The sequence below is a fragment of the Gorilla gorilla genome, chromosome X (assembly GCF_029281585.2).
Source record: "Gorilla gorilla gorilla isolate KB3781 chromosome X, NHGRI_mGorGor1-v2.1_pri, whole genome shotgun sequence".
Classification (NCBI taxonomy): Eukaryota; Metazoa; Chordata; class Mammalia; order Primates; family Hominidae; genus Gorilla; species Gorilla gorilla.
The window spans coordinates 58,522,360-58,666,538 of record NC_073247.2 but is presented as its reverse complement, the minus strand read 5'-3'; the positions used below and the strand labels follow the sequence as shown (position 1 = coordinate 58,666,538).

Genomic DNA, 144,179 nt, shown 5'->3' with positions numbered 1-144,179 from the left:
TTATGGAGATGGCTTCTTTCCTTAAACCTCATGAACCAACCTCTGCTAGCTTCACACGTTTCTCCTGCAGCTTCTTCACCTCTCTCAGCTTTCATGGACTGGAAGAGAGTTCGGGTCTCACTCTGAATTAGACTTTGGCTTAAGGGAATGTTGTGGCTGGTTTCGTCAAATATCCTGACCACTCAAACTTTCTCTATTTGAGCAGTAAGGCAGTTTTGCTTTCTTATTCATGTGTTCACTGGAGTATTAGTATTATTATTTCCTTCAAGAACTTTTCCTTTGCATTCACAGCTTGGCTGTTTGGTGAAAGAGGCCTAGCTTTCAGCCTGTCTTGGCTTTCAGCATGCTTCCTCACTAATCTTAGCCATTTCTAGCTTGTGATTTAGAGTGAGAGGCATGCGACTCTTCCTTTCATTTGAACACTTAACGGCCATTGTAAGGTTGTTAATAATCCTCATTTCAGTATTGCTGTGTCTCAGGAAATAGGGAGGCTCAAGAAAAGGAAGAGAGATGCGGAACAGCTCATTGGTGGAGCAGTCAGAAGACACAAAACATTAATCGATTAAGTTTGTCATATTCTATGGGTGCAGTTCCTGGTACCCACCCCCCAAACAATTACACAGAACAGGGTGGTTATAGTCAATAATAACTTAATTGTACATTTTAAAAAAACTAGAAGAGTGTAATTGGATTGTTTGTAACACAAGGATAAATGGTTGAGCGGATGGACACCCTATTTTCCATGACGTGATTATTATGCATTGCATGCGTGTGTCAAAACATCTCACGTACCCCATAAGCATATACACCTACTGTGTACGCACAAAAATAAAAGAACACGGACGGGCACTGTGGCTCATGCCTGTAATCCCAGCACTTTGGGAGGCTGAGGCAGGCCGATCGTGAAGTTGGGAGATCGAGACCATCCTGGCTAATACAGTGAAACCCTGTCTCTACTAAAAATAGAAAATATTAGCCAGGCGTGGTGACATGCTCCTGTAGTCCCAGCTACTTGGGAGGCTGAGGCAGGAGAATTGCTTGAACCGGAGAGGCAGAGGTTGCAGTGAGCTGAGATTGCTCCACTGCACTCCAGTCTGGGTGACAGAGCGAGACTTCATCTCAGATAAAATAAAATAAAATAAAAATAAAAAATTAAAATTATTTTAAAAGCCTGAAAAACAACAAAAACAATTGCAGTAATAATATCAAAGCTCACTGATCACAGATCACCATAACAGATATAATAATAATGGAAAAGTGTAAAATTGATGAGAGTTTTCAAAAAAAAAATTGCAGCATCTGTGAAGCACTATGAAAATGTTGTGCGATAAAAGAAAGTATGCCTCTGTGCCCTCAATAAAAACACGTGCTGAATGAAAGGAGATATGCGTGAATGTTCCCATAAGTGAAGAGGTTGGGAATCTAAACCCCACAACAGAAGGAGCCAGAAGCTAAAACTTTAATCGGCATTTGGCCTGTGTTGGTGTGGGCCTAAGGTCTCAGCCTCTCTAAGCCAGAGAATGTGAAAAACTGGATAAAGAAGGCCCATGGGCACTTGGGAGGGGGGAGGCATCTCCTTTTTTTGAGAAAACAGAGCCTAACACTCTCCACCCTCATTTTCCAACTCTTCCCCATCACAGGACCCAAAAGGGGGAAACATGCCTGGACCCACAGACTGCGTGAGAGAAAGCAGCCGGTGATTTATGAAGAGATCAGCGACCCTGAAGAAGACGACGAGTAACTTCGTAAGTGAACCTTCGGCTCACCCCCCACATCCCTGCAGATGTGCTATTCTGTTATGGTACTGGTATCCCATCTGTCACTTGCTCCCCAAATCATTCCCTTCTCATAATTTTCTAGTGTACAGCATTGAGGCTGAATGATGAGATTTCCCATGTTGTTTTTTGTTGTTGTTGTTGTTGACAGATTCTCCCTTTGTGGCCCAGGCTGCAGTGCAGCAGCATGATCTCCGCGTACTGCAAGCTCCGCCTCACGGGTTCACGCCATTCTCCTGCCTCAGCCTCTCCAGTAGCTGGGACTACAAGCGCCCGCCACCACTCCCGGGTAACTTTTTTTGTATTTTTGGTAGAGACGGGGTTTCACCGTGTTAGCCAGGATGGTCTCGGTCTCCTGACCTCGTGATCCGCCCGCCTCGGCCTCCCAAAGTGCTGGGATTACAGACGTGAGCCACCGTGCCTGGCCTTCGCAAGCTCTTTTTACTTCCTGCCCTGTATATCCAGGGATCCTCCCTACTCAGGATGCTGTGGGTTCCCGAACCCCAGGTCAGCCCTGTATGTGGGCCACACCTTCCTCTAGCCTAGGAATGGATAACCCAGGCGAAGAAGTCACTGTGGCATGAGCGGATGGTTCACTTCAAGGAACCATGGAAGGCTTGTGCAGGTCCTGGGGTAAGGCAGAATCAGAGTGTGCAGGGTCTGCAGGTCTGGAGGAGTTGAGATTGAGTTATCAGGCAGTGGGAACTCACTGCCACTTACTTTCCTTCTCTCTTCTTGCCTCAGCCTCAGGGAATAGGACACATGCCCATGATGAGAAGCAGAACGTGGTGACCTTTCACGAACATGGGCATGGCTGCGGACCCTCGTCATCAGGTGCATAGCAAGTGAAAGCAAGTGTTCACAACAGTGAAAAGTTGAGCGTCATTTTTCTTAGTGTGCCAAGAGTTCGATGTTAGAGTTTACGTTGTATTTTCTTGCAGTGTGCCATTCTGTTAGACATTAGCGTTTTCGTTGATGAGCAAGACATGCTTAATGCGTATTTCGGTTTGTGTATCCATGCACCTACCTCAGAAAACAAGTATTGTCAGGTATTCTCTCCATAGAACAGCACTACCCTCCTCTCTCCCCAGATGTGACTACTGAGGGGAGGTCTGAGTGTTTAATTTCCGATTTTCTCCTCTGCATTTACACACACACACACACACACACACACACACACACACACACACACACACACACCAAGTACCAGTATAAGCATCTCCCATCTGCTTTTCCCCATTGCCATGCGTCCTGGTCAAGCCCCCCTCACTCTGTTTCCTGTTCAGCATGTACTCCCCTCCTCTGATTCCCCGTATCAGTCACTGACAGTTAATACACCTTTGCAAACGTTCCCCAGTTGTTTGCTCCTCTCATTAATGTGCGCACAGATCTCTGCACGTGTGTGAATATTTCTTTAGGAAAGAATCTTAGAAGTGGAATTGCTGTGTCAAAGAAGTCATTTATTCAACAAAACACTAATGAGTGTGTTCTCGTGCTGGACGTTGTTCTAGGTGCTGGAGAGACATCAAGGAACAAGGCAGACAGATGTTCCTGACCCCCACTCCAGAGGAGGATGTTTCCAGTTGTTGGGTTTCTTCGTTTGTTTATTTTTTCTAGAGAAGCGATCTTGCGCTTCCCAGGCTAGAGTGCAGTGGCATGATCATAGCTCAATGCAGCCTTGAACTCGTGGGCTCAAGTGATCCTCCCACCTCAGCCTCCAGAGAAGCTGTGACTACAGGAATGCACCATCATGACCTAGTAATTTTTTTAAGGTTTTGTCAAGAAAATCTCTCTATGTTACCCAGGCTGGTCTTAACCTCCTGTGCCAAAGCGATCCTCCCACCTTGGTCTCCTAAAGTGTTGGGATTACAGGCGTGAGCCGCAGCACCTGGCCTCCAGTTTTTATTTTGATACAGACTATACACTTCAGTCCTGGAGCAGGATTCTGCAGCAGGTGGTTGGGCATCTTGGCCTTTGCTCTCTGAATAATTTTCGGTTTCAAGGTCTGGAAGGGTCCATTTGGGTGGATGTGGGAGGAGACACAGATGAAATTGTCATCTGAGGAACGTGGAGGAATCAGGCAGATGCGTGCACTGTAGACCCTGTGATGGACAGGGAATAGAGGAGTCCACTTAGTCTCCATGCAGGGGAGCAACTGGTGGGAAAGTCTCCTGGACAGAAGCGTGAGAGCGCCCATCAAGGGTCTCACCACCCAAGGCCCTGGGGGCTGGGGTGGGGACGATGATTTGGGAATGGGACAGTTCTTTCTCACATGTACCATTGCACGGTGCAGAGGTGAAACAGTTGTGGGGAAGGGAAGGGCAGAGGGGAGTCTATTTTAGAACAAAGCATTGTGTGTGAATGGAGACATCAAAGCTCCATTCACACACCATGGACTTGAAACACCAGCCCCAGGTGGAGGCAGGGTTGGAGCTGTTTTGCCGGTTGGTGGCCCATCACCTTGGCCTCCTGGTTCTCCCCAGCCTTAGAAGGAGGACACTATGATCATTATGCCTATATGACAGATGAGAGACGGAGTCCCAGAGAGATGGTAGGTGTCTTATCACAGGTCCTACAGCTGGCAGGTGCAGGAGGGGCTGAGTTTGGAGCTCACTGACTTCAGAAACATTAAGGAGGAAAGGTGTGTGTGGTGGAGGGAGGGAGAATTGAACAAGCCCCGGCTTCTGTCCCCAGTCACAGGGTAGAGGTTGTGGGTTCATTTTCCCAAGACAAGGAGCCCTAGGAGAGAGAGAGTGCAGGGAGGGAGAGGCAGTCGTGGTCACAGCAGGGACAGTGGGAGACAGAGATATGCAGGGTGGGCAGAAGAGGGGCAGGCAAAGAAGCAGGGGAGACCCAAGGCCAAGTGTGGGCTGTCACAGCCACCAGAGGGAGAGGGTGCCAGGAAGGAGGTTGTGGGGCTCCAGGAGCAAGAGGTTCCCCAGATCTGTGAGCATGCCCTGCCTGGCACTTCAGGAAGAGGTGGCTGCCACCCACGTCAGTGTGGACCTGCCTCTACCTGTGTCTCAGAGGAAACAAATTCTGTTTTATCCCAATATAGTTCTGTATTACACAAATGTAACATTTGGCTATTAGATATTGAGTGCCTTAAACTCCATGCAACTAGAGGAGCACGTACCCCAAAAGAGATAATGAAGGATTTGATTTTTCTTTCTCCCTGGGATGATGGGATCCATAAGGTGGTTCCCGGAGCCCACAAGACAGATACAAGGAAGGGTGGCTGGAAGATTGTGAGTCATGAAAGGGAACATTTTTCCTTAGGTTCCATGGGTATATAAAGCTCCGGACTATCCGTCTATCATGGATAAAGAGTGAACATGGTCCCCTCTCCACAAATGTGTTTCCCTCCTTGTTTATTACTGTAAAGGGCTGAAGTTACACTAAGTCCTGATACATGACTTTTTTTTTTTTTGAGACAGAATCGCAGTCTGTTGCTGAGGCTGGAACGCAGTGATGCAAGCACAGCTCACTGCAGCCTCGATCTCCCAGGCTCAAGGGATTCTCCCACTTCAGCTTCCGATCTAGCTGGGACTACAGGCACACGCCACCACACCCAGCTAGTTTTTGTATTTTTTTATAGAGGCGGCATCCACTATGTTGCCCAGGGTGGTCTGGATACCTTGGCCTCAGGCAGTCCTCCTGCCTCAGCCTCCCAAAGTGCTGGGATGACAAGTGTGAGCCACCTCGCCAGGCCTTCACTTTCTTTAATGAACAATTATCAGAGTTTCATCTTAGAGACAAAAGTGGCTACTGCCAGCCAATCTGAGTGTGGTGTTGGAGGGGAATCTGGCTGATTCAGACGTTTCAGATGAACTTTTAAATTAACCTACATGATGATTATCCTAAGGCCCTTTCCAGCTCCGTGTTTTTTTGATTCAGGGTTTGGAGATTTTCAGAGGCTTTGTTACAAAGATCATCTCCTGGGCGGGCGCGGTGTCCCACGCTGTAATGTCAGCCCTTTGGGAGGCCGAGGCAGGCAGATCACTTGAGGTCAGGAGTTGGAGACCAGCCTGGACAACAGGGTGAAACCCCCGTCTCTACTAAAAATACAAAAATCAGCTGGCGGTGGTGGCTGGCCTGTGAATTCCAGTTACAGTGGGGAGTGAAGCAGGAGAATCCCTTGAACCTGGGAGATAGAGTGTGCAGTGAGCCGAGATCACGCCACTGCACTCCAGCCTGGGCAACAGAGTAAGTCTCTGTCTCAAACAGCATCTGTCGCCTACAGTGATTTGAGCTGTGGTCTTGTCTCCTTGGGTTTCTCTATCAGTCTGATCCCATCTACTCTATCTCCCAGGAATGCCTCAATATTTCTGGTGGACCGCTGACACGCTTTCCTATTTTCCTCTACTGTTAAGAATTGACCCTTGAAAACATTTTCTTCCCAGTTCAATGGAATGTTGAGTGGGGCACGGGATCTATCTGCCATCTTGCTCCAATCATCTGGTTTTAGATATTTTATGTATATTTGTCACTATATAAGTGTATTTTTTCTCAATTTGGTTTTCTAAATGGTTAATATTGGTATGTAGAAAACTTATCTATATATAGATAATGTTTTGTTACCTGTCTGATTGCGGCTTCCTCTGCATTTTGGCACAAGACTCAATCTGTTTTATTCTCCACAAGAAAAGTGACAGGCTGGTTGTGGTGGCTCACGCCTGTAATCCCAGCACTTTGGGAGACTGTGGCGGGTGGATCAACTGAGTTCAAGATCAGCCTGGGCAAGATGGTGAACCCACTTGTGTACTAAAAATACAATAAAATTAAAAAATTAGCTGGGCATTGGTGGTGCACGCCTGTAGTCCCAGCTACTAGGGCAGCTGAGGCGGGAGGATCATTTGAACTCGGGAGGCGGAGATTGCAGTGAGTCGAGATCGCACCACTGCACTCCAGCCCGGGCGACAGAGACTCTATCTCTAAATAAAAAAGATAAAGAAAAAAAGAAAATTCACTTCACAGGCAACAGACAGTTATAAAAGGATACTTTATGGATGATTTCATAGGGGAGAATGATGGGAAGAAAATTTATATATATATATATATATATATATATATATATAAAACAGAGCTGAGCAATTCACTGGAACAATCACCAGAACTGCCTTTTTCTCCAAAAATAGTACCCCTAAGCTATACTACTACTGGTTCTTCTAGTTCTTCCCTCTATTCCACATCCTCAAATTGTCAATTTTCTTGTTGGGATAATTTTCCTCTGCCCAGACCTGGGTCCTCCACAACACTTAACACTGTCTTCGAGTGTTTGAATGCCCATTGTTTTAGCTCAGGTTCCCAAGGAAACAGGCTTTGGGCCATACAGGACACCTTTAGACAGACTATACTGAGAAACAATGCCTCCTGGAATGGTGCATGGGGAGAGGAGAGGAGAGGAGAGGAGAGGGAATTACGTTCCTGACTCTCACTCCTGGTTCCTTTTCTTATTGGTCAAAATTTACCCCACAGGTGCGAACTCCCCTACACTTCTAGATTGCATCAACTGCCCCTTTGACAGCTGTCTAGGAAGCTAGATCCCACACTTTGAAGTGTAGTGTTTCATACAATCCAAAAGTGTTAGCAGAGGCCAGGCGTGGTGGCTCACGCCTGTAATCCCAGCACTGTGGGAGGCCAAGACAGGTGGATCATGAGGTCAGGAGTTCGAGACCATCCTGGCCAGCATGGTGAAACCCCGTCTCTGCTAAAAATACAGAAATTAGTTGGGCATGATGGTACACACATGTAATCCCAGCTACTCGGGAGGCTGAGGAAGGAGAATCGCTGGACCCTGGGCGGCAGAGGTTGCAATGAGCTGGGATTGCACCATTGCACTCCAGCCTGGGCAACAGAGGGAGACTCCCTCTCAAAAACAAACAAACAAGAAAAAGCCAAACAAACAATAAAAAGTCGTAGCAGAAACCAGAAATTTCAGGTGTGTGGCTAACTGGCCTGGTTGTACAGCAACAGCCAGGGATGAAAACTAAATATTCCCAGGCAAGTCCTAAGTTCACCAAGTATTTGGAGTACCCATCTGTGCTAGTTAACTGCCCTTATCTGAAGGAAAAATAAAACTCATATCTCTATGACAAGCAGGTGCTTACAGTTTGGAGCAAGTCACCTAGGCTAAACTCCCCTGGTGACAGGGAAACAAGGAAATCATCTTCCTCGATGTTCACATTTCAAAGAGATGGCTCCAAGGCCTTGAAGAAAGACATTTCTAGGGACTGGGCGTGGTGGCTCATGCCTGTAATCCCAACACTTTGGGAGGCTGAGGCTGGAGGATCACTTGAGGCCTGGAGTTCAAGTTCAAGACATTCCTGGGTTATAGGGTGGACAGAGGCTTACAGATCAAAGGAAGAATTTACAAATACAAATTTTCTCAAGGAAATGCTCTAAGGAAGGTGAAATGGAGAAAGGTTTCTTCTTCCCTTTGGGCAACAGGAAAAATTCAATTTTATGTTTCGTTACCCTTACAATTTCCCCCTTTTCTTATTCTTTTATAGTAACACTACAATTTTCTAATTATCTCCACTGCTGTTTCTAACTTTCTCTGCATAGTTTACAGTCACCTAAATATCCAACAAGTCCATAGTAAAATGCAAAGCAAAGCAATTGTCAAGATTATAATAGAATGCTTTTTTTTTTTCGGGACAGAGTTTCTCTCTTGTTGCCCAGGCTGGAGTGCAACGGTGCGATGTCGGCTCACTGCAACCTCTGTCTCCTGAGTTCAAGCGGTTCTCCTGCCTCAGCCTCCCAAGTAGCTGGGATTACAGGCATGCGCCACCACGCCCAGCTAATTTTGTATTTTTTGTAAAGATGTGGTTTCACCATGTTAGCCAGGCTGGTCTTGAACTCCTCACCCCAGGTGATCCACCCACCTCAGCCTCCCAAAGTGTGAGGATTACATACATGAGCCACCATGCCCGGTCTAGAATGAATTTTTAAATTCAGTATAATACTCACCTTGTCGGGGGGTGGGGCGACCTTTAAACACATCATACTGGTTAATTGTGTCAAAGACAAAATAAATTATAGAGATAAATCCCTAAATCAAATGCTGTATTTGGGAACCACAAAATTGCAATTCAGGGCATACACACGGACTAGGGTGGTCTTCAGTATGTCCAACGAACAAACAGAAGTTGGAAGTTTTATTAGAAAGAAAAATGTTGCATATTGTTTTGAAATGAAGCTCATTGACACTGGAGAAGCTGGTTCATTCCCACAATCAGCTTTCACAGTCCCTCTTTTGATCAACATCTTTCTTTGAAAACCTCACTGATCAGCCATCTTAAAGTGAGGCTTCATTGTCACTCCATGCCAGGATGGACCTGTGCCAGTTGTCTTTGTCCCATGTCAAGGGAAAGGTAAGGGAGTCTATATCTGGGACACGAGCCACATTTGAGCCATAAAGAGGCCAGAAGGAAAAAAAAAAAATTCAGGCAGGTTTGTCTGGAGTTCAGCATCAAGTTTCATCTTGTTTGTCCCATCTGTATTAGGAATCATCCTGACCCAATGGGCTAACGTTATCCTGTTGGGAGAACTGGCTGAACAAATATTAGACAGGCAACAAGAATGGAGCTCAGAGATCATAATACAAAAATAATGAGCAATTGTTTTATTTTATTTTATTTTATTTTATTTTATTTATTTTATTTTATTTTATTGCAAAGGATTCTTTCTCTGTTGCCCAGGATGAAGTACAGTGGCATGATCCTGGCTCACTGCAACCTACAATGATTCTTCTGCCTCAGCCTGTTGAGTACCTGGGATTACAGGTGCTCACCACCGCGCCTGGCTAATTTTTGTATTTTCAGTAGAGACGGGGTTTCACCATTTTGACCAGGCTGGTCTAGAACTCAGGACCTCAAGTGATCCGCCACCTTGGCATTCCAAAGTGCTGGGATTACAGGCGCGAGCCACCACACCCAGCTATAATTAGCAATAGTATAATAAATTTAGTTTGTACAATGGTTTTGAACCAAGATCCCAAGCCTGAGGACCACCAGCTAAACAAATAAAAAATCTACGGGAGAATTGAATGAGACCTCTTATAGTCTTTGAGTAGCATTTTAGGACTGGGCTGAATTAAAGCAGAGTGCCAACTCTATAAAAGGGACCACTAAGTGAAGGAAAGAAGTTGGGGTCAGGTTCTGTCAAGTGAAAAATGTAGACATTAAGGGGGTAAGACTCTCATTATGATATGAAGACTTATTCTGACGTCTTGAGAAAAACTGTCTACAGTGTGGAAACATCAACTTCTCATCCTGATTTCTTTCAAAAATCTCTGGTTATGGCATTGGACAGTTTGGAGAACTCTTTGTGTGGTCCATACGTCAGGCACGAGACTTTGTTCCTTAAAATTTATGCACTTTTATAGGACTTGTAAATCAAAAATAAAATCCTAACCCCCGCCACCCTACAACCATCTGAATGGACTTCTTCCTCAGCCAGGGCTCTTTTAAAATTTAACCTGAGAGACGGTTTCAGGCCATGACAGGAAGTGGGGGTCAGGCATGCCTCATTATACCTCTCTGGCATCAACATCAACACAGACTTGGTCTGACAAGAAACATGTTACAACCTATTCTCTCTGAAACCTAGTACCAGAAGGCTTCCTCTGCAAATATGAACTTGGGTCTCCACAATCCTTTATCTTAACCCAGGCATTCCTTTCTGTTGATCCTAGGGTTTTGTTTTGTTTTGTTTTTGTTTTGAGACGGAGTCTCTCTCTGTCGCCCAGGCTGGAGTGCAATAGGGGGGATCTCGACTCACTGCAACCACCATCTCCTGGGTTCAAGCAATTCTTGTGCCTCCAGTAGCTGGGACCACAGGCGCCAGCCACCATGCCCAGCTAATTTTTTGTCCTTTTAGTAGAGAAGGGGTTTTGCCATGTTGCTCAGCTTGGTCTTGAACTTCTGGACTGGTGATCCATCCGCCTCAGCCTCCCAAAGTGCTGGTATTCCAGGCATGAGCCAACACGCCCAGCCTACTAATTAGGTTTCTTCTTGCTTAGGAAAACTGAGCTTTGAAAGGGTTAAGTTTTTAAGTCTGTGTAACTTTCTGTATTGCTTTTGAAGTCTGTTGACTATAACTCTGGTTAAATGAGTGACTATTATTTCACAGCGACCTGTGATCCTGTTTTGAACAAGTGTTTTGAGCCTTTTAACATCTTTGACAAACTTCCCCAAAATCCAATTCTTTTTTATTTATCTATTGCTGTCGAACAAACTAATCAAATTCTAATTTAAGTCTTTTTAACCTAAAATTGAGTGAGATTTACCAGTGAGGCCCCCGGAGAGCCTCAAAGAATGTGTCTCTCATTAGGCTTATTTGATATGTTGGATGATATGAAAAGCAATTTCAAATAATAAAATACACTAATTGCTGTTTACATTTATATAAATATGTTATTGATGTTAATGTTCTGAAGATCATATAAATTTTACAGAGCTCTGATGGTCCTGGTATGATGCTATCAGTCATGATTCTGGTTCTTATCTTAAAATGTTCTACATAATAGAAATAATTGAATTTTTTCTCAATTATGGACCTTTGATCAGATCTTAATCATTGCTATTCTAAGCTGTATCATCTACAGTGTTGATTCTTCTCTAAATGTATCCAGAATCAGATTCATAAAAAAGATTTTAACAAGTACTATTGAATATAGATTTGTAATAACTTTCAGATCAATGAACTAAATAATTTTTGAAAACTCTAATGAAAACTGATGGGTTCATGCACCTGATCATCAAGATCAAGCAGAACAAAATTACATGAGGCTAAATAACTGATGTTTTTATGACCTTTATTTAAAACTTTATTTATTCTTCAGCTGGGCACAGTGGCTCACACCTGTAATCCTAGCATTCTCAGAGGCCAAGACAGAAGGATCCCTTGAGTGCAGGATTTCAAGACAAACCTGGGCAACATAGGAGACCTGGTTTCTAAAAGAAATTAAGAAAAAAAGCTTTGTTTTTTACTTAAATGTTTGGTTTTGCACATTTAACAAAATTTTCTGGTGGGGTGTGGTGGCTCACTTTGGAAGCCAAGGCAGGAGGATTTCTTGAGCCCAGGAGTTCAAGACAAGTCTGGGCAACATGGCAAAACCCTGTCTCAAAAAAAAAAATTAGCTGGGCATGGTGGCATGTGCCTGTGGTCCCAGCTACTTGGGAGGCCGAGGTGGGAGGATCACTTGAGTCAGGATGCAGAGGTTGCAGGGAGCCATGTTTGCACCACTGCACTCCAGCCTGTGCAACAGGGCACAAACCTTTCTCAAAAAATGAAAAAAAAAAAGAGAAAATTTCCTCTGTTAAACTGTCTATAGTTTATAACAATTTGGTAAAGCATACTTTTGTAAACTAAGATGGAAAGATTTGCTTTTTCTTTCTGCTCGATTCATCCAGAATTCGAAACTATTTGGAAATATTCTTAAGGCAGTATGGTTATTTACACAGGTCCAGTAAAATCCTGCTCTTGGTGCCTCATTCAACTCCAACATGGCAAAAATCTCCAGCCCTACAGAGAGTCCCTGATCGCTGTTTTCCAGAAATAGGCTGGAAAGGATGGTTACAATAGCATTCACTCCAAGACAGAGTTCCCAAGCTTCATGAATACGGAACTAGATGCCTTCACGAAGAACCAGAAGGCCCCAGTGTCCTTGACCACATGATGAAGAAACTGGACCTCACTAGTGATGGGCAGTTAGATTTCCAAGAATTTCTGCATCTGATGGATGGCATGACTGTGGCTTACCATGACTCTTTTCTCAAGGCTGCCCATTCCAAGAAGCAGATCTGAGGATCCCCTGGGCCTGGTTTCCAAGCCACCCCCTTTCCTTCCAGCCTCACTATCACCATCTGCTCACAGCCCACACATACCCTGGGCCCAGCACACCTACCACCTCATGCAGGCCCTGCCTGCAGGTAGTAATAAAACCATTCCTTCCTGCCTGCAGCTTCCCACTCAGTAATAAAACCATTCCTTCCTGCCTGCAGCTTCCCACTCCCTCTCCCCCCTTCTCCTCCTCCCCCTCCCCTCCTCTGCCCTGTCTTCTCCTCCCCTCCTTTCCTCTCTTCTCTTCTCTCAAGCACACCTACCACCTCATGCAGGTAGTAATAAAACCATACTTTACTTTTCTTTTCTCTTTCTTTTCTTTTTCTTTTTTTTTTTCAGAGATGGGGGTCTAGTTATGTTTCCCAGGCTGATCTTGAACTCCTGGGCTCAAGTACTCTCCCAAAGCTCTGGGATTTTAGGTGTGAGCCATTGCACCGGGCCCACTTTTTTTTTTAACACACACAAAAAAATCTGCTCTCTCTTTATAGATGGATACAATTAAAAACATTGGTTATAGGGCCAGGCACGGTGGCTCACACCTGTAATCCCAGCACTTTGGGAGGCTGAGGTGGGCAGATCACTTGAGATCAGGAGTTTGAGACCAGCCTGGCCAACACGGTGAAACCACATCTCTACTAAAAATATAAAAATATGTAGCAGGGCTTCGTGGCACACATCTTTAATCCTGGCTACTCAGGAGGCTGACACAGGAGAATTGCTTGAACCCAGGAGGTGGAGGTTGTGGTGAGCCGGGATCACGCCACTGCACTTCATCCTGGGCGACAGAGCAAGACTCCATTGCAATAAAATAAAACAAACAAAAAAAAGATTGCTAATTATTTTTGTATTATGATCTTTGAGCTCTGTTCTTGTTGCCTGTCTAATATTTGTTCAGCCAGTTCTCTCAACAGGATAATGTTGGCCTAGTGCTTCAAGATGAATGCTAATATAGATGGAACTAATAAGATGCTGAACTCTAAACAAACATGCCTGATTTTTTTTTCCTTCTGGCCTCTTTGTGGCTCAAATGTGGCCCATGTTCCTGATCTAGACTCCCTTACCTTTCCCTTGACATGGGACAAAGACAACCGGCACAGGTCCATCCTGGCATGGAGTGACAATGAAGCCTCACTTTAAGATGGCTGATCAGTGAGGTTTTCAAAGAAAGATCTTCATCAAAAGAGGGAATGTGAAAGCTGATTGTGCAAATGAACCAGCTTCTGCAGTGCCAGTGAGCCTCATTTCAAAACAATATGTAACATTTTTCTTTCTGATAAAACTTCCAACTTCTGTTTGTTCGTTGGACATACTGAAGACCACCCCAGTCCGTGCATATGCCCTGAATTGCAATTTTGTGATTCCCAAATACAGCATTTGATTTAGGGATTTGTCTCTATAATTTATTTTGTCTTTGACACAATTAACCACTATGATGTGTTGAATGGTCGCCCCGCCCCCTGACGAGGTGAGTATTATACTGAATTTAAAAATTCATTCTAGACCGGGCATGGTGGCTCACGTCTGTAATCCTCACACTTTGGGAGGCCGAGGTGGGCGGATCACCTGGGGTGAGGAGTTCATGTCCATCCTGGCTAACATGGTGAAACCCCATCTCTACAAAAAATACAAAGTTAGCTGGGCTTCATGGTGCATGCCTGTAATCCCAGCTACTTGGGAGGCTGAGGAAGGAAAATCGCTTGAACTCAGGAGACAGAGGTTGCAGCAAGCTGAGATCGCGCCATTGCATTCCAGCCTGGGCAATGAGAGTGAAACTCTGTCCCGGAAAAAAAAAGTCATTCTATTATAATCCTGATAATTGCTTTGCTTTGCATCTTATTATGGACTAGTTGGATATCTATGTGGCTGTACACTACCCAGAGAAAGATAGAAACAGCAGTGGAGATAATTAGAAAATTGTAATGTTACTATAAAAGAATAACAAAAGGGGGAAATTGTAAGGTTAACTACACATAAAATTGAGATTTTCCTGTTGCCAAAAGGGAAGAACAGACCTTTTCCCATTTCCCTTTCCCTAGAGCATTTCCTTCAGAAAATTTGTATTGGTAAATTCTTCCTTTGATATGTAAGCCTCTGGCCCCGTATATCCCAGGAATGTCTTGGACTTGAACTCCAGACTTCAAGTGGTCCTCCAGCCTCAGCCTCCCAAAGTGTTGGAATTACAGGTGTGAGCCACCATGACCAGTCCCTAGAAAGGTCTTTCTTCAGGGCCTTGAGCCATCTCTTTGAAACGTGAACATTGAGGAAGATGACGTCCCAGTCTCCCTGTCACCAGGGGAGTTTGCCTAGGTGCCTTTCTCCAAGCTCTAAGCACCTGCTTGTCATAGAGATACGAGTTTTATTTTTCCTTCAGATAAAGGCAATTAACTAGCACAGATGGGTACTCCAATTCCTTGGTGAACTTAGAACTTGTCTGGGAGTATTTAGTTTTCACCCTTGGCTGCTGCTATACAACCAGGCCAATTAGCTACAAACATGGACTTTCTGGTTTCTGCTACCACTTTTTTGATTGTTTGTTGGTTTGTTTTGTTTTGTTTTGTTTTTCAGATGGAGTCTTGCTCTGTCGCCCAGGCTGAAGTGCCGTGGTGCGATCTCAGCTCACTGCAACCTCTGCTTCCCAGGGTCAAGTGATTCTCCTGCCTCAGCCTCCCGAGTAGCTGAGATAATAGGTGTGTGCCACCATGCTGGGCTAATTTTTGTATTTTTAGTAGAGACTGGGTTTCACCATGCTCGCCAGGCTAGACTTGAACTCCTGACCGCATGATCTGCCTGCCTTGGCGTCCCAAAGTGATGGGATTACAGGCGTGAGCCACCACACCTGGCCTCTAGGACCACTTTTGGATTCTATGAAACACTACACTTCAAAGTGTGGGATCTGGCTTCCAAGACAGCTGTGAAAGGGGCAGATGATGCAATCTAGAAGTGTGGGGGAGTTCATGCCTATGGGGTAGATTTTGACCAATTAAAAAAAAAAACAAACCATGATTGAGAACCAGGTACGTAAATTCCCTCTCCTCTCCTCTCCCCATGCACCGTTCCAAGCATGGCTTCTCAGTATAGTCTGTCTAGAGGTGTCCTGTATGGCCCAAAGCCTGTTTCCTTGGGAACCTGAGCTAAAATAATGGGAATTCACACACTCACAGACAGTGTTAAGTGTGGTGGGGGACCCAGATCTGGGCAGAGGAAAATTACCCCAATAAGGAAATGGACAATTTGAGGATTTGGAATAGGGAAAAGGACTAGAAGAACCAGTAGTAGAATAGCTTATGGGTAGCACTTTTGGAGAAAAAGGCAGTTCTGGTGATTTTTGCAGTGAACTGCTCAGCTCTGTAAAATGTATACTTCCTTTCTTTCCATCAGTCTCCCCTATGAAATCTTCCATAAATTATCCTTTTATAACTATCTATTGCCGGTGAAGTGAATTTTCTTTTATTCTTTTTCTTTTTATTTAGAGATAGAGTTTCTTTCCACGAGGCTGGAGTGCAGTGGTGCCACCTTGGCTCACTGCAATCTCTGCCTCCCGAGTTCAAATGATCCTCCTGCCTCAGCTGCCCTAGTAGCTGGGACTACAGGCGTGCACCACCAATGCCCGGCTAATTTTTTTTTTTTTTTTGTATTTTTAGTAGAGATGGGGTTTTACCATCTTGGCCAGGCTGGTCTCGAAATCCTGACCTCAGTTGATCCACACACCTCGGCCTCCCTAAGTGCTGGGATTACAGGTGTGAGCCACCACACCCAGCCTGTCAGTTTTGTTTTGAAGAATAAAATAGATTGAGTCTTGTGCCAAAATACAGGGGAAGCCGCACCCAGACAGGTAACAAAATATTATTAACAATAATAGATAGGGTTTCTACATGCTAATAATAGCCATTTAGAAAACCAAATTGAGAAAAATTACACTTATATTGTGACAAAAATACATGAAATATCTAATAACAGGTGATTGGAACAAGATGGCAGCTAGATCCCGTGCCCCACTCAACATTCCATCAAACTAGGAAGAAAACGTTTTCAAGAGTCAATCCTTGACAGTAGAGGAAAATAGGAAGACGTGTCAGTGGTCCACCAGAAATATTGAGGCATTCCTGGGAGATAGAGTAGATGGGATCAGACTGACAGAGAAACCTGAGGAGACAAGACCACAGCTCAAATGAGTGTAGGCGAGAGATGCTGTTTGTTTTTTGAGACAGAGACTTACTCTGTCGCCCAGGCTGGAGTACAGTGGCGTGATCTCGGCTCACTGCACGGTGTGTCTCCCGGGTTCAAGTGATTCTCATGCCTCAGCCCCTGCAGTAACTGGAATTCACCGGTGCCCACCACCATGGCCGGCTAATTTTTGTATTTGTGGTAGAGGCAGGGTTTTTGCAATGTAGGCCAGGTTGGTCTCGAACTCCTGACCTCAAGTGATCTGCCTGCCTCGGCCTCCCAAAGTGCTGGGAATACAGCGTGAGTCACTGCGCCCAGTCAGGAGATGTTCTTTGCAGGAAAGCTTCTGAAAAACTCCAAACCCAGAATCAAAAAAACATGGAGCGAGAAAGGGCCTTAACCACACTCAGACTGGCTGGCAGTAGCCACTTTTGCCTCTAAGATGAAACTCTGATAATTGTTCTTTAAAGAAAGCGAAGGCCTTGTGAGGTGGCTCACACTTGTCATCTTAACACTTTGGGAGGCTGAGGCAGGAGGATTGCCTGAAGCCAGTAGATAGAGACCAGCCTGGGCAATATAGTGGGATCCTGACTCTACAGAAAATACAAAAATTAGCTGGGTGTGGTGGCAAGCGCCTGTAGTCCCAGGTTGTTCGTAAGCTATAGGAGAATCCCTTGAGCCTGGGAGATCGAAGCTGCAGTGAGCTGAAATTGCAGAACTGCACTCCAACCTGGGAGACAGAGTGCGATCCTGTCTCAAAAAATAAATAAATAAATAAATAAAATATATAAAAAAACACAAACACAAAAAAGTAATGCATCACTGGGCGCACTAGCTCACGCATGTAATCCCAGCACTTTGGGATGCTGAGGCCATCAGATCACGAGGTCAGAAGATCAACCTGGCTGACACAGTGAAACCCCGTTCCTACTAAAAATACAAAAAATTAGTTGAGAATGGTGGCACGCGCCTGTGTTCCCAGCGATTCTGGAGATTGAGGCAGGAGAATCGCTTGAACATGGTAGGCAGAGGTTGCAGTGAGCCGACATCTCACCACTGCATTCCAGCCTGGACAACAGAGCGAGACTCTGTCTCAAAAAAAAAAAAAAAAAACTAATGTATCAGGACTTGGTGTATCTTCGGCACTTCACAGTAATAATGAAGGAAAGAAACACATTTGTGGAGAGGGGACCATGTTCACTCTTTATCTATCCATGATAGACAGTTGGGAGCTTTATATACCCAAGGAACCTAAGGAAAAATGTTCCCTGTCATGACTCACACTCTTTCAGTCACCCTTCCTGGCACCTGTCTTGTGGGCTGGGGGACCCAACTTATGGATCCCATCTTCCCAGGGAGAAAGAAAAATCAAATCCTTCGGTATCTCCTTTAGGGTATCCTCTCCTCTATTTGCATGGAGGATAAGGCACTCAATATCTAGTATCGGAATGTTACATTTGTGTAATACAGAACTATATTGGGATAAAATAGAATTTGTTTCCTCTGAGACACAGGTAGAGGTACGTCCACACTGACCTGGGTGGCAGCCACCTCTTCCTGCAGTGCCAGGCAGGGCATGCTCACAGATCTGGGGAACCTCTTGCTCCTGGAGCCCCACAACCTCCTTCCTGGCACCCTCTCCCTCTGGTGGCTGTGACAGCCCACACTTGGTCTTGGGTATCCCCTGCTTCTTTGCCTGCCTCTCTTCTGCCCAGGCTGCACATCTCTGTCTCCCACTGTCCCCACTATGTCCACGATTGCCTCTTCCTCCCTGCACTCTCCATCTCTAAGGGCTCCCTGTCTTGGAAAATGAACCCACAACCTCTACCTTGCAACTGGGGACAGAACTCGGGACTTGTTCAATTCTCCCTCCCTCCACCACACACACCTTTCCTCCTTAATGTTTCTGAAGTCAGTGAGCTCCAAACTCAGCTCCTCCTGGACCTGCCAGCTGTAGGACCTGTGACAAGACGCCTACCATCTCTCTGGGACCCCGTCTCTCATCTATCATATAGGCATAATGATGATAGTGTCCTCCTTCTAAGGCTGGGGAGAACCAGGAGGCCAAGGTGATGGGCTATGGACGGTCAAAACAGCTCCAACCCTGCCTCCACCGGGGGCTGCTGTTTCAAGTCCATGGTGTGTGAATGGAGCTTTGATGTCTCCATTCACACACAATGCTTTGTTCTAAAATAGACTCCCCTCTGCCCTTCCCTTCCCCACAACTCTTTCCCCTCTGCACCGTGCAGTGGTACCTGTGAGAAAGAACTGTCCCATTCCCAAATCATCGTCCCCACCCCAGCCCCCAGGCCCTTGGTTGGTGAGACCCTTGATGGGCAGTCTCATGCTTCTGTCCAGGGGACTTTCCCACCGTTGCTCCCCTGCATGGAGACTAAGTGGACTCTTCTATTCCCTGGCCATCACAGGGTCTACAGTGCAAGCATCTTCCTCATTCCTCCATGTTCCCCAGATGACGATTTCATCTGTGTCTCTTCCCACATACTCCCAAATGGACCATCCCAGCCCTAGAACCCGAAAATTGTTCAGAGAGCGAAGGCCAAATTGCCCAACCACCTGCTGCAGAATCCTGCTCCAGGACTGAAGTGTATAGTCCCTATCAAAATTAAAACTGGAGGCCAGGCACGGTGGCTCATGCCTGTAATCCTAGTACTTTAGGAGGCCAAGGTGGGAGGATCGCTTGAGCCCAGGAGTTCAAGGCTGCATTGAGCTATGATCATGCCACTGCACTCCAGCCTGGACAGAGCAAGACCCCATCTCTAGAAGAAACAAACAAACAAACAAACAAAGAAAGCCAACAACTGAAAACATCCTCCTCTAGAATGGTGGTCAGGAACATCTGTCTGCCCTGTTCCCTGATGTCTCTCCAGCACCTAGAACAGCGCTCAGCACGAGGACGCACTCATTAGGGTTTTGTTGAATAAATGACTCCTTTGACACAGCAATTCCACTTCTAAGAATCTTTCTAAAGAAATATTCACACACGTGCACACAGCTGTGTGCACAATAATGAGAGGAACAAACAACTGGGGAACGTTTGCAAAGGTTTATTAACTGTCAGTGACTGATAGAGGGGAATCGGATGAGGGGAGTACATGCTGAACAGGAAACAGAGTGAGGGGGGCTTGACCAGGACGCATGGCAATGGGAAAAGCAGACGGGAGATGCTTGTACTGGTACTTGGTGTGTGTGTGTGTGTGTGTGTGTGTGTGTGTGTGTGGGGTGTAGTGTGTAAATGCAGAGGAAAAAGTCTGAAATTAAACACTCAGACCTCCCCTCAGTAGTCACATCTGGGGTGAGAGGAGGGTAGTGCTGTTCTATGGAGAGAATACCTGACAATACTTGTTTTCTGAGGTAGGTGCATGGATACACAAGCCGAAATATGCATTAAGCATGTCTTGCTCATCAACGAAAACGCTAATGTCTAACAGAATGGCACACTGCAAGAAAATACAACAGAAACGCCAACATCGAACTCTTGGCACACTAAGAAAAATGACGCTCAACTTTTCACTGTTGTGAACACTTGCTTTCACTTGCTATGCACCTGATGACGAGGGGTCCGCAGCCATGCCCATGTTCGTGAAAGGTCACCACGTTCTGCTTCTCATCAAGGGCATGTGTCGTATCCTCTAGGCTGAGGTGAGAAGAGAGAAGGAAAGTAAGTGACAGCGAGTTCCCACTGCCCAATAACTCAACCTCAACTCCTCCTGACCTGCAGACCCTGCACACTCTGATTCTGCCCTACCTCAGGACCTGGACACACCTTCCATGGTTCCTCAAAGTGAACCATCTGCTCATGCCACAGTGACTTCCTCGCCTGGTTTATGCATTCCTAGGCTAGAGGAAGGTGTGGCCCACATATCAGGGCTGACCTGGGGTTTGGGAACCCACAGCATCCTGGGTGGGGAGGATCCCTGGGTATACAGGGTAAGGAGTAGAAAGAGCATGGGAAATCTCATCATTCAGCCTCAATGCTGTACACTAGAAAATTATGAGAAAGGAATGATTTGGGAAACAAATGACAAGATGGGATACCAGTACCATAACAGAATAGCACATCTGCAGGGATGTGGAGGGTGAGCCGAAGGTTCACTTACGGAGTTACTCATCATCTTCCTCAGGGTCGCTGATCTCTTCATAAATCACCGGCTGCTTTCTCTCACGCAGTCTGTGGGTCCAGGCATGTTTCCGCCTTTTGGGTCCTATGATGGAGAATAGTTGGAAGATGAGGGTTGGGTAGGTTGGAGAGTGTTAGGCTCTGTTTTCTCAAAAAAAGGAGATGCCTCCTCCCTCCCAAGTGTCCATGGGCCTTCTTTATCCAGTTTTTCACATTCTCTGGCTTAGAGAGGCTGAGGCCTTAGATCCACACCAACATAGGCCAAATGCCAATTAAAGTTTTAGCTTCTGGCTCCTTCCGTTGTCAGGTTTAGATTCCCAACCTCTTCACTTATGGGAACATTCACCCATACCTCCTTTCATCCAGCACGTATTTGTTAAGGGCACACAGGCATACCTTGTTTTATGGCACCTCATTTTTATAGTGCTTTGCAGATACTGTAATTTTTGGGGGGGAATTCTCACCAATTTTACACTTTTCCATTATTATTATATCTGTTATGGTGATCTGTGATCAGTGAGCTTTGATGTTATTATTGCAATTGTTTTTGTTGTTTTTTAGTCTTTTAAAATAATTTATTTTTGTGGATACACAGTAGGTGTATATACTTATGGGGTACGTGAGATATTTTGATACACGTATGCAATGCATAATAATCACATCATGGAAAATAGGGTATCCATCCCATCAAGCATTTATCCTTGTGTTACAAACAATCCAATTACACTCTTTTAGTTATTTTTAAATGTACGATTAAGTTATTATTGACTATAGTCACCCTGTTGTGTGTCAATGTTTTGGGGGTAACAGGAACTCCACCTAGAGAAGATAACGAACGTAATTAATCAATGTTGTGTGTATTCTGACTGCTCCACCAATGAGCTCTTCCCCATCTCTTTTCCTTTTCTTGGGCCTACCTATTCCCTGAGACACAGCGATACTGAAATTAGGACAATTAACAATCCTAAAATGGCCACTAACTGTTCAAATGAAAGGAAGAGTCGCATTCTCTCACATTAAATCAGAATCTAGAAATGGCTAAGCTTAGTGAGGAAGGCATGCTGAAAGCCGAGACAGGATGAAAGCTAGGCCTCTTGCACCAAATAGCCAAGCTGTGCATGCAAAGGAGAAGTTCTTGAAAGAAAGAATAGTATATAATGCAAAGGAAAAGTTCTTGAAGGAAACAATAATACTAATACCCAGTGAACACAAGAATAAGAAAGCAAAACAGCCTTACTGCTGCAATAGAGAAAGTTTGAGTGATCAGGATAGAACATGAAACCAGCCACAACATTCCCTTAAGCCAAAGTCTAATTCAGAGCAAGACCTGAACTCTCTTCAAGCCCATGAAAGCTGAGAGAGGTGAAGAAACGTGTGAAACTAGCAGAGGTTGGTTTGTGAGGTTTAAGGAAAGAAGCTGTCCCCATAACATAAAAGTGCAAGGTGTAGCAGCAAACACTGATGGAGAAGCTGCAGCAAGTTATCCAGAAGATCTAGCTAAGATCACTGATGAACGTGGCTACACTAAACAACAGATTTTCAATATAGATTAAATAGCCTTTTATTGGAAGTAGATGCCATCTAAAACTTTCACAGCTAGAGAGGATTCACTCCAACTTTGAAAGAAGTTCTAAAGTGGCTAAATGCTATCGAATAGCATCACATACTACAGAGAAATCTTTCATGAAAGGGAGAGCTAATCGATGTGGCAAATTTCATTGTTGTGTTCTTTTAAGAAACTGCCACAGCCACTCCACCCTTCAGCAACCACCACCTTGATCAGCCAGCAGCCATCAACACCGAGGCAAGACCCTCCACCAACCAGAAGAGTGTAACTCACTGAAGGCTCAGAAGATTGTTAGCATTTTTTAACAATGAATTATTTTAAAATTAAGGTATGTACATTTTTAGACATAATGCTATTGCACACTTAGTAGAGTACACTATAGTGTAAACATAATGTTTTTATGCACTGCAAAACAAGTGAAAAACAATGTGTGTGACTCACTTTATTGCAGTGGTCTGGAACCCAACCTGCAATATCTCTGAAGTACACCTGTATTGGGTATCAGGCATTGAGCTGAGTAAGATATGATCCCAGGTTATCACAGATAGAATTGCTTGAGCACCTTTCATGTCATCAGGCCTTCAGGATTTAATTTAATGCCTCCAAACAATTTATGAACTATGATTCTTTATTTCCATCTTATGGACTAGGAATCTGGAGCTGAGAAAATTTGGAAGACTTGCCCCAAGTCGCGTGGTTTTTTATATGGATGACAACTCCGGTCTGCATCTCTGGAAGTCATGTCTAACATCTCATCTGGAGCTGGGCGAGCTCTTCAGCCCAGCCTGGACCCAGGCTTGTCTGGGATCCATGCCACACACCCAGTCCACACACCTGAACATAGCCAGAAAAGCCAGAGGAGTTGTTCCCAAATTGTTTCCTCTTACCAGATCTCTTATTAATCTTCTCAGAAATATTTGCTTTTCCTGGGGGGTGCAGTTGTTTCCCATCGTTTTGTGGGCCAGATGCTTCTGACACTCCCTTCGAATCATTTTCGTCCTCTGCTGGCTTCTTGGGCATGATATTTATAATGTGAAGGTTACAGATAAACAGTATCAGTGACATTTCTATAGTGCTTTAGAGCTTGCAAAGCGTCTTCACATGCATTACCTTAATGAATGTTCTCAACAACGCGGGGAGAGTTACACTTGCCTAAATGAGAGAAACCTGGGAGATTAGAAGCAAAAGGAATGGCCTAAATGAATGCAGTTTCCAGGGCTAGAATGCTTATCTTCACACTCTTTTAAGACTGACATTCGTGAAAACAGCAGAAATCTCCATGTAGTTGAGAGTGTAGTACACAGAAGATTTGGAGAAAAATAGCATTCTAAGAATTCACAGGTCTACAAAAGGAAGAGCTTCTATAAAATACAAGGGATCCCATATAAGCTCGTAGACAGCTGCTGGGAGAGTAAATGTAAAAACATAGGGAGGGGACAAAACACTGCTGGGAAAGATGGTGTGGGGAGATGAATACAGGGAAGGGAGAGGGAAAGAAATGGTTTGCTGAAATTAATCCAGGCAGCAAAGAAAGCAGTACCAGATCTGGCATACCACCCTACTGAGGCACCAACATTGAATGTGGAATTCAGTGAGGTGGTACCCATATCAATTCTAGTTACACTGGGATGTGTCACTGATGAACAATATTAAGCTACTCTTTTTTTTTTTTTGACAAAGTCTCGCTCTGTCACCAGGCTAGAGTGCAGTGGCGCGATCTTGGCTCACTGCAATCTCCTCCTCCCCGGTTCAAGCGATTCCCCTGTCTCAGCCTCCCGAGTAGCTAGGATTACAGGCAGGCGCTACCACGCCCTGCTAAGTTTTGTATTTTTAGTAGAGATGAGGTTTCACCATGTTGGCCAGGACGGTCTCGATCTCTTGACCTCGTAATCTGCCCTCCTCGACCTCCTAAATTGCTGGGATTACAGTCGTGAGCCCCCGCGCCCGGCCCTTAAGCTACTTTTTACTCAGCTTCCTCACTTACGAAATAGTGAATAATACATGTAAAATAGGCTAAGGGAAAATCCTCTCTGAGCTTGTAAACATTGTTCAAATGTAATAATAATAACATTGAATACCCTTCTGGATCCTTCTTTGAATTCGTTCTCCATACTGGCAACCCAACTCCCAGATCCCTTTACCTTCTAAACCAGAGCTGAATCTGCACTTCCAGAATCACTCATTCAGGGGCCTCTGAGGGATCCCCTGGGCTGGGACTGGGGCTTCTCGGATGCCCCAGGTGCAGACAAAGCCCTCAAGGAGCTCAAGGAGGGGCCAACAGTCAAAGCGATTCCTAAGTCATGGGAGTGGCCCCGGTAACAGGAGAGGCCAGCTGGTCCTTCCTGTTGCAAGAGTGGGTGTCTCAATGGAAGCACCAGTAGGCCCTATGGGGTAAAGCCCTAGTGAGCAACATCTGAACTTCATAAACAAATGCAAACGTGAATGAGCTTTAAATGGCTTGGAGCTCTGGATTAGACTACCACTGCCACTGCGCCTCAGGAAAATTCTTTAACATCTCTGTACAATGATAGCCTCATTTTATTATTATTTTGCTGATAATTATGGTCTATAACATAAACTATTATTCTTTACTTCCATTTCATGGACTAGGAATCTGGAGCTCCGATAACTTAGAAGATTTGTGCCAAGTCACATGGCTTTTATATGGATGACAACCAAAGTGTGTGACTCATTACTATTTGCAGATAATAAAAGAAACAATGTCATAGAGGTCTTCTTATGGATTAAATTAATTAATCCATGTGAACTGCTTAAAATAGTATCTGGCATCACTGTGAAAACAAAAGAAATATTAAGGATCACAACAGTTAGTATTATCAAGCTGTCGGTGCTACATAAGTTGTTGTGATAGACATGGGGAGAAAGAGGCAATGAGGGCGTTTTTGATATTCTCCCTGTCTTATCAGTGTTCACATCCATGAAGGGAAAAAGGTCCTCTGGTCCTTTAGATTTGAGAGATACTCACCTTCGGGAAGATTCCCTGGAGCCTGCCGAAAGTCATCTGAGGACGTTCAACTGAAAGAGAATACATCAGAATTTTTCTTTGTTGGTAAAGATTTCCAAACTCTGGAGAGACTTCCGTTGCATGAGGGTATTCTGCAGCAGAGGTTATGAGTCCACTCATTGTTGAGGAGTTATTTGAGATTTGCTTCTGAATTATGTTTAGTCATGGTTGGTTCATTTATCTGTGGCATCAGTTCAGAATTTCACATCTCATGGTTTCTCAAATGGGGGTTAAATCCCATCACAGTCTCATCTTATTCTATTACGTATCTTTTACTTTTTCCCAAATAATTAAATTGATTGGTTGGGAATGTAAACTGTAATCACTCAAGATGTGCAACAACTAAAAATCACTGTACACTTCAAATGGGTGAATCTTATGGTATGTCAATTAAGCTGTTAAATGTGTGATGAACCATGGATGACTTAGTCCGGTGGCTCTGAAACATTTTCAGTATAAAGACACTCCTTTAACGTCAAAACTTGGCAGATACTCAAGCACTGGCTTTTCAGATCTCTTGTAGTGATTGCGGGAGATTGTAGAATCTGGCCTGTTTAGCTGGGGAGTAATAGAGATATTGAAGACAGTTTAGACACTCTGACCTTGTCTTATGATTGTATTGTCAGAGCAGAAGAGCAAGTAAACAAATATGTTCCCTTTCTATTCCTGAAATGCACAAAGATCTCTACCCAAGAACCTGTCTTTTTTTCATCCTATGTTATCTCCGCTCACTGACAATTGGGAAAGCTCTCTGTGTGTTAGATGAGGGAGCACTCTTTCAAACTCACTTCCAAGCTCATCATGGAGAATTGGGGTTGTTTGGGAATGAGAAGACTATTTGGTTTTAATAAAGTATGGAGAAACGGCAATCTTTATTACATGTGTTCATCACCCTCTCTCTTAAAATATTTATCCAATATCTACATGCTGTAAATGAAACAATCTCTAGAAGTTTTTGGCGGACCTACACTTTTAATAGTTTCTTTTTTTCCACTTTTAAAATTGTCTTAACTGTCCTTTGATTCATTAACAGTGTTTAGCTCTCTGTTTGTCTGTTGTTGGTGTATAAGAATGCTTGTGATTTTTGTACATTGATTTTGTATCCTGAGACTGCTGAAGTTGCTTATCAGCTTAAGGAGATTTTGGGCTGAGACAATGGGGTTTTCTAGGTATACGATCATGTCGTCTGCAAACAGGGACAATTTGACTTCCTCTTTTCCTAATTGAATACCCTTTATTTCCTTCTCCTGCCTGACTTCATATCTAAAACACCAAAAGCAATGGCAACAAAAGCCAAAATTGACAAATGGGATCTAATTAAACTAAAGAGCTTCTGCACAGCAAAACAAACTACCATCAGAGTGAACAGGCAACCTACAGAATGGGAGGAAATTTTCGCAACCTACTCATCTGACAAAGGGCTAATATCCAGAATCTACAATGAACTCAAACAAATTTACAAGAAAAAAACAAACAACCCCATCAAAAAGTGGGCAAAGGACATGAACAGACACTTCTCAAAAGAAGACATTTATGCAGCCAAAAAACACATGAAAAAATGCTCACCATCACTGACCATCAGAGAAATGCAAATCAAAACCACAATGAGATACCATCTCACACCAGTTAGAATGGCAATCATTAAAAAGTCAGGAAACAACAGGTGCTGGAGAGGATGTGGAGAAATAGGAACACTTTTACACTGTTGGTGGGACTGGAAACTAGTTCAACCATTGTGGAAGTCAGTGTGGCGATTCCTCAGGGATCTAGAACTAGAAATACCATTTGACCCAGCCATCCCATTACTGGGTATATACCCAAAGGACTATAAATCATGCTGCTATAAAGACACATGCACACGTATGTTTATTGTGGCACTATTCACAATAGCAAAGACTTGGAACCAACCCAAATGTCCAACAATGATAGACTGGATTAAGAAAATGTGGCACATATATACCATGGAATACTATGCAGCCATAAAAAATGATGAGTTCACGTCCTTTGTAGGGACATGGATGAAATTGGAAATCATCATTCTCAGTAAACTATTGCAAGAACAAAAAAACCAAACACCGCATATTCTCACTCATAGGTGGGAATTGAACAATGAGAACACAAGGACACGGGAAGGGGAACATCACACTCTGGGGACTGTTGTGGGGTGGGGGGAGGGGGAAGGGATGGCGTTGGGAGATATACCTAATGCTAGATGACGAGTTAATGGGTGCAGCGCACCAGCATGGCACATGTATACACATGTAACTAACCTGCACATTGTGCACATGTGCCCTAAAACTTAAAGTATAATAAAAAAAACAGTGTTTAGCAAGAACAACATGTCTTTTAAAAAAGAAATGTTTCAAACACACAGAAAAGTATGGGGAATAATATTGAGTTCAGTCGCATCTCAACATTACCCCATGACTATGTTAGATCTGATTTATTTATTTAGAATGTTAGAAACACTAGAAACCGCCTGGGTGCAGTAGCTCACACCTGTAATCCCAGCACTTTGGAGGCTGAGGAGGGTGGATCACCTGAGGTCAGGAGTTTGAGACCAGCCTGGTCAACATGGTGAAACCCCATCTCTACTAAAAATACAAAAATTAGGTGGGCATGGTGGCGGGTGCCTGTAATCCCAGCTAGTCAGGAGGCTGAGGCAGGAGAATCGCTTGAACTCGGGAGGCAGAGGTTGTAGTGGGCTGAGACTGTGCCATTGTACTCCAGCCTGGGCGACAAGAGCAAATCTCCAGTTCAAAACAAAAACAGAAACAAAAACAAAACAAAACAAAACAAAACAAAACACGCTATCAACAAGTCATGACTGAAGCTGCCTGTGCAGCACTCACCAATCCCTGCTCTCGCTCCTTCTCCATTTACAGCCAGTCTCCTCAATTTGATGCCTTTTTATTCGCATTTATGTTTTTATGCATTTACCATTTACTTATTATCCATGAAAATACATATTACTGTTTTGCATGTTTTAGAATTTTATGAATGGCCTCTGTAGTTAACTTTCTGTATGCAATTTTTTTTTCACTCAACCCTGATGTGTATGAGGGAACAAATGCCAGAGGATCTTTCCCAGGTAGCTGAGCTGAAAAGCAACTGGGCTTCAGGAGACCTTTCCAGCCACTTCCCATCTACTCACCCTGAATCCTACGGTTATGGTCATTATCAAAATCATTCCCCTGGAAGTCTGTGGCCTGTTTATTACACATGAAAGGTGGGAGGGTGACGTTGAAACCTAGAAAGAAGCAAAATGTTTATTCCTTAAGGGACAAACTTAGGCCTGGCATGGTGGCTCATGTCTGTAGTACCGGCACTTTGGGAGGCTGAGGCAGGAGGATTGTTTGAGGCCAGGATTTCAAGATGAGCCTGTGTAACATAGAGAGACCCCCATATCTACAAATTATAAAATAAAATTAGTTGGGCATGGTGGCATGTGCTCATAGCCTCAGCTACTCCATCGGCTGGGCGGAAGGATTGCTTGAGCCCAGGAGTTCGAGGCTGCATTGAGCTATGATTGCACTACTACACTCTAGCCTAGGTGACAGAGTGAGACTCTGACTCAAAAAAAAAAAAAAAAAAAAGGGGAGAGAGAGAGAAAGAGACAAGCCGAGAGGAGGAAGGTAGGGTGGGAGGTGTGCTGCAATGCCACAGAGACAGCTGGGCTGATCAGAACAGACGCCTAAGGGAGAGAAAAGTGCAGGGTCCAGGTACAAGCTCCACTATGGCCAGTCCCTGCCCTCAGCTCTGACAGGATACAGAAGAGCAGAACCCCCAGAAGCTGCCTTGCGATTTTTCCCTGCACAAAAGGAAAATGTGGGGTACTTTCTGCAGCCTAAGAAGTAGCCAAAGCAGGAAAAGGGATGCTCATGTATCCCCAGACTTGTCTGTTCCTAGAACTTTCTGTTACCTAGTTTAGTCATGGCCTTATAGTTTCTCTTCATATACACATAGCTGATTTTCTCCGAGTATTTCATCTCTTCCCACTCTTTCTTAGAGAAGTATGTGGCAATATCATCGAGGGCCTAAAAAAAATAAAATAAAATTGTCAGTGACTCAGCTAGGTATGTCTGCCATTCAGCTGGAGCCGCTTCCTGTGTGCTGGATCTGGGAAGTGAGGATGATAATCTGTCCTGGTTGATGCCATGGCTAACTGAGAGACCATGGGGAACCTACCCTAGCTTCTCCCGTGGCACACATTAGGGCTTTAATGCTGCTGTCTGGCTCTCTTCCCACCTTCCAGAATGCACTGAGAGTTACCAAATATAGTGCAAGGTCACAGACTTGTCTCCAGGGATGGTAGGTGATGACAGAACACAGGTGGGAGGCTCCCAAGGGTCCAGATCTCCCCTGAGACCCTGCTCCTTGTCCCCAGTACCTCTGTCCTCCCTTCCTCAGAAACCTGGTCACCCTACTCTGTCCCCTGGACCACTGCTATGCCCCCTCTAGGTCACCTTACCTTGCTTCTCTTCTCTGATGTTTTAGCATCATCCCTGGGTCTCTTTGCAAAGGTGTGGTCTCTGTTCATGGCACCAGGAGCAGTCTGACCTGCAAGAGAAACAGCCTGAGACTTTCTAGCTACAGGACCCTTGGTCCTATGGAGGGAGAAATCAGTGAAGCCCGGCCACACTCAGTCACCTGGAATTAGGTGTTGCATTTCTCCATTCGGGGCTTATCTGTCCGTGGGTAAGGACATGGAGAGAAGTCAGATGAAAACAGGGAGCCTGGAGTCTCTGGGAGAAGTATTGCTTGGGGATGACAGGTTTCCTAGCAGCCTTGAGTCTTTGGGAGGGGGTTGGCTAGTGTTGTTAGTAGTTTTCCTGGGGCTAGGCTTACCCTGAAAGATGTACAGACCCTTGCTGGGGAGGCAGGGACGTGAGTGTGTAATTTTATTGAGTGGGGGCGTTCTGACACCCCCACTCAATAAATAAAGGGAGGGAAGTGAGTCCCAGACATAACGTGGTCTTTCTGGTGATGCATCTGATCAGGCAGAGGGATGGGGGGTTCTGTTCTGTTGAAGAGAAATGACCTTCACTAATATGAACAGATTTAGAAGCTATTACTGGGTTATTTGTAAATTATTAGAAGGAAGACAGCTAGAATCTCTGAGACTACAAGAGCCCGCCATCACTTAGAGAAAATGTGGGGTGTTTCAATTTGCAGCAATCGGCCAGGCGCAGTGGCTCATGCCTGTAATCCCAGCATTTTGGGAGGCCGAGGCCTGCAGATCTCTTGAGCCCAGGAGGTTGAGACCAGCCTGGGAAACATAGCAAACCCCTCATCTCTACAAAAAAAAAAAAAAAAAAAAAAAAAAAAAAACCCACACACACACAAAATTAGCTGGGGGCGGTGGCACAGGCCTGTAACATCTCAGCTCTTTGGCCAAGGCGGGCGGATCGCTTGAGCCCACGAGGTCGATACCAGCCTAGCCAACCTAGAAAAACCCTCTACTAAAAAAAATAAAATAAAATAAAAAGTATTAGTGGGGGCGGGGTGGTGCTCGCCTGTAGTTCCGAGGCCGAGGCAAGAGGATCTCTTGAGCCCAGGAGGTTGAGGCCAGCCTGGCCAACATAGCAAAACCCCATTTCTACTACTAATAATAACAACAAAAATAATAACATCAGCGAGGTGGTTCTTGCCTGTAGTTCCGAGGCCGAGGTGGGAGGATCACTTGAGCCGAGGAGGTCAAGCCCAGTTCGGCCAACATAAGGAAACCCTGTCTCTACTAAAAAGAACAACAACAACAACAAAACTAGCAGGGGCGGAATGGCACACATCTGTAGTCCTGAGGCCAAGGTGTGAGGATCGCTTGAGCCCAGGAGGTTGAGGCCAGCCTGGCCAACATAGTGAAACCTGGTTTCTACTAAAAAAAAAAAAAAAAAAAAAAAGCGTGGGCAGGATGGTGCACTTCTGTAGTCCCGGGGCCGAGGCGGAAGGATTGCTTAAGCCCAGGCGGTCGAGGTCAGCCTGCCCAACATAGCAAAACCGTCTGTACTAAAAAAATAAAAAATAAAAAAATTTAGTGAGGGTGGGGTGGTTCGTGCCTGTAGCCCCGAGGCCAAGGCGGGAGGATTGCTTGAGCCCAGGCGGTTGAGGCCAGCCTGGTCAACATAAAAAATCCCCGTCTCTACTAAAAAAAAAAAAAAACCAGGGGTGGGATAATACAGGCCTGTAGACCCAAGGCCGAGGCGGGAGGATCCTCCATGATGATTGTCCTGAAAGGCATTAGTTGTCTTTCAGTCCTCAAGATTTTCGGAACCCCAAGCACTTGACGGCCCTACAGAGGCTTCCTCCTTTTCTATCTGCCCTGATTAGCCCATCTAGGGTGTCCCTTAAAGAGAACCTACTTCAGAGACAAAGCAGTGGTGGCGAGGTCGGCAGCAGTGGTGGCGAGTTGGCAGCAGTTGGTGGTGGCTGGAGGAGGAGAAAATATTCTGCAATGTCACTGCTCCAGGATGATGGACCAATCAGGGCAGTTAGTGAACTCCATCTGGCCAATCAGAAGTCAGAACAGTAGGCGGGACAAGCCAAGCTGATGTGGGGTCTATCAGTCTAGGCTCCAGGTACAGAACCTTCTCAAAATGGAGGCAGAAACTCTGACTTTCCCGCCTAAAGCATCCCCTGGGATTGGCTACTCCAAGTTCAGAGTACACATGCTCTGATTTTCTCTTTGGAGTCTTCCCAAATCAGAGTACGCATGCGCTGATTTTCTCTTTTCATTTTTCCTATCCCTCCCCACCTCCTCGGTGGTGCATTGTTATCCAGTTTTAATAAGGAGTGTATATGAAGCAGGTCGTCATCTCAAATCCTTCCTGTCAGTTTCTATCTTTTTCAGGCATGGGATTTTTTCCTAGGAACTCTGTAGTGACGTAAGAAATTTGGGCCGGCGCGGTGGCTCACGGTTGTAATCCCAGCACTTAGGGAGGCCACAGCTGGAGGATCACTTGAACCTGGGAGGCAGAGGTTGCAGTGAGCCATGGTCATGCCACTGCACCCCACCCTGGGCAACAGAGCAATACCCTGTCTCTTTTCTCTACAAAAAAAATAAATAAAATTAGCGAGGTGGGGTGGTGTGCCTGTAGTCTGTTACTCAGGAGGCTGAGGTAGGAGGATCGCTTGAGCCCGGGAGTACGAGGTTGCAGTGAGCCACGATCCGGCTACTCCTGCTTACCTGGGCCACAGAGCGAGATCTTGTCTTTAAAAAGAGAGAGAGAGAGAAAGAGAAAGAAAGAAAAATTTAAATGAGCCAGTCCCAGTGGCTCATGCCTGTAATCCCAACACTTTGAGAGGCTGAGGTAGGAGGTGGAAGGATCACTTGAGGCCAGGAGTTCCAGAACAATCTGGGATACATAGTGAGACCCCCATCTCTATAAAAAATTTTTAAAAAAGAAATTTAAACAAAAAAAACACTTCTACACTTCCATATATTTTTTTCTAAAAGACCAAAGAAGCAGAAATATATTTTACCCATTGATATTAATAATATTTATAACAATAGTATTAAAAAGAGTATGTAATTAGGGCCCACTGTGTTCATCAGGGAGCTCATAAGTCAATTTGTCTAAGAAATTTCCCCTACCCCCATCCCTAGTACCTCCAACAAGTCCCCATTTCTCTCTGGGCTTTCCATCTACAGCCCTGATCTCTCTAAGATCCTCCCAGGATGACAGCAAGCTCTCTTAGGGCAGGAACAGGGCAATGGCCCTTGAGCCCAGCACAAAGCCTTTTATGTGCATCTTCCCATTAATTTTCACAACCTTCTCTGGAGTTAAATACTATTATCATCCCCAGTATGCAGATGTTGAGACTGAGGCTCAAGAGAATTAAGCAGTCTGCTCAAAGTCACATAGTCAGTGGGTGACAGAGCTGGGATTCACCCCCAAGATAGAATTGAGTCCAAAGTATGTGCTTTTATTTATGTATTTATTTATTTTTAATTAAAATAATTTTTTTTAGAGATGGAGTCTTGCTATGTTGTCCCCACTGATCTGGAAGGAACTGCTGGCCTCAAGCAATCCTCCTGCCTTGGCTTCCCAAAGCACTGGGATTACAGGAGTGAACCATCCCACACCCGGCCTCAAAGTCGGTGCTTTTAATTACTCTTCTATATTGCCTCGACTATTTGTTGAATGAATGAATGCATCTTACAACTGCAAAGGTTCTTTAACATAATTTACATAACTCCTTACAATCACCCCAAATTCCCTCTGCTGCTGTAACAAATTACCACAAACTTTGTGGCATAAACAACATCAATTTATTCTCTCACAATTCTGGAGCCCAGAAATCTGAAATCAGTTTCACTGAGTTGAAATCAAGTTGTCAGCAGGGCTGTAGTCCTCCAGAGGCTCTAGGGGAGAACCTGTTCCTTGCCTCTTCCAGCTTCCTGTGATTGCCAGCATTTCTTGGCTTGTGGCTTGATATGGGTTGGCTCTGTGTCCCCACCCAAATCTCATCTCGAATTGTAATCCCCACAGATTACAAATCCCCACGGGGGTGGTTTTTCCCATGCTGTTTTTGTGACAGTGAGTTCTCATGAGGTCTGATGGTTTTACAAGCGTCTGGCATTTCCCCTGCTTGCACTTCTGTCTCCTGCTACCATGCGAAGAAAGTCTTTGCTTCCTGTTCACCTTTGGCCATGATTGTTTCCTGAGGCCTCCCCAGCCATGCGGAACTGTGAGTCAGTTAAATCTCTTTCCTTTATAAATTACCCAGTCTCGGGCAGTTCTTTATAGCAGTGTGAGAACGGACTAATACATGGCTGCATCACTGTAATCTCTACCTCCATGTTGATTGCCTTTGTTTGTTTTCTGTTACTATAATGGAATACCACAAACTGGGTAATTTATAAAGGATAGAAGTTCATTTGGTATACAGTTCTAGAGGCTAGGAGTCCAAGAACATGGCGCTGGCATCTGGTGAGGGTTGTGTCATGATGGAAGGATGAAAGGCAAAAGCAAGTGCAGGAGACAGACAGAGAAAATGTGGCTAAGCTCCCTTTTATAACAAACCCAATCTCGTGATAACTAATCCACTCTTATGATAATGGCATTAATCACTTCCTAACAGCCCCACCTCTTAATATTGTTAACAATGGCAATTAAATTTCAACACAAGTTTTGGTGGGGACGTTCAAACCATGGCAGGCTTACTGCCTTCTTCTCTTCTGTCTGTGTCAGATCTCCCCGCCTTAATCTGATAAGGACACTCATTATTACATTTAGGGCCCACCCAGATAATCCAGACAATCCAGGAGAATCTCCCCATCTCAAGAGTTTTAACATAATTACTTTTTTTTTTTTTCGAGACGGAGTCTCACTGTGTTGCCCAGGCGAGAGTACAGTGGCGTGATCTTGGCTCACTGCAACTTCTGCCTCCCGGGTTCAAGCAATTCTTTGCCTCAGGCTCCTGCATAGCTGGGATTACAGGTGCCCGCCACCATACCCAGCTAATTTTTATATTTTTTTTAGCAGAGACGGGGTTTCACCATCTTGGCCAGGCTGGTCTTGAACTCCTGACCTAGTGACCCACCCGCCTCGGCCTCCCAAAGTGCTGGGATTATAGGCGTGAGCCACCATACCTGGCCAACATAATCACTTTTTTTGTTGTAAGTTAACACTCACAGGTTCCAGGGGTTACTATGTTGCTATCTTTTGGAGGGGCGTTGTTCAGTCTACCACAGCCTGCCCTCTGGCCCCCAAGTATTCACATCTCTCCCACATGCAAAATACATGCGCCCCATCCCCAAATCCTCAAATGTCTCAAACCGTGCAACATTAGCTGAAGTCCAACATCTTATCCATATAAGATAGCTCAAAAGTACCAACTCTCATCTAAAACAGATAAGGGTGAGACTCTGGTTATGAAACATCCTGGGGCAAAATTCTCCTGCTGTGAATTTGTGACACTAGAAAACAAGTTATCTGTTCCAAAAATAAAGTGGCGAGACAGGTGTAGGATAATAGTTACAGATGCTTCCATTTCAAATGGGAGAAACTGGAAGAAAGGAGTCACCGCTTCCAACCATTTTGAAATCTAGCAGGACAAATTCCATTTGGTTTCAAGGATTCAGAATAATCCTCTGTAGCTTGAAGCTCTCCCCTCTGGTCCCATAGCCCTCCTCTCAGAATGTATGTCATAGTGATTCACACCCTTAGATCAGCAGGTCCTTTTTTATCTTTCCCATTTAATATCATCATAGTGGAAGAGCTCCTTGAGTCACGTGCCTAATCTCCTCAGTACTGGCAAACATAGCCACATTCTTGACTTTCTCTCTAGAGCATACCTTCCTGACAGTGCCTCTCCTAATTTTAGTGTCTTTTGCAATCTTGATAGGCTGAGAATTTCCCTGGATCCTTTTTGTTTAACAGTCCTTTCCTCAGTTTATCCTTTTCCTCTAACATTTTACTAGAACTTGAATTGGAGTCCAATATAAAAATGAAAAATTATGGGACTAACACTGGGGATAAAAAATGATGGAATCTCTAGGCAAGTTGCTGAGGGTTTATGAAGGATGAGCCTTGGGAAGGGAGTCTTATATATGATCTGATTGGTTGTGATTGAAAAGAAATTGTTTATCCGTTTATCTAAAAATCGACCATTAGTGTCAAGGGTGTGCTGAAGCAGGGCGAGTCTACTCCTCTCGTTTTGAAATAGGTTTTCTTAACATGTTGATCTGTTTTTCTTTATCTTTTAAACAATCAGTCTAAAAAATGGGGATTTTGTGTTTTAAGATAGTTTCCTAACTGCATTTATTAGGTTTTTGTTTTTGTTTTCTGAGATGGAGTCTTCCTCTGTCGCCCAGGCTGGAGTGCAGTGGTGCGATCCAGCCACCGTAGTAAGCAAGGTTGCTCACTGCAACCTCTACCTCGCAGGTTCAAGTGATTCTTGTGCTTCAGCCTCCTGAGTAGCTGGGATTACAGGTGCCCACCACCACGCCTGGCTAATTTTTATCTTTTTAGTAGAGACGGGGCTTCACCATGTTGGCCAAGCTGGTCTCGAACTCCTGACCTCAGGTGAGCCGCCTGCCTCAGCCTCCCAAGGTGCTGGAATTACAGGTGTGAGCCACCATGCCCGGCCTTTTGTTGTTGTTGTTGTTAAGACAGTTTCACTATTGTTGCCCAGGCTGAAGTGCAATGGTGTGGTCTCACCTCACTGCAACCTCTGCCTCCCAGGTTCAAGTGATTCTCCTGCCCCAACCTCCTGAGTAGCTGGGCTTACAGGCATGCACCACCACACGCAGCTAATTTTGTATTTTTAGTAGAGACAGGGTTTCGCCATGTTGGCCAGGCTGGTCTCAAACTCCCGACCTCAGGTGATCGTCCCACCTCGGCCTTCCAAAGTACTGGGATTACAGGCGTGAGCCACCGCACCAGGCCCATCTGATAGTTTTTCTATATAACTCTTTGTTCCTGGGAAGATGTGCCAGCCCAGACACTCCATATGAGTTTCAGGGTTTCTGGATTGATAGGTCATAGGATACAGAGCCTCTGGAGCTGAGCTGAGCCAATTCTTTCCAGTTCCTAGCCTATTAGCCCCCAGAGACGCTTACAGGATTTCTGCCTTACAGAGTGGAGGGAGTCTATGGGTGGGTGACATTGGTTGTAATTGCCTAGCTCAGAGGGCAGAGGAAGAGGTAGGAAAGAAATGCTCAGTTACTGGCCAGCTTTGATGAGTCTGCACTTCTTCTAGGAGATTTCCAAGCCCCCTATTCCTTAATGTTATCACGCCACTTTTGGCTGCCACTGGGCCAGCCCTGCCAAGTGTCTGCTCTATATGTTTACAGAACAGGTAATAAGCCATCCAGAAAACAAGCAGAAAAAAAGAATGCAACTTAGAAAGCTCCACCTGGGCTGATGCTCCATCTGTGGCCTCTGACCTTTTCCCATTCGAAGACATCTCATTCCCCAGTGGGGCCAAACCATCAAGGGTTTTGTTACTGGGAACTGTTCTGAACTCCCAAATAGCTGGGATTTCAGGCACCCACCACCAAACCCTAGTAGAGACGGGGTTTCACCCTGTTAATCAGGCTGGTCTCAAACTCCTGAGCTCGGGTGATTTGCCTGCCTCGGCCTCCCAAAATGCTGGGATTACAGGCATGAGCCATGGCGCCTGGCCCAGTCTTTCTATTCTCTACCTCTGGAACTTTTTTGTTTGTTTATTTGTTTTTTTAGACTGAGTCTTGCTCTGTTGCCCAGGTTGGAGTGCAGTGGCACGATCTCAGCTCACTGCAACCTCTGCCTCCCAGGTCCAAGTGATCCTCCTGCCTCATCACTGCTAGCAGCTAGGATTACAGGCATGTGCCACCATGCCCGGCTAATTTTTGTATTTTTGGTAGAGATGGAGTTTCTCCATGTTGGCCAGGCTGGTCTCAAACTTGTGACCTCAGGTGATCCGCCCACCTCGGCCTCCCAAACTGCTGGGATTACAGGCGTGAGCCACTACACCTGGCCTATCTTTGGAACTTCTATTGGATGAATGTTGAAACTTCTGGGATCTATTCTCCATTTTCTTTATTATTTTTCTTCCATACTTTCTATTTCATAATCCTTTTCTGCTATACGGTGAAGTAGTGCCATGCCTGAACACATTTTTTCATTGAGTTGTTCCAGTTTCTCTTACTGATATGCAAAAACTTTGTTGTATATTAGAGATAGTTACTGTTAGTTTATTGGGGATGCTTCACCAATTTCCCCAACATTTGCCTTTTTAGACAGTCGTTTATGGTGTCTTTTGAATTAGATGATACTTTAATTTTTACATCTTTATGTCAGATTCATTGTGTATAGCCTTGGAGTAATGTCAGGAAGTGCCTATGCCAACTCAAGATGTCTTACACTGTAATATTTTCCTAAATTGTCATCTAGTTCTTTATGATTTCAGGTTTTCACATTTAAGTCACTGAATTTTTAGAATTTATTATTTTATGTGCTTCAAAGTAAGGATTTAATCTTTAGTTTTTGAAATGGATAGACACTTATCAAGCAATCATTTATTATACAACCCATCATCTGTTGCCCACTGTTTGGAAATGCATGCTGAAGTTTGCATATAGATCAGTCTGTTTCTTGACTTTCTATTTTGCTTCACTAATAAATGTTTCCATGTGTTTTCATTCTTGACTGCTGCTGTAACAAATTTTCAATAGCTTAGACAACACTGGGCGCAGTGGCTCAGGCCTGTAATCACAGCACTTTGGGAGGCTGAGACAGGCAGATCACTTGAGGTCAGGAGTTCAAGACCAGCCTGGTCAACATGGCGAAACCTCCTATCTACTAAAAAATTAGCTGTGTGTGGTGGCGCATGCCTGTAATCCCAGCTACTCGGGAAGGTGAGACAGGAGAATCACTTGAACCCGGGAGAAGGAGGTTGCAGTGAGCCGAGATCACCCCACTGCACTCCAGCTTGGGCAACACAAGTCAGACTGCATCTCAAAATATATATATGTAGCTGAGACAATTTTTGGAAAAGAAGAATAAGGTGGGAGGAATGGCTCTACCATATTTCAATACTTCTTATGTAGCTACAGGAATCAAGACTGTGTAGTATTGGGAGAAGGATAGACACATAGATCACGGGAACAAAATAGAGAACCTAGAAATAGCCCCACACTGATTTTTTACCAAGAGACAAAAAGAAGGAAGGATCGTCTGCTTAACAAATGGTGCTGGAGCAGTTGCAGAGCCATAGGCTAAAAAAAAAAAAAAAGACCTAATTTTCATATTTTTATACAAAAAATAACTCAAGAGGATCATATATTTAAATCTAAAATATAAAACTAAAAAAGTCTTTTAGAAGAAAGCATAGGACAAACGTCTGAGATCTAGGGCATAGTGAAGGGTTCAAAAAGCATAATCCATAGGGAAAACAAATAAATCAGATTTCACCCAATTTAAAACTTGTGCTCTGCAAGAGACCCTATTAAAAGGATGAAAAAACAGGATCTTGACTAGGAGAAAATATTTGCAAACCACATATCCAAGAAAGGACTCACATCCAGAATATATAATGGATATGTATAGTACTCTCAAAACTCAATGGTATGCTGAGTGTGGTGGCTCGCGCTTGTAATCCCAGCACTTTGAAAGGTCGAGGTGGATGGAGGGCAAATCCCTTGAGGCCTGGAGTTTGAGACCAGTCTGGGCAACTGGCAAAAACCCACCTCTACTAAAAATACAAAAATTAGACAGGCATGATGATGCGTGCCCGTAATCCCAGCTACTCAGGAGGCTGAGACATGAGAATTGCTAGAACCTGGGAGGCGGAAATTGGAGTGAGCCAAGATCGTGCCACTGCACTCCAGCCTGGGTAACAGAGAGAGACTCTGTCTCAAGAATGATAATAATAATAATAATAATAATAATAAACCTCAATGGTAAAAAATACAAATAAATAATCCAATTAGAAAATCATGAAAAGATGTGAATATATATGTCACTGAAGAGGAAATAAGCAAATAAGCACATGAAAAGATGTTCAGCCCTCATTTCCTTCACTAGATGCAAGTTAAGGCCATGATGAGGTATCACTACACACTTATTACAATAGCTAAAATAAAAGACATAGTGACAACACCAAATGGTGACAAGGATGCAGAGAAACTGGACATCTTATTAAGTGCTGCTGGGAAGGTAAAATATTACAGCCACTCTGGAAAGCAGTTTGGTAGTTTCTTATAAAACTAAACATGCAATTGCCATACATTTCAACAATTACACTTCAGAGAAGTTAAAATGTATGCCCATCCAGAAACTTGTACATAATTGTTCATAGCAGCTTTACTTGTAATAGCCAAAAGCTGGAAATAATCAATATGTTCTACAATAAGCGAATGGTTGAACTGAGGTATATCCATACCATGGAATACTACTCAGTAATAAAAATGAACTATTGGCTAGGCACAGTGGCTTACCTTGTTATCCCAGCACTTTGGGAGGTTGCGGCGGGCACATCATGACGTCAAGAGTTCAAGACCAGCCTTGCCAATATGTTGAAACCCCGTCTCCATGACTAATACAAAAATTACCAGGGTGTGGTGGCACACACCTGTAGTCACAGCTACTCAGGAGGTTGAGGTAGGAAAATCACTTGAACCAGGGAGGCGGAGGTTGCAGTGAGCCGAGATCATGCCACTGCACTCCAGCCTGAGTGACAGAGTGAGACTCTGTCTCAACAACAACAGCAACAATGAACTATTGATACACAGATATTACTATCTTGGATGAATCTCCAGGGAATTACGCTGAGTGGAATAAGCCCTTAAAACGTGATATACTATAAGATTTCATTTGTACAGCATTCTAGAAAAGACAAAATTGTAGAAGTGGAAAACAGATTAGTGGTTGCCAGGGGTTAGGAATGGTGGATGGGAGGAGAGTGAGTATTACTAAAAATGAGTAGCACAAGGAATAGCATTGTGGTGATGGAAATGTTCTGTACCTTTTTTTTGTTTGTTTTCCAAAGGGATTCTCACTCTGTGACCTAGGCTTGAGTGCAGTGGCACGATCTCGGCTCACTGCAACATCTGCCTCTCGGGTTCGAGGGATTCTCCTGTCTCAGCCTCCCATGTAGCTAGGACTACAGGCACCCACCACCTCACCTAGCTAATTTTTGTATTTTTAGTAGAGGCGGGGTTTCTCTGTGTTGGCCAAGCTGGTCTCAAACTCCTGACCTCAAGTGATCTGCCCACCTCGCCCTCCCAAAATGCTGGGATTACACACGTGAACCACTGCACCTGGCCATGTTCTGCACATCAAAACACTTTCACTGAATATAGATGCCATTACATTCTCTTATTTATGTTACAAAGCAAAAGCCAGCTTCATAAACACTATTCTATTATGTATCAACTGAAAAAAAACATATTTCTGGTTTTCTTCAAAACCAGAAAAATGTTTTGAAGACACATGGGAGTGGAATGTGCCCGCATTAAGAGCAGAGCTTTTACAGGACCACCTGTCTCTAGTCGGCTCCCAGGGACCACTGAAAATGGCTGCTACCCTCAGAACAACAAGATGGTCTTGTTATTGATTTCACTGGGCTCTCTAATCTCATCCTCCTTGACCATCAGCAGAGGCAAAAACTGATGATGTCACCATGGATTGGCTTGGCCAGAAATCCATAATCTCAAAGTCGCAGACACACCTTCCAAGCATCACAATCTTTGTTGTCTTGAATAACAATAGCATTTAATAATTCTTTTCCTCCTGGGCAGAGTGGCTCACGCCTGTAACCCGAATATTTTGGGAGGCCGAGGCAGGTGCATCACCTGAGGTCAGGAGATCAATACCAGCTTGGCCAACATGGCAAACCCCATCTCTACTAAAAATACATAAATTAGCTGGGCATAGGGGCACATGCCTGTAATCCCAGCTACTCAGGAGGCTGAGGCAGGAGAATCCTTTTAACCCAGGAGGCAGAGGTTGCAGTGAGCCAAGATCGTGGCATTGCACTCCAGCCTGGGCAACCAGAGTGAACCTCTGACTCAAAAAAATAACTAAATGAATAAATAAAACAATCATTTTCCTCTTACGGCAGTTACAACATCAGAAGGTAGCTTCATGGGTTCATTTCTCAAAAGAATACCCATTTTTTTTCTGCATTTTCAGCAAGGTTTTCTTCTTCTAAAACCTCAAGGGCTGCAATGGCCACTCGGCACCCTAGTGGATTGCCACCATGTGTGGACCCATGTTTCCCTGGCTTAATGGTCAGCATTATGTCATTGTCCCACAGCACTGCAGACACAGAGTATCAGCCCCTAGAAAGGGCCTTTCCAAGGAGGACTATATCAGGTCTGACATTTTCATGATCAACAGCCAGCCATCTACCAGTTCTGGCCAATCCTATCCGGATTTCATCAGCAATGAACAGAACCAAGCTGGGAGCATGAGATGGGATGAGGATAAGTTAAAATACCAAAAAGCTTACTGTTCTTATGGAGAGTCAGCTGGTCTTTCTCTCTCTTTCTTCCTTCCTTTCTCTTTCTTTCTTTCTTTCTTTCTTTCTTTCTTTCTTTCTTTCTTTCTTTCTTTCTCTCTCTCTCTCTTTCTTTCTCTTTCTTTCTTTCTTTCTTTCTTTCTTTCTTTCTTTCTTTCTTTCTTTTTCTTTCTTTCTTTCTGTCTTTCTTACTTACTTTCTTTCTTTCTTTTTATTTGTCTATTTATTTGACAATCTTGCTCTGTCTCCCAAGCTGGAGTGCAGTGGTGTGATGTCAGCTCAATGCAACCTCTGCTTCCCGGGTTCAAATCATTGAGTGAGCCCAGGAGGTCAAGACCAGCCTGGGAAAAATAGCAAAAGGCAGGGTGATGCATGCCTGTAGTCCCGAAGCTGAGGCGGGAGTATCGCTTGAGCCCAAGAGGTCAAGACCAACTTGGTCAACATAGCAAAACCGTCTCTACTAAAAAAACAAAAATAAAAATATTAGTGGGGGCTGGGTGGTGCACGCCTGTACTGTAGTCCCAAGATTGAGGCAGGAGGATTGGCCAATGTGATGGGATTACAGGCGTGAACCACCGCTCCTGGCTGATTGCTGCATCTTGAAACGCCCCATATTCTCTCTAAGTGTTGATGGGCTCTTGTAGTCTCAGAAATTCTAGCTCACTTCCTTCTAATGATTTACAAATCACCCAGTAATAGCCTCTAAATCCGTTCACAGTAGCCATGCTCATTTCTCTTCAACAGAACAGAACCCCCCAACCCTCTGCCTGATCAGATCCATCACCGGAGAGACCATGTTATCTCTGGGACTCATTTCCCTTCCTTTATTTATTGAGTGAGGGTGTCAGAATGCCCTCACTCAATACAATTACATAGTCATGTCCCTGCCTCCCCAACAAGGGTCTGTACATCTTTCAGGGTAAGCCTAGCTCCAGGGAAACTACTAACAAGAGTAGCCAACCCCCTCCCAAAGACTCAAGGCTGCTTTGCCCATAGGAAACCTGTTATCCCCTATCAATACTTCTCCCAGAGATCCCTGGTTCCCTGTTTTCATCTGATTTCTCCCCATATCCTTACTCAGGGACGGATAAGCCCCGGATGGAGAAATGCAGCACCTGATTCCAGGTGACTGAGTGTGGCCGGACTTCACTGATTTCTCCCTCCACAAGACCAAAGGTCCTGCGGCTGGAAAGTCTCAATCTGTTTCTCTTGCAGGTCAGACTACTCCCGGTGCCATGAACGGAGACAACGACTGTGCAAAGAGAGCTAGGGATGATGCTCAAATACCAGAGAAGATACAAAAGCTGAGGTGAGGAGAAACTCCGTCTCTACTAAAATACAAAAATTAGCTAGGTGGGGTGGTGGGTGCCTGTAGTCCTAGCTACATGGGAGGCTGAGACAGGAGAATCACTTGAACCTGGGAGGCAGCGGTTCCAGTGAGCCGAGATCGTGCCACTTCACTCCACCCTAGATGACAGACTGAGAATTCCTCTTGGGAAAAAAAAAAGGTACAGAACCTTTCCATCACCACAATACTATCCCTCGTGCTACTCATTTTTAGTAATACTCACTCTCCTCCCATCCACCATCCCTAACCCCTGGCAACCACTAATCTGTTTTTCATTTCCACAATTTTGTCTTTTCTACAATGCTGTACAAATGAAATCTTATAGTATATAACATTTTAAGGGCTTATTTCACTCAGCATAATTCCCTGGAGATTTACCCAAGATATTAATATTTGTGGATCAATAGTTCATTGTTGCTGTTGTTGTTGTTGTGACAGCGTCTCACTCTGTCACCCAGGCTGGAGTGCGGTGGCAGATCTCGGCTCACTGCAACTTCTGCCTCCCGGGTTCAAGTGATTTTCCTACCTCAGCCTCCCGAGTAGCTGTGACTACAGGCACGCATCGCCACTCCCAGGTAATTTTTGTATTAGTCATAGAGACGGGGTTTCAACATATTGGCAAGGCTGGTCTCGAACTCCTGACGTTGTGATCCGCCCTCCTTGACCTCCCAAAGTGGTGGGATTACATGCATGAGCCACTGGGCCCAGTCAATAGTTCATTTTTATTACTGAGTAGTATTCCATGGTATGGATGTACCTCAGTTTGACCATTCACTTATTGTAGGACATATTGATTATTTCCAGCTTTTGGCTATTACAAGTAAAGCTGCTATGAACAATTATGTACAAGTTTCTGGATGGGCATACATTTTGATTCCTCTGAAGTGTAATTGTTGAATTGTATGGTAATTGCATGTTTAGCTTTATAAGAAACTACCAAACTGCTTTCCAGAGTGGCTGTAAGATTTTACCTTCCCAGCAGCACTTAATAAGGTGTCCAGTTTCTCTGCATCCTTGTCACCATTTGGTGTTGTCACTATGTCTTTTATTTTAGCTATTGTAATAAGTGTATAGTGATACCTCATCGTGGTCTTAATTTGCATCTAGTGAAGCAAATTAGTGTCGAACATCTTTTCATGTGCTTATTTGCTCTTCAGTGAAATGTATGTTCATATCTTTTCATGATTTTCTAATTGGATTATTTGTTTGTATTTTTTACCATTGAGGTTTTTTAAATTTTTTTTTTGAGACAGAGTCTTGCTCTGTTACCCAGGCTGGAGTGCAGTGGCACGATCTTGGCTCACTCCAACATCTGCCTCCCAGGTTCAAGCAATTCTCATGCCTCAGCCTCCTGAGTAGCCGGGATTACGGGCACGCATCATCATGCCTGTCTAATTTTTGTATTTTTAGTAGAGATGGGTTTTTGCCACATTTCCCAGGCTGTTCTTGAACTCCTGGCCTCAAGGGATCTGCCCTCCGTCCACCTCGACCTTTCAAAGTGCTGCGGTTACAAGCATGAGCCACCACGCTCAGCCTACCATTGAGTTTTGAGAGTACTATACATATCCATCATATATACTGGATGTGAGTCCTTTCTTGGATATGTGGTTTGCAAATATTTTCTCCTAGTCAAGATCCTGTTTTTTCATCCTTTTACAGGGTTTCTTGCAGAGCACAAGTTTTAAATTGGGTGAAATCTAATTTATTTGTTTTCCTTATTGATTATGCTTTTTGAACCGTTCACTATGCCCTAGATCCCAGATGTTTCTCCTATGCTTTCTTGTAAAAGCTTTTTCTTAGTTTTATATTTTAGATTTAAATCTATTATCCACTTGAGTTGTTTTTTTGTATAAAGGTATGAAGATTAGGTCATGTTTTTATTGGCCTATGGCTCTGCAACTGCTCCAGCACCATTTGTTAAACAGACGATCCTTCCTTCTTTTTGTCTCTTGGTAAAAAATCAGTGTGGGGCTATTTCTAGGTTCTCTATTTTGTTCCAGTGATCTGTGTGTTTATTCTTCTCCCAGTACTACACAGTCTTGATTCCTGTAGCTATATAAGAAGTATTGAAATATGGTAGAGCCATTCCTCCCACCTTATTCTTCTATTCCAAAAATTGTCTTAGCTACATATGTATATTTTGAGATGCAGTCTGACTTGTGTTGCCCAGGCTGGAGTGCAGTGGGGTGATCTCGGCTCACTGCAACCTCCTTCTCCCGGGTTCAAGTGATTCTCCTGTCTCAGCCTCCTGAATAGCTGGGATTTCAGCTGTGTGCCACCACACCTGGCTAATTTTTGTATTTTAAGTAGAGATGGGGTTTCGTCATGTTGGCCAGGCTGGTCTCAACTCCTGTCCTCAAGTGATCTGCCTGTCTCAGCCTCTGAAAGTGCTGGGATTACAGGAGTGAGCAACCACACCCAGTGTTGTCTAAGCTATTGAAAATTTGTTACAGCAGCAATCAAAAATGAATAGACACAGAAACATTTATTAGTGAAACAAAATAGAAAGTCAAGAAACAGACTAATCTATATGTAAACTTCAGCATGCATTTCCAAACAGTGGGCAACAGATGAGTTGTATAATAAATGATTGCTTGATAAGTGTGTATCCATTTCAAAAAATAAAGATTAAATCCTTACTTTAAACCACTTAAAATAATAAATTCTAAAAATTCAGTGACTTAAATGTGAAAATGTGAAGTCATAAAGAACTAGATGACAATTTAGGAAAATATTACAGTGTAAGACATCTTGAGTTGGCATAGGCACTTCCTGACTTTACACCAAGGCTATGAACAATGAATCTGACACAGTTAAAGATGTAGAAATTAAAGTATCATCTAAGTCAAAAGACACCATAAACAGCTGTTTAAAAAGGCAAATGTTGGGGAAAATGGTGAAGCATCCGCAATAAGTTAACAGTAACCATCTCTAATATACAACAAAGCTTTTGCATATCAGTAAAAGAAACTGGAACAACCCATTGAAAAAATGTATTCAGGCATGGCACTACTTCACCATATAGCAGAAAAGGATTACAAAATAGAAAGTATGAAATGAAAATAATAAAGGAAATGGAGAATAGATCCCAGAAGTTTCAACATTCATCCAATAGAAGTTCCAAAGATAGGCCAGGCGCAGTGGCTCACGCCTGTAATCCCAGCACTTTGGGAGGCCGAGGTGGGCAGATCACCTGAGGTCACGAGTCTGAGACCAGCCAGGCCAATGTGGTGAAACCCCGTCTCTACTAAAAATACAAAAATTAGCCGGGCAGGATTGTGCATGTCTGTAATCCTAGCTACTAGTGGTGCTGAGGCAGGAGGATCACTAGGACCTGGGAGGCGGAGGTTGCAGTGAGCCGAGATCGTACCACTGCACTCCAACCTGGGCAACAGAGCGAGACTCCATCTCAAAAAAAAAAAATAAATAAATTAATTAATTAAAAAAGGAAGTTCCAGAGGTAGAGAATAGAAAGAATGGGCCTGGTGCCATGGCTCATGCCTTTAATCCCAGCACTTTGGGAGGCCAAGGCAGGCAGATCACCTGAGGTGAGGAGTTTGAGACCAGCCTGGCCAACATGGTGAAACCCCATCTCTACTAAAAATACAAAAATTAGCCCAGTGTGGTGGTGCACGCCTGTAACCCCAGCTACTCAGGAGGCTGGGGCAGGAGAATCACTTGAACCTGGGAGGCAGAGGTTGCAGTGAGGTGAGATCACACTATTCTACTTCACCCTGGGCAACAATAGTGAAACTGGCTTTAAAAAAATGGCTGGGCACTGTGGCTCACACCTGTAATCCCAGCAGTTTGAGAGGCTGAGGCGGGCAGCTCACATGAGGTCAGGAGTTCAAGACCAGCCTGGCCAACATGGTAAAACCCCGTCTCTACTAAAAATACAAAAATTGGCCTGGCAAAGTGTCACATGCCTGTGGTCCCAGCTACTCAAGGGGCTGAGACAGTAGAATTGATTGGACTTAGGAGGCAGAGCTGCAGTGAGCCAAGATCGAGTCACTGCACGCCAGCCTGGGCGAAAGAGCAGGACTCTGTCTCAAATAAATAAATAAAAAGAAAACCTATTGGATAGATTGGATATGAAGACATTAACTGCTCAAATAAATAATTCAGTGGAATAGGTTGGGTATTAAAACTGATATAGTTGAAAAAGCAATTACTGAGCTGAGGAAATGAGCGTATAGAATTCATAAAAGTAATTGGTAATGGATAGAGATAAAGTAAATGAAAAAAAGTTAATTAATAGGGAGGATAGAAGAATAAAAGTCAAAACACATCTAATAGTAGCCTTATAAGAAGAGAATATAGTCATTAAAAAGGAGAGTGTACTTAAAAAAGTAATGAGTGAGAATTTCTCAGATTAAGATGAATGTCTTAAGATTTAAAGGGATCATCATACACACACACATACACACAAACGGGAACAGTGAAATGAAAAATTGTGAAAGACAAAGAAAAAACATTTTTAAAATGATCAGAGAGAAATAGCGGGTTACATGAAAAGGAAAAATATTTAAACCTTCATTGGATCTCTCAAACACCACACTGGAGGCAAGGATACAATGGTGTAATAACTCCAAAGTGTTGAACGAAAGGAATTTTTTTTCTTTTTTTTTGAGACACAGTCTCGCTTTGTTACTCAGGCTGGAGTGCAGTGGCATGATCTCAGCTCACTGCAACTTCTGCCACCCAGTTTCAAGCGATTCTCCTCCTCAGCCACCTGAGTAGCTGGGGCTTCAGGCACACAGTACCACACCCGGCTAATTTTTGTACTTCTAGTAGAGATGGGGTTTTGCCATGTTTGCCAGGCAGATCTGGAACTCCTGACCTGAAGTGATCTGCCTGCTTTGGCCTCCCAATGTGCTAGGATTGTAAGGGTAAGCCACTGCGCCCAGCAAAAGAAAGGATTTTTTTATATCAGGTGGAGTAAGGAAATGTCAGGCATATAACACTTCAGGAGACTGAAGACACAGGGAAATGTTAAAGCAAACAAGTATTTATTGCACTTATTAGAGACTGTAAGGAAGGGCCAGCTGCAGTGGCTCATGCCTGTAATCCCAGGACTTTGGGAGCCAGAGGCAAGAGGATTGGTTGAGCCCAGGAGTTCAAGACCAGCCTGGGCAACATGGCGAAACCCCGTCTCTACAAAAAATACAAAAATTTAGACGGGCATATCAAGTTCCTGGGTCTGCAGAAAATGAAAAAAAAGATAGCTGGATTTGGTGGTGCGCATCTGTAGTTCCAGCTACTCGGGAGGCTGGGGCAGGAAGATTACTTGGGCCCTGGAGTTTGAGGCTGCAGTGAGCTAGGATTGGGTCACTGCACTCCAGCCTGAGTTACAGAGTGAGACTTTGTCTCTGAAAAAAAAAAAAAAAGATCGTAAGGACGATTTTACTCAGAGCGGGGACTTCTGTGATAGATATAGGGACCACTGCAATGGGGTCTTGCAGTGGGAGAGTGATATTGGGATCGACTTCAACTCCACCAAGGACAAGTGGGGATTTGTAGTCAGGGAGTAGGAGCCGGGGGTCAGAAGATGGGAAATTACTTAGAGGAAAACTCAGGTGCAGGGGGATTCTGGATAAACTGACTTGACAGGATTTTTGCTGAAACAGGCTAAATGGGCAGAGTTCCTGGATGAAAGACAGAGCCCGAGGTTGGGACCTAGTCAGAAACAGGACTCAGAGGAGCCCGACTCAAGTTTGGTCAAAGGAGAGTGACTCTGTCTGAAAGCATAAGCAAGAAAGTCAACAGCAGTAAAATGAATGGATCACAAAGGAGAATTTTTGTGCATTGCTAAGCAGGACTCTGCTTTAACCATTGTGAAAGCTGATTATGTGACTTGAGTCATTCTTTTTTTCTTTTTTTTTTTTTCCCTGTGTCACCTAGGCTGGAGTGCAGTGCATGATCTCAGCTCACTGAAACCTCAGCTTCCTGGGTTGAAACTATTCTCCTGCCTCAGCCTCCCGAGTAGGTGGGACTACAGCCATGTGCCACCACACCCGACTAATTTTGTATTTTTACTAGAGTAAGGGTTTTGCTATGTTGACCAGGCTGGTCTCGAACTCCTGACCTCAAGCCAACTGTCCGCTTTGGCCTCCCAAAGTGCTGGGATTACAGGTGTGCTCCACCACAACCCACCCAAATTGAGTCATTTTCGACATCCACAACTATGTCAGAGTTGAGTGGCCAGGAGAAAAAGCACTCAGGGCACATTGCACCTGCCCCAATAATTGAATTTTCCACAAGGCTGGTGGCTGAAATGGCCTGCTGCCACCCTAAGACCACTTTTACCTAGTAACTGCTGAAACAACCTGCAATGACTCTAAGGCTTATTTTACCTATTGTCTGCACTCACCAGTCAGAGCTTCCAGCTCCTGAAAGCTTCTCTGGTGCCAATGGACTTGCTTTGAAAAATATAGGTAACATTTCTGTTTCTAATAAAACTCTCAACTTTCTCCTTGTTCTTTGGACAAATCAAAGACCAGCCAGTTTGGGTGTATGCCTCAGATTACAATTCTATGATTCTCAAATAAAATGTTTAGAGATTCGTGGCCAGGCGTGGTGGCTCGCACCTGTAATCCCAGCCGTTTGGGAGGCTAAGGCCGGCGGATCGCTTCAGCCCAGGGGTTCGTGACCAGCCTGGAAAATGTGGTGAAACCCTGTCTCTACAAAAAATACAAAAAGTTAGCTGGATGTGGTGGTGCATGCCTGTAATCCCAGCTATTCCAGAGGCTGAGTCGGGGAGGTAGAGGTTGCAGTGAGGTGAGATTGTGCCACTGCACTCCGGGGTAGGTGACAGAGCAATACCCTGTCTTAAAACAAAAACAAACATAATATAACATCCTTAATATTGTAGTTAAAAAAGCGACTCGTCTCCATAGTCTTTGACTTTGATATTTGTGGTGTCAGAAATGGGGTCTGAAGCTGACTCACCTTGGAGACATCAATGACCTCTGGAACTATGGTGTGAGGTCTGCACACTTGGCCCCCTTGAGCCTTTTGTTTTTCTGGTTGCCAGTTTTCCCCCTGGTGAGTCTGTCTTGGATCAAACTGCCATTTGCTGGGGAGTTGAGTTCAGTTTTATTTGGGAATTTGTTAGGAAGGGTCTTTCTCTGTCTCCTGGTTATGAAACCTCCTCTTTTCTTTTCTTTTCCTTTCTTTTCTTGTCTTGTCTTTTTTCTCTTGTCTTTTTTCTTCTTTTTTTTGAGACAGTGTTTCGCTCTGTCACCCAGGCTGCAGTGCAGTGGTGTGACCTGGGCTCACTGCAACCTTCACCTCCCAGGCTCAACTGATTCTCATGCATCGTCCTCCCAAGTAACTGGGATTACAGGTGTGCGCCACTACGCCTGGATAATTTTTGTAGTTTTTAGTAGACATGGGGTTTCATCCTGTTAGCCAGGCTGGTCTTGAAGTCCTGAGCTCAAGTGATCTGCCCACCTCGGCCTCCCAAAGTGCTGGGATTACAGGTGTGAGCCACTGCGCCCGGCCAACTGGCTTTGTTTAATATGTCAGTTTTCATATGTAATCTAGGTATAATTGTTAAAATGAATAAATGAGGTAAATGTGAGATACATGTTTATAAGTGAACTTTTCATGTAATTTGAAATATTTTTTTCTCTTGCTCTTACCATATGAAGATGAAATATTAAAGTTATGTTATGTTAGATTACGTAATAGGTACTCACTAAATGCTGGGATCATTTCCAACTAAGAAAACACAGGATACAAATCGCTGAACATAAATACAAGTTTGTTCTTGACCCTTACATTTTATAAAAGACAAAAAGTATTCGAATCTGTTAATAAAATGCCCTGTTCCACACTGAGAATTGTTCTATAAAAATATTTTTAAAGATTATAAAATATATATTCATGAGATGTTAATATATAACAATTCCAAACTTCTTCCTAGGTTTTTACCAAAAATTAAGGTTACTAAAAATTAAAAGTTCTTAGTATATGTAATTCTATATACAAAATGTACAAAAAATAATTTTTATATGACAAAATTTTGTGTGGTCTGAGTGACAATACATTTTTATCCTAAAATAAAATGATTGGTTGTTTTAATATAAAAAATAGTCTATGGCCATACCACCCAGAATGTGCCAAATCTTGTCTAATCTCAGAAGTTAAACAGGAGTTAAACAGGGTTGGGCTTGGTTAGTACTTGGAATGGAATCCAATATAAAAATAAAAATTTATACAGCTAAGACTAGGAGTAAAAAAATGATGGAGTGTCTAGGCAAGCTGCTGAGGGTTTATGAAGGATGAACCTTGGGGAGGGAGTCTTATATATCATCAGATAGGTTGGGATTGAAAAGAAATTGTTTATCAGTTTTTCTAAAAATTGAACATTAGTGTCAAGGGTGCACTGAAGCAGAGCGAGTCTGCTTCTCTAAGTGTGAAATAGGTTTTCTTAATATGTTGATCTGTTTTTCTTTACCTTTTAAATAATCAGTCTATAAAAATGGAGATTTTGCATTTTAAGAAAGTTTCTTAACTGTATTTATTAAGTTTTTGTTTTTGTTTTTGTTTTCTGAGATGGAGTCTCGCTCTGTCGCCCAGGCTGGAGTGCAGTGGTGCGATCCAGCCAGTGCAGTGAGCAAGGTTGCTCGATGCAACCTCCACCTCCCGGGTTCAAGTGATTCTCCTGTCTCAGCCTCCCCAGTAGCTGGGATTACAGGGACCCACCACCACGCCCTGCTAATTTTTGTCTTTTTAGTAGAGACAGGGTTTCACCATGTTGGTCAGGCTGGTCTTGAACTCCTGACCTCAAGTGATCTGCCGTCCTTGGCATCCCAAAGTGCTGGGATTACAGGCATGAGCCACTGCACCCAGCTATAATTAGCAATAGTATAATAAATTTAGTTTGTACAATGGTTTTGAACCAAGATCCCAAGCCTAGGGGCCACCAGCCAAACAAATCAAAAGACTATGGGGGAAGTGAATGAGACCTCTTGTAGTCTTTGAGTAGCATTTTAGGACTAGGTTGTATTGGGGGAACCCACCCCCAATAGTTCTTTGTGTGTCCTTTTCTATTTTCCCTAAGTGTCGGTCAGTCTGAGAAATAAAGGGAAAGAGTATAAAAGAGAGAAATTTTAAAGCTGGGTGTCTGGGGGAGACATCACATGTCAGCAGGTTCTGTGATGCCCCCGCAAGCCACAAAACCAGCAAGTTTTTATTAGTGATTTTCAAAAGGGGAGGGAGTGTACAAATAGGGTGTGGTTCACAGAGATCACATGCTTCACAAGTTAATAAAATACTACAAGGCAAATGGAGGCAGGGTGAGATCACAGGACTGGGGTGAAATTAAAATTGCTAATGAAGTTTCGGGCACACATTGTCATTGGTAACATCTTATCAGCAGACAGGGTTTAAGAGCAGACAACCGGTCTGACCAAAATTTATTAGGTGGGAATTTCCTCTTCCTAATAGGCCTGGGAGCACTGTGGGAGACCAGGGCTTATTTCATTTCTTATCTACAACTGTAAAAGACAGATGTTCCCAGAGCAGCCATTTCAGAGACCTGCCCCTAGGAACGCATTCTCTTTCTCAGGGCTGTTCCTTGCTGAGAAAAAGAATTCAGCGATATTTCTCCTATTTGCTTTTGAAAGAAGAGAAATATGGCTCTGTTCCACCCGACTCTCAGGCAGCCAGACCTAATGGTTATCTCCCTTGTTCACTGAACATCGCTGTTATCCTGTTCTTTTTTCAAGGTGCCCAGATTTCATATTGTTTAAACAATGTGCAATCATCACAGGGTCCTGAGGTGACATACAACCTCAGCTTACGAAGATGATGGGATTAAGAGATGAAAGTAAAGACAGGCATAGGAAATCACAAAAGTATTGATTGGGGAAGTGATGAATGTCCATGAAATCTTCACAATTTAAGTTCAGAGATTGCAGTAAAGGCAGGCATAAGAAATTATAAAAGTATTAATTTGGGAAACTAATAAATGTCCATGAAATCTTCACAATTTATGTTCTTCTGCCATGGCTTCAGCCAGTCCCTCCGTTCGGGGTCCCTGACTTCCCGCAACTGGGTTGAATTAAAGTAGAGTGCCGACTCTATAAAAGGGACCACTAGGTGAAGGAAAGCATTTGGGGGTCAGGTTCTGTCAAGTGAAAAATGTAGACACTAAGCGGGTAAGAGTCTCATTATAATATGAAGACATTCTGACATCTTGGGAAAAGCTGTTTACAGTGTGGAAACATGAACTTCTCATCCTAATTTGTTGTTCGAATGTCTCTGGTTATGGCATGGGACAGTTTGGTGAACCTTTTGTGTGGTCCATACATCGGTCATGAGACTTGTTCTTTAAAATTTATGCAGTTTCACCTTACAGGATTTGTAAATCAAAAATAAAATCCTAAGCCCCCTGCCCCCAACCATCTGAATGAACGTCCTCCTCAGCCAGGGCTCTTTTAAAATTTAACCTTAGAGACGGTTTCAGGCCATGACAGGAAGTGGGGGTCAGGCATGCCTCATTATACCTCTCTGGCATCAACATTAACACAGACTTGAAGTCTGATAAGAAACATGTTACGGCCGGGCGCGGTGGCTCACAACTGTAATCCTAGCACTTTGGGAGTCTGAGGCAGGTGGATCACCTGAGGTCAGGAGTTTGAGACCAGCCTGACCAATATGGTGACACCCCATCCCTACTGAAAATACAAAAATTAGCCAGGCATGGTGGCAGGCGCTTGTAATTCCAGCTACTTAGGAGGCTGAGACAGGAGAATCACTTGAACCCAGGAGGCAGAGGTTGCAGTGAGCTGAGGTGGCACCACAGCACTCTGGCCTGGGCAACAAAGTGAGACTCCATGTGAAGAAGAAAAAAAAAAAGAAACATGTTACAACCTATTCTTTCTGTAGTCTAGTACCTGAAGGCTTCCTCTGGAAATAACAACTTGGGTCTCTACCATCCTTTTTCTTAACCCTGGCATTCCTTTCTGTTGATCCTAGGGTTTTGTTTTCTTTTTGTTTTGAGACAGAGTCTCTCTTTGTCAACCAGGCTGGAGTGCAATGGTGTGATCTCGGCTCACTGTGATCTCCATCTCCCGGGTTCAAGCAATTCTCCTGCCTCGGAGTAGCTGGGACCACAGGTGCAGGCCATGGCACACAGATAATTTTTTGTCCTTTTAATAGAGATGGGGTTTTACCATGTTGCTCAGGCTGGTCTTGAGCTCCTGGCCTCAAGTTATCCACCTGCCTCGGCCTCACAAAGTGCTGGGATTCCAGATGTGAGCTGACATGCCCAGCCTATTAATTAGGTTTCTGATTGCTTAGGAAAACTGAGCTTTGGAAGGGTTATGTTTTTAAGTAACTTCCTTTATTGCTGTTGAAGTCTGTTGACTATCACTCTGGTTAAATGAGTGACTATTTTCTTTTTTCCCTTTTTCTTTTCTTTTTTTTTAGAATTTATTTTTGGCCTGTGACACAGCCCTCAGGAGGTCCTGAGAACATGCGCCCCTAAATGAGTGACTATTATTTCACAGTGACCCGTGATCCTGTTTTGAGCAAATGTTTTGAGCTTTTTAAACTCTTTGACAAACTTCCCCAATATCCAATTATGTTTCATCTGTTGCTGTTGAACAAACTAATCAAATTCTAATTTAAGTATTTTTTTTTTTGAGACAGAGTCTCGCTCTGTCACCCTGGCTGGAGTGCAGTGGCATGAGCTCCACTCACTGTAAGCTCTGCCTCCCGGGTTCACACCATTCTCCTGCCTCAGCCTCCCGAGTAGCTGGGACTACAGGTGCCCGCCACCATGCCTGGCTAATTTTTTTTTTGTATTTTTAGTAGAAATGGGTTTTCACCATGTTGGCCAGGATGGTCTCGATCTCCTGAACTCGTGATCCGCCTGCCTCGGCCTCCCAAAGTGCTGGGATTACAGGTGTGAGCCACTATGTCCGGCCTTTAAATCTTTTTAACCTGAAATTGACTTTGAGCTTTACCAGTGAGGCCCCTGTAGAACCTCAAAGAATGTCTCTCATTAGGCTTATTTGATATGTTAGATTATATGAAAAGCAATGTCAAATAATAAAATAATACTAATTGCTGTTTACATTTATATAGATATGACATTGATGTTAATATTATATGTTTACACTTACATAGATATGTTATTGATGTTAATGTTTATAGATCTGAAGATCATACAAAATTTACAGTGGTCTGATGGTCCTGGTGTGATGCTATCAGTCATGATTCTGGTTGTTATCTTAAAATGCTCTATATAATAGAAATAGCTGAACTTTCTTGTCAGATATTGAACTTTCATCAGATTTTAATCATCACTATTCTAAGTTTTTTCACCTGCAGTGCTGATTCTTCTCTAAAGGCATCTAGAATCAGATTCATAAAAAAGATTCTAACAAGTACTGTTGAATATAGATTTCTAATAACTTTCAGATTAATGAACTGAATATTTTTTTTTTCAAAACTCTAACAGAAACTGATGGGTTCATGCAACTGATCATCAAGATCAAGCAGAACAAAAATTAATTACATGAGGCTAAATAACTGATAAAGTTAATGTATTTTTGACCTTTATTTAAAACTTTATTTGTTCTTGGGCTGGGTGCGGTGGCTCACACCTGTAACCCCAGCAATTTGGGAGGCCAAGACAGGAGGATCCCTTGAGTGCAGGAGTTCAAAACCAACCTGGGAAACATAGGAGACCTGGATTCTTAAAAAAAATTAAGAAAATAAAAACTTTGTTTTTTACCTAAATGTTTTGTTTTCCACATATAAGAAAATTTTCTGGTGGGGTGTGGTGGCTCACTTTGGAAGGCCAAGGTAGGAAGATCGCTTGAGCCCAGGAGTTCAAGACCAGTCTGGGCAACATGGCAAAACCCTGTCTCTACAAAAAAATGCAAAAAAATTAGCTGGGCATGGTGGCATGGTGGTCCCAGCTATTTGGGAGGCCGAGGTGGGAGGAACACTTGATCCAAAAGGCAGAGGTTGCAGGGAGCTGTGTTTGCACCACTGCACTCAGCCTGTGCAACAGAGTGCAACCCTTTCTCAAAAAAATGAAGAAAAAAAAGAGAAAATGTTCTCTTTTAAATTATTTATAGTTTATAACAATTTTGTAAAGTATACTTTTGTAAACTAAGATGGAAATGTTTGCTTTTTCTTTCTACTTGATTCTTCCAGAATTTGAAAACTATTTGGAAATATTCTTATGCCAATATGGTTATTTACACAGGTCCAGTAAAAACCTGCTCTTGGTGCCTCATTCAACTCCAACATGGCAAAAATCTCCAGCCCTACGGAGAGTCCCCGATTGCTGTTTTCCAGAAATAGACTGGAAAGGATGGTTACAATAGCATTCACTCCAAGATGGAGTTCCCAAGCTTCATGAATAGAGAACTGGATGCCTTCACGAAGAACCAGAGGGCCCCAGTGTCTTTGACCATATGATGAAGAAACTGGACCTCACTAGTGATGGGCAGTTAGATTTCCAAGAATGTCTGCATCTGATGGATGGCATGACTGTGGCTTACCATGACTCTTTTTTAAAGGCTTCCCATTCCAAGAAGCAGATCTGAGGATCCCTTGGGCCTGGTTTCCAAGCCACCCCCTTTCCTTCCAGCCTCACCATCACCATCTCCTTATAGCCCACACGTCCCCTGAGCCCAGCACACCTACCACCTCATGCAGGCCCTGCCTGCAGGTAGTAATAAAACCATACTTCTCTTCTTTTCTCTTTTCCTTTTTTTTTGTCTCATTATGTTGGCCAAGTTGGTCTTGAACTCCTGGGCTAAAGTGGCCTCCCAAAGTTCTGGGAATACAGGTGTGAGGCATTGAACCTAGCCCACTTTTTTTCTTTTCAGCACAAACAAACAAAAAAATCTTTGCTCTCTTTTTTTTATAGAGGGATACAATTAAAAACATTGGTTATAGGGCAGGGCACAGTAGCTTGCACCTATAATCCCAGCACTGTGGGAGGCTGAGGCGGGTGGATCACCCGAGGTCAGGAGTTTGAGATCAACCTGGCCAACATGGTGAAATCACATATCTACTAAAAATACAAAAATATTTAGCCAGGCATGGTGTCACACGCCTGTAATCCCAGCTACTCAGGAGGCTGAGGCAGGAGAACTGGTTGAGCCCAGGAGGTGCAGGCTGCAGTGAGCTGAGATCTCATCACTGCACACCAGCCTGGGTGACAGAGCAAGACCCTGTCTCAAAAAGAAAAAAAAAATAAAACATTGGCTATATTACCAAGGCTTTCATCAAAATGCATGGAATGGCTAACTTCAAGTGTTTTTAGCTTTACAGTGAGTAAATAAAAATGGTCACTTTCTGACAGGCCCAGGAACCTTAAGAATGTGGGTGAAATCTAAGGTCTGCCTTGGTTTGACTTTCTATCCTCAAGTGGTTTTTAAATCTGAGATTCCTAAGCGATCAATATATAGAGAAAAATTATGTTGCTAAAGAAAAGTTCTAATAGATCAGTTATTAGATTGTAGCTCTGTGCATTGTTTCGAGGTCTTGGTGTTTTGTTTGTTTTTATTTGAGATGGAATCTCACTCTGTCACCAGGCTGGAGTGCAGTGGCACAATCTTGGCTCACTGCAAACTGCACCTCCCCTGTTCAAGCGATTCTCCTGCCTCAGCCTCCCGAATAGCTGAGACTACAGGTGCATGCCACCATGCCCGGCTAATTTTTGTATTTTTAGTAGAGATGGGGTTTCACCATGCTGGCCAGGATGGTCTCGAACTCCTGACTTCATGATCTGCCTGCCTCAGCCTCCCAAAGTGCTGGGACTATAGGCGTGAGCCACTGCGCCTGGCCTCTGCTACCATTTTTGTATTGTATGAAACACTACACTTCAAAGTGTGGGATCTGGCTTTCCAGACAGCTGTGAAAGGGGCAGATGATGCAATCTAGAAGTGTAGGAGAGTGCCTGACTGTGGGGTAAATTTTGACCAATAAGAAAAGGAACCAGGAGTGAGAGTCAGGTATGTAAATTCCCTCTCCTCTCCTCTCCCCCTGCACCATTCCAGGCATGGTTTCTCAGTATAGTCTGTCTAGAGGTGTCCGGAATGGCCCAAATTCTGTTTCCTTGGGAACCTGACCTAAAACAATGGACATTCAAACACCGAAGACAGTGTTACATGTGGAGGACCCAGATCTGGGCAGAGGAAAATTATCCCAATAAGGAAATGGACAATTTGAGGATTTGGAATAGAGGGAAGGACTAGAAGAACCAGTAGTAGAATAGCTTAGGGGTAACATTTTTGGAGAAAAAGGCAGTTCTGTTGATTTTTGCAGTGAACTGCTCAGCTCTGTAAAATATATACTTCCTTTATTTCCATCAGTCTCCCCTATGAAATCATCCACAAAGTATCCTTCTATAACTGTCTATTGCCTGTGAAGTGAATTTTCTTTTTTTCTTTTTTTTTTTTTGTTTAGAGATAGAATCCCTGTCTCCCGGGCTGGAGTGCACTGGGGCGATCTCGGCTCACTTCAATCTCCACCTCCCGAGTTCAAGTGATCCTCCCACCTCAGCTGCCCTAGTAGCTGGGAATACAGGTGTGCACCACCAACGCCTGGCTAATTTTTTTTTTTTTGTATTTTTGGTACAGATGGGGTTTCACCATCTTGGCCAGGCTGGTCTCGAACTCCTGTCCTAAGGGGATCCACCCGCCTTGGCCTACCAAAGTGCTGGGATTACAGGCGTAAGCCACTGCTGTCAGTTTTCTTTTGCAGAATAAAACAGATTGAGTCTTGTGCCAAAATGCAGGGGAAACTGCACCCAGACAGGTAACAAAATATTATATACAATCAGATGAGATCAGGCATGTTCAGGGTGGTATGGCCGTAGACAAATATTATATACAATCATAGATAGGTTTTCTACATACCTGTAATAACCAATTACAAAACCAAATTGAGAAAAATTACAGTTATACAGTGAGAAATATACATAAAATATCTAAAACAAGATGAATGGAGCAAGATGGCAGATAGATGCCGTGCCCCACTCAGCATTCCATTGAACTGGGGAGAAAATGTTTTCAAGGGTCAATTCTTTTTTTTTTTTTTTTTGAGACAGAGTCTTGCTCTGTCGTCCAGGCTGGAGAGCAGTGGTGCAATCTCGGCTCACTGCAAACTCCACCTCCTGGGTTCATGCCATTGTCCTGCCTCAGCCTCCTCAGTAGCTAGGATTACAGGTGCCCGCCACCACACCCGGCTAATTTTTTTTTGTATTTTTTAGTAGAGACAGGGTTTCACTGTGTTAGCCAGGATGGTCTCGATCTCCTGACCTTGTGATCCGCCCACCTCAGCCTCCCAAAGTGCAGGAATTACAGATATGAGCCACTGCGCCTGGCCGTCAATTCTTAACAGCAGAGGGAAATAGGAAAATGTGTCAGTGGTCCACCAGAAATATTGAGGCATTCCTGGGAGATAGAGTAGATGGGATCAGACTGATAGAGAAACCCAAGGAGACAAGACCACAGCTCATATCACTGTAGTAAAGAGATGCTGTTTGCTTTTTGAGACAGAGATTTACTCTGTTGCTCAGGCTGGAGTGCAGTGGCTTGATCTCAGCTCACTGCAGGGTCTGTCTCCCAGGTTCAAGTGATTCTCTTGCCTCAGTCCCCACAGTAACTGGGATTCACAGGCACCCGCCACTAAGGCCGGCTAATTTTTATATTTTTAGTAGAGACGGGGGTTTTGCCATGTAGGCCAGGCTGTTCTCGAACTCCTGACCTCAAGTGATCTGCCTGCCTCGGCCTCCCAAAGGGCTGACATTACAACATGGGTCACTGCGCCCAGTCAGGAGATGCTCTTTGTAACAAAGCCTCTGAAAAACTCCAAACTCTGAATCAATAAAACACGGAGCTGGAAAGGGCCTTAGGATAATCATCAGGTATTTAAAAGTTCATTAGAAACATCTGAATCAGCGAGATTCCCCTCCAACACCACATTCAGATTGGCTGGCAGTAGCCACTTTTGCCTCTAAGATGAAACTCTGATAATTGTTCATTAAAGTGAAGGCCTGGCGAGGTGGCTCACACTTGTCATCCCAGCACTTTGGGAGGCTGAGGCAGGAGGATTGCTGAGGCCAGGAGATCGAGACAAGCCTGGGCAACATAGTGGGATCCCATCTCCACAAAAAATACAAAAATTAGCTGGGTGTGGTGGCCTGTGCCTGTAATCCCAGCTAGTTAGGAAGCAGAAGTGGGAGAATCCCTTGAGCTTTGGAGATCCAAGCTGCAGTGAGCTGTAATTGCACCACTGCATTCCAGCCTGGGCGACAGAGCACTATCTTGTCTCACAAAAACCCAAAAAATTAATTGCCGAGACCAGCTCGGTTGGGGAGACCATAACTAACCCAGCAGTGCTAGAGGAATTAAGGACACACACACAGAAATACAGAGGTGTGAAGTGGGAAATCAGGGATCTTACAGCTTTAAGAGCTGAGAGCCCGGAACAGAGATTTACCCACGTATTTATTAACAGCAAAGCACTCATTAGCATTGTTTCTATAGATATACGATTAATTAAAAATATTCCTTATGGGAAATGAAGGGATTGGCCGAATGAAAGGAATAGATTTGGCTAGTTAACTGCAGCAGGAGCATGTCCTTAAGGTACAGATCACTCATGCTATTGTTTGTGGCTTAAGAACGCCTTTAAGTGTTTTTCCGCCCTGGGCAGGCCAGGTGTTCCTTGCCCTCATTCCAGTAAATCCACAACCTTCCAGCTTGGGCGTTAGGGCCATTATGAACATTTTACAGTGATGCAAAGATTTTCTACATGGCCAGTTTTGGGGCCAGTTTATGGCCAGATTTTGGGGGGCTTGCTCCCAAAAAGTAATGTATCAAAACTTGGTATAACTTCAGCCCTTTACAGTAGTAATGAAGGAGAGAAACACATTTGTGGAGAGGGGACCATGTTCACTCTTTATCTATCCATGATAGACAGATAGTCTGGAGCTTTATATACCCATGGAACCTAAGGAAAAATGTTCCCTGTCATGACTCACAATCTTCCAGCTACCCTTCCTAGCACCTGTCTTGTGGGCTGGGGGACCCAACTTATGGATCCCATCTTCCCAGGGAGAAAGAAAAATCAAAACCTTCAGTATCTCTTTTAGGGTATCCTCTGCTGTATTTACATGGAGGATAAGGCACTCGATATCTAGTAGCTGAATGCTACATTTGTGTCATATAGAACTACATTGGGATAAAATAGAATTTGTTTCCTCTGAGACACAGGTAGAGGTACGTCCACACTGACCTGGGTGGAAGCCACCTCTTCCTGAAGTGCCAGTCAGGGCATGCTCACAGACCTGGGGAACCTCTGTTGCTCCTGGAGCCCCACAACTTCCTTCCTGGCACCCTCTCCCTCTGGTGGCTGTGACAGCCCACACTTGGCCTTGGGTATCCCCTGCTTCTTTGCCTGCCTCTTTTCTGCCCACGCTGCATATCTCTGTCTCCCACTGTCCCCACTATGACCACGATTGCCTCTCCCTCCCTGCTCTCTCTCTCTCCTAGGGCTCCTTGTCTTGGGTAAATGAACCCACAGCCTTTACATTGTGATTGGAAACAGAGCCTGGGGCTTGTTCAATTCCCCCTCCCTCCACCACACACACCTTTCCTCCTTAATGTTTCTGAAGTCAGTGAGCTCCAAACTCAGCTCCTCCTGCACCTGCCAGCTGTAGGACCTGTGACAAGACACCTACCATCTGTCTGGGACTCTGTCTCTCATCTATCATATAGGCATAATGATCATAGTGTTCTCCTTCCAAGGCTGGGGAGAACCAGGAGGCCAAGGTGATGGGGTATGAATGGTCAAAACAGCTCCAATCCTGCCTCCACCTGGGGCTGGTGTTTCAAATCTGTTGTGTGTGAATGGAGCTTTAATGTCTTCATTCACACACACTGGTTTGTTCTAAAACGGACTCCCCTCTGCTCTTCCTTCCCCACAACTGTTTCACCTCTGCACCGTGCAATGGTACATGTGAGGAAGAACTGTCCCATTCCCAAATCATCGTCCCCACCCCAGCACCCAGGCCCTTGGGTGGTGAGACCCTTGATGGGCAGTCTCATGCTTCTGTCCAGGGGACTTTCCCACCGTTGCTCCTTTGCAGGGAGACTAAGTGGACTCTTCTATTCCCTGGCCATCACAGAGTCTACAGTGCACGCATCTTCCTCATTCCTCCACGTTCCCCAGATGACGATTTCATCTGTGTCTCCTCCCACATACTCCCAAATGGACCGTCCCAGCCCTAGAATGCAAAAATCGTTCAGAGAGAGAAGGCCAAGATTCCCAACCACCTGCTGCAGAATTCTGCTCCAGGACTGAAGTGTATAGTCTCTATCAAAATAAAAACTGGAGGCCAGGTGCGGTGGCTCATGCCTGTAATCACAGCACTTTAGGAGGCCAAGGTGGGAGGATCACTTGAGCCCAGGAGTTCAAGGTTGCATTGAGCTATGATCATCCCCCTGCACTCCAGCCTGGACGGAGCAAGACCCTGTCTCTAGAAACAAACAAACAAACAACTGGAAACATCCTCCTCTAGAATGGTGGTCAGGAACATCTGTCTGCCTTGTTCCCCAAGGTCTCTCCAGCACCTATAACAGCACTCAGCACAAAGACCCGCTCATTAGGGTTTTGTTGAATAAATGACTCCTTTGACACAGCAATTCCACTTCTAAGAATCTTTCCTAAAGAAATATTCACACACGTGCACAGAGCTGTGTGCACAATAATGAGAGGAGCAAACAACTGGGGAATGTTTGCAAAGGTTTATTAACTGTCAGTGACTGATAGAGGGGAATCGGTTGAGGGGAGTACATGCTGAACAGGAAACAGAGTGAGGGGGGCTTGACCAGGATGCATGGCAATGGAGAAAAGCAGATGGGAGATACTTATACTGGTACTTGGTGTGTGTGTGTGCGTGTGTGTGGTGTGTAAATGCAGAGGAAAAAATCGGAAATTAAACACTCAGACCTCCCCTCAGTAGTCACATCTGGGGAGAGAGGAGGGTAGTGCTGTTCTATGGAGAGAATACCTGACGATACTTGTTTTCTGAGGTAGGTGCATGGATACATAAGCTGAAATATGCATTAAGCATGTCTTGCTCATCAACGAAAACGCTAACATCTAACAGAATGACACAGTGTAAGAAAATACAACGGAAACGCCAACATCGAACTCTTGGCACACTAAGAAAAATGACGCTCAACTTTTCACTGTTGTGAACACTTGCTTTCACTTGCTATGCACCTGATGACGAGGGGTCTGCAGCCATGCCCATGTTCGTGAAAGGTCACCACGTTCTGCTTCTCATCAAGGGCATGTGTCGTATCCCCCAGGCTGAGGCGAGAAGAGAGAAGGAAAGTAAGTGGCAGTGAGTTCCCACCACGTGGCTACTCAATCTCAACTCCTCCTGACCTGCAGACCCTGCACACTCCGATTCTGCCCTATCTCAGGACCTGCACACACCTTCCACGGTTCCTCGAAGTGAACCATCTGTTCATGCCACAGTGACTTCTCCGCCTGGGTTATCCATTCCTAGGCTAGAGGAAGGTGTGGCCCGCATATCAGGGCTGACCTGGGGTTTGGGACCCCAGAGCATCCTGGGTAGGGAGGATCCCTGGATATATAGGGCAGGGAGTAGAAAGAGCATGGAAAATCTCGTCATTCAACCTCAATGCTGTACCCTAGAAAATTATGAGAAGGGAATGATTTGGGGAATAAGTGACAAGATTGGATACCGGTACCATAACAGAATAGCACATCTGCAGGGATGTGGAGGGTGAGCCGAAGGTTCACTTATGGAGTTACTCATCGTCTTCCTCAGGGTCGCTGATCTCTTCATAAATCACCAGTTGCTTTCTCTCACGCAGTCTGTGGATCCAGGCATGTTTCCCTCTTTGGTTCCTATGATGGAGAAGAGTTGGAAGATAAGAGTTGGGTAGGTTGGAGAGTGTTAGGCTCTGTTTTCTCAAAAAAAGGAGATGCCTCCCCATCCCAAGTGCCCATGGGCCTTCTTTATCCAGTTTTTTACATTCTCTGGCTTAGAGAGGCTGAGACCTTAACCCATTATTATTATAATTTTTAATTTTACTATTTTAATAAATTTGTATATAACTCCAGTCCAAATTTGTATGAAATTCTGAATGTATATAATTAGGTTCATATATATATATATTTTTAATTTTATTATTATTATATTTTAAGTTTTAGGGTACATGTGCACAACGTGCAGGTTTGTTACATATGGAGGCATGTGCCATGTTGGTGTGCTGCACCCATTAACTATTATATCTGTTATGGTGATCTGTGATCAGTGAGTTTCAATGTTATTATTGTAGTTGTTTTTTAGTCTTTTAAAATACTTTCTGTTTTTTGTTTTTATACACAATAGGTGTATCTACTTATGGGGTACATGAGATGTTTTGATACACGCATGCAATGTGTAATAATCACATCATGGAAAATAGGGTATCCATCCCCTCAACCATTTATCCTTGTGTTACAAACAATCCATTTACACTCTTTTAGTTTTTTATAATGTACAATTAAGTTATTATTGACTGTAATCACCCTGTTATGGGTAATTATTTTGGGGGTAACAGGAACTGCACCCACAGAAGATGACAAACTTAATCGATCAATGTTGTGTGTGTTCTGACTGCTCCACCGAAGAGCTCTTCCCCATCTCTCCTCCTTTTCTTGGGCCTCCCTATTTCCTGAGACACAGCAACACTGAAATTAGGACAATGAACAACCCTACAATGGCCACTAAGTGTTCATATGAAAGGAAGAGTCGTGTGTCTCTCACTCTAAATCACAAGCTAGAAATGGCTAAGCTTAGTGAGGAAGCATGCTGAAAGCCAAGACAGGCTGAAAGCTCGGCCTCTTCCACCAAACAGCCAAGCTGTGATTGCAAAGGAAAAGTTCTTGAAGGAAATAATAGTATATAATGCAAAGGAAAAGTTCTTGAAGGAAATAATAATACTAATATTCCAGTGAACACACAAATAAGAAAGCAAAACAGACTTACTGCTCAAATAGAGAAAGTTTGAGTGGTCTGGACGGAAGATGAAACCAGCCACAACATTGACTTAAGCCAAAGTCTAATTCAGAGCAAGACCCAAACTCTCTTCAAGTCCATGAAAGCTGAGAGAGGTGAAGAAGCTGCAGGAGAAACGTGTGAAGCTAGCAGAGGTTGGTTCATGAGGTTTAAGGAAAGAAGCCATCTCCATAACATAAAAGTTCAAGGTGAAGCAGCAAACCCTGATGGAGAAGCTGCAGCAAGTTATCCAGAAGATCTAGCTAAGGTCACTGATGAAGGTGGCTACACGAAACAACAGATTTTCAATACGGATAAAATAGCCTTCTATATTGAAGAAGATGCCATCTAGGACTTTCATAGCTAGAGAGGATTGACTCCAACTTTGAAAGAAACTCTACTATGGATAAAATGCTATCCGATAGCATCACATACTACAGAGAAATCTTTCATGAAAGGAAGAGCTAACTGATTTGTCAAATTTCATTGTTGTGTTCTTTTAAGAAACTGCCACAGCCACTCCACCCTTCAGGAACCACCACCTAGATCAGCCAGCAGCTATCAACACCGAGGCAAGATCCTCCACCAGCAAAAGGAGTGTGACTCACTGAAGGCTCCAAAGATTGTTAGCATTTTTATACAATGAATTATTTTAAAATTAGGGTATGTACATTTTTAGACATAATGCTATTGCAAACTTAGTAGACTATAGCATAGTGTAAACATAATGTTTTTATGCACTGCAAAACAAACGAAACACAATGTGTGTGACTCACTTTATTGCAGTGGTCTGGAACTGAACCTGCAATATCTCTGAAGCACACCTGTACTGGGTATCAGGCATTGAGCTGAGTATGATATGATCCCAGGTTATCACAGATACAATTGCTTGAGCACATCTATATGGATGACAATTCAAGTGTGTGTCTCTGGTAGTCATGCCTAACATCTCATCTGAAGCTGGGTGAGCTCCTCAGGCCAGCCTGGACCCAGGCTTGTCTGGGATCCATGCCACACACCCAGTCCACACACCTGAACATAGCCAGGGAAGCCAGAGGGGTTGTTCCCAAATCGTTTCCTCTTACCAGATCTCTCATGAATCTTCTCAGAGCTACTTGCTTTTCCCGGGGGGGCACAGCTGTTTCCCATCGTTCTGTGGGCCAGATGCTTCTAGCACTTCCTTTGAATCATTTCCTTCCTCTGCTGGCTTCTCAGGCATGATCTGTATAATGTGAAGGTGACCGATAAACTGTATCAGTGACATTTCTATAGTGCTTTAGAGCTTACAAAGAATCTTCACATGCATTACCTTAATCAATGTTCTCAACAATGCTGGGAGAGTTACACTTGCCTAAATTAGGAGAAACCTGGGAGGTTAGAAGGGAAAGGAATGGCCTAAATGACTGGGGTTTCCAGGGTTAGAATGTTTATCTTCACACTCTTTTAAGACTGACATTCTTGCAAACAGCAAAAATCTCCATGTAATTGAGAGTTTGGTATACAGAAGATTTGGAGCATAGCATTCTAAGAATTCACAAGGTCTACAAAAGGAAGAGCTTCTATAAAACACAAAGGATCCCATATAAGCTTGTAGACAGCTGCTCAGAGAGTAAATATAAAAACATAGAGAGGGGACAAAACACTGCTGGGAAAGATGGTGTGGAGAGATGAATACAGGGAAGGGAGAGGGAAAGGAATGGTTTGCTGAAATTAATCCAGGCAGCAAAGAAAGCAGTACCAGATCTGGCATACCAGCCTACCGAGGCACCAACACTGAATGTGGAATTCAGTGCGGTGGTACCCATACCAATTCTGGTTGCATTGGGATGTGTCACTGAGCAACATTGTTAAACTACATTTATACAGCTTTTTCACTTATGAAATAGTGAAAAATACATGTAAAATGGGCTAAAGGAATGTCCTGTCTGAGCTTGCAAACACTGTTTAAATGTAGTAATAATAAAAAACAATACTTTTCATGATCCTTCTTTGAATTTGGTCTCCACAATGGCAACCCAACTCCCAGATCCCTTTACCCTCCAAACCAGAGTTGGATCTGCAGTTGTGGGATCACTCATTCAGGGGAATCCGAGGGATCCCCTGGGCTGGGACGGGGGCTTCCCGGATGCCCCACTTGTAGACAAGGCCCTCAAGGAGCTCACAGTAGGGAGGGACCGTGAACAGTCAAAGCGATTCCTAAGCCATGCGAGTGGCCCCAGTAACAGAGCAGAGGCCAGCTGGTCCTTCCTGTTACGAGAGTGGGTGTCTCAATGGAAGCACCAGGAGGCCCTATGGGGTGAAGCCCTAGTGAGCAACATCTGAACTTCATAAACAAATGCAAACGTAAATGAGCTTTAAATGGCTTGGAGCTCTGGATTAGACTACCACTGCCACTGTGCCTCAGGAAAATTCTTTAACATCTCTGTACCACGATAGTCTCATGTTATTATTATTTTGCTGATAACTATGATCTATAACATGAACTATGATTCTTTACTGCCATTTCATTGACCAGAAGTCTGGATCTCAGAGAACTTAGAAGATTTGCGCCAACTCACGTGGCTTTTATATGGATGATAACTGAAGTGTGTGACTCATTATTATTTGGAGATAGTAATAGAAACGTCGTCGTAGAGGTATTCTTAAGGATTAAATAAATTAATCCATGTAAATTGTTTAGAATATATGGCATCTCTATGAAAACAAAAGAAATATTAAGGATCACAACTGTTAGTATTATCAAGCCATTGATGCTACATCAGGTGTTGTGATAGACATGGGGAGGAGGCAGTGAGGGTATTTTTGATATTCTTCCACTCTTACCAGTGTTCATATCCGTGGAGGGACAAAGGTTCTCTGGTCCTTTAGATTTGAGAGACACTCACCTTCGGGAAGATTCTATGGAGCCTGCCGAAAGTCATCTGAGGATGTTCAACTGAAAGAGAATACACCAGAATTTTTCTTTGTTGGTAAAGATTTCCAAACTCTAGAGAGACTTCTGTCGCATGAGGGCATTCTGCAGCAGAGGTTATGAGTCCACTCATTGTTGAGGAGTTATTTGAGATTTGCTTCTAAATTATGTTTAGTCATGGTTGGTTCCTTTATCTGTGGCTTCAATTCAGAATTTTCCATCTCATGGTTTACCACATGGGGACTAAACCCCATCACAGTCTCATCTTATTCCATTACATATCTTTTACTTTCTCCCAAATAATTAAATTGATTGGTTGGGAATGTAAACTGTATCCACTCAAGATGTGTAACAACTAAAAATCACTGTACACTTCAAATGGGTGAATCTTACGGTATGTGAATTAACCTGTTAACTGTGTGGTGAACCATGGATGATTTGGTCCAGTGGCTCTGAAATATTTTCAGTATAAAGACACTCCTTTAATGTCAACACTTGGCAGATACTCAAGCACTGGCTTTTCAGATCTCTTGTAGTGATTGCGGGAGATTGTAGAATCTGGCCTGTTTAGCTGGGGAGTAATAGGTCTATTGGAGACAGTTTGGACATTCTGACCTTGTCTTATAATTATGTTGTCAGAGTAGAAGAGCAAGTAAATACATATGTCCCATTAATAGTCCTGAAATGCTCAAAAATCTCTACGCAAGAACTTGTCTTTTTTTCACTCTATGTTATCTCTGCTCACTGACAAGTGGGAAAGCTCTCTGTGTTTTGGATCAGGGATCACTCTTTCAAAGTCCCTTCCAAGCTCATCACGGAGAATTGGGGTTATTTGGGAATGAGAAGACTATTTGGTTTTGATAAAATACAGAGAAACATCCATCTTTATTACATAATGTGTTCATTATCCTCTCTCATAAGATACTTATCCAATACTTACATGCTGTTAATTATAGAAACTCTGGATGTTTTTTTGCAGATCTTTGCTTTTAATATTTTCTTTTTTTATATTTTCACTTGTAACATTTTCTTAACTGTCCTTTGATTCATTAACAGTGCTTAGCAAGAACAACATGTCCTTTAAAAATGAAATATTTCAAACACACAGAAAAGTATGTGGAATACTATTGAGTCCAGTCGGATCTCAATATTACCCCACAGCTATGTTCGATCTGATTTATTTATTCAGAGTATTAGAAATACTATAAACGCACTGGGCGTGGTAGCTCATGCCTGTAATCTGAGCACTTTGGGAGGCTGAGGCAGGTGGATCATCTGAGATGAGGACGTTTGAGACCCGCCTGGCAAACATGGTGAAACCTTGTTGCTACCAAAAATAAAAAAATTAGCTGGGTGTGGGTCGGGCGCCTGTAATTCCAGCTACTCGGGAGGCGTGGGCAGCAGAATGATTTGAACCCGGCAGTTGAAGGTTGCAGTGAGCTGATATTATGCTACTGCACTCCAGCCTGGGCGACAAGAGCGAAACTCCATCAAAAACAAACAAACAAACAAACAAACAAAGAAAACCACTATCAACAAGTCACCTTGAAGCTTTCTGTGCAATCCCTGCCCTCCCTCCTTCTGCACTTACAGCCATTCTTCTCAATTTGATGGTTTTTTATTCTCATTCATGTTTTTATACTTTACCATTTACTTATTATCCATAAAAATATATACTCTTGTTTTGCATGTTTTAGCATTTTATATGAATGGCCTCTGTAGTTAACTTTTTGTGTGCAATTTGTTTTTTCACTCAGCCCTGGTGTGTGTGAGGGAATAATGTTAGTGGGAACTGTTCTGAACTCCCAAATAGCTGCAATTTCAGGCGCCCATCACCAACCCCTAGTAGAGATGGGGTTTCACCTTGTTGGCCAGGCTGGTCTTGAACTCCTTGAGCGATCCACTTGTCTCGGCCTCCCAAAGTGCTGGGATTACAGGCGTGAGCCACCACGCCTAGCGGTGTCTAAGCTATTCAAAATTTGTTGCAGCAGCAATAAAAAATGAATACGCATAGAAACATTTATTAGTGAAACAAAATAGAAAGTCAAGAAACAGACTAATCTATATGAAAACATCAGCATGCATTTCCAAACAGTGGGCAAAAGATGATGGGTTGCATAATAAATGATTACTTGACAAGTGTCTATCCATTTAAACCACATAAAATAACAAATTCTAAAAAATCAGTGACTTAAATGTGAAAACGTGAAGTCATAAAGAACTAGATGACAATTTAGGAAAATATTACAGTGTAAGACATCTTGAGTTGGCATAGGCATTTCCTGACATTACACCAAGGCTATGAGCAATGAATCTGACAAATTTAAAGATGTAAAAATTAAAGTATCATCTAATTCAAAAGACACCATAAACAACTGTTTAAAAAGGCAAATGTTGGGGAAATTGGTGAAGCATCCACAATAAATTAACAGCAACCATCTCTAATATACAACGAAGCTTTTGCATATCAATAAGAGAAACTGGAACAACCCAATGAAAAAATGTGTTCGGGCATGGCACTACTTCACCGTATAGCAGAAAAGGATCATGAAATAGAAAATATGAAAGGAAAATAATAAATGAAATGGAGAATAGATCCCAGAAGTTTCAACATTCATCCAATAGAAGTTCCAGAGATAGGCCAGGCGCGGTGGCTCATGCCTGTAATCCCAGCACTTTGACAGGCTGAGGCAGACGGCTCGCCTGTGGTCAGAAGTTCAAGACCAGCCTGGCCAACATGGTGAAGCCCCGTCTCTACAAAAATACAAAAATTAGTCAGGCATAGTGTCACACAACTGTGGTCCCAGCTACTCAAGGGACTGAGGCAGGAAAATTGCTTGGACTCAGGAGGAGGCAGAGGTGCAGTGAGCCAAGATCGAGTCACTGCACTTCAGCCTAGGCGAAAGAGCAAGACTCTGTCTCAAATAAATAAATAAAAATAAAACCTATTGGATAGATTGGATATGAAGACATTAACTGCTCAAATACATAATTCATTGGGATAGGTTGGATATTAAAACGGATATAGTTGAAAAAGCAATTATTGACCTGAGGAAATGAGTCTAAAGAATTCATAAAAGTAATCGGTAATGGATAGAGATGAAGTAAACGAAAGAAAAGTTAACTAATAGGGAGCATAGAAGAATAAATGTCAAAAAACATCTAATAGTAGCCTTATAAGAAGAGAACATAGTCATTAAAAAGGAGAGCATACTTAAACAAGTAATGAGTGAGAATTTCTCAGATTTAGACGAATGTCTTAAGATTTAAAGGGATCATCGTACACACACACATACACACACAGGAACAGTGAAATGAAAAATTATGAAAGACAAAAATTTTTTTTAAATGATCAGAGAAAAATAGCAGGTTACTTACAAAGGAAAAATATTTCAACCTTCATCAGATCTCTCAAACACCACACTGGAGGCAAGGATACAATGGTGTTATAACTCCAAAGTGTTGAACGACAGGAATTTTTTTTTTCTTTTTTTGGAGACAGAGTCTCGCTTTGTCACCCAGGCTGGAGTGCAGTGGCATGATCTCAGCTCACTGCAACCTCTACCTCCCAGTTTCAAGTGATTCTCCTCCTCAGCCTCCTGAGTAGCTGGGGCTACAGGTGCACACTATCACACCCAGCTAATTTTTGTACTTTTAGTACAAAATTTGTAGAGATGGGGTTTCGCCATGTTGGCCAGGCTGATCTCGAACTCCTGACCTGAGGTTATCTGTCCGCCTTGGCCTCCCAATATGCTGGGATTATAGGGGTAAGCCACTGCGCCCGTGAAAGAAAGGAATTTTTATATTTTTGGTGGAGTATGGCAATGTCAGGCATATAACACTTGAGGAGATTGAAGACACAGGGAAATGTTAAAGCAAACAAGTATTTATTGCACTTATTAAAGACTGTAAGGAAGGGCCAGCTGCAGTGGCTCATGCCTGTAATCCCAGCACTTTGGGAGCCCGAGGAAAGAGGATTGGTTGAGCCCAAGAATTCAAGACCAGCCTGGGCAACATGGCGAAACCCCATCTCTACAAAAAATAAAAACAAAAACAAAAACAAAAAACCCCACAAGAATTAGATGGGCATACCAAGTTCCTGGGTCCATAAAGAATTAAAAAAAAAAATAGCTGGATTTGATAGTGCTTATCTGTAGTCCCAGCTACTCAGGAGGCTGGGTCAGGAAGATTGCTTGGGCCCTGGAGTTTGAGGCTGCAGTGAGCTAGGATTGGGTCACTGCACTCCAGCCTGAGTGACAGAGTGAGACTTTGTCTCTGAAAATAACAAAAAGATTGTAAGGACGATTTTACTCAGAGCAGGGACTTCTGTGATAGGTACAGGGACCACCGCAATGGGGTCTTGCGGTGGGAGAGTGATATTGGGATCGACTTCAACTCCACCAAGGACAAGTGGGGATTTGTAGTCAGGGAGTAGGGTCGGGGGGTCAGAAGATGGGAAATTACTTGGAGGAAACCTCAGTTGCAGGGGGATTCTGGATAAACTGACTTGACAGGATTTTTGATGAAACAGGCTAAATGGGCAGAGTCCCTGGATGAAGGACAGAGCCCGAGGTTGGGACCTAGTCAGAAACAGGACTCAGACGAGCCCCACTCAAGTTTGGTCAAAGAAGAGTGTCTCTGTCTGAAAGGAGAAGCAAGAAATTCAACAGCAGTAAAATGAATGGATCACAAAGGAGAATTTTTGTGCATTGCTAAGCAGGACTCTGCTTTAACCATTGTGAAAGTTGATTATGTGAAGTGAGTCGCTCTTAGTTTTTTTTGAGTTCTTATTTGCAGAGGAAGCCTTCAGGTACTACGCTTCAGAGAGAACAGGTTGTAACTTTTTTTTTTTCTTTTTGAGACGGAGTGTCACTATATCGCCAGGCTAGAGTGCAGTGGCTCCTTCTCCGCTCACTTCAACCTCCGGCTCCCAAGTTCAAGCGATTCTCTTGCCTGAGCCTCCTGAGTAGCTGAGACTACAGGCGCGTGCCACTACGCCGGGCTAATTTTTTTGTATTTTTAGTAGAGACGGGGTTTCACTGTGTTAGCCAGGATGGTGTTGATCTCCTGACCTCGTGATCCGCCCTCCTCAGCCCCCTAAAGTGCTGGGATTACAGGGGTGAGCCACCGCGCCCAGCCAACATGTTTCTTATCAGACTTCAAGTCTGTGTTGATGTTGATGCCAGAGAGGTATAATGAGGCATGCCTGACCCCCACTTCCTGTCATGGCCTGAAACCGTCTCTCCAGTTAAATTTTAAAAGAACCCTGGCTTAGGAGGACGTCTTTTCAGATGGTTGGGAGCAGGGAGCTTAGGATTTTATTTTTGATTTACAAGTCCTACAAGGTAAAACTGCATAAATTTTAAAGAACAAGTCTTGTGCTTGATGTGTGGACCACACAAAAAGTTCACCAAACTGTCCAGTGCCATAACCAGAGACATTCGAACGACAAATCAGGATGAGAAGTTGATGTTTCCATACTGTAGACAGTTTTTCCCAAGATGCCAAAATAAGTCTTCATATCACAATGAGACTCTTACCCCCCGAATGTCTACATTTTTCACTTGACAGAACCTGACCCCAAATCCTTTCCTTCACCTAGTGGTCCCTTTTATAGAGTCGGCACTCTGCTTTAATTCAACCCAGTCCCAAAATACTACTCAAAGACTATAAGAGGTCTCACTCAATTGCCCCATAGTCTTCTGATTTGTTTAGCTGGTGGCCCCTAGGCTTGGGATCTTCATTCAAAACCATCGTACAAACTAAATTTATTATATTATTGCTAATTATAGCTGGGTGTGGGGGCTTACGCCTGTAATCTCAGCACTTTGGGATGCCAAGGCAGGCAGATCACTTGAGGTCGGGAGTTGGAGACCAGCCTGGCCAACATGGTGAAACCCCATCTCTACTAAAAAGACAAAAATTAGCCGGCCGTGGTGGTGGCCACCTGTAATCCCAGCTACTCGGGAGACTGAAGCACAAGAATCACTTGAACCTGGGAGATGGAGGTTGCAGTGAGCAACCTTGTGCACTGCAGTGGCTGGATCACACAACTGCACTCCAGCCTGGGTGACAGAGGAAGACTCCATCTCAGAAAACAAAACAAAAACAAAAACCTAATAAATGAAGTTAAGAAACTATCTTAAAACAAAATCCCTGTCTTTTTAGACTGATTATTTAAAAGATAAAGAAAAACAGATCAACATGTTAAGAAAACCTGTTTCAAACCTAGAGGAGCAGACTCACCCTGCTTCAGTGCACCCTTGATACTAATGTTCAATTTTTAGAAAAACTGATAAACAATTTCTTTTCAATCCCAACCAACCGGATGATATATAAGACTCCCTTCCCAAGGCGCATCCTTCATAAACTCTCAGCAACTTGCCTAGACATTCCATCATTTTTTTACCCCCAGTCTTAGTCCTACAATTTTTCATTTTTATATTGTACTCCAATCCAAGTACTAACCAAGTCTGACCCTGTTTAACTTCTGAGATCATGCAATATTTGGTGCATTCAGGTGGTATGGCCATAGACTATTTTTCTTTTTTTTTTTTTTTGAGACAGAGTCTTGCTCTGTCGCCCAGGTTGGAGTGCAGTGGCGCAATCTCAGCTCACTGCAACCTCCACCTCCCGGGTTCCAGTGATTCTCCTGCCTCAGGCTCCCGAGTAGCTGGGATTACAGGCATGGGCCAACACATCTGGCTAACTTTTTTACTTTTAGTAGAGACGGGGTTTCGCCATGTTGGCTCACGAACTCCTGACCTCGTGATCCACCTGCCTCAGCCTCCCAAAGTGCTGAGATTACAGGCATGAGCCACCACGCCCGGCCATAACCTTAATTTTTAGTAAAAATCTAGAAAGTAGTTTGGAATTGTTATGTATTAACATATCATGAATATATATTTTATAATCTTTAAAAATATTTTTATAGGACTTTTTTTTTGAGACGGAGTCTCGCTCTGTCACCAGGCAGGAGTGCAGTGGCTCAATCTAGGCTCACAGAAACCTCTGCTCCTGGGTTCAAGCGATTCTCCTCCCTCAGCCTCCCAAGTAGTTGGGACTACAGGTGCCCACCACCAAACCCAGCTATTTTTTGTATTTTTAGTAGAGACGGGGGTTCATCATGTTGGCCAGGATGGTCTCGATCTCTTGACCTCATGATCCACCCACCCCGGCCTCCCAAAGTGCTAGGATTACAGGCGTGAGGCACCTCCCCCGGCCAGAACAATTTTCTACATTTTCAATGTAGAACAGGGCATTTTATTGACAGATCCAAATATCTTTTGTCTTTTATAAAACTTAAGGGCCAAGAACAAACTTGTATTTATGTTTAGCGATTTGTATCAGTTATTTTCTTAGATGGAAGTGATCCCGACATTTAATGAGTACCTATTACTAAATCTAACATAACATACCTTTAATATTTCATCTTCCTATGATAAGAGCAAGAGAAAAAAAGATTTCAAATTACATGAAAAGTTCATTTATAAACATGTATCTCACATTTACCTCGTTTATTCATTTTTAACAATTATACCTAGATTACTTATGAAAACTGACGTATTAAACAAAGCCTGTTGGTCAGGTGAGGTGGCTCACACCTCCCCATCCAGGGACTCTGCCCATTAAGCCTGTTTCAGCAAAATTCCTGTCAAGTCTGTTTAGCCAGAATCCCCCTGCACCTGATGTCTCCTCCAAGTAATTTCCCATCTTCTGACCCCGCTCCCCCCAACCCTACTCTTGACTATAAATCCCCACTTGTCCTTGGTGGAGTCCAAGTCGATCCCAATATCTCTCCTACCACAAAAACCCATTGCAGTGGCCCGTGTACATCTCATAGTACTCCCCACTCTGAGTAAAATCGTCCCTAAGATCTTTTTTCTTATTTTTCAAAGACAGAGACTTTGTCTCACTCTGTCACTTAGGCTAGAGTGCAGTGACCCAATCCTAGCTCACTGCAGCCTCAAACTCCAGGGCCAAAGCAATCTTCCTGCCCCAGCCTCCCGAGTGGCTGGGACTACAGGTACGCACCATCAAATGCAGCTATTTTTTTTTTAATTATCTACTGAGGCAGGAGAATTGCTTGGACTCAGGAGGCAAGGTGCAGTGAGCCAAGATCACGCCACTGCACTCCAGCCTGGGCGACAGAGCAAGACTCCATCATAAATAAATAAATAAATAACCTATTGGATAGATTGGATATGAAAACATTAAATGCTCAAATAAATAATTCAGTGGAATAGGTTGGATATTAAAATGGATATAGTTGAAAAAGCAATTACTGAACTGAGAAAATGTGTCTAAAGAATTCATAAAAGTGGAGGAGCCAAGATGGCCGAATAGGAACAGCTCCGGTCTACAGCTCCCAGCGTGAGCGACGCAGAAGACGGGTGATTTCTGCATTTCCATCTGAGGTACCGGGTTCATCTCACTAGGGAGTGCCAGACAGGGGGCGCAGGCCAGTGGGTGCGCGCACCGTGCGCGAGCCGAAGCAGGGCGAGGCATTGCCTCACCTGGGAAGCGCAAGGGGTCAGGGAGTTCCCTTTCCGAGTCAAAGAAAGGGGTGACGGACGCACCTGGAAAATCGGGTCACTCCCACCCGAATATTGCGCTTTTCAGACCGGCTTAAAAAACGGCGCACCACGAGACTATATCCCACACCTGGCTCGGAGGGTCCTACGCCCACGGAATCTCGCTGATTGCTAGCGCAGCAGTCTGAGATCAAACTGCAAGGCGGCAGCGAGGCTGGGGGAGGGGCGCCCGCCATTGCCCAGGCTTGCTTAGGTAAACAAAGCAGCCGGGAAGCTCGAACTGGGTGGAGCCCACCACAGCTCAAGGAGGCTTGCCTGCCTCTGTAGGCTCCACCTCTGGGGGCAGGGCACAGACAAACAAAAAGACAGCAGTAACCTCTGCAGACTTAAATGTCCCTGTCTGACAGCTTTGAAGAGAGCAGTGGTTCTCCCAGCACGCAGCTGGAGATCTGAGAACGGGCAGACTGCCTCCTCAAGTGGGTCCCTGACCCCTGACCCCCGAGCAGCCTAACTGGGAGGCACCCCCCAGCAGGGGCACACTGACACCTCACACCGCAGGGTATTCCAACAGACCTGCAGCTGAGGGTCCTGTCTGTTAGAAGGAAAACTAACAAACAGAAAGGACATCCACACCGAAAACCCAGCTGTACATCACCATCATCAAAGACCAAAAGTAGATAAAACCACAAAGATGGGGAAAAAACAGAACAGAAAAACTGGAAACTCTAAAACGCAGAGCACCTCTCCTCCTCCAAAGGAACGCAGTTCCTCACCAGCAACGGAACAAAGCTGGATGGAGAATGATTTTGACGAGCTGAGAGAAGAAGGCTTCAGACGATCAAATTACTCTGAACTATGGGAGGACATTCAAACCAAAGGCAAAGAAGTTGAAAACTTTGAAAAAAATTTAGAAGAATGTATAACTAGAATAACCAATACAGAGAAGTGCTTAAAGGAGCTGATGGAGCTGAAAACCAAGGCTCGAGAACTACGTGAAGAATGCAGAAGCCTCAGGAGCTGATGCGATCAACTGGAAGAAAGGGTATCAGCGATGGAAGATGAAATGAATGAAATGAAGCGAGAAGGGAAGTCTAGAGAAAAAAGAATAAAAAGAAATGAGCAAAGCCTCCAAGAAATATGGGACTATGTGAAAAGACCAAATCTACGTCTGATTGGTGTACCTGAAAGTGATGCGGAGAATGGAACCAAGTTGGAAAACACTCTGCAGGATATTATCCAGGAGAACTTCCCCAATCTAGCAAGGCAGGCCAACATTCAGATTCAGGAAATACAGAGAACGCCACAAACATACTCCTCGAGAAGAGCAACTCCAAGACACATAATTGTCAGATTCACCAAAGTTGAAATGAAGGAAAAAATGTTAAGGGCAGCCAGAGAGAAAGGTCGGGTTACCCTCAAAGGGAAGCCCATCAGACTAACAGCGGATTTCTCGGCAGAAACCCTACAAGCCAGAAGAGAGTGGGGGCCAATATTCAACATTCTTAAAGAAAAGAATTTTCAACCCAGAATTTCATATCCAGCCAAACTAAGCTTCATAAGTGAAGGAGGAATAAAATACTTTACAGACAAGCAAATGCTGAGAGATTTTGTCACCACCAGGCCTGCCCTAAAAGAGCTCCTGAAGGAAGCGCTAAACATGGAAAGGAACAACCGGTACCAGCCGCTGCAAAATCATGCCAAAATGTAAAGACCATCGAGACTAGGAAGAAATTGCATCAACTAATGAGCAAAATCACCAGCTAACATCATAATGACAGGATCAAATTCACACATAACAATATTAACTTTAAATGTAAATGGACTAAATTCTCCAATTAAAAGACACAGACTGGCAAGTTGGATAAAGAGTCAAGACCCATCAGTGTGCTGTATTCAGGAAACCCATCTCACGTGCAGAGACACACATAGGCTCAAAATAAAAGGATGGAGGAAGATCTACCAAGCAAATGGAAAACAAAAAAAGGCAGGGGTTGCAATCCTAGTCTCTGATAAAACAGACTTTAAACCAACAAAGATCAAAAGAGACAAAGAAGGCCATTACATAATGGTAAAGGGATCAATTCAACAAGAGGAGCTAACTATCCTAAATATATATGCACCCAATACAGGAGCACCCAGATTCATAAAGCAAGTCCTGAGTGACCTACAAAGAGACTTAGACTCCCACACAATAATAATGGGAGACTTTAACACCCCACTGTCAACATTAGACAGATCAATGAGACAGAAAGTCAACAAGGATACCCAGGAATTGAACTCAGCTCTGCACCAAGCGGACCTAATAGACATCTACAGAACTCTCCACCCCAAATCAACAGAATATACATTTTTTTCAGCACCACACCACACCTATTCCAAAATTGACCACATACTTGGAAGTAAAGCTCTCCTCAGCAAATGTAAAAGAACAGAAATTATAACAAACTGTCTCTCAGACCACAGTGCAATCAAACTAGAACTCAGGATTAAAAATCTCACTCAAAGCCGCTCAACTACATGGAAACTGAACAACCTGCTCCTGAATGACTACTGGGTACATAACGAAATGAAGGCAGAAATAAAGATGTTCTTTGAAACCAACGAGAACAAAGACACAACATACCAGAATCTCTGGGATGCATTCAAAGCAGTGTGTAGAGGGAAATTTATAGCACTAAATGCCCACAAGAGAAAGCAGGAAAGATCCAAAATTGACACCCTAACATCACAATTAAAAGAACTAGAAAAGCAAGAGCAAACACATTCAAAAGCTAGCAGAAGGCAAGAAATAACTAAAATCAGAGCAGAACTGAAGGAAATAGAGACACAAAAAACCCTTCAAAAAATCAATGAATCCAGGAGCTGGTTTTTTGAAAGGATCAACAAAATTGATAGACCGCTAGCAAGAGCAATAAAGAAAAAAAGAGAGAAGAATCAAACAGACACAATAAAAAATGATAAAGGGGATATCACCACCGATCCCACAGAAATACAAACTACCATTAGAGAATACTACAAACACCTCTACGCAAATAAACTAGAAAATCTAGAAGAAATGGATACATTCCTCGACACATACACTCTCCCAAGACTAAACCAGGAAGAAGTTGAATCTCTGAATAGACCAATAACAGGAGCTGAAATTGTGGCAATAATCAATAGTTTACCAACCAAAAAGAGTCCAGGACCAGATGGATTCACAGCCGAATTCTACCAGAGGTACAAGGAGGAACTGGTACCATTCCTTCTGAAACTATTCCAATCAATAGAAAAAGAGGGAATCCTCCCTAACTCATTTTATGAGGCCAGCATCATTCTGATACCAAAGCCGGGCAGAGACACAATCAAAAAAGAGAATTTTAGACCAATATCCTTGATGAACATTGATGCAAAAATCCTCAATAAAATACTGGCAAACCGAATCCAGCAGCACATCAAAAAGCTTATCCACCATGATCAAGTGGGCTTCATCCCTGGGATGCAAGGCTGGTTCAATATACACAAATCAATAAATGTAATCCAGCATATAAACAGAGCCAAAGACAAAAACCACATGATTATCTCAATAGATGCAGAAAAAGCCTTTGACAAAATTCAACAACCCTTCATGCTAAAAACTCTCAATAAATTAGGTATTGATGGGACGTATTTCAAAATAATAAGAGCTATCTATGACAAACCCACAGCCAATATCATACTGAATGGGCAAAAACTGGAAGCATTCCCTTTGAAAACTGGCACAAGACAGGGATGCCCTCTCTCACCGCTCCTATTCAACATAGTGTTGGAAGTTCTGGCCATGGCAATCAGGCAGGAGAAGGAAATAAAGGGTATTCAATTGGGAAAAGAGGAAGTCAAATTGTCCCTGTTTGCAGATGACATGATTGTTTATCTAGAAAACCCCATCGTCTCAGCCCAAAATCTCCTTAAGCTGATAAGCAACTTCAGCAAAGTCTCAGGATACAAAATCAATGTACAAAAATCACAAGCATTCTTATACACCAATAACAGACAAACAGAGAGCCAAATCATGAGTGAACTCCCATTCACAATTGCTTCAAAGAGAATAAAATACCTAGGAATCCAACTTACAAGGGATGTGAAGGACCTCTTCAAGGAGAACTACAAACCACTGCTCAAGGAAATAAAAGAGGATACAAACAAATGGAAGAACATTCCATGCTCATGGGTAGGAAGAATCAATATCGTGAAAATGGCCATACTGCCCAAGGTCATTTACAGATTCAATGCCATCCCCATCAAGCTACCAATGACTTTCTTCACAGAATTGGAAAAAACTACTTTAAAGTTCATATGGAACCAAAAAAGAGCCTGCATCGCCAAGTCAATCCTAAGCCAAAAGAACAAAGCTGGAGGCATCACACTACCTGACTGCAAACTATACTACAAGGCTACAGTAACCAAAACAGCATGGTACTGGTACCAAAACAGAGATATAGATCAATGGAACAGAACAGAGCCCTCAGAAATAACGCCGCATACCTACAACCATCTGATCTTTGACAAACCTGAGAAAAACAAGCAATGGGGAAAGGATTCCCTATTTAATAAATGGTGCTGGGAAAACTGGCTAGCCATATGTAGAAAGCTGAAACCGGATCCCTTCCTTACACCTTATACAAAAATCAATTCAAGATGGATTAAAGATTTAAACGTTAGACCTAAAACCATAAAAACCCTAGAAGAAAACCTAGGCATTACCATTCAGGACATAGGCGTGGGCAAGGACTTCATGTCCAAAACACCAAAAGCAATGGCAACAAAAGACAAAATTGACAAATGGGATCTAATTAAACTAAAGAGCTTCTGCACAGCAAAAGAAACTGCCATCAGAGTGAACAGGCAAGCTACAACATGGGAGAAAATTTTCGCAACCTACTCATCTGACAAAGGGCTAATATCCAGAATCTACAATGAACTCAAACAAATTTACAAGAAAAAAACAAACAACCCCATCAAAAAGTGGGCGAAGGACATCAACGGACACTTCTCAAAAGAAGACATTTATGCAGCCAAAAAACACATGAAAAAATGCTCATCATCACTGGCCATCAGAGAAATGCAAATCAAAACCACTATGAGATATCATCTCACACCAGTTAGAATGGCAATCATTAAAAAGTCAGGAAACAACAGGTGCTGGAGAGGATGTGGAGAAATAGGAACACTTTTACACTGTTGGTGGGACTGTAAACTAGTTCAACCATTGTGGAAGTCAGTGTGGCGATTCCTCAGGGATCTAGAACTAGAAATACCATTTGACCCAGCCATCCCATTACTGGGTATATACCCAAAGGACTATAAATCATGCTGCTATAAAGACACATGCACACGTATGTTTATTGCGGCATTATTCACAATAGCAAAGACTTGGAACCAACCCAAATGTCCAACAATGATAGACTGGATTAAGAAAATGTGGCACATATACACCATGGAATACTATGCAGCCATAAAAAATGATGAGTTCATGTCCTTTGTAGGGACATGGATGAAATTGGAAACCATCATTCTCAGTAAACTATCGCAAGAACAAAAAACCAAACACCGCATATTCTCACTCATAGGTGGGAATTGAACAATGAGAACACATGGACACAGGAACGGGAATATCACACTCTGGGGACTGTTGTGGGGTGGGGCGAGGGGGGAGGGATAGCATTGGGAGATATACCTAATGCTAGATGACGAGTTAGTGGGTGCAGCGCACCAGCATGGCACATGTATACATATGTAACTAACCTGCACAATGTGCACATGTACCCTAAAACTTAAAGTATAATAAAAAAAAAATAAAAAAAAAGAAACAATTAACACCAAATCCATAAGTGTAGATTAAACAAAACAAAAGAAAAAAAGAATTCATAAAAGTAATCGGTAATGGATAGAGATAAAGTAAATGAAAGAAAAGTTAATTAATAGGAAGGATAAAAGAATAAAAGTCAAAACACATCTAATAGTAGCCTTATAAGAAGAGAATATAGTCATTAAAAAGGAGAGTGTACCCCAAATAAATAATGAAAGAGAATTTCTCAGATTTAAAAAAATTGACTTAAGATTTAAAGGTATTATAGTACACACACACAGGAACAGTGAAATGTAAAATTGTGAAAGAAAGAAAAAATATTTTAAAAATGATCAGAGAGAAATAGCAGGTTACTTACAGAGGAAAAATAATTGAACTGACATCAGATCTCTCAAACACCACACTGGAGGCAAGGATACAATGGTGTAATAACTCCAAAGTGCTGAAAGCAAGGAATTTTTTTTTTTTTGAGACAGAGTCTCTCTTTGTTACTCAGGCTGGAGTGCAGTGGCATAATCTCAGCTCACTGCAACCTCCACCTCTTGGGTTCAAGCAATTCTCCTGCCTCAGTCTCCCGAGTAGCTGGGGCTACCTGTGCACACCACCACACCCGACTAATTTTGTATTTTTAGTAGAGATGGGGTTTCACCATGTTGGCCAGGCTGCTCTTAGACTGCTGACCTCAGGGGATCCTCCCGCCTCTGCCTTCCAAAGTGCTGGGATTACAGGCGTGAGCCACCCTGCCTGGCCTAACCGATAGTTTTTCTACATAACTCTTTGTTCCTGGGAAGGTGTGTCAGCCCAAACACTCCACACGAGTTTCAAGGTTTCTGGATTGATAGGTTGTAGGATACGGAGCCTCTATAGCTGAGCTGAGCCAATTCTTCTTTCCAGTCCCTAGCCTATGAGCCCCCAGAGACGCTTACAGGATTTCTGCCTTACAGCGTGGAGGGAGTCTCCGGGTGGGTGATATTGGTTATAATTGCCTAGCTCAGAGGGCAGAGGGAGAGGTAGAAAAGGAATGCTCAGTTACTGGCCAGCTTTGATGAGACTGCACTTTTTCTAGGAGCTTTCCAAGCCCCCTATTCCTTAACGTTATCAGGCCACTTTGGGCTAGCACTAGGCCAGCCCTGCCAAGTGTCTGCTCTATGTGTTTACACAACAGGTAATAAGCCTTCCAGAAAACAAGGAGAAAACAAGAATGCAACTTAGAAAGCTCCACCTGGGCTGATCCTCCATCTGTGGCCTCTGACCTTTTCCCACTCTAAGCCATCTCATCCCCCAGTGGGGCTAAACCATCAAGGGTTTTGTTACTGGGAACTGTTCTGAACTCCAACCACTTCCCACCTCTTCTGTGGCATCTGCAGGGTTGGGTTTGGGAAGGAAGCCAGCAGCTATTGCTGGTTCACCATCTTCTTCTGGAACCAGATATGCGTTTATGCCTTTACATTTTAAAAGTAATTTGAAGTCATTACTAACAACTAAACTAAACTATATCTATCTATCTATATATAAACAACTAAAAGATATATACCACTTAACCACATGACAGGTGCTATTCTAAGTGCTTTACATGTATTTGCCCATTTAATCATAGCAATCAAGTGAGTTAAATAATGTAGTTATTCCCAGTTTACTTTTGAGTAGCCTGAGACACAGAAAGGTTATATGACTTACACAAGGTCACACAGCTTAAAAAGTTGAGAAGCCAGAAACTGAACCCAAGCTGTCTGGCTCCAGAGTTTGTACTATAAAATGCTAGTGTTAACTGGGCACAGTGGGTCATGGCTGTAATCCCACCACTTTGAGAAGCAGAAGTGGGAGGATTGCTTGAGGACAATAGTTCAAGATCAGCCTGGGCAACATAGCAAGACCCTGTCTCTACCAAAAAATAAAAAAATTTAATTAGCCAGGGGTGGTGCTGCACGCCTGTAGTGCCAGCTACATGGGAGGCTGAGGCAGGAGGATCACTTGAGCTGAGGAGGCTGGGGCTACAGTGAGCCACGATTGTGCTATGGAACTCTAGCCTGGGCAACAGAGTGAGGCTCTGTCTAAAATAAAACAAAATAAAATGCTCGTGTTTTTAATCATTCTACCATTCTATCATTCATTAGAATCTGTATCCACTCTTTGAACAACAAAAGAACTTCTCTTTTCTTTCCTGTCCCTCCTGTCCCTCCTCCCATCTGCAATTTTAGTTCAAGACTATAATTTTTAAAATTTACAATCTAAACTTTACACTTTTCAATAAATTGTACAATTTTAGTTCAAGACTATAATTTTTAAAATTTACAATCTAAACTTTATACTTTTCAATAAATTGTACTATTTTTCTCCTCACCATTGCTTATTGAAATCGCCTCCTTCCTCTTAAATTTACAACCTCTGCCTCCTGTGTTCAAGCAATTCTCCTACTTTAGCTTTCCAAGTAGCTGAGACTACAGGTGTGTGCCAGCATGCCCGGCTAATTTTTTGTATTTTTAGTAGAGACAGGGTTTCGCGGTGGTAGCCAGGATGGTGTTGATCTCCTGACTTTGTGATCTGCCCTCCTTAGCCCCCTAAAGTGCTGGGATTACAGGCGTGAGCCACCGCGCCTGGCCTAAAATTTGCCTTTTAAAATAGTTGTTTATGGTGTCTTTTGACTTACATGATACTTTAATTTTTACATCCTATGTCAGATTAATTGTTTATAGCCTTGGTGTAATGTCAGGAATTGCCTATGCCAACTCAAGATGTCTTACACTGTAATATTTTCCTAAATTGTCATCTAGTTCTTTATAACTTCACTTTTTCATATTTATGTCTCCGAATTTTTAGAATTTAGTATTTTATGTGGTTCAGAGTAAGGATTTAATCTTTATTTTTTCAAATGGATAGACACTTGTCAACAGTCCTTTATTATACAACCCATCTTTTGCCCACTGTTTGGAAATGCATGCTGAAGTTGGTATATAAATTAGTCTGTTTCTTGACTTTCTATTTTGTTTCACTGATCTGTTTCTATGTATATTCATTTTTGATTGTTGCTGTAACAAATTGTCAATAGCTAAGACAACGCTGGGAGTGGTGGCTCACGCCTGTAATCCCAGCACTTTGGAAGGCGGAGATGGGCGGATCGCTTCAGGTCAGGAGTTCCAGACCGGCCTGGCCAACATGGCAAAATCCCGTCCCTACTAAAAACAGCAAAATTAGCCAGGTGTGGTGGTGCGTGCCTGAAATCCCAGCTACTCGGGAAGCTGAGGCAGGAGAATCACTTGAACCTGGGAGGCAGAGGTTGCAGTGAGCCGAGATCACCCCACTGAGCTCCAGCTTGGGTGACACAAGTGAGACTCCATCTCAAAAAATATTTATATAGCTAAGACAATTTTTGAAAAAGAAGAATAAGGTGGGAGGAATGGCTCTACCATATTTCAATACCTCTTATATGGCTACAGGAATCAAGACTGTGTAGTACTGGGAGAAGAATAGACACATAGATCACTGGAACAAAATAGAGAACCTAGAAATAGCCCCACGCTGATTTTTTACCAAGAGACAAAAAGAAGGAAGGATCGTCTGCTTAACAAATGGTGCTGGAGCAGTTGCAGAGCCACAGGCCAAAAAAAAAAAAAAAAAAAAAGCCCTAATCTTCATACCTTTATACAAAAAAGTAACTGAAGTCGATCATAGATTTAAATCTAAAATATAAAAATAAAAGAAAACTTTTACAAGAAAATATAAGAGAAACGTCTGAGATCTAGGGCATAGTCAATGGTTCAAAAAGCATAATCCATAAGGAAAAAAATAAATTAGATTTCATCCAATTTAAAACTTTTGCTCTGCAAGAAGTCTTGTTAAAAGGATGAAAAAACAGGGTATGACCTGGGAGAAAATGTTTGCAAACCACATATCCAAGAAAGGACTCACATCCAGAATATATAATGGATATATATACTACTCTCAAAACTCAATGGTTGGCTGAGCGTGGTGGCTCACACTTGTAATCCCAGCACTTTGAAAGGTCAAGGTGGACGGAGGGCAGATCCCTTGAGGTCAGGAGTTCGAGACCAGCCTGGGAAACATAGAAAAAACCCATTTCTACTAAACTACAAAAATTAGACAGGCATGATGTTGCGACCCTGTAATCCCAGCTACTCGGGAGGCTGAGACACGAGAATCGCTTGAACCTGGAAGGCGGAGGTTGGAGTGAGCCAAGATCATGCCACTGCACTCCAGCCTGGGTAACAGAGCGAGACTCTGTCTCAAAAAAAAAAAATTAAAAAAACCTCAATGGTAAAAAATGCAAACAAATAATCCAATTAGAAAGTCATGAAAAGATATGAACATACATTTCACTGAAGAGGAAATAAGCAAATAAGCACATGAAAAGATGTTCAACACTCATTTGCTTCACTAGATGTAGAATAACACCACGATGAGGTGTCACTACACACTTATTACAATAGCTAAAATAAAAGACATAGGGACAACACCAAATGGTGACAAGGATGCAGAGAAACTGGACACCTCATTAAGTGCTGCTGGGAAGGTAAAATCTTACAGCCACTCTGGAAAGCAGTTTGGTAGTTTCTTATAAAACTAAACATGCAATGACCATACAATTCAACAATTACACTTCAGAGAAATTAAAATGTATGCCCATCCAGAAACTTGTACGTAATTGTTCATAGCAGCTTTACTTGTAATAGTCAATAGCTGGAAATAATCAATATATCCTACAATAAGTGAATGGTCAAACTGTGGTACATCCATACCATGGAATACTACTCAGTAATAAAAATGAACTGTTGGCCAGGCACAGTGGCTCATCCTGTTATCCCAGCACTTTGGGAGGTTGAGGTGGGCGGATCATGACGTCAGGAGTTCAAGACCAGCCTTGCCAATATGTTGAAACCCCATCTCTACTACTAATACAAAAATTACCTGGGCGTAGCGGTGCGCACATGTAGTCACAGCTACTCGGGAGGCTGAGGCTGGAAAATCGCTTGAACCCGGGAGACGGAGGTCGCTGTAAGCCGAGACACTGCACTCTAGCCTGGGCGACAGAGTGAGACTCTGTCTCAACAACAGCAATAGCAACAATGAACTCCTGACCTCAAGTGATCTGTCCACCTCGCCCTCCCAAAGTGCTGGGATTACAAGCGTGAACTGCTGTACCCGGCCATGTTCAATAATCTCGAAGTCGTAGACACACCTTCCAAACATCACAATCTTTGGTTTCTTTAATAACAATAGCAATTAATAATTCTTTTCCTCCTGGGCACAGTGGCTCACCCCTGTAATCCCAACACTGGGAGGTCGAGGTGGTTGCATCACCTGAGTTCAGGAGTTCAAGACCAGTCTGGCCAACATGGGGAAACCCCGTCTCTACTAAAAATACAAAAATTAGCCGGGCATAATGGCACGTGTCTGTAATCCCAGCTACTCAGGAGGCTGAGGCAGAATCGCTAGAACCCAGGAGGCAGAAGTTGCAGTGAGCCAACATCGTGCAATTGCATCCTGGGCAACCAGAGTGAACCTCTGACTCAAAACAAACAAACAAACAAACAAATAATTATTTTCTTCTTATGGCAATTACAACATCAGAAGGTAGCTTCATGGGTTCATTTCTCAAGAGAATACCCATTTTTTTTTCTGCATTTTCAGCAAGATTTTCTTCTTCTAAAACCTCAAGAGCTGCGATGACCACTCGGCAGCCTAGTGGATTGCCACCATGTGTGGACCCATGTTTCCCTGGCTTAATGGTCAGCATTATGTCATCGTCCCACAGCGCCACCGACACAGAGTATCAGCCCCTAGAAAGGGCCTTTCCAAGGAGGACTATATCAGGTCTGACATTTTCATGATCAACAGCCAGCCATCTACCAGTTCTGGCCAATCCTATCTGTATTTCATCAGCAATGAACAGAACCAAGCTGGGAGCACGAGATGGGATGAGGGTAAGTTAATATACCACAAAGCTTACTGTTCTTATGGAGATTCAGCTGGTCTTTCTTTTTCTTTTTCTTTCTTTCTTTCTTTCTTTCTTTCTTTCTTTCTTTCTTTCTTTCTTTCTTTCTTTTCTTTCTCTCTCCTTTCATTCATGTATGTATGTATGTATGTATGTATTTGACAATCTTGCTCTGTCGCCCAAGCTGGAGTACAGTGGTGTGATCTCAGCTCAATGCAACCTCTGCTTCCCAGGTTCAAATAATTGAGCGAGCCCAGGATGTCAAGACCAGCCTGGAAAACATAGCAAAAGGCAGGGTGGTGCATGCCTGTAGTCCCAAGGCCGAGGCAGGAGAATCGCTTGAGCCCAGGAGGTAGAGACCAACCTGGACAACATAGCAGAACTGTTTCTACTAGAAAAATTAAAAACATTAGTGGGGGCTGGGTGGTGTGAGCCTGTAGTCCCCAGGCCAAGGCGGGAGGATTGTTTGAGCCCAGGTGGTCGAAGCCAGCCTGGCCAACCTAGCGAAAACGCATTTCTACTAACAACAAGAACAACAAAGAAATAGCATGGGCAGAGTGGCTCACCCCTGTAGTTCCGAGGCCAAGGTGGGAGGATTGTTTGAGCCCAGGAGGTCGATACCAGCCTGGCCAACATAGCGAAAGCCTGTCTCTCCTAAAAAAATAAATAAATAAAAATAAAAATAAATAAATAAATAAAATAAAAATGAGCCGGGCAGAATGACACATGCCTGTAGTCCTGAGGCCGAGGTGAAAGCATCACTTGAGTCCAGGAGATTGAAGCCAGCCTGGGCAACATATCGACACCTGGTTTCCACTAAAAAAAAAAGGAAAAAAAATAGTGTGGGCAGGGTGGTGCATGCCTGTAGTCCCGAGGCCGAGGTGGGAGGATCCCTTGAGCCCAGCAGCTTGACGCCGGCCTGGCCAACATAACAAAACCTGGTTTCCACTAAAAAATAATAAAAAAAAAAATTTAAAAAAGCGTGGGCAGGGTGGTGCATGCCTGTAGTCCCAGGGCTGCGGCGGGAGGATCGCTTGAGCCCAGGATGATGAGACCAGCCTGGCCAACACAGCAAAACCGTATCTATTAAAAAATCAGAAAACAAAAAATATGAGGGGGGGTGGGGTGGTTCCTGCTTGTAGTCCCGAGACTGAGGCGGAAGGATTGGCTAAGGCGGATGTAACCAATACCACAATCACATCCCATAAGTAAATACATTTTCGTCTCTCCAGGGCTACAGGTAAAGGATGGTAATTGTGCACACCACACTTAGATTCCCTTTCAAAACTGTAATCAGAGGTTGGAGGGCCTTGGACTGTTTTTTCAGTTGCAACAGACATAGAAGCCACTGAAGAATGAAAGCCACGACTAAGTACAGCAAAGCTCTGCAAATGTGCTAGTTTGGAAAACATTGTGTCTTTCAAGTGGAAAAATCACAGATCGACTATTTTTTTCTTCTCGCTGTTCAGACTAGAATACAGATGTTTAACCCAAGATCCAGGGACAGTCTTCAGAGAGTTCAAAATCTCCTGACGGCGCCTGAGGACCACCCACTTTTTGGGTGTTGCAGTGGCAACAAAGTGTGACTTGAGGAGGAGACAATATTGTGCAATGTCACTGCCCAAGGAGATGGACCAATCAGGGCAGTTAGTGAACTCCATCTGGCCAATCAGAAGTCAGAACAGTAGGCGGAACAAGCGAAGCTGATGTGGCGTCTATCAGTCCAACCTCCAGGGACAGCACCTTCTCAAAGTGGGGGTGGAGACTCTAATTTTCCCGCCTAAAGCATCGCCTGGGATTGCCTACTTTAAGTTCAGAGTACGCATGCTCTGACTTTCTCTCTCTCTCGATTTTTCCACAGAGTATGCACGCTCTGATTCTTTCGATTCTTCCAAAATCAGAGTAAGCATTTGCTGATTTTCTTTTTCCATTCTTCCTACCCCTCCCCTCCTCCGTGGTGCATTTGTTATCTAGTTTTAATAAGGAGTATATATGAGGCAGGTCGCCATCTCAAATCTTTCCTGTCAGTTTCTAACTTTTTCAAGTATGGGATTTTTCCTGGGAATTCTGCAGTAACTTAAGAAATTTGGGCGGGGCGCGGTGGCTCACACTTGTAATCCCAGCAGTTTTGGAGGCCACAGCTGGTGGATCACTTGAACCTATGAGGCGGAGGTTGCAGTGAGCCATGATCATGCCAGTGCACCCCAGCCTGGGCAACAGAGCAAGACCTTGTCTGACCAAAAAAAAAAAAAAAAAAACAACTCACTCAAATCTTTCCTCCTGGGCTCAAGTGATCCTGTTGCCTAGGCCTTGGGACTACAGGTGCACATCATCCCATTTCTGCTAAGGGCTAAGGTGTTTTTATTTTGTTTTGTTTTAGTAGAAATTGTTTCACTATGTTGGCCAGGCTGATCTCAAGCTCCTGGGCTCAAGTGATCCGCCCACCTTGGCCTCCCAAAGTGCTGGGATGGTACAGGCCTGCTACACCACCCCCAGCTAACTTTTTGTATTTTTTGTAGACACGAGAGTTTTGCTATTTTTCCCAGCCTGGTCTCGACCTCCTGGGCTCAAGCGATCTGCACGCCTTGGCCTCCCAATGTGCTGGGATTACAGGCGTGAGCCACGGCACCTGGCTGATTGCTGCATGTTGAAACACCCCACATTCTCTCTAAGTGTTGCCGGGCTCTTGTAGTCTCAGAAATTCTAGCTCTCTTCCTTCTAATAATTTACAAATCACCCAGTAATAGCCTCTAAATCCGTTCATAGTAGCGATGCTCATTTCTCTTCAACAGAACAGAACCCCCATCCCTCTGCCTGATCAGATCCATCACCAGAGAGACCATGTTATCTCTGGGACTCACTTCCCTTCCTTTATTTATTGAGTGAGGGTGTTAGAACGCCCCCACTGAATAAAATTACACAGTCACATCTCTGCCTTCCCAACAAGGGTCTGTACATCTTTCAGGGTAAGCCTGGCCCCAGGGAAACTAGTAACAACATTAGCCAACCCCCTCCAAAGACTCAAGGCTGCTTTGCCCATAGGAAACATGTCATCCCCAATCAATACTTCTCCCAGAGACCCCTGGCTCCCTGTTTTCATCTGACTTCTCCCCATGGCCTTACTCAGGGACAGATAAGCCACGGATGGAGAAATGCAACTCCTGATTCCAGGTGACTGAGGGTGGCCAGACTTCACTGATTTCTCCCTCCATGGGACCAAAGGTACTGCAGCTGGAAAGACTCAGACTTTCTCTTGCAGGAAAGACTGCTCCCGGTGCCGTGAACGGAGACGATGCCTTTGTACGGAGACCTAGGGTTGGTTCTCAAATACCAGAGAAGATACAAAAGGTGAGGTGACCCGGAGGGGGCATAGTAGTGGCCCAGGGGACAGTGTGGGGTGATCAGTTTTCTGAGGAGGGGAGGACAGAGATACTGGGGACAAGGACCAGGGTCTCCGGGGACATCTGGAACCTTGGGAGCCTCTCACTTTCGCTCTGTCATCACCTAGCATCCCTGGAGAAAAGTCTGTGACCGTGGAGTACATTTGGTGAATCTCAGTCCATTCTGGAAGGTGGGAAGAGAGCCAGCCAGCAGCATTAAAGCTCTACTGTGTGGCAGGGGAGAAGCTAGGGTAGGTGCCCCATGTTCTGTCAGTTAGCCATGGCATCAACCAGGACGGATTATCATCCCTACTTCCCAGATCCAGCACACAGGAAGCGGCTCCAGCTGAATGGCAGACATGCCTAGCTGAGTCACTATCAGAAATCCTCTTTTTTTTTCCTAGGCCTTCGATGATATTGCCAAATACTTCTCTGAGAAAGAGTGGGAAAAGATGAAAGCCTGGGAGAAAATCATCTATGTGTATATGAAGAGAAAGTATGAGGCCATGACTAAACTAGGTAACAGAAAGTTCTAGGTACAGACAAGTCTGGGGATACATGAGCATCCCTTTTCCAGCTTTGGCTATTTCTTAGGCTGCAGAAAGTACCCCACGTTTTCCTTTTGTGCAGGGAAAAATCGCAAGGCAGCTTCTGGGTGCTCTGCTCTTCTGTATCTTGTCAGGGCTGAGGGCAGGGACTGGCCACAGTGGAGCTCATACCTGGATCCTGCACGTTTCTCTCCCTTAGGAGTCTGTTCTGATGAGCCCAACTGTCTCTGTGGCATCTGGCACCCCCCCACCATCCCTACCTTCCTTCTCTCGGCTTGTCTCTTTCTTTTTTTTTTGACTTAGAGTCTCAGTCTGTCACCTAGGCTAGAGTGCAGTAGTGCAATCATAGCTCACTGCAGCCTCGAACTCCTGGCCTCAAGCAATCCTCCAGCTTCAGCCTCCCAAAGAGCTGATACTACAGACATGAGCCACCATACCAGGCCTAAGCTTGTCTCTTAAGGAATAAACATTTTGCTTCTTTCTAGGTTTCAAGGCCACCCTCCCACCTTTCATGTGTAATAAACGGGTCGCAGACTTCCAGGGGAATGATTTTGATAATGACCGTAACCTCGGGAATCAGGGTGAGTAGATGGGAAGGGGCTGGAAAGGGTCTCCTCAAGCGCAACTGCTTTTCAGCTCAGCTACCTGGGAAAGATCCTCAGGCATTTGTTCCCTCATACACATCAGGGCTGAGTGAAAAAAAAAATTTCATGGAGAAAGTTAACTACAGAGGTCATTCATATAAAATTTTAAAACATGCAAAACAAGAATATGTATTTTTATAGATAATAAGTAGATGGTAAATGTATACAAACATGAATGTGAATAAAAAGCCATCAAATTAAGGTGACTGGCTGTAAGTTGAGGAGGGAGGGAGGGCAGGGATTGCTGAGTGCTGCACAGACAGCTTCAGCTGTGACTTGTTGATAGTGTGTTTTGTTTGTTTTTGTTTTTGAGATGGAGTTTCACTCTTCTCAGCCAGGGTGGAGTGCAATAAGGCAATCTCAGCTCACTCCAACTTTCACCTCCGGGGTTCAAGTGATTCTCCTGTCTCAGCCTCCGGAGTAGCTGGGGTTACAGGCACCCACCCAAACGCCCAGCTAATTTTTTAATTTTTGGTAGAGATGGGGTTTCATCATGTTGGCCAGGCTGGTCTCAAACTTCCTGACCTCAGGTGATCCATCCGCCTCAGCCTCCCAAAGTGTTGGGATTACAACTGTGAGTTACCACGCCCAGCCTGTTTGTAGTATTTCTAATATTCTGAATAAATAAATCAGATCTAAAATAGCTGTGGGGTAATGTTGAGATCCGACTGGACTCAATATTATTCCCCATACTTTTCTGTGTGTTTGAAATATTTCTTTTTTAAACGACATGTTGTTCTTCCTAAGCACTGTTAATGAATCAAAGGACAGTTAAGAAAATGTTATAAGTGAAAAAAAAAAAGAAAGAAAATGTTACAACTGTAGATCCGCCAAAAACTTCCAGTTTGTTTCATTAACAGCATGTAGGTATTGGATAGGTATCTTAGGAGTGAAGGTGATGAACACATTATGTAATAAAGATCGCTGTTTCTCTGTATTTTATCAAAACCAAATAGTCCTCTAATTCCCAAAGAACCCTGATTCTCTGTGATGAGCTCGGGAGTGAGTTTGAAAGAGTGATCCCTCATCCAACACACAGAGAGCTTTCCCACTTGTCAGTGAGGAGAGATAAAATGGGGTGAAAAAAAGACAGGCTCTTCAGTAGAGATCTTTGTACATTTCAGGGATATAAAGGGGACATATGTGTTTACTTGCTCTTCTGCTCTGACAACACAATTATAAGACAAGGTCAGAGTGTCTAAACTGTCTCCAATAGACCTATTACTCCCCAACTAAACAGGCCAGATTCTACAATCTCCCGCAATCACTATAAGAGGTCTGAAAAGCCAGTGCTTGAGTCTCTGCCAAGTTTTGACGTTAAAGGAGTGTCTTTATACCGAAAATATTTCAGAGCCACTGGACTAAATCATCCATGGTTCATCACACATTTAACAGCTTAATTCACATACCATAAGATTCACCCATTTGAAGTGTACAATGATTTTCAGTTGCTGTACATCTTGAGTGGATACAGTTCAGATTCCCAACCAATCAATTTAATTATTTGAGAATAAGTAAAAGATATGTAATGGAATAAGATGAGACTGTGATGGGGTTTAGTCCCCATGTGATAAACCATGAGATGGAAAATTCTGAATTGATGCCACAGATAAATGCACCAACCATGACTAAACATAATTCAGAAGCAAATCTCAAATAACTCCTCAACAATGAGTGGACTCATAACCTCTGCTGCAGAATACCCTCATGCGACAGAAGTCTCTCTAGAGTTTGGAAATCTTTACCAACAAAGAAAAATTCTGGTGTATTCTCTTTCAGTTGAACATCCTCAGATGACTTTCGGCAGGCTCCAGGGAATCTTCCCGAAGGTGAGTATCTCTCAAATCTAAAGGACCAGAGAACCTTTGTCCCTTCACGAATGTGAACCCTGTAAGAGTGGGAGAATATCAACAATGCCCTCACAGCCTTCTTCTCCCTGTGTCTATCACAACACCTGATGTAGCACCGACGGCTTGCTAATACTAACAGTTGTGATCCTTAATACTTCTTTGGTTTTCATAGTGATGCCAGATTACTATTTTAAGCAGTTCACATGGGTTAATTTATTTAATCCTTAAGAAGACCTCTATGACGATGTTTCTATTACTATCTCCAAATACTATCGAGCCACACACTTCAATTGTCACCCATATAAAAGACATGTAACTTGGTGCAAATCTTCTAAGTTCTCTGAGATCCAGACTCCTGGTCCATGAAATGGAAGTAAAGAATCATAGTTCATGTTTTAGATCATAGTTATCAGCAGCATAATAATAAAATGAGGCTATCATTGTACAGAGATGTTAAAGAATTTTCCTGGGGCACAGTGTCAGTGGTAGTCTGATCCAGAGCTCCAAGCCATTTAAAGCTCATTCACGTTTGCATTTGTTTATGAAGTTCAGATGTTGCTCACTAGGGCTTTACCCCATAGGGCCTGCTGGTGCTTCCATTGAGACACCCACTCTCGCAACAGGAAGGACCAGCTGGCCTCTGCTGTGTTACTGGGGCCACTCACATGGCTTAGGAATCGCTTTGACTGTTGGCCCCTCCCTGCTGTGAGCTCCTTGAGTGCCTTGTGTGCACCTGGGGCATCTGGGAAGCCCCCGTCCCAGCCCAGGGGATCCCTCGAAGGCCCCTGAATGAGTGATCCCACAACTGCAGATCCAACTCTGGTTTGGAGGGTAAAGGGATCTGGGAGTTGGGTTGCCAGTGTGGAGACCGAATTCAAAGAAGGACCATGAAAGGTATTAATTGTTATTATTACTACATTTAAACAGTGTTTACAAGCTCAGAGAGGCCTTCCCTTAGCCTATTTTACATGTATTGTTCACTATTTCATAAGTGAGGAAGCTGAATAAAAAGTAGCCTAAGGACTGGGCGTGGTGGCTCACGACTGTAATCCCAGCACTTTGGGAGGCCGAGGCGGGCAGATCACGAGGTCAAGAGATCGAGATCATCCTGCCCACCATGGTGAAACCTCGTCTCTACTAAAAATACAAAACTTAGCGGGGCGTGGTAGTGCCTGCCTGTAGTCCCAGATACTCTGGAGGCTAAGGAAGGAGAATCGCTTAAACGTGGGAGTCGGATGCTGCAGTGAGCCGAGATCCTGCCACTGCACTCCAGCCTGGCAAAAGAACGAGACTCCATCAAAAAAAAAAAAAAAAGTAGCTTAAGAGTGTGGGTCAGTGATACATCCCAATGCAACCAGAATTGTTATGGGTACCACCTCACTGAATTCCACATTCAATGTTGGTGCCTCGGTAGGCTGGTATGCCAGATCTGGTACTGCTTTCTTTGCTGCCTGGATTAATTTCAGCAAACCATTTCTTTCCCTCTCCCTTCCCTGTATTCATCTCCCCACGCCATCTTGTTCAGCAGTGTTTTGTCCCCTCTGTATGTCTTTACATTTACTCTCCCAGCAGCTGTCTATGAGCTTATATGGGATCCCTTGTATTTTACGGAAACTCTTCCCTTTGTAGACCTTGTGAATTCTTAGAATGCTTTGCTCCAAATCTTCTGTATACCAAACTCTCAATTACATGGAGATTTTTGCTGTTTGCAAGAATGTCAGTCTTAAAACAGTGTGAAGATAAGAAGAATTCTATCCCTGGAAACCATATTCAGTTAGGCCATTCCTTTCGCTTCTAACCTCCCAGGTTTCTCCTAATTTAGGCAAGTGTAACTCTCCCAGCATTGTTGAGAACATTGATTAAGGTAATGCATGTGAAGATTCTTTGTAAGCTCTAAAGCACTATAGAAATGTCACTGATACTGTTTATCTGTGACCTTCACATTATAAAGATCATGCCCGAGAAGCCAGCAGAGGAAGGAAATGATTCGAAGGGAGTGCCAGAAGCATCTGGCCCACAGAACGATGGGAAACAGCTGCGCCCCTCAGGAAAACTAAATACCTCTGAGAAGGTTAACAAGACATCTGGTAAGAGAAAAGAATTTGGGAACAACCACTCTGGCTTTTCTCACTAAGTTCAGGTGTGTGGACTGGGTGTGTGGCATGGACCCCAGACAAGCCTGGGTCCAGGCTGGGCTGAGGAGCTCGCCCAGCTCCAGATGAGATGTTAGACATGACTTCCAGAGACACAGACTGGAGTTGTCATTCATATAAAAAAAACCACGTGACTTGGGGCAAGTCTTCCAAATTTTCTTAGCTCCAGTTTCCTAGTTTATAAGTTGGAAATAAAGAATCTCAGTTCATAAATTGTTTGGAGGCATTAAATTAAGTCTAGAAGGCCTGATGACATGAAAGGTGCTGAAGCAATTCCATCTGTGATTACCTGGTATCATATCTTACTCAGCTGAATGCCTGTTGCCCAATATAGGTGTACTTCAGAGATATTGCATGTTCAGTTCCAGACCACTGCGATAAAGTGGGTCACATACATTTTCTTCTTGGTTTGGCAGTGCATAAAAACATTATGTTTACAATATACTGAAGTCTACTAAGTTTGCACTAGCATTATGTCTCAAAATGTATATATCTTAATTTTAAAATAATTCATTGTATAAAATGCTAATAATCTTCTGCGTCTTCAGTGAGTCACACTCTTTTTGCTGGTGGAGGGTCTTGCCTCGGTGTTAATGGCTGCTGGCTGATCAAGGTGGTGGTTGCTGAAGGGTGGAATAGCTGTGGCAGTTTCATAAAAGAAGACAACAATGAAATTTGCCACATCGATTAGCTCTTCCTTTCATGAATGCTTTCTCTGTAGTATTTGATGCTATTGGATAGCATTTTACCCACAGTAGAACTTCTTTCAAAGTTGAAGTCAATGCTCTCTAGCTATGAAAGTCCTACATGGCATCTCCTTCCAATAGAAGGTTATTTTATCTACACTGAAAATCTATTGTTTAGTGTAGCCACCTTCATCAGTGATCTTAGCTAGATCTTCCGGGTAACTTGCTGCAGCTTCTCCATCAGGGTTTGCTGCTTCACCTTGCACTTTTATGTTATGGAGATGGCTTCTTTCCTTAAACCTCATGAACCAATCTCTGCTAGCTTCACACGTTTCTCCTGCAGCTTCTTCACCTCTCTTCGAATTCATGGACTTGAAGAGAGTTTGGGTCTTGCTCTGAATTAGACTTTGGCTTAAGTCAATGTTGTGGCTGGTTTCATCTTCCATCCTGACCACTTTCTCATTTAAGCAGTAAGGCAGTTTTGCTTTCTTATTCTTGTGTTCACTGGAGCATTAGTATTATTATTTTCTTCAAGAACTTTTCCTTTGCATTATATACTATTACTTCCTTCAAGAACTTTTCCTTTGCATTCACAGCTTGGCTGTTGGGTGCAAGACGCCTAGCTTTCAGCCTGTCTTGGCTTTCAGCATGCTTCCTCACTAAGCTTAGCCATTTCTAGCTTCTGATTTAAAGTGAGAGACATGCGACTCTTCCTTTCATTTCAACACTTAACGGCCATTGTAGGGTTGTTAATCTTCCTAATTTCGGTGTTGATGTGTCTCAGGAAATACAGATGCCCAAGAAAAGGAAGAGAGGCAGGGAAGAGCTCATCGGTGGAGCAGTCAGAACACACACAATATTTGTCGATTAAGTTTGTCAACTTCTATGAGTGCAGTTCCTGTTACCCCCAGAATAATTACATACAACAGGGTGATTATAGTCAATAATAACTTAATTGTGCAGTATGAAAAACTAAAAGAGTGTAAATGGATTGTTTGTAACCAAGGATAAATGTTTGAGGGGATAGATCCCTTATTTTCCATGATGTGATTTTTACGCATTTGCATGTCTGTATCAAAACGTCTCATGTACCCCATAAGTATATACACCTACTGTGTACCCACAAAAATAAAAAACAAAAATTATTTTAAAAGACTAAAAAACAATAAAAACAATTGCAGTAATAATATCAAAGCTCACTGATCACAAATCACCATAACAGATATAATAATAATGGAAAAGTGTAAAATTGGTGAGAATTTCCAAAAAAAAATTGCAGCATCTGTGAAGCAGTATGAAAATGAGGTGCAATAAAACAAGGTATGCCTGTGTAACCTTAATAAATATGTGCTGAATGAAAGGAGGTATGGGGGAATGTTCCCTTAAGTGAAGAGGTTGGGAATCTAAACCTGACAGCGGAAGGAGCCAGAAGCTAAAACTTTCATTGGCATTTGGCCTGTATTGGTGTGGGCCTAAGGTCTCAGCCTCTCTAAGCCAGAGAATGTGAAAAACTGGATAAAGAAGACCCATGGGCACTTGGTGGTAGGGAGGCATCTCCTTTTTTGGAGAAAACAGAGCCTAACACTCTCCTATCTACCCAACCCTCATCTTCCAACTCTTCTCCATCATAGGACCCAAAAGGGGGAAACATGCCTGGACCCACAGACTGCGTGAGAGAAAGCAACTGGTGATTTATGAAGAGATCAGCGACCCTCAGGAAGATGACAAGTAACTCCGTAAGTGAACCTTTGGCTCATCTCCCACATCCTTGCAGATGTGCTATTCTGTTATGGTACTGGTATCCCATCTTATCAGTTGTTCCCCAAATCATTCCCTTCTCATAATTTTCTAGGGTACAGCATTGAGGCTGAATGATGAAATTTCCCATGTTTTTTTTTTTTGTGGGTGGGGGAGTCTCCTTTTGTTCCCCCAGGCTGGAGTGCAGTGGCATGATCTCGGCTCACTGCAAGCTCCGCCTCCCGTGTTCATGCCATTCTCCTGCCTCAGCCTCCCCAGTAGCTGGGGCTACAAGCGCCCGCCACCACGACCGGGTAATTTTTTTTTTTTGTATTTTTAGTAGAGACAGGGTTTCGCCATGTCAGCCAGAATGGTCTCGATCTCCTGACCTCGTGATCCACCTGCCTCGGCCTCCCAAAGTGTTGCGATTACAGGCGTGAGCCTCCGCGCCGGCCTTCCCATGCTCTTTCTACTCCCTGCCCTCTATATCCAGGGATCCTCCCTACCCAGGATGCTGTGGGTTCCCAAACCCCAGGTCAGCCCTGATATGCGGGCCACACATAGGAATTGATAACCCAGGCGAGGAAGTCACTGATGCATGAGCAGATGGTTTACTTCGAGGAACCGTGAAAGGCGTGTGCAGGTCCCGAAGTAGGGCAGAATCGGAGTGTGCAGGGTCTGCAGGTCAGGAGGAGTTGAGATTGAGTTGTCACGTGGTGGGAACTCACTGCCACTTACTTTCCTTCTCTCTTCTCGCCTCAGCCTGGGGGATACGACACATGCCCTTGATGAGAAGCAGAACGTGGTGACCTTTCACGAACATGGGCATGGCTGCAGACCCCTCGTCATCAGGCGCATAGCAAGTGAAAGCAAGTGTTCACAACAGTGAAAAGTTGAGCGTCATTTTTCTTAGTGTGCCAAGAGTTCGATGTTAGTGTTTCCGTTGTATTTTCTTGCAGTGTGCCATTCTGTTAGACATTAGCGTTTTCGTTGATGAGCAAGACATGCTTAATGCATATTTCGGCTTGTGTATCCATGCACCTACCTCAGAAAACAAGTATTGTCAGGTATTCTCTCCATAGAACAGCACTACCCTCCTCTCTCCCCAGATGTGACTACTGAGGGGAGGTCTGAGTGTTTAATTTCCGATTTTTTCCTCTGCATTTACACACACACCACACACGCACACACACACACCAAGTACCAGTATAAGCATCTCCCATCTGCTTTTCTCCATTGCCATGCGTCCTGGTCAAGCCCCCCTCACCCTGTTTCCTGTTCAGCATGTACTCCCCTCATCCGATTCCCCTGTAGCAGTCACTGACAGTTAATAAACCTTTGCAAACATTCCCCAGTTGTTTGCTCGTCTCATTATTGTGCACACAGCTCTGTGCACGTGTGTGAATATTTCTTTAGGAAAGATTCTTAGAAGTGGAATTGCTGTGTCAAAGGAGTCATTTATTCAACAAAACCCTAATGAGTGAGTCCTCATGCTGAGCGCTGTTATAGGTGCTGGAGAGACATCAGGGAACAAGGCAGACAGATATTCCTCACCACCATTCTAGAGGAGCATGTTTCCAGTTGTTGGGGTTTTTTTTGCTTTTTTGTAGAGACAGGGTCTTACTCTGTCCAAGCTAGAGTGCAGGGGGATGATCATAGCTCAATGCAGCCTTGATCTCCTGGGCTCAAGCGATTCTCCCACCTCAGCCTCCAGCGAAGCTGTGACTACAGGCACGCACCATCATGACCCACTAATTTTTTCAGGTTTTGTCAAGAAAGTCTCGCTATATTACCCAGGCTGGTCTCCAACTCCTGGGCCAAAGCGATCCTCCCATCTTGGCCTCCTAAAATGTTGGGATTACAGGCATGAGCCAACGCACCTGGCCTCCAGTTTTTATTTTGATAGAGACTATACACTTCAGTCCTGGAGCAGGATTCTGCAGCAGGTGGTTGGGAATCTTGGCCTTTGCTCTCTGAACGATTTTCGGGTTCTAGGGCTGGGACGGTCCATTTGGGAGTATGTGGGAGGAGACACAGATGAAATCATCATCTGGGGAACGCAGAGGGATGGGGAAGATGCGTGCACTGTAGACCCTGTGATGGCCAGGGAATAGAAGAGTTCACTTAGTCTCCATGCAGGGGAGCAACGGTGGGAAAGTCCCCTGGACAGAAGCATGAGACTGCCCATCAAGGGTCTCACCACCCAAGGGCCTGGGGGCTGGGGTGGGGATGATGATTTGGGAATGGGACAGTTCTTTCTCACAGGTACCACTGCACGGTGCAGAGGGGAAACAGTTGTGAGGAAGGGAAGGGCAGAGGGGAGTCTGTTTTAGAACAAACCATTGTGTGTGAATGGAGACATTAATGCTTGAAACACAATGGACTTGAAACAGCAGCCCCAGCTGGAGGCATGATTGGAGCTGTTTTCACCATTCATACCCCACCACCTTGGCCTCCTGGTTCTCCCCAGCCTTGGAAGGAGAACACTATGATCATTATGCCTATATGATAGATGAGAGACAGAGTCCCAGACAGATGGTAGGTGTCTTGTCACAGGTCCTACAGCTGGCAGGTGCAGGAGGAGCTGTGTTTGGATCTCACTGACTTCAGAAACATTAAGGAGGAAAGGTGTGTGTGGTGGAGGGAGGGAGAATTGAACAAGCCCCGGCTTCTGTCCCCAGTCACGAGATAGAGGCTGTGGGTTCATTTTCCCAAGACAAGGAGCCCTAGGAGAGAGAGAGTGTTGGGAGGGAGAGGCGGTCGTGGTCACAGCAGGGACAGTGGGAGACAGAGATATGCAGGGTGGGCAGAAGAGGGGCGGGCAAAGAAGCAGGGGAGACCCAAGGCCAAGTGTGGGCTGTCACAGCCACCAGAGGGAGAGGGTGCCAGGAAGGAGGTTGTGGGACTCCAGGAGCAACAGAGGTTCCCCAGATCTGTGAGCATGCCCTGCCTGGCACTGCAGGAAGAGGTGGCTGCCACCCAGGTCAGTGTGGACGTGCCTCTACCTGTGTCTCAGAAGAAACAAATTCTATTTTATCCCAATATAGTTCTGTATTACACAAATGTAACATTCCGATACTAGATATTGAGTGCCTTATCCTCCATGCAAAGAGGAGAGAATACCCTAAAAGAGATACTGAAGGATTTGACTTTTCTTTCTCCCTGGGATGATGGGATCCATAAGTTGGGTCCCCCAGCCCACAAGACAGGTGCAAGAAAGGGTGGCTGGAAGAGTGTGAGTCATGACAGGGAACATTTTTCCTTAGGTTCCATGGGTATATAAGACTCCCAACTATCTGTCTATCATGGACAGATAAAGAGTGAACATGGTCCCCTCTCCACAAATGTGTTTCTCTCCTTCATTGTTACTGTGAAGGGCTGAAGTTACACCAAGTCCTGATACATTTCCTTTTCGTGTTTTTTTTTTGAGACAGTATCGCAGTCTGTCGCCCAGGCTGGAGTGCAGTGATGCAGTGATCGAGGCTGCTCACTGCAGCCTCGATCTCCCAGGCTCAAGGGATTCTCCCACTTCAGCTTCCGATCTAGCTGGGACTACAGGCATACACCACCACACCCAGCTGGTTTTTGTATTTTTTTTGTAGAGACGGCATCCACTATGTTGCCCAGGGTGGTCTGGATCCCCTGGCCTCAGGCAATCCTCCTCCCTCAGCCTCCCAAAGTGCTGGGATGACAAGTGTGAGCCACCTCGCCAGGCCTTCACTTTCTTTAATGAATAATTATCAGAGTTTCATCTTAGAGGCAAAAGTGGCTACTGCCAGCCAATCTGTCTGTGGTGTTGGAGGGGAATCTGGGTGATTCAGACGTTTCTAATGAACTTTTAAATTAACTTACATGATGATTTTCCTAAGGCCCTTTCCAGCTCCGTGTTTTCTTTGATTCAGGGTTTGTTACAAAGAGCGTCTCCCGGGCGGTCGCGGTGACCCACACTGTAATATCAGCACTTTGGGAGGCCGAGACAGGCAGATCACTTGTGATCAGGAGTTTGAGACCAGCCTGGCCAACAGGGTGAAACCCCCGTCTCTACTAAAAATACAAAAATTAGCCGGTAGTGGTGGCTGGCCTGTGAATTCCAGTTACTGCGGGGAGTGAGGCGGGAGAATCCCTTGAACCTGGGAGACGGAGGGTGCAGTGAGCCGAGATCATGCCACTGCACTCCAGCCTGGGCGACAGAGTAAGTCTCTGTCTCAAACAGCATCTCTCGCCTACAGTGATTTGAGCTGTGGTCTTGTCTCCTTGGGTTTCTCTATCAGTGTGATCCCATCTACTCTGTCTCCCAGGAATGCCTCAATATTTCTGGTGGACCACTGACATGTTTTCCTATTTTCCTCTACTGTTAAGAATTGACCCTTGAAAATATTTTCTTCCCAGTTCAATGGAATGTTGAGTGGGGCACGGGATCTATCTGCCATCTTGCTCCAATCATCTGGTTTTAGATATTTTATGTACTTTTGTCACTATATAAGTGTATTTTTTCTCAATTTGGTTTTCTAAATGATTGTTATTGGTATGTAGAAAACCTATCTATTATTGTATGTAATATTTTGTTACCTGTCTGGGTGCAGCTTCCCCTGCATTTTGGCACAAGACTCAATTTGCTTTATTCTCCAAAAGAAAACTGACAGGCTGGTTGTGGTGGCTCACACCTGTAATCCCAGCACTTTGGGAGACGGAGGCAGGTGGATCACGTGAGGTCAGGAGTTTGAGACCAGTCTGACCAAGATGGTGAACCACCTTCTCTACTAAAAATACAAATAAAAAATTAGCCGGGCATTGTTGGTGTGCACCTGTATTCCCAGCTACTAGGGCAGCTGAGGCGGGAGGATCACTTGAACTCGGGAGGCGGAGATTGCAGTGAGTTGAGATCGCACCACTGCACTCCAGCCCGGGCGACAGAGATTCTATCTCTAAATAAAAAAAGAAAAAGAAAAAAAGAAAATTCACTTCACAGGCAATAGATAGTTATAAAAGGATAATTTATGGACGATTTCATAGGGGAGACTGATGGAAAGAAAGGAAGTATATATTTTACAGAGCTGAGCAGTTCACTGCAAAAATCACCAAAACTGCCTTTTTCTCCAAAAATATTACCCCTCAGCTATACTACTATTAGTTCTTCTAGTCCTTCCCTCTATTCCAAATCCTCAAATTGTCCATTTTCTTGTTGGGATAATTTTCCTCTGCCCAGATCTAGGTCCTCCACAATACTTAGCACTCTCTTCGAGTGTTTGAATGCCCATTGTTTTAGCTCAGGTTCCCAAGGAAACAGAATTTGGGCCATACAGGACACCTCTAGACAGACTATACTGAGAAACCATGCCTGGAATGGTGCAGAGGGAGAGGAGAGGAGAGGAGAGGGAATTTACATACCTGGCTCTCACTCCTGGTTCCTTTTCTTATTGGTCAAAATTTACCCCACAGGCACGAACACCCCCACACTTCTAGATTGCATCATCCGCCCCTTTCACAGCTCTCTGGGAAGCCAGATCCCACACTTTGAAGTGTAGTGTTTCATATAATCCAAAGTGTAGTGTTTCATACAATCCAAATACAGAAGTGGTGGCAGACGCCAGGTGTGGTGGCTCACGCCTGTAATTGCAGCAGTTTGGAGGTTGTGGCAGGTGGATCATGAGGTCGGGAGCTTGAGACCAGTCTGGCCAGCATGGGGAAACCCTGTCTCTACCAAAAATACAACGATGAGCCAGGCATGATGAAAAGGGGAAAGGGCTCTTTTTCCTTTTTCCCTTTTGGCAACAGTAAAAATTCAATTTTATGTTTAGTTACCCTTACAATTTCCCCCTTTTGTTATTGTTTTATAGGAACACTACAATTTTCTGATTATCTCCACTGCTGTTTCTATTTTTCTCTGCGTAGTTTACAGCCACCTAGATATCCAACAAGTCCATAGTAAGATGCAAAGCAAAGCAAAGCAATTATTAGGATTACAGACGTGAGCCCTGCCTAGAATGAATTTTTAAATTCAGTATAATACTCACCTTGTTGGGGGGCGAGTTGACCTTTCAACACATCATACTGGTTAATTGTGTTAAAGTCAAAATGAGTTATAGAGACAAATCCCTAAATCAAATGCTCTATTTGGGAACCACAGAATTGCAGTTCAGGGCATATACACGGACCGGGGTGGTCTTCAGTATGTCCAACGAACAAAGAGAAGTTGGAAGTTTTATTAGAAATAAAAATGTTACATATTGTTTTGAAATGAGGCTCATTGGCACTGGAGAAGCTGGTTCGTTTGCACAATCAGCTTTCACATTCCCTCTTTTGATGAAGATCTTTCTTTGAAAACCTCACTGATCAGCCATCTTAAAGTGAGGCTTCATTGTCACTCCATGCCAGGATGGACCTGTGCCGGCTGTCTTTGTCCCATGTCAAGAGAAAGGTAAGGGAGTCTATATCAGAGACATGGGCCACATTTGAGCCACAAAGAGGCCAGAAGGAAAAAAATTCAGGCATGTTTGTCTGGAGTTCAGCATCAAGTTCCATCTTGTTAGTTCCATCTACATTAGCAATCATCTGGATGCACTGGGCTAACATTATCCTGTTGGGAGAACTGGCTGAACAAATATTACACAGGCAACAAGAACAGAGCTCAAAGATCATGATACCAAAATGAGCAGCAATTGTTTTATTTTATTTTATTGCAATGGACTTTTGCTCTGTTGCCCAGGCCGAAGTGCAGCGGCATGATCCTGGCTCACTCCATCTCCCGGGTTCAAGCGATTCTCCTGCCTCACCCTCTTGAGTAGCTGGGATTACAGGTGCCCACCAGCATGACTGGCTTATTTTTGTCTTTTCAGTAGAGACAGGGTTTCACCATGTTGGCCAGGCTGCTCTTGAACTCCTGACCTCAAGTGATCCGCCCTCCTTGGCATCACAAAGTGCTGGGATTACAGGCGTGAGCCACCGCACCCAGCTATAATTAGCAATAGTATAATAAATTTAGTTTGTATAATGGTTTTGAACCAAGATCCCAAGACTAAGGTAAACACCAGCTAAACAAATAAAAAACTATGGGGGAAATGAGACCTCTTGTAGTCTTTGAGTAGCATTTTAGGACTGGGTTGAATTAAAGCAGAGTGCCAACTCTATAAAAGGGACCACTAGGTGAAGTAAAGAATTTGTGGGTCAGGTTCTGTCAAGTGAAAAATATAGACATTAAAGGGGTAAGAGTCTCATTATGATATGAAGACTTATTCTGACATCTTGGGAAAAGCTGTCTATGGTGTGGAAACATCAACTTCTCATCTTGATTTTTCGTTCAAATATCTCTGGTTATGGCATTGGACAGTTTGGTGAACTTTTTGTGTGGTCCATACATCAAGCACAAGACTTGTTCCTTAAAATGTATGCACTTTTGTCCTACAGGACTTGTAAATCAAAAATAAAATCATATTCCCCGCCACCACGCAACCATCTGAATGGACTTCTTCCTCAGCCAGGGAGCTTTTAAAATTTAACCTGAGAGACGGTTTCAGGCTGTGACAGGAAGCATGGGTCAGACATGCCTCATTATACCTCTCTGGCATCAACATCAACACAGACTTTCAGTCTAATAACAAACATGTTACAACCTATTCTCTCTGAAGGCTAGTACCTGAAGGCCTCCTCTGCAAGTAATAACTTGGGTTTCCACAATCCTTTATCTTAACCCAACATTCCTTTCTGTTGATCCTATGGTTTTGTTTTGAGACAGAGTCTTTCTCTGTAGCCCAGGCTGGAGTGCAATGGGCGGGATCTTGGCTCACTGCAACCTTTGTCTCCTGGGTTCAAGCAATTCTTTTGCCTCCAGTAGTTGGGACCACAGGCGTGGGCCACCATGCCCAGCTAATATTTTGTCCTTTCAGTAGAAAAGGGGTTTTGCCATGTCGCTCAGCCTGGTCTTGAACTCCTGGCCTCAAGTAATCCGTCTGCCTCGGCCTCCCAAAGTGCTGGGATTCCAGGCATGAGCCAACATGCCTGGCCTACTAATTATGTTTATGATTGCTTAGGAAAACTGAGCTTTGAAAGGGTAAGTTTTTAAGTCCGTGTAACTTTCTGTATTGCTTTTGAAGTCTGTTGACTATGACTCCTACTAAATGAGTGACTATCATTTCACAGTGACCCGTGATCCTGTTTTGCACAAGTGTTTTGAGCCTTTTAACATCTTTGACAAACTTCCCCAAAATGCAATTCTTTTTTAATTTATCTACTGCTGTTGAACAAACTAATCAAACTCTAATTTAAGTCTTTTTAACCTAAAATTGACTTTGAGATTTACCAGTGAGGCCCCTGGAGAGCCTCAAAGAATGTGTCTCTCATTAGGCTTATTTGATATGTTAGATTATATGAAAAGCAATGTCAAATAATAAAAAATACGAATCGCTATTTACATTTATATAGATATGTTATTGACGTTAATGTTCAGAAGATCATGTAAAATTTACAGAGGTCTGATGGTCCTGGTGTGATGCCATTAGTCATGATTCTGGTTGTTATCTTAAAATTCTCTCTATAATAGAAATAACTGAATTTCCTTGTCAATTATTGAACTTTCATCGGATTTTAATCGTTACTATTCTAAGCTTTATCATCTACAGTGCTGATTCTTCTCTAAAGGCATCCAGAATCAGATTCATAAAAATATTTTAACAAGTACTGTTGAATATAGATTTGTAATAACTTTCAGATCAATGAACTAAATAAATTATTTTTGAAAACTCTAATGAAAACTGATGGGTTCATGCAACTGATTATCAAGATCAAGCAGAACAAACATCAATTATATGAGGCTAAATAACCAATAATGTTTTTATGAACTTTATTTAAAACTTTATTTATTCTTGGACTGGGTGCAGTGGCTCACACCTCTGATCCCAGCACTTTTGGAGGCCGGAACAGGAGGATCCCTTGAGTGCAGGAGTTCAAGACCAACCTGAAAAATATAGGAGACCTGGTTTCTGAAAGAAATTAAGAAAATACAAACTTCATTTGTTTTTTACCTGAATGTTTTGTTTTCCACCTTTAAGAAAATTTTCTGGTGGGATGTGGTTGCTCACTTTGGAAGCCAAGGCAGGAAGATCGCTTGAGCCCAGGAGTTCAAGACCAGATTGGGCAACATGGCAAAAACCCTGTCTCTACAAAAACAAAAACATTAGCTGGGCATGGTGGCACGCGCCTGTGGTCCCTGCTACTTGCAAGGCCGAGGTGGGAGGAACACTTGAGTTGGGAGGCAGAGGTTGCAGGGAGCCATGTTTGCACCACTGCCCTCCAGCCTGGGTGACAGGGCACAATCCTTTCTCAAAAAAATGAAAACAAAGAGAAAATTTTCTCTGTTAAACTGTCTATAGTTTATAACAATTTTGTGAAGTATACTTTTGTAAACTGAGATGGAAATGTTTGCTTTTTCTTTCTACTCGATTCCTCCGGAATTTGAAAACTATTTGGAAATATTCTTATGCCAATATGGTTATTTACACAGGTCCAGTAAAAACCTGCTCTTGGTGCCTCATTCAACTCCAACGTGGCAAAAATCTCCAGCCCTACAGAGAGTCCCTGATTGCTGTTTTCCAGAAATAGACTGGAAAGGATGGTTACAATAGCATTCACTCCAAGATGGAGTTCCCAAGCTTCATGAATACAGAACTGGATGCCTTCATGAAGAACCAGAGGGCCCCAGTGTCCTTGACCACATGATGAAGAAACTGGACCTCACCAGTGATGGGCAGCTAGATTTCCAAGAATGTCTGCATCTCATGGATGGCATGACTGTGGCTTACCATGACTCTTTTTTAAAGGCTGCGCATTCCAAGAAGCAGATGTGAGGATCCCTTGGGCCTGGTTGCCAAGCTACCCTGTTTCCTTCCAGCCTCACCATCACCATCTCCTCACAGCCCACAGGTCCCCTGAGCCCAACACACCCACCACCTCACGCAGGCCCTATCTGCAGGTAGTAATAAAGCCATTCCGTCCCCGGTGCTCTTCCACCCCTCCCCCTTCACCCCCTCCCCTCTCCCTTCTCCCCCTCCTCCTCCCCTCCTCTCCCGTCCCCTCCCCTCTTCTCCCTCTCCTCTCCTTTCCTCTTTCCTTCTCTCAAGTACACCCACCTTCTCGTGCAGGCCCTACCTGCAGGTAGTTGTAAAACCATACTTCTTTCACTTCTCTTTCTTCTCTTTTCTTTCTTTCTTGCTTGTTTGCTTTTTTCTTTCTTTTCTTTCTTTCTTTCTTCTTTCCTTTCTTTCCTTCTTTCCTTCTTTCTTCTTTTCTTTTTTCTTTCTTTCTTTCCCTTTCTTTCTTTTCTTTTTTCCTTCCTTCCTTCCTTCCTTCCTTTCTTCCTTCCTTCCATCCTTCCTTCCTTCCTTCTTTCTTTCTTTTTTAGAAATGGGGGCTAGTTATGTTGCCCAGGTTGATCTTGAACTTCTGGGCTCAAGTGGCCCCCCATAGCTCTGGGATTTTAGGTGTGAGCCATTGCACCTGACACACTTTTTTTTTAAACACACACACAAAAATCTGCTCTCTCTTTACAGACGGATACAATTTAAAACATTGTTTATAGGGCTGGGCACGGTGGCTCGCACCTGTAATCCTAGCACTTTGGGAGGCTGAGGCGGGTGGATCACCTGTGGTCAGGAGTTTGAGACCAGCCTGGCCAACATGGTGAAACCACATCTCTACTAAAAATTAAAAAAAATATATAGTAGCAGGGCGTGGTGGCGCACATGTGTAATCCTAGCTACTCAGGAGGCTGAGGCAGGAGAATTCTTGAACCCAGGAGGTGGGGGCTGCAGTGAGCTGAGATCTCACCACTGCATACCAACCTAGGTGACAGAGTAAGACCTTGTCTCAAAAAGAAAAAAAAATGGTTATATTACCAAGGCTTTCATCAAAATGCATGGAACACTTGACTTCAAGTGTGTTTAGCTTTACAGTGGGTAAATAAAAATGGTCACTTTCTGGCAGGCCCAGGAACCTTAAGAATGTAGGTGAAATCTAAAGTCAGCCTTGGTTTCACTTTCTATCCTTAAAAGGTTTTTAAATCTGAGATTCCTAAGTGATCAATGTATAGCGAAAAATTATGTGTTGCTAAAGAAAAGCTCTAACAGACCAGTTATTAGATTGTAGCTTTCTGCATTGCTTCGAGTTCTTGTGTTTTTTTCTTATTTATTTATTTTGTGTGTGTGTGTGTGTGTGTGTGTGTGTGTATTGTTGTTATTGTTGTTTTTGAGACAGAGTCTCGCTCTGTCACCAGGAGGGAGTGTAGTGGCAGGATCTCGGCTCACTGCAACCTCCGCCTCCTGTGTTCAAGTGATTCTCCTGCCTCAGCTGTCCGAGTAGCTGGGACTACAGGCGCACGCCACCACGCCCAGCTAATTTTTGTATTTTTAGTAGAGACGGTGTTTCACCGTGTTGGCCAAGATGGTCTCCATCTCTTGACCTCGTGATCTGCCTGTCTCAGCCTCCCAAAGTGGTGGTTTAATGGACATGAGCCACTGCGCCCAGCACAGTTCTTGTTATCTATATATAGACTAGACTAGATTCAACTTTTTCCCATAAAATTACTAAAAACAGAAACTGCTGTGTTCCTGAAGTCTCCTGATGAAAAAAGTGAAACTCTGGAAAACATTTGAAGAGATTTATTCTGAGCCAAATAGGAGTGACCATGACCCATGACACAGCCTCAGGAGGTCCTGAGTTGCCCAAGGAGGTTGGGGTGCAGCTTGGTTTTATAGATTTTATGGAGACTCAGTCACATACTTTTAAGAAATACATTGGTTTGGTCCAGAAAGGCAGGACAACTCGCAGCAGGAGCTTCCAGCTTATAGGTAGATTTAAAAATTTTCTGGCTGACAATTGGTTGGGTTTTTCTAAAAACGTAGGATCAGCTGGGTGCAGTGGCTCACGCCTATAATCCCAGCACTTTGGGAGGCTGAGGCAGATGAATCACCTGAGGTCAGGAGTTGGAGACGAGCCTGGCCAACATGGTGAAACCCCGTCTCTACTAAAAATACAAAAAAATTAGCTGGATGTGATAGCAGGTGCCTGTAACCCCAACTACTGGGTAGGCTGAGACAGGAAAATTCCTTGAATCCGGGTGGCAGAGGTTACAGTGAGCCGAGAACGCACCATTGCTCTCCAGCCTGGGCAACAGATCTAGACTCTGCCTCAAAACAAAAACAAACAAAAATGCCTAGAATCAACAGAAAGGAATGCCTGGGTTAAGATAAAGGATTGTGGTAACCTAAGTTCTTATTTGCAGAGGAAGCCTTCAGGTACTAGGCTTCAGAGAGACTAGGTTGTAACATGTTTCTTATGAGATTTAAGTCTGTGTTGATGTTGATGCCAGAGAGGTATAATGAGGCATGTCTGACCCACACGTCCTGTCATGGCCTAAAACAGTCTCTCAGGTTAATTTTAAAAGCGCCGTGGCTGAGGGGGACGTCCATTCAGATGGTTAAGGGCGGCAGTGCTTAGGATGCTATTTTTGGTTTACAAATCCTATAAGCTAAAACTGCATAGATGCATAGTTTTTTTGTTTGTTTGTTTGTTTGTTTGTTTGTTTTTTTGAGACGGAGTCTCACACTGTCGCCAAGGCTGGAGTGCAGTGGTGAGATCTCGGCTCACTGCAACCTCCACTTCCCGGGTTCAAACGATTCTCCTGCCTAACCTCCTGAGTAGCTGGGATTACAGGCACATGACACCATCCCCGGCTGATTTTTTGTATTTTTAGTAGAGGCGGGGTTTCACCGAGTTACCCAGGATGGTCTCGATCTCCTGACCTCGTGATCTGCCCACCTTGGCCTCCCAAAGTGCTAGGATTACAGGTGTGAACCACTGCACCCAGCCAAACTGCATAAATTTTAAGGAACAAGTCTTGTGTCTGATGTATGGACCACACAAAGAGTTCACCAAACTGGTTGTCTCATTCAATTCCCCCATAGTCTTTTGATTTGTTTAGCTGGTGGCCCTTAGGCTTGGGATCTTAGTTCAAAACCATTGTACAAACTAAATTTATTATATTATTGCTAATTATAGCTGGGTGCGGTGGCTCCCGCCTGTAATCCCAGCACTTTGGGATGCCAAGGAGGGCGGATGACTTGAGGTCAGGAGTTCAAGACCAGCCTGGCCAACATGTTGAAACCTCCTCTCTACTGAAAAGACAAAAATTAGCCGGGCATGGTGATGAGCACTTGTAATCCAAGCTACTCGAGAGGCTGAGAAAGGAGATTCACTTGAACCCAGGAGATGGAGGTTGTAGTGAGCCGGAATCACGCCCCTGCATTCTGGCCTGGGCAACAGAGCAAGACTGCATCGCAATAAAATAAAATAAAATAAAACGATTGCTAATTATTTTTGTATTATAATCTTTGAGCTCCGTTCTTGTTGCCTGTGTAATATTTGTTCAGCCAGTTCTCCCAACAGGATAATGTTGGCCTAGTGCTTCAAGATGATTGCTAATATAGATGGGACTAATAAGATGGAATTTGATGCTGAACTCCAGACAAACATGCCTGATTTTTTTTTTCCTTCTGACCTCTTTTTTGCTCAAATGTGGCCCATGTTCCTGATCTAGACTCCCTTACCTTTCCCTTGACATGGGACAAAGACAACTGGCACAGGTCCATCCTGGCATGGAGTGACAATGAAGCCTCACTTTAAGATGGCTGATCAGTGAGGTTTTCAAAGAAAGATCTTCAACAAAAGAGGGAATGTGAAAGCTGATTGTGCAAACGAACCAGCTTCTCCAGTGCCAATGAGCCTCATTTCAAAACAATACGTAACATTTTTATTTCTAATAAAACTTCCAACCTCTGTTGGTTCGTTGGACATACTGAAGACCACCCCAGTCTGTGTGTATGTCCTGAATTGCAATTTTGTGGTTCCCAAATACAGCATTTGATTTAGGGATTTCTCTCTGCAATTTATTTTGACTTTGACGCAATTAACCACTATGATGTGTTTAAAGGTCCCCCAGCCCTGACAAGGTGAGTATTATACTGAATTTAAGAATTCTTTCTAGGCAGGGCATGGTGGCTCACGTTTGTAATCCTACCACTTTGGGAAGCTGAGGTGGGGGGATCACCTGTGGTAAGGAGTTCAAGACCAGCCTGGCTAAAATGGTGAAATCCCATCTCTAAAAAAATACAAAATTAGCTGGGTGTGGTGGTACATGCCTGTAATCCCAGCTACTCAGGAGGCTGAGGCAGGAGAATAGCTTGAACTTAGGAGACAGAGGTTGCAGTGAGCCGACATCACACCATTGTACTCTATCCCGGGCAATGAGAGTGAAACTCCGTCTCGAAAAAAAAATCATTCAATTATTATCTTGATAATTGCTTAGCTTTGCATCTTACTATGGACTTGTTGGATATCTAGGTGGCTGTAAACTATGCAGAGAAATATAGAAACAGCAGTGGAGATAATTAGAATATTGCAGTGTTCCTATAAAAGAATTAACAAAAGGGGGAAATTGTAAGGGTAACTAAACAGAAAAATGAATTTTTCCTGTTGCCAAAAGGGAAGAAGAAACCTTTCTCCATTTCACCTTCCTTAGAGCATTTCCTTGAGAAAATTTGTGTTTGTAAATTCTTCCTTTGATATGTAAGCCTCTGGCCATCCTAGAACCCAAGAATGTCTTGAACTTAAACTCCAGGCCTCAAGTGATCCTCCAGCCTCAGCCTCCCAAAGTGTTGGGAATACAGGCATGAGCCACCACGCCCTGCCCCTAGGAATGTCTTTCTTCAGGGCCTTGGTGCCATCTCTTTGAAATGTGAACATCGAGGAAGATGTCCTTGTCTCCCTGTCACCAGGGGAGTTTAGCCTAGGTGACTTCTTCCAAGCTGTAAGCACCTGGTTGTCATAGAGATATGAGATTTGTTTTTCCTTCAGATAAAGGCAGTTAACTAACACAGATGGGTACTCCAGTTACTCGGTGCACTTAGGAATTGCCTGGGAGTATTTAGTTTTCACCCTTGGCTGCTGCTGTACGACCAGGACAATTAGCTACATACCTGGACTTTCTGACTTTTGCACCACTTTTGTGTTTGTTTGTTTGTTTTGTTTTGTTTTTGAGATTGAGTCTCGCTCTGTCGTCCAGGCTGGAGTGTAATGGTGCAATCTCAGCTCAGTGCAACCTCTGCCTCTCGGGGTCAAGTGATTCTCCTACCTCAGCCTCCCGAGCAGCTGGGATTACAGGTGCACGCCACCATGCCCAGCTAAATTTGTACTTTTAGAAGAGACAGGGTTTCACCATGCTAGCCAGGCTGGTCTCGAACTCGTGACCTCATGATCCACCTTCCTCGACCTCCCAAAGTACTGGAATTACTGGCGTGAGCCACCACGCCTGGCCTCTGCTACCACTTTTGGACTGTATGAAACACTACACTTCAAAGTGTGGGATCTGGCTTCCCAGACAGCTGCCAAGGGGACAGATGATGCAATCTAGAAGTGTAGGGGAGCTCGTGCCTGTGGGATAAATTTTGACCATTAAGAAAAGGATCAGGAGTGAAAGCCAGAAGCGTAAATTCCCTCTCCTCTCCTCTCCTCATGCACCGTTCCAGGCATGGTTTCTCAGTATAGTCTGTCTAGAGGTGTCCAGAATGGCCCAAATTCTGTTTCCTTGGGAACCTGAGCTAAAACAATGGGCATGCAAACACCCTAAGACAGTGCTAAGTGTTGTGGAGGACCCAGATCTGCACAGAGGAAAATTATCCCATTAAGAAAATGGACAATTTGAGGATTTGGAATAGAGAGAAGGACTAGAAGAACCAGTAGTAGAATAGCTTATGGGTAATAATTTTGGAGAAAAAGGCAGTTCTGGTGATTTTTGCAGTGAATTGCTCAGCTCTGTAAAATATATACTTCTTTCTTTCCATCAGTCTCCCCTATGAAATCTTCCATAAAATATCCTTTTGTAACTATCTATTGCCTGTGAAGTGAATTTTCTTTTTTTCTTTTTCTTTTTCTTTAGAGATAGAATCTCTGTCCCCTAGGCTGGAGTGCAGTGGTGCCACCTCGGCTCACTACAATGTCCGCCTCCCGAGTTCAAGTGATCCTCCTGCCTCAGCTGTCCTAGTAGCTAGAAATACAGGACCGCGCCACCAGGCCCGGCTAATTTTTTTTTTTTTTTGTATTTTTTTAGAGATAGGGTTTCACCATCTTGGCCAGGCTGGTCTCGAACTCCTGACCTCAGGTGATCTACACACCTTGGCCTACCAAAGTGCTGGGATTACAGGCATGAGTCACCGCACCCAGGCTATCAGTTTTTTTTTTTTTTTTGAGAATAAAACAGATTGAGTCTTGTGCCAAAATGCAGGGGAAACTGCACCCAGACAGGTAACAAAATATTATATACGGTAATAGATAGGTTTTCTACATATCAATAATAACCATTTAGAAAATTAAATTGAGAAAAAAGACACGTCTATAGTGACAAAAGTACATAAATATCTAAAACCAGATGATTGGAGCAAGATGGCAGATAGATCCTGTGCCCTACTCAACATTCCATTGAACTGGGATGAAAATGTTTTCAAGGGTCAATTCTTAACAGTAGAGGAAAATAGGAAAGCGTGTCAGTGGTCCACCAGAAATATTGAGGCATTCCTGGGAGATAGAGTAGATGGGGTCAGACTGATAGAGAAACCCAAGGAGACAAGACCACAGCTCAAATCACTGTAGGCGAGAGATGCTGTTTGAGACAGAGACTTACTCTGTCGCCCAGGCTGGAGTGCAGTGGCATGATCTTGGCTCACCGCACCCTCCGTTTCCCGTGTTCAAGTGATTCTCCTGCCTCAGCCCCTGCAGTACCTGGGATTCACAGGCGCCTGCCACCAAGGCCGGCAAATTTTTGTGTTTTTACTAGAGTCAGGTGTTTCGCCATGTTGGTCAGGCTGGTCTCCAACTCCTGACCTCAAGTGATCTGCCTGCTTCAGCCTCCCAAAGTGCTGGGATTACAGCGTGAGTCACTGCGCCTGAGCAAGAGATGCTCTTTATAACAAAGCCTCCAAAAAACTCCAAACCCTGAACCAAAATACACGGAGCTGGAAAGGGCCTTAGGATAGTCATCAGATAGGCTAATTTAAAAGTTCATTAAAAACGTCTGAATCACCCAGATTCCCCTCCAACACCACACTCAGATTGGCCGGCAGTAGCCACTTTTGCCTCTAAGATGAAACTCTGATAATTGTTCGTTAAAGAAAGTGAAGGCCTGGCGAGGTGGCTCACACATGTCATCCCAGCACTTTGGGAGGCTGAGGCAGGAGGATTGCCTGAGGCCAGGAAGTTGAGACCAGCCTGGGCAATGTAGTGGGATCCCATCTCCACAGAACATACAAAAATTAGCTGTGTGTGGTGGTGTGTACTTGTAGTCCCAGCTAGTTCGGAAGCAGAAGTGGGAGAATCCCTTGAGCCTGGGTGATTGAGGTTGCAGTGAGCTGTAATTGCAACACTGCACTCCAGCATGGGCAACAGAGTGTGATCCTGTCTCAAAAAAACACAAAAAATTGAAGTATTGTTTGGAGTGGTGGCTCACACCTGTATTCCCAACACTTTGGGAGGCCTAGGCCAGTGGACCACGAGGTCAGGAGATTGAGAGCATCCTGACTAACACAGCAAAACCCCGTCACTACTAAAAATACAAAAAATTAGCTGGGCTTGGTGGCATGTGCCTGGATTTCCAGCTACACGAGAGGCTGAGGTGGGAGAATCACTTGAACCTGGTAGGCGGAGTTTGCAGTGAGCCAAGATCTCGCCACTGCACTCCAGCCTGGGCGACAGAGTGACATTCTGTCTCACAATAATAATTATAGTGATAATAATAAAAAAGTAATGTATCAGAACTCGATGGAACTCCAGCCCTTCACAGTAATAATCAAGGAGAGAAACACATTTGTGGAGAGGGGACAATGTTCACTCTTTATCTGTCCATGATAGACAGATAGTTGGGAGTCTTATATACCCAAGGAACCTAAGGAAAAATGTTCCCTGTCATGACTCACAATCTTCCAGCCACCCTTTCTTGCACCTGTCTTGTGGGCTGGGGGACCCAACTTATGGACTCAATCTTCCCAGGGAGAAAGAAAAATCAAATCCTTCAGTATCTCTTTTAGGGTATCCTCTGCTGTATTTACATGGAGGATAAGGCACTCGATATCTAGTAGCCGAATGTTACATTTGTGTAATACAGAGCTATATTGGGATAAAATAGAATTTGTTTCCTCTGAGACACAGGTAGATGTACGTCCACACTGACCTGGGTGGCAGCCACCTCTTCCTGAAGTGCCAGGCAGGGCATGCTCACAGATCTGGGGAACCTCTGTTGTTCCTGGAGCCCCTTTCTGGCACCTTCCTGGCACCTTCTCCCTCTGGTGGCTGTGACAGCCCACACTTAATCTTGGGTATCCCCTGCTTCTTTGCCTGCCACCTCTTCTGCCCACCCTGCATATCTCTGTCTCCCACTGTCCCCACTATGACCACGATTGCCTCTCCCTCCCTGCACTCTCTCTGTCCAAGTGATCCTTGTCTTGGGAAAATGAACCGACAGCCTCTACCTTGTGATTGGGGACAGAACCTGGGGCTTGTTCAATTCTCCCTCCCTCCACCACACACACCTATCCTCCTTAATGTTTCTAGAGTCAATGAACTCCAAACTCAGCCCCTCCTGCACCTGCCAGCTGTAGGACCTGTGATAAGATGCCTACCATCTGTCTGGGACTCTGTCTCTCATCTATCGTATAGGCATAATGATGATAGTGTCCTCCTTCGAAGGCTGGGGAGAACCAGGAGGCCAAGGTGATGGGCCATGAACGGTCAAAACAGCTCCAATCCTGCCTCCACCTGGGGCTGGTGTTTCAAGTCCGTTGCTTGTGAATGGAGCTTTAATGTCTCCATTCACACACAAATGTTTTATTCTAAAATAGACTCCCCTCTGCCCTTCCCTTCCCCACAACTCTTTCCACTCTGCACCTTGCAGTGGTACCTGTGAGAAAGAACTGTCCCATTCCCAAATCATCGTCCCCACCCCAGCACCCAGGCCCTTGGTTGGTGAGACCCTTGATGGGCCCTCTCATGCTTCTGTCCAGGAGACTTTCCCACTGTTGCTCCCCTGCATGGAGACAAAGTGGACTCTTCTATTCCCTGGCCATCACAGGGTCTACAGTGCACGCATCTTCCTCATTCCTCCGTGTTCCCCAGATGACGATTTCATCTGTGTCTCCTCCCACATAGTCCCAAATGGACCGTCCCAGCCCTAGAACGCGAAAATTGTTCAGTGAGCGAAGGCCAAGATTCCCAACCACCTGCTGCAGAATTCTGCTCCAGGACTGAAGTGTATAGTCTCTATCAAAATAAAAAATGAAGGCCAGGTGCGGTGGCTCATGCCTGTAATGCCAACACTTTAGGAGGCCAAGGTGGGAGGATCACTTGAGCCCAGGAGTTCAAGGCTACATTGAGCTATGATCATGCCACTGCACTCCAGCCTGGACAGAGCAAGACCCCATTTCCAGAAGAAACAAACAAACAAACAAACAAACAAACAAACAACTGGAAACACCCTCCTCTGGAATGGTGGTCAGGAACATCTGCCTGCCTTGTTCCCTGATGTCTCTCCAGCACCTAGAACAGCGCTCAGCACGAGGACGCACTCATTAGGGTTTTGTTGAATAAGTGACTCCTTTGATGCAGCAATTCCACTTCTAAGAATCTTTCCTAAAGAATTATTCAAGCACGTGCACAGAGCTGTGTGCACAACAATGAGAGGAGCAAACAACTGGGGAACGTTTGCAAAGGTTTATTAACTGTCAGTGACTGCTACAGGGGAATCGGATGACGGGAGTACATGCTGAACAGGAAACAGAGTGAGTGGGGCTTGACCAGGACGCATGGCAATGGAGAAAAGCAGATGGGAGATGCTTATACTGGTACTTGGTGTGTGTGTGTGCGTGTGTGGTGTGTGTGTAAATGCAGAGGAAAAAATCGGAAATTAAACACTCAGACCTCCCCTCAGTAGTCACATCTGGGGAGAGAGGAGGGTAGTGCTGTTCTATGGAGAGAATACCTGACAATACTTGTTTTCTGAGGTAGGTGCATGGATACACAAGCCGAAATATGCATTAAGCATGTCTTGCTCATCAACGAAAACGCTAATGTCTAACAGAATGGCACACTGCAAGAAAATACAATGGAAACACTAACATCGAACTCTTGGCACACTAAGAAAAATGACGCTCAACTTTTCACTGTTGTGAACACTTGCTTTCACTTGCTATGCACCTGATGACGAGGGGTCCGCAGCCATGCCCATGTTCGTGAAAGGTCACCACGTTCTGCTTCTCATCAAGGGCATGTGTCGTATCCCCCAGGCTGAGGCGAGAAGAGAGAAGGAAAGTAAGTGGCAGTGAGTTCCCACCACGTGACAACTCAATCTCAACTCCTCCTGACCTGCAGACCCTGCACACTCCGATTCTGCCCTATCTCAGGACCTGCACACGCCTTCCACGGTTCCTCGAAGTAAACCATCTGCTCATGCATCAGTGACTTCCTCGCCTGGGTTATCAATTCCTATGTGTGGCCCGCATATCAGGGCTGACCTGGGGTTTGGGAACCCACAGCATCCTGGGTAGGGAGGATCCCTGGATATAGAGGGCAGGGAGTAGAAAGAGCATGGGAAGGCCGGCGCGGAGGCTCACGCCTGTAATCGCAACACTTTGGGAGGCCGAGGCAGGTGGATCACGAGGTCAGGAGATCGAGACCATTCTGGCTGACACGGCGAAACCCTGTCTCTACTAAAAATACAAAAAAAAAAAAAAATTACCGGGTCGTGGTGGCGGGCGCTTGTAGCCCCAGCTACTGGGGAGGCTGAGGCAGGAGAATGGCGTGAACACGGGAGGCGGAGCTTGCAGTGAGCCGAGATCATGCCACTGCACTCCAGCCTGGGGGAACAAAAGGAGACTCCCCCACCCACAAAAAAAAAAAAAAAAAAAAAACATGGGAAATTTCATCATTCAGCCTCAATGCTGTACCCTAGAAAATTATGAGAAGGGAATGATTTGGGGAACAACTGATAAGATGGGATACCAGTATCATAACAGAATAGTACATCTGCAGGGATGCGGGGGGTGAGCCGAAGGTTCACTTATGGAGTTACTCGTCGTCTTCCTCAGGGCCTCTGATCTCTTCATAAATCACCAGCTGCTTTCTCTCACGCAGTCTGTGGGTCCAGGCATGTTTCCCCCTTTTGGGTCCTATGATGGGGAAAAGTTGGAAAGTGAGGGTTGGGTAGGTTGGAGAGTGTTAGGCTCTGTTTTCTCAAAAGAAGGAGATGCCTCCCCCCTCCCAAGTGCCCGTGGGCCTTCTTTATCCAGTTTTTCACATTTGCTGGCTTACAGAGGCTGAGACCTTAGATCCACACCAATACAGGCCAAATGCCAATGAAAGTTTGAGCTTCTGGCTCCTACCGTTGAGAGGTTTAAATTCCCAACCTCTTCACTTACGGGAACATTCACCCTTACCTCCTTTTGTGCTGCAGGTATTTGTTAAGGGCACAAGGCATACCTTGTTTTATGGCACCTGATTTTTATACTGCTTCACAGATACTGCAATTTTTTTTGAAATTCTCACCAATTTTACACTTTTCCATTATTATTATATCTGTTGTATTGATCTGTGATCGGTGAGCTTTGATATTATGATTGCAATTGTTTTGTTGTTCTTTAATCTTTTAAAATAATTTTTATTTTGATTTTGTGGGTACACAGGCGTATATACTTATGGGGTACATGAGATGTTTTGATACACGCATGCAATGCGTAGTAATCACTTCATGGAAAATAGGGTATCCACCCCCTCAAACATTTATCCTTGTGTTACAAACAATCCATTTACACTCTTTCTGTTTTTTTAAAGTACGATTAAGTTATTATTGACTATAATCACCCTGTTGTGGGTAATTGTTTTGGAGGTAGCAGGAACTGCACCCACAGGAGACAACAAACGTAATCGATTAATGTTGTGTGCGTTCTGACTGCTCCACCGATGAGCTGGTCCCTGTTTCGCCTCCTTTTCTTGGGCCTCCCTATTTCCTGAGACACAGCAACACTGAAATTAGGACAATGAACAGCCCTACAATGGCCGCTAAGTTTTCAAACGAAAGGAAGAGTCGCATGTCTCTCAAATTAAATCAGAAGCTAGAAATGGCTAAGCTTAGTGAGGAAGCATGCTGAAAGCCAAGATAGGCTGAAAGCTCGGCCTCTTGCACCAAACAGCCAAGCTGTGATTGCAAAGGAAAAGTTCTTGAAGGAAATAATACTATATAATGCAAAGCAAAAGTTCTTGAAGGAAATAATAATACTAATACTCCAGTGAACACACGAATAAGAAAGCAAAACAGACTTACTGCTCAAATAGAGACAGTTGGAGTGGTCAGGATAAAACAAGAAACCAGCCACAACATTCCCTCAAGCCAAAGTCTAATTCAGAGCACGACCCATACTCTCTTCAAGTCCATGAAAGCTGAGAGAGGTGAAGAAGCTGCAGGAGAAATGTGTGAAGCTAGCAAAGGTTGGTTCGTGAGGTTTAAGGAAAGAAGCCATCTCCATAAAATAAAAGTGCAAGGTGAAGCAGCAAACCCTGATGGAGAAGCTGCAAGTTATCTGGAAGATTTAGCTAAGATCACTGATGAAGGTGGCTACACTAAGCAGCAGATTTTCAATATGGATAAACTAGCCTTGTAATGGAAGGAGATGCCATCTAAGACTTTCATAGCTAGAGAGGATTGACTCCAACTTTGAAAGAAGTTCTACTGTGGGTAAAATGCTATCGAATAGCATCACATACTACAGAGAAATCTTTCATGAAAGGGAGAGCTAATCAATGTGGCAAATTTCATTGCTGTGTTCTTTTAAAGAACTGCCACAGCCACTCCACCCTTCAGCAACCACCACCTTGATCAGCCAGCAGCCATCAACACTGAGGCAAGACCCTCCACCAGTAAAGAGTGTGACTTACTGAAAGCTCAGCAGATTGTTAGCATTTTTTATCACCGCATTATTTTAAAATTAAGGTGTGTACATTTTTAGACATAATGCTATTGCACACTTAATAGACTACAGTACAGTGTAAACATAAAGTTTTTATGCACTGCAAAACAAATGAAAAACAATGTGTGTGACTCACTTTATTGCAGTGGTCTGGAACCGAACCTGCAATATCTCTGAAGTACACCTGTATGGGGTATCAGGCATTGAGCTGAGTAAGATATGATCTGAGGTAATCACAGATAGAATTGCTTGAGAACCTTTCATGTCATCAGGCCTTCAGGATTTAATTTAATGCCTCCAAACAATTTATGAACTATGATTCTTTCTTTCCATCTTATGGACTAGGAATCTGGAGCTGAGAAAATTTGGAAGACTTGCCCCCAAGTCACGTGGTTTTTTATATGGATGACAACTCCTGTCTGTGTCTCTGGAAGTCATCTCTAACATCTCATCTGGAGCTGGGCAAGCTCCTCAGCCCAGCCTGGACCCAGGCTTGTCTGGGATCCATGCCACACACCCAGTCCACACACCTGAACACAGCCAGGGAAGCCAGAGGGGTTGTTCCCAAATTGTTTCCTCTTACCAGATCTCTCGTGAATCTTCTAAGAGGTACTTGGTAGTGAATGGGGTTTCCAGGGATAGAATGATTATCTTCACACTCTTTTAAGACTGACATTCTTGCAAACAGCAAAAGTCTCCATGTAATTCAGAGTGTGGTATACAGAAGATTTGGAGAATAGCATTCTGAGAATTCACAAGGTCTACAAAAGGAAGAGCGTCTATAAAATTCAAGGGATCCCATATAAACTTGTAGACAGCTGCTAGGAGAGTAAAGGTGAAAACATAAAGAGGGGACAAAACACTGCTGGAAAAGATGGTGTGGGGAGATGAATACAGGGAAGGGAGAGGGAATGAAATGGTTTGCTGAGATTAATCTAGGTAGCAAAGAAAGCAGTACCAGATATGGCATAACACCCTACCAACGCACCAAAATTGCACGTGGAATTAAGTGAGGTGGTATCCACACCAATTCTTGTTGTATTCGGATGTGTCACTGACCAACAGTCTTAAGCTACATTTATTCAGCTTCCTCACCTATGAAATAGTGAACAATACATGTAAAATAGGCTGAGGGAAAGTCCTCTCTGAGCTTGCAAACACTGTTTAAATGTAGTAATAGTAAGAACTTAGACCTTTCATGATCCTTTGAATTTGGTCTCCACACAGGCAACCCAACTCCCAGATCCCCTTACCCTCTAAACCAGAGTTGAATCTGTACTTGTGGGATCACTCATTCAGGGGCCTCTGATGGATCCCCTGGGCTGGGACTGGGGCTTCCCAGATGCCCCAGGTGCAGACAAGGCCCTCAAGGAGCTCACAGTATGGAGGGGCCAACAGTCAAAGCGATTCCTAAGCCATGCGAGTGGCCCCGGTAACAGAGCAGAGGCCAGCTGGTCCTTCCTGTTGTGAGAGTGGGTGTCTCAATGGAAGCACCAGCAGGCCCTATGGGGTGAAGCCCTAGTGAGCAACATCTGAACTTCATAAACAAATGCAAACGTGAATGAGCTTTAAATGGCTTGGAGCTCTGGATTAGACTACCACTGCCACTGCGCCTCAGGAAAATTCTTTAACGTCTCTGTACCACGATAGCCTCATTTTATTATTATGCTGCTGATAACTATGATCTAAAACATGTGCTATGATTCTTTACTTCCATTTCATGGATCAGGAATCTGGATCTCAGAGACCTTAGAAGATTTGTGCCAAGTCACATGGCTCTTGTGTGGATGACAACTGAAGTGTATGACACGTTATTATTTGGAGACAATAATAGAAACAATGTCATAGAGGTCTTCTTAAGGATTAAATAAATTAATCCATGTAAACTGCTTAGAATATCTGGCATCACTGTGAAAACAAAAGAAGCATTAAGGATCACAACTGTTAGTATTATTAAGCTGTTGGTGCTACATCAGGTTTTGTGATAGACATGGGGAGAAGGAGGCAATGAGGACATTTTTGATATTCTCCCACTCTTACCAGTGTTTGCATCCATGGAGGGACAAAGGTTCTCTGGTCCTTTAGATTTGAGAGACACTCACCTTTGGGATGATTCCCTGGAGCCTGCCGAAAGTCATCTGAGGATGTTCAACTGAAAGAGAATACATCAGAATTTTTCCTTGTTGGTAAAGATTTCCAAACTCTAGAGAGACTTCTGTCGCATGAGGGTATTCTGCAGCAGAGGCTTATGAGTCCACTCATTGTTGAGGAGTTATTTGAGATTTGCTTCTGAATTATGTTTAGTCATGGTTGGTGCATTTATCTGTGGCTTCAATTCAGAATTTTCCATCTCATGGTTTATCACATGGGGACTAAACCCCATCACAGTCTCATCTTATTCCATTACATATCTTTTACTTTTTCCCAAATAATTAAATTGATTGGTTAGGAATCTGAACTGTATCCACTCAAGATGTGAACAACTAAAAATCACTGTACACTTCAAATGGGTGAATCTTATGGTATGTGAATTAAGCTGTTAAATGTGTGATGAACCATGGATAATTTAGTCCAGTGGCTCTGAAATATTTTCGGTATAAAGACACTCCTTTAACGTCAAAGCTTGGCAGACACTCAAGCACTGGCTTTTCAGACCTCTTATAGTGATTGCGGGAGATTGTAGAATCTGGCCTGTTTAGTTGGGGAGTAACAGGTCTATTGGAGACAGTTTAGACACTCTGACTTTGTTTTATAATTGTGTTGTCAGAGCAGAAGAACCAGCAAACACATATGTCCCCTTTATATCCCTGAAATGTACAAAGATCTCTACCGAAGAACCTGTCTTTTTTTCACCCTATGTTATCTCTGCTCACTGACAAGTGGGAAAGCTCTCTGTGTGTTGGATGGGGGATAACACTTTCAAACTCACTTCCAAGCTCATCACGGAGAATCAGGGTTGTTTGAAAATGAGAAGGCTATTTGGTTTTGATAAAATACAGAGAAACAGCGATCCTCCTTACATAATGTGTTCATCACCCTCACTCTTAAGATACTTATCCAATACCTACATGCTGTTAATGAAACAAACTCGGGAAGTTTTTTGCGGATCTGCACTTTTAATATTTTCTTTTTTTTTTTTTGCACTTGTAACATTTTAACTGTCCTTTGATTCATTAACAGTGCTTAGCAAGAACAACATGTCCTTTAAAAAAGAAATATTTCAAACACACAGAAAAGTACGGGGAATAATATTGATTCCAGTCAGATCTCAACATTACTCCACAGCTGTGTTAGACCTGATTTATTTATTCAGAATATTAGAAATACTACAAACAGGTAGGGAGTGGGAGCTCACGCCTGTAATCCTAGCACTTTGGGAGGCTGAGGCAGGTGGATCACCACAGGTCAGGAAGTTTGAGACCAGCCTGGCCAACATGGTGAAACCCCATCTCTACCAAAAATACAAAAATTAGCTGGGAGTGGGAGCAGGCGCCTGTAATCCCAGCTACTCGGGAGGCTGAGGCAGAAGAATCGCTTGACCCTGGGAGGTGAAAGTTGCATTGAGGTGAGATTGAGCTATTGCACAGCAGCCTGGGCGATGAGAGGAAAACTGCAACTTAAAAAAAAAAAAAAAGATCTTTCCCAGGTAGCTGAGCTGAGCTGAAAAGCGGTTGGGCTTGAGGAGACTCTTTCCAGCCCCTTCCTGTCTACTCGCCCTGATTCCCGTGGTTACGGTCATTATCAGAATCATTCCCCTGGAAGTCTGCAGCCCGTTTATTACGCATGAAAGGTGAGAGGGTGACATTGAAACCTAGAAAGAAAGAAAATGTTTATTCCTTAAGAGGCAAGCTTAGGCCTGGCACATTGGCTCATTTCTGTAGTACCAGCACTTTGGCAGGCTGAGGATGGAGGAAAACTTGAGGCCAGGAGCTCAAGAGGAGCCTGTGCAACATAGAGAGACCCCCGTATTTACAAAATATAAAATAACATTAGTTGGGCATGGTGGCACCTGCCTGTAGCCTCAGCTACTCCAGAGGCTGGGCAGGAGGATTGCTTGAACCCAGGACTTCGAGGCTGCAGTGAGGTATGATTGCACTACTGCACTCTAGCCTAGGTAACAGAGTGAGACTCAGACACAAAAAAAAAAGAAAGAAAGAAAGACAAGCCAAGAGAAGGAAGGTAGGGTTGGTGGGGGTGTGCTGGGATGCCACAGAGAGAGCTGGACTCATCAGAACAGACATCTAAGGGAGGGAAACGAGCAGGATCCAGGTATGAGCTCCACTGTGGCCAGTCCCTGCCCTCAGCCCTGACAGGATACAGAAGAGCAGAACACCCAGAACCTGCCTTGCATTTTTCCCTGCACAAAAGGAAAATGTGCGATGCTTTCGGCAGCCTAAGAAGTAGCCAAAGCAGAAAAAGGGATGCTCATGTGTCCCCAGACTTCTCTGTACCAAGAATTTTCTGTTACCTAGTTTAGTCATGACCTCATAGTTTATCTTCATATACACCTAGATGATTTTCTCCCAGGCTTTCATCTTTTCGCATTCTTTCTTAGAGAAATATTTGGCAATATCATCGAAGACCTAGAAAAAAAAAAAGGAATTCTGGCAGGGACTCAGCTAGGCATGTCTGCCATTTAGCTGGAGCCATTTCCTGTGTGCTGGATCTGGGAAGTGGGGATGATAATCCGTCTTGGTTGATGCCATGGCTAACTGACAGAACATGGGGACCTTCCCTAGCTTTTCCCCTGCCACACAGTAGGGCTTCATTGCTGCTGGCTGGCTCTCTTCTCACCTTGCAGAATGGAGTGAGAGTTACCAAATGTAGAGCAAGGTCACAGACTTGTCTCCAGGGATGCTAGGTGATGACAGAGCGAGGGTGGGAGGCTCCCAAGGGTCCAGATCTCCCCCGAGACCCTGCTCCTTGTCCCCAGTACCTCTGTTCTCCCCTCCTCAGAAATCTGATCACCCCACACTGTCCCCTGGGCCACTGCTCTGCCCCCTCCAGGTCACCTCACCTTTTGCATGTTCTCTGGTATTTGAGAACCAACCCTGGGTCTCCTTGCAAAGGTGTCATCTCCATTCATGGCACTGGGAGCAATCTGACCTGCAAGAGAAACAGCCTGAGTCTTTCCAGCTGCAGGACCTTTGGTCCTGTGGAGGGAGAAATCAGTGAAGTCCGGCCACACTCAGTCACCTGGAATCAGGTGTTGCATTTCTCCATCCGGGGCTTATCTGTCCCTGAGTAAGGACGTGGAGAGAAGTCAGATGAAAACAGGGAGCCAGGGGTCTCTGGGAGAAGTATCGAATGGGGATGATAGGTTCCCTATGGGCAAAGCAGCCTTGAGTCTTTGGGAGGGGATTGGCTAATGTCGTTAGTAGTTTCCCTGGAGCTAGGCTTACCCTGAAAGACGTACAGACCCTTGTTGGGGAGGCCGAGACGTGACTGTGTAAGTTTATTGAGTGGGGGCGTTCTGACACCCCCACTCAATAAATAAAGGAAGGGAAATGAGTCCCAGAGATAACATGGTCTCTCTGGTGATGGATCTGATCAGGCAGAGGGATGGGGGGTTCTGTTCTGTTGAAGAGAAATGAGCGTGGCTAATATAAATGGGTTTAGAGGCTATTACTGGGCGATTTGTAAATTATTAGAAGGAAGACAGCTAGAATTTCTGAGACTACAAGAGCCCGCCATCACTTAGAGAGAATGTGGAGCATTTCAAGATGCAGCAATCAGCCAGGTGTAGTGGCTCACGCCTGTAATCCCAGCACTTTGGGAGGCCAAGTGGTGCAGATTGCTGGAGCCCGAGACGAGCATGGGAAACACAGCAAAACCCCCGTGTCTACAAAAAATACAAAAAATTAGCTGGGGGTGTAGGCGCAGGCCTGTGACATTGCAGCACTTTGGGAGGACAAGGTGGGCGGATCGCTTGAGCCCAGGAGGTCGAAACTAGCTTGGTCATTATAGTGAAACCGTCTCTATTGAAAGAAAGAGAGAAAGAAAAGAAAGAAAGAAAGAAAGAAAGAAAGAAAGAAAGAAAGAAAGAAAGAAAGAAAGAAAGAAAGAGAAAGGAAGGAAGGAAGGAAGAAAGAAAGAAAGAAAGAAAGAGAAAAGAAAGAGAATGAGAGAGAGAAAGAAAAAGAAAGAGAGAACGAGAGAGAGAGAGAGAGAAAGAGAAAGAAAGAAAGAAAGAAAGAAAGAAAGAAAGAAAGAAGGAAAGAAAGAAACAACAACAAAAAAACATTAGCAGGGGCCGGTGGTCGGCGCCTGTAGTAGTCCTGAGGCCGAAGCGAGAGGATTGCTTGAGCCCAGGAGGAATGATTTGAGTGAGCTTTTTGTTTTGTTTTGTTTTGTTTTTTTTGAGACAGGGTCTCACTCTGTGGCCCAGGCTGGGGTGCAGTGGTGTGATCTTGGCTCACTGCAACCTCTGTCTCCTGGGTTCAAGCGATCCGCCACCTGTGGCCTCCAAAAGAGCAGGGATTACAAGCGTGAGCCACCGCGCCTGGCCCAATTTTCTTAGGTTACTACAGAGTTGCTAGTAAAAATCCCGTACCTGAAAAAGTTAGAAACTGACAGGAAGGATTTGAGGTGGCGACCTGCCTCATATACACTACTTATTAAAACTGGATAACAAATGCACCGCAGAGGAGAGGAGGGATAGGAAGAATGGAAAAAGAAAATCAGTGCATGCTTACTCTGATTTTGGAAGTTTCGAAAAAGACACAAAGTCAGAACATGAGTACTCTGAACTTAAAGTAGCCAATCTCAGGGGATGCTTTAGGTGGGAAAATCAAGTCTTCGCCCTGCGCCCGCCCCCGCTCCCCCACCCCCATGCCTCCTTTGGGAAAGTTCTGTCCCTGGAGCCTGAACTGATAGACACCACTTCAGCTTCGCTTATCCCGCCTACTCTTCTGACTTCTGATTGGCCAGATGGAGTTCACTAACTGCCCTGATTAGTCCATCATCCTTGGGCAGTGAAATTGCAGAACACTGTCTCCTCCTCCAGCCACACTTTGTTGCCATTGCGACAAAGTGGGTGGTCCTCGAGCACCGTCAGGAGATTTTGATCTCTCTGAAGACCGTCCCTGGATCTTGGGTTAAAAATCTGTATTCTAGTCTGAACCGTGGGAAGAAAAAAATAGTCGATCTGTGGTTTTTCTACTTGAAGGCCACAATGTTTTCTAAACTAGCACATTTGTGGAGCTTTGCTGTACTTAGTCGTGGAGTTCATACTTCACTGGCTTCTACATCTCTTGGAACTAAAAATACCGTCCAAGGCCCTCCAACCTATGATTACATTTTTGAAAGGGAATCTAAGCATGGTGTGCACAATTACCATCCTTTACCTGTAGCCCTGGAGAGAGGAAAAGGTATTTACTTACGGGATGTGATTGTGGTGTTGGTTAAATCCTCCTTGGCCAATCCTCCCGCCTCGGTCTCCAGACTACAGCCATGCACCACCCAGCCCCCACTAATATTTTTATTTTTGTTTTATTAGTAGAAACGGTTTTGCTGTGTTGACCAGGTTTGTCTCGACCTCCTGTGCTCAAGCGATCCTCCCACCTTGGCCTTGGGAATACAGGCATGCACCACCCTGCCCACGCTCTTTTTTTTTTTTTTTTTTTTTTTTTTAGTAGAAACCAGGTTTCGCTATGTTGGCCAGGCTGGCCTTAACCTCCTAGGCTCAAGCAATCCTCCCGCCTCGGCCTCGGGACTACAGGCTCACACCAACCCGCCCCCACTAAAATTTTAATTTTTCTAGTAGAGACAGTTTCGCTATGTTGTCTAGGCTGGTCTCAACCTCCTGGGCTCAAGTCATCCTCCTGCCTCAGCCTCGGGACTATAGGCCTGCACCACCCTGCCTTTTGCTATGTTTCCCAGGCTAGTCTCTACCTCCTGGGCTCACTCAATGATTTGAACCCGGGAAGCAGAGGTTGCATTGAGCTGAGATTACACCACTGCACTCCAGCCTGGGCAACAGAGTAAGACTGCCTGGAAAGAAAAAAAGAGAAAGGAAAGAAAGAAGAGAAAAGAGAAGAAAGAAAGAAACAAAGAAAGAGAGAGAAGAAGGAAAGAAAGAGAGAGAAGGAAAGAAAGAAAGAAAAGAGAAAGAGAGAGAAAGGAAGGAAGGAAGGAAAGAAAAAGAAAGCAAGTCAGCAAGAAAGAAAGAAAGAAAGAGAGAAAAACCAGCTGAATCTCTGTAAGAACAGTAAGCTTTGCGGAATTTTAACTTAGCCTCATCCCATCTCATGCTCCCAGCCTGGTTCTGTTTATTGCCACTGAAGTACAGATAAGATTGGCCAGAACTAGCAGATGGCTGGCTGTTGATCATGAAAATGTCAGACCTGATATAGTCCTCCTTGGAAAGGCCCTTTCTGGGGGCTGATACTCTGTCTGCGATGCTGTGGGATGATGACATAATGCTGAGCATTAAGCCAGGGGAACATGGGTCCACATACGGTGGCAATCCACTAGGCTGCCGAGTGGCCATCGCAGTCCTTGAGGTTTTAGAAGAAGAAAACCTTGCTGAAAATGCAGAAAAAAATGGGTATTCTCTTGAGAAATGAACGCATGAATCTACCTTCCGATGTTGTGACTGCCATAAGAGGAAAAGAATTATTTATTTATTTGTTTGTTTATTTATTTATTTTGAGTCAGAGGTTCATTCTGGTTGCCCAGGCTGGAGTGCAATGGCGCGATCTTGGCTCACTGCAACCTCCATCTCTTCGGTTCAAGCAATTCTCCTGCCTCAGCCTCCTGAGTAGCTGGGTTTACAGGCACGGGCCACTACGCCTGGCTAATTTTTGTATTTTTAGTAGAGATGGGGTTTCACCATGTTGGCCAGGCTGGTCTCAAACCCCTGACCTCAGGCGATCCACCTGCCTAGGCTTCCCAAAGTGCTGGGATTACAGGCGTGAGCCACCACGCCTGGGGAGGAAAGGAATTATTAAACGCTATTGTTATTAAAGGAACCAAAGATTGTGATGCTTGGAAGGTGTGTGTAAGACTTTAAGATAATGGACTTCTAGTGCCCGCTTCGGCAGCACATATACTAAAACTGAAACGATACAGAGAAGATTAGCATAGCCCCTGCGCAAGGATGACACGAGATAATGAACTTCTGGCCAAGCCAACCCATGGTGACATCATCAGGTTTGCGCCTCCACTGGTGATCAAGGAGGATGAGATTCGAGAGTCCATTGAAATCATTAACAAGACCATCTTGTCTTTCTGAGGGTAGCAGCTGTTTTCAGTGGTCGCTGCTGGAGACAGGTGGTCCCGCAGAAGCTCGACTCTTAATGTGGGCACATTCCACTCCCACGTGTCTTCAAAACCTTTTTGTGGATTGTGTGCTTTTTTTCAGTTAATACGTAATAAAACGTTTATGAACGTGCCTTTTGCTTCATAACGTAAGTAAGAGAATGTAATGGCATCTATATTCAGTGAAAGTGTTTTGATGTGCATCTGTACTTTCTAAGGTGAAACACATCTATATACACAGACAACCTTTAAATCACGTCCTTCAGCATACTTTATATATGTTTTTATAATTTCCTTGCTGGTATAAAGGTTTTGTATTTGAAAAAGTTATCTCTGTGGTATTACATAGAAGGCTTCATTTTGTAAAGTCAAATCACTGTTATCATTGACTTTTAGGAAGGATGAATGGTTAATCATATGTAAAATACCAATATATTTTTAAATTTTTATTATTTTTTTAACTTTATTATTATTATACTTTAAGTTTTAGGGTACATGTGCACAATGTGCAGGTATGTTACATATGTATACATGTGCCATGTTGGTGTGCTGCACCCAGTAATTCGTCATTTAGCATTAGGTATAACTCCTAATGCTATCCCTCCCCCCTCCCCCCACCCCACAGCAGTCCCCAGTGTGTGATGTTCCCCTTCCTGTGTCTGTAAAATACCAATATTAAGTAAACTTCGTATTGGCCAATGCCAGAATGTATTCTCTGGATGTCATTGCTTTGAATTAAGAATTAGTGTTTAAAATTCCTAAACTGTTTTGAGTGCTTGATTATAATTAGTAAAAAAAAAAAAAGTTTATTTTTAATATTTCTTTAAATTTAAAATAAAGCTTATATTTCAGAAAAAAAAAAAGATGCAGAATATGGCCAGGTGCAGTGGTTCATGCCTGTAATCGCAGCACATTGGTAGGCCAAGGTAGGCAGATCACCTGAGGTCAGGAGTTCGGGACAAGCCTGGCCAACATGGTGAAACCCCGTCTGCACTAAAAATACAAAAATTAGCCAGGTGTGGTGGCACGTGCCTGTAGTCCCAGCTACATGGGAGTCTGAGACAGGAGAATGGCTCAAACCTGGGAGGCAGAGGTTGCAGTGAGCTGAGATCCTGCCACTGCACTCCAGCCTGGGTGACAAAGTGAGACACCGTCTTGGAATTAAAACAAAAAGTACACACCATTTCCATCACCACAATGCTATCCCTTATGCTCTCACTTTTAGTAATAACCACTCTCTTCCCATCCACCATCCCCAACCCCTGGCAACCACTAATCTGTTTTTCATTTCTATAATTTTGTCTTTTCTAGAATGCCGTACAAATGAAATCTTATAGTATATAACATTTTAGAGGCTTGTTTCACTCAGCATAATTCCCTGGAGATTCATCCAAGATATTAACATTTGTGTAACAATAGTTCATATTTTTGTTGTTGTTGAGACAGAATCTCACTATGTTGCCCAAGCTGGAGTGCAGTGGTGCAATCTTGGCTCACTGCAAACTCCACCTCCCGGATTCAAGCCATTCAGGTGCCTCAGCCTCCCAATTAGCTGAGACTACAGGTGCATGCCACCACGCCCAGCTAATTTTTGTATTATTGGTAGAGATGGGGATGGGGTTTCACAATATTGGCCATGCTGGTCTCGAACTCCTGACCTCATGATCTACCTGCCTCAACCTCCCAAAGTGCTGGGATTACAGGTGTGAGCCACCACACACAGCCAATATTTCATTTTTATTACTGAGTAGTATCCCAGGGGATGAATGTATCACAGCTTGACCATTCAGTTATTGTAGGACATATTGATTATTTCCAGCTTTTGGCTATTACAAGTAAAGCTGCTATGAACAATTATGTACAAGTTTCTGGATGAGCATAAATTTTAATTTCTCTGAAGTGTAATTGTTGAATTATATGGTCATTGCATGTTTAGTTTTATAAGAAACTACCAAACTGCTTTCCAGAGTGGCTGTAAGATTTTACCTTCCCAGCAGCACTTAATGAGATGTCCATTTTCTCTACATCCTTGTCACCATTTGGTGTTGTCACTATGTCTTTTATTTTAGCTGTTGTAATAAGTGTGTTGTGATACTTCATCATGGTCTTAATTTGTATCTAGTGAAGCAAATTAGTGTTGAACATCTTTTCATGTGCTTATTTGCTTATTTCCTCTTCAGTGAAATGTATGTTCATATCTTTTCATAATTTTCTAATTGGATTATTTGTTTGTTTGTTTTTCCCGATGTTTTGTTTTGTTTTTGAGACAGAGTCTTGCTCTGTTACCCAGGCTGGAATGCAGTGGCATGATCTTGGCTCACTCCAATCTCCGCTTCCCAGGTTCAAGCGATTCTCGTGTCTCAGCCTCCCGCATAGCTGGGATTACAGGAGCGAGCCACCATGCCTGTCTAATGTTTGTATTTTTAGTAGAGATGGGTTTTGTTGCCCAGGCTGTTCTCGAACTCCTGGCCTCAAGGGATCTACCCTCCATCCACCTCCACCTCCAAAGTGCTGGGATTACAAGTGTGAGCTACCACGCCCGGCCTACCATTGAGTTTTGAGAGTAGTATACATATCCATTATATATTCTGGATGTAAGTCCTCTGTTGGATAAGTGGTTTGCAAACATTTTCTCCCAGTTTATACCCTGTTTTTTCATCCTTTTAACATGGTTTCTTGCAGAGCAAAAGTTTTAAATTGGATGAAATCTAATTTATATTTTCCTTATGGATTATGTTTTTTGAACCGTTCACTATGCCCTAGATCTCAGACATTTCTCCTATGTTTTCTTGTGAAAGTTTTTTTTTAGTTTTATATTTTACATTTAAATCTATGATTCACTTGAGGTTTTTTTTATTTTTTTTGTATAAAGGTCTTTTTTTTTTTTTTTTGGCCTATGAATATGCAACTGCTCCAGCACCATTTGTTAAGCCGAGGATCCTTCCTTCTTTTTGTCTCTTTGTAAAAAATCAGTGTGGGGCTATTTCTACATTCTTATCTAGGTTCTCTATTTTGTTCCAGTGATCTACGTGTCTATTCTTCTCCTAATACTACAGTCTTGATTCCTGTAGCTATATAAGAAGTATTCAAATATGGTAGAGCCATTCCTCCCACCTTATTCTTCTTTTTCAAAACTTGTCTTAGCTACATATATATTTTTTGAGATGGAGTCTCACTTTAGTGGCCCAAGTTGGAGTGCAGTGGGGTGATCTCGGCTCAGTTCTATCTCTGCTTCCCATGTTCAAGGGATTCTCCTTTCTCAGCCTCCCGAGTAGCTGGGATTACAGGCGAGTGCCACCACACCCGGCTGATTTTTGTATTTTTAGTAGAGACGGGGTTTTGCCGTGTTGGCCAGGCTGGTCTTGAACTCCTGACCTCAAGGGATCCGCCCACCTAGGCCACCCAAAGTGCTGGGATTACAGGCATGAGCCCCCAGGCCCAGCATTGTCTTAGCTATTGCCAATTTGTTGCAGCAACAATAAAAAATGAATACACATAGAAACAGATTTATTAGTGAAACAAAATAGAAAATCAAGAAACAGACTAATTTATGTGCAGACTCCAGCATGCATTTCCAAACAGTGGGCAAAAGATGGGTTGTATAATAAATTATTGCTTGACAAGTGTCTATCCATTTGAAAAAATAAAGATTAAATCCTTACTTTAAACCACATAAAATAATAAATTCTATAAATTCAGCGACTTAAATGTGAAAACATGAAGTCATAAAGAACTAGATGAAAATTTAGGAAAACATTACAGTGTAAGACATATTGAGTTGGCATAGGCACTTCCTGACATTACACCTAGGCTGTGAACAATGAATCTGACATAGTTAAAGATGTAAAAGTTAAACTATCATCTAAGTCAAAAGACACCATAAACAACTGTTTTAAAAGGCAAATTTTGGGAAAAATGGTGAAGGATCCGCAATAAATTAAAAGTAACCATCTCTAATATACAACAAAGCTTTTGCATATCAGTAAAAGAAACTGGAACAACCCAATGAAAAAATGTGTTCAGGAATGGCACTACTTCACCATATAGCAGAGAAGGATTACAAAATAGAAAGTATGAAATGAAAATAATAAAGGAAATGGAGAATAGATCCCAGAAGTTTCAACATTCATCCAATAGAAGTTCCAAAGGTAGAGAACAAAAAGACTGGACTGGGCGCCGTGGCTCACGCCTGTAATCCCAGCACTTTGAGAGGTCGAGGCAGGCAGATCACCTGAGGTGAGGATTAGAGACCAGCCTGGCCAACATGGTGAAACCCCGTCTCTACTAAAAATACAAAAATTGGCCCAGTGCGGTGGTGGGCGCCTGAAATCCCAGCTACTTGGGGGGCTGAGGAAGGAGAATCACTTCAACCCAGGAGGCAGAGATTGCAGTGAGCTGCAGTTGTGCCACTGCACTCCAGCCTGGGTGACAGAGCAAAACTCCGTCTCAAAAAAAAAAAAAAAAATATATATATATATATATATATATATATATATACACACACACATAAAGACTGGAGAGAAGGCAGTACTTGAAGAAATAATGTTGTAGAATTTTCTCAACTAAACAAAGACGTGAATCTTGACCTGAAAAGAGCCACCTAGTTCTGAGCTTGATTAGCACACATGTGCACCCCCCTTCTGCCCCCCCCCACACCCTAGGAGTAAAATTTCTAGGATAAAGATAAAATCCTGAAAGGTCCCAGAGAGAAAGGGAGAAGAGAAAATGCAATGAAGAAGTTTTTCAAGGAGCTGATTAAAGATAACTTTGGGCCAGGTGCGTTGGCTCACGCCTGTAGTCCCAGCATTTGGGAGGCCAAGAGAGGAGGATTGCTTGAGCTCAGGAGTTCGAGATCAGCCTGGCCAACAAGGCAAAACCCATCTCTACAAAAAATACAACAATTAGCCAGGTGTGGTGCCACGTGCCTGTAGTCCCAGCTACTTGGGAGGCTGAGGCAGGAGAATCGCTTGAGTCCAGGAGGTGGAGATTGCTGTGAGCCGAGATGGTGCCAGTGCATTCCAGCCTGGGTGACAGAGTCAGACACTGTCTCAAAAAAACAAAACGAGAACAAAAACAAGCAAACAAAAATGCTGAACCTAGATATCTATATACAGCCAGGATAATCCAGGATAATCCAGAATAAGGGAAAAATATTTCAGAAAACTCACCACACATATACCCTCCAGAAAAAATTATTGGTATACAGTTCTATGAGAAGGGAAAACTAAATTTAGGAGGAAGGAGGTGATTTCAATAAGCAATGGTGAGGAGAAAAATAGTAAAATGTATTGAAAAGTGTAAACTTTAGATTGTAAATTTAAAAAATTACAGTCTTGAACCAAAATTCCCGGTACTATAAACTTGGAAGGTGGGAGGAGGGACAGGAAAGAAAAGAGAAGTTCTTTTGATGTTCAAGGAAGGGATACAGATGCTAATGAATGATAGAATGTGGTGGTGCATGCCTATAACCCGAGCTACTCAGGAGGCTGGGGCAGGAGAATCACTCGAACCTAGGAGGCGGAGGTTGCACTGAGGTGAGATCACACCATTGCACTCCAGCCTGGGAAACAAGAGTGAAACTCTGTCTTAAAAAAGAAAAGAAATGAAAAGAAAAAAAGGACAGGCACTGTGGCTCACGCCTGTAATCCCAGCACTTTGTGAGGCTGAGGCAGGCGGATCACCTGAGGTCAGGAATTTGAGACCAGCCTGGCCAACAAGGTGAAACCACGTCTATACTAAAAATACAAAAATTAGCCTGGCGTAGTGTCACATGCCTGTGGTTCCAGCTACCCAAGAGGCTGAGGCAGGAGAATTGCTTGGACTCGGGAGGCAGAGGTTCAGTGAGCCAACATCGCGCCACTGCACTCCAGCCTGGGCGACAGAGCAAAACTCCGTCTCAAATGAATAAATGAATAAATAAATAAATAAATAAATAAAAAGAAAAACCTATTGGATAGATTGGATATGAAAACATTAACTGCTCAAATAAATAATTCAGTGGAATAGGTTGGATATTAAAACTGATAGAGTTGAAAAAGCAATTACTGAGCTGAGGAAATGCATCTAAAGAATTCATGAAAGTAATCAGTAATGGATAGAGAAGAAGTAAATGAAAGAAAAGTTAATTAATAGAGAGGATAGAAGAATAAATGTCAAAACACATCTAATAGTAGCCTTATAAGAAGAAAATATAGTCATTAAAAAGGAGAGTGCACTTAAATAAGTAACGAATGAGAATTTCTCAGATTTAGAAAAATGATTTAAGATTTAAAAGTATTATAGTACACACACAGGAACAGTGAAATGTAAAATTGTGAAAGACAAGGAAAAATATTTTAAAAACTATCAGAGAGAAATAGCAGGTTACTTACAGAGGAAAAATAATTAAACTGACATCGGGTCTCTCAAACACCACACTGGAGGCAAGGAAACAATGGTGTAATAACGCCAAAGTGTTGAAAGAAGGATTTTTTTTTTTTTTTTGAGACAGAGTCTCACTTTGTTACTCAGGCTGGAGTGCAGTGGCATGATCTCAGCTCACTGCAACCTCTGCCTCCTGGGTTCAAGCAAATCTCCTCCTCAGCCTCCTGGGTAGCTGGGGCTACAGGTGCACACCACCACACCCGGCTAATTTTTGTACTTTTAGTAGAGATGTAGTTTCGCCATGTTGGCCAGGCTGGGCTTGAACTCCTGACCTCAAGTTATCTGCCCGCCTCGGCCTCCCAAAGTGCTGGAATAACAGGTGTAAGCCACTGCACCCGATGAAAGAAAGGAATTTTTATATCGGGTGGAGTAAGGAAATGTGAGGCATATAACACTTCAGGAGACTGAAGACACAGGGAAATGTTAAAGCAAACAAGTATTTATTGCACTTATTAAAGACTGTAAGGAAGGGCCAGCTGCAGTGGCTCATGCCTGTAATCCCAGGACTTTGGGAGCCTGAGCCAAGAGGATTGGTTGAGCCCAGGAGTTCAAGACCAGTCTGGGCAACATGGCGAAACCCCGTCTCTACAAAAAATAGAAAAATCTGCCGGGCACATCATGTTCCTGGGTCTGCAGAGAATTCTAAAAAAAGATAGCTGGATTTAGTGGTGCATACCTGTAGTCCCAGCTACTCGGAAGGCTGGGTCAGGAAGATTGCTTGGGCCCTGGAGTTTGAGGCTGCAGTGAGCTAGGATTGGGTCACTGCACTCCAGCCTGAGTGACAGAGTGAGTCTTTGTCTCTGAAAATTAAAAAAAAGATCGTAAGGACGATTTTACTCAGAGCGGGGACTTCTGTGATAGGTACAGGGACCACCGCAATGGGGTCCTGCGGTGGGAGAGTGATATTGGGATCGACTTCAACTCCACCAAGGACAAGTGGGGATTTGTAGTCAGGGAGTAGGGTCGGGGGGTCAGAAGATGGGAAATTACTTAGAGGAAACCTCAGGTGCAGGGGGATTCTGGCTAAACTGACTTGATAGGACTTTTGCTGAAACAGGCTAAATGGGCAGAGTCCCTGGATGAAGGACAGAGCCCGAGGTTGGGACCTAGTCAGAAACAGGACTCAGAGGAGTCCGACTCAAGTTTGGTCAAAGGAGAGTGACTCTGTCTGAAAGCATAAGCAAGAAAGTCAACAGCAGTAAAATGAATGGATCACAAAGGAGAATTTTTGTGCATTGCTAAGCAGGACTCTGCTTTAACCATTGTGAAAGCTGATTATGTGAAGTGAGTCATTCTTAATTGTTTTTAAGTTCTTATTTGTGGAGGAAGCCTTCAGGTACTATGCTCCAGAGAGAATAGGTTGTAACATGTAACCTGTTTTTTTTTTTGTTTTTTTGTTTTTTGTTTTTTTTTTTGAGATGGAGTCTCACTATGTTGCCAGGCTACAGTGAAGTGGCTCCTTCTCTGCTCACTGCAACCTCCGGCTCCTGGGTTCAAGTGATTCTCCTGACTGAGCCTCCCGAGTAGCTGAGACTACAGGCGCGTGCCACCACGCCCAGCTAATTTTTTTGTATTTTTAGTAGAGATGGGGTTTCACTGTGTTAGCCAGGATGGTGTGGATCTCCTGACCTCGTGATCCGCCCTCCTCAGCCCCCTAAAGTGCTGGGATTACAGGCGTGAGCCACCGCGCCCGGCCGTAACATGTTTCTTATCAGACTTCAAGTCTGCGTTGATGTTGATGCCAGAGAGGTATAATGAGGCATGTCTGACCCCCACTTCCTGTCGTGGCCTGAAACCGTCTCTCAGGTTAAATTTTAAAAGAACCCTGGCTTAGGAGGGAGTCTATTCAGATGGTTGGGGGCAGGGGGCTTAGGATTTTATTTTTGATTTACAAGTCCTATAAGATAAAAGTGCATAAATTTTAAGGAACAAGTCTCGTGCCTGATGTATGGACCAAACGAAAAGTTCACCAAACTGTCCAATGCCATAACCAGAGACATTCGAACAACAAATCAGGATGAGAAGTTGATGTTTCCACACTGTAGACAGCTTTCCCAAGATGTCAGAATTACTCTTCATATCATAATAAGACTCTTACCCCCTTAATGTCTACATTTTTCACTTGACAGAACCTGACCCCAAATCCTTTCCTTCACCTAATGGTCCCTTTTATAGAGTTGGCACTCTACTTTAATTCAACGCAGTCCTAAAATGCTACTCAAAGACTGCAAGAGGTCTCATTCAATTGCCCCATAGTCTTGTGATTTGTTTAGCTGGTGGCCCCTAGGCTTGGGATCTTGGTTCAAAACCATTGTACAAACTAAATTTATTGTACGATTGCTAATTATAGCCGGGCATGGTGGCTTATGCCTGTAATCCCAGCACTTTGGGATGCCAAGGCAGGCAGATCACTTGAGGTCAGGAGTTGGACACCAGCCTAGCCAATATGGTGAAACCCCATCTCTACTAAAAAGACAAAAATTAGCAGGGTGTGGTGGTGGGAACCCGTAATCCCAGCTACTCGAGAGGCTGAGGCACAAGAATCACTTGAACCTGAGAGGTGGAGGTTGCAGTGAGCAACCTTGCTTACTACAGTGGCTGGATCGCACCACTGCACTCCAGCCTGGGCAACAGAGTGAGACTCCATCTCAGAAAACAAAAACAAAAACAAAAACCTAATAAATGCAGTTAGGAAACTATCTTAAAACACAAAATCCCTGTTTTTTCAGACAGGTTGTTTAAAAGATAAAGAAAAACAGATCAACATGTTAAGAAAACCTATTTCAAACTTAGAGGAGTAGACTCGCCCTGCTTCAGTGCACACTTGACACTAATGTTCGATTTTTAGATAAACTGATAAAAAATTTCTTTTTAATCCCACCAATCTGATCATATATAAGACTCCCTTCCCAAGGCTCATCCTTCATAAACCCTCAACAACTTGCCTAGAAAGTCCATCATTTTTTTACCTCCCATCTTAGTCCTATATTTTTCATTTTTATATTGGACTCCAATTCAAGTTCTAGTAAAATGTTAGAGGAAAGGGATAAACTGAGGAAAGGACTGTTAAGCAAAAAAGGTCCAGGGAAATTCTCAGCCTATCAAGATTGCAAAAGACACTAAAATTAGGAAAGGCACTGTCAGGAAGGTATGCTCTAGAGAGAAAGTCAAGAATGTGGCTATGTTTGCTAGTGCTGAAGAGATCAGGCACGTGACTCAAGGAGCTCTTCCACTATGCTCAGCCATAGCTGCTAATAGAAATGATATTATCTGGGAAAGATAAAAAAGGACCTGCTGATCTAAGGGTGTGAATCACTATGACATACATTCTGAGAGGGGGGCTATGGGACCAGAGGGGAGAGCTTCAAGCTACAGAGGATTATTCTGAATCCTTGAAACCAAATGGAATTTGTCCCGCTAGATTTCAAAATGGTTGGGAGCAGTGACTCCTTCCTTTCTTCCAGTTTCTCCCATTTGAAATGGAAATATCTGTAACTATTATCCTACACCTGTCTCGCCACTTTATTTTTGGAATAGATAACTTGTTTTCTAGTGTCACAAATTCACAGCAGGAGAATTTTGCCCCAGGATGTTTCATAACCAGAGTCTCACCCATATCTGTTTTAGATGAGGAGATTTGATACTTTTGAGCTGATCTTACATGGATAAGATGGACTTCAGCTAATGTTGCATGGTTTGAGACATTTGAGGATTTGGGGATGGGGCGCATGTATTTTGCATGTGGGAGAGATGTGAATACTTGGGGGCCAGAGGGCAGGCTGTGGTAGACTGAACAACGCCCCTCCAAAAGATAGCGACATAGTAACCCCTGGAACCTCTGAGTGTTAACCTACAACAAAAAATGTGATTATGTTGGCCAGGTATGGTGGCTCACGCCTATAATCCCAGCACTTTGGGAGGCCGAGGCGGGTGGGTCACTAGGTCAGGAGTTCAAGACCAGCCTGGCCAATATGGTGAAACCCCCGTCTCTACTAAAAATACAAAAATTAGCTGGACATGGTGGCGGACACCTGTAATCCCAGCTACTCAGGAGGCTGAGGCAGAGAATTGCTTGAACCCGATAGGCAGAGGTTGCAGTGAGCCGAGATCATGCCACTGCACTGCAGCCTGGGTGACAGAGTGAGACTCCGTCTCAAAAACAAAAAAAGTAATTATGTTAAAGATCCTGAGATGGGGATATTCTCCTGGATTATCTGGGTGGGCCCTAAATGTAATAATGAGTGTCCTTATCAGATTGAGGCAGGGAGATCTGACACAGACAGAAGAGAAGAAGGCAGTATGACTGCCATGGTTTGAATGTCCTCACCAAAACACGTGTTGAAATTTAATTGCCATTGTAACAATATTGAGAGGTGGGGCTGTTAGGAAGTGATTAATGCCATTATCATAAGAGTGGATTAGTTATCACGAGATTGGGTTTGTTATAAAAGGGAGCTTAGCCACATTTTCTCTGTCTGCCTCCTGCACTGCACTTGCTTTTGCCTTTCATCCTTCCACCGTGGCACGACACTCACCAGATGCCAGTGCCATGCTCTTGGACTCCTAGCCTCTAGAACTGTACACCAAATAAACTTCTATCCTTTATAAATTACCCAGTTTGTGGTATTCAATTATAGTAACAGGAAACAAACGAAGACAATTCGAGATGAGATTTGGTTTGGGACACAGAGCCAACCCATGTCAAGCCACAAGCCAAGAAATGCTGGCAATCACCGGAAGCTGGAAGAGGCAAGGAACAGGTTCTCTCCTAGAGCCTCTGGAGGTGTACAGCCCTGCCGACAACTTGATTTCAACTCAGTGAAACTGATTTCAGATTTCTGGGCTCCAGAATTGTGAGAGAATAAATTGATGTTGTTTATGCCACAAAGTTTGTGGTAATTTGTTACAGCAGCCAGAGGGAATTTGGGGTGATTGTAAGGAGTCATGTAAATTATATTAAAGAACCTTTGCAGTTGTAAGATGCATTCATTCATTCAACGAATAGTCGAGGCAATATAGAAGAGTAATTAAAAGCACTGACTTTGAGGCCGGGCGTGGGGTGGTTCACTCCTGTAATCCCAGTGTTTTGGGAAGCCAAGGCAGGAGGATTGCTTGAGGCCAGGAGTTCCTTCCAGATCAGCGGGGACAACATAGCAAGACTCCATCTCTTAAAAAATTATTTTAATTAAAAATAAATAAATACATAAATAAAAGCACAGACTTTGGACTCAATTCATCTTGGGGGTGAATCCCAGCTCTGTCACCCACTGACTATGTGACCTCGAGCAGACTGCTTAATTCTCTGAGCCTCAGTCTCAACATCTGCACACTGGGGATGATAATAGTATTTAA

The 144,179-nt window shown here is 43.8% G+C and overlaps 3 protein-coding genes and 5 pseudogenes across 4 annotated transcripts in view; 5 read left to right on the top strand and 3 right to left on the bottom strand.

Moving 5' to 3' along the window:
- Positions 1-1,741, top strand: part of LOC115930166 (putative protein SSX9) — a 7,995-nt gene extending 6,254 nt beyond the window's left edge. The window contains 2 exon segments of the mRNA XM_031005992.1: positions 480-584; positions 1,641-1,741. Coding sequence (XP_030861852.1) covers positions 480-584; positions 1,641-1,741 — 206 coding nt within the window.
- An 18,095-nt stretch (positions 1,742-19,836) lies between these two features.
- LOC101151343 (protein SSX1-like) lies at positions 19,837-32,106 on the bottom strand. 2 transcript variants are annotated; one of them, XM_055375688.2, is made up of 8 exons: positions 31,877-32,106; positions 29,989-30,077; positions 29,440-29,554; positions 28,672-28,767; positions 25,479-25,528; positions 23,380-23,503; positions 20,906-21,010; positions 19,837-20,442 (listed from the first exon to the last, which is right to left on the bottom strand). In XM_055375688.2, exons 2-7 carry the CDS (start codon positions 30,055-30,057, stop codon positions 20,910-20,912), a joined length of 555 nt encoding a protein of 184 aa, XP_055231663.1. In that variant the 5' UTR covers positions 30,058-30,077; positions 31,877-32,106; the 3' UTR covers positions 19,837-20,442; positions 20,906-20,909. The 2 variants fall into 2 exon arrangements, with proteins under 2 accessions (XP_055231663.1, XP_030861853.1); XM_031005993.3 differs by having other exon boundaries at positions 23,380-23,500.
- Positions 32,107-41,529: 9,423 nt separating this feature from the next.
- On the bottom strand, positions 41,530-44,088 carry LOC109024636 (ornithine aminotransferase, mitochondrial-like; annotated as a pseudogene).
- A 12,997-nt stretch (positions 44,089-57,085) lies between these two features.
- Positions 57,086-57,386, top strand: LOC129529804 (protein S100-A11-like; annotated as a pseudogene).
- A 7,254-nt stretch (positions 57,387-64,640) lies between these two features.
- Positions 64,641-128,229, bottom strand: LOC101140796 (protein SSX2-like; annotated as a pseudogene).
- LOC109024635 (protein SSX5) lies at positions 88,861-100,090 on the top strand. Its single transcript, XM_055376803.2, has 8 exons — positions 88,861-89,086; positions 90,959-90,999; positions 92,320-92,445; positions 92,882-92,996; positions 93,511-93,606; positions 95,449-95,498; positions 97,471-97,606; positions 99,990-100,090. The coding sequence occupies exons 1-8, from the start codon at positions 88,861-88,863 to the stop codon at positions 100,088-100,090; spliced, it is 891 nt and encodes a 296-aa protein (XP_055232778.1).
- Positions 128,230-130,317: 2,088 nt separating the features above from the next.
- On the top strand, positions 130,318-132,378 carry LOC101141779 (ornithine aminotransferase, mitochondrial-like; annotated as a pseudogene).
- On the top strand, positions 132,172-132,266 carry LOC115932474 (uncharacterized; annotated as a pseudogene).
- Positions 132,379-144,179: the final 11,801 nt, after the last annotated feature.

What these genes read in the sequence shown, in the direction of transcription:
- LOC101151343 (XM_055375688.2), bottom strand. Translation starts at nt 30,057, where the DNA reads ATGAACAGAGACCACACCTTTGCAAAGAGACCCAGGGATGATGCTAAA. An exon ending in CATCAGAGAAGAGAAGCAAG is followed by an intron (nt 29,555 to 29,988) that starts GTAAGGTGACCT and finishes TATTTTTTTTAG; the next exon opens with GCCCTCGATGATATTGCCAC. An exon ending in TAAGGCCATGACTAAACTAG is followed by an intron (nt 28,768 to 29,439) that starts GTAACAGAAAGT and finishes GCTTCTTTCTAG; the next exon opens with GTTTCAACGTCACCCTCCCA.
- LOC109024635 (XM_055376803.2), top strand. Translation starts at nt 88,861, where the DNA reads ATGTGTGGACCCATGTTTCCCTGGCTTAATGGTCAGCATTATGTCATC. An exon ending in CCGTAACCTCGGGAATCAGG is followed by an intron (nt 93,607 to 95,448) that starts GTGAGTAGATGG and finishes ATTCTCTTTCAG; the next exon opens with TTGAACATCCTCAGATGACT. An exon ending in TCCAGGGAATCTTCCCGAAG is followed by an intron (nt 95,499 to 97,470) that starts GTGAGTATCTCT and finishes CACATTATAAAG; the next exon opens with ATCATGCCCGAGAAGCCAGC.